At 40.1% G+C, this 144,179-nt stretch overlaps 3 protein-coding genes across 5 annotated transcripts; 2 read left to right on the forward strand and 1 right to left on the reverse strand.

Annotated features, from left to right (window-relative positions):
* Nucleotides 1-27,526: 27,526 nt before the first annotated feature.
* Nucleotides 27,527-92,379, forward strand: CPEB4 (cytoplasmic polyadenylation element binding protein 4). The gene is made up of 9 exons (XM_082622075.1): nucleotides 27,527-30,027; nucleotides 47,209-47,290; nucleotides 66,032-66,082; nucleotides 77,175-77,348; nucleotides 81,730-81,819; nucleotides 82,186-82,304; nucleotides 83,710-83,824; nucleotides 85,334-85,515; nucleotides 87,990-92,379. The coding sequence occupies exons 1-9, from the start codon at nucleotides 28,903-28,905 to the stop codon at nucleotides 88,215-88,217; spliced, it is 2,166 nt and encodes a 721-aa protein (XP_082478201.1). The 5' UTR covers nucleotides 27,527-28,902; the 3' UTR covers nucleotides 88,218-92,379.
* Nucleotides 92,380-111,945: 19,566 nt separating this feature from the next.
* On the forward strand, nucleotides 111,946-131,761 carry LOC309804936 (uncharacterized protein C5orf47). 3 transcript variants are annotated; one of them, XM_082622645.1, is made up of 5 exons: nucleotides 111,946-112,306; nucleotides 125,251-125,336; nucleotides 127,106-127,205; nucleotides 128,679-128,717; nucleotides 131,630-131,761. In XM_082622645.1, exons 1-4 carry the CDS (start codon nucleotides 112,003-112,005, stop codon nucleotides 128,696-128,698), a joined length of 510 nt encoding a protein of 169 aa, XP_082478771.1. In that variant the 5' UTR covers nucleotides 111,946-112,002; the 3' UTR covers nucleotides 128,699-128,717; nucleotides 131,630-131,761. The 3 variants fall into 3 exon arrangements, with proteins under 3 accessions (XP_082478771.1, XP_082478770.1, XP_082478772.1); XM_082622644.1 differs by having other exon boundaries at nucleotides 128,679-128,743; nucleotides 131,630-131,755; XM_082622646.1 differs by lacking the exons at nucleotides 127,106-127,205; nucleotides 128,679-128,717; nucleotides 131,630-131,761 and adding an exon at nucleotides 125,830-126,172.
* An 850-nt stretch (nucleotides 131,762-132,611) lies between these two features.
* Nucleotides 132,612-133,927, reverse strand: LOC309805037 (golgin subfamily A member 7-like). The gene is given in 2 exon segments (XM_082622861.1): nucleotides 132,612-133,553; nucleotides 133,555-133,927. Coding segments are annotated over 2 exon segments (408 nt in total). The 5' UTR covers nucleotides 133,822-133,927; the 3' UTR covers nucleotides 132,612-133,412.
* Nucleotides 133,928-144,179: the final 10,252 nt, after the last annotated feature.

A 144,179-nucleotide genomic window follows, 5' to 3' on the forward strand; every position in this document is an offset into this window, starting at 1 on the left:
TGGATCATGTGCTATTCCCCTTATGGCCACCAGCTCTGACATCGGGGCAAAGTATCTTAGGTATTTTTTTATCCTCTTTATCGTCTTTTTCAACCAGTGTTACGACGAAGTCTCTCAAAGCAAATGTTATAACTTCAAAGCCATTCACCTGTCACCCTTGTGGTTCCCTCAGGGGGCCCGGTAAGGCCAATTGTATACCGTAAATAATCCATTGGTTTATAGCCAGTTTGCACAATGGACACTCACACTACAGGAGAAAAGTCTATGGTTGAGGGCCCAAGGTCTCTCTGAGCTCCCTGGAAGCCCATTCCCCAAGGGAAATTCAGTGAAGTCTGGAGGGTGTTGGTGCTTTGGCTTGGCTCTTTTGAAGTGGGCATCATCTACCAGGCTTTGGGCTGGTTGCTTTTTACCCCTCTGGCTGTGGCTTCCTTGGCATGAACACAGGATCTGTTCACCCACGCAGTGCAGAATGCCTGTAGGATTTGACAGACCCTAGGCTCCGCTCCCATCATTCCCAGAATGTGTCAGTCTCTACCTGCCCAGATTCCACACACACCATTTCAAGGAATCTTGACAAGTCCCCTGTGAGGTAGACAGTATGCTCCCTTTGACAGATGAGGAAACGGAGGCTCAAAAAGATAAGATAAGCTGTCCAATCTCACGTAACCTGCGTGTGGCAGAGCCTGGGCTAGACCCCAGGTCTCCTGACTCCACTGCAGCTTCAGAGGGGTCCAAGGCTGGGCTTAACAGCACACAGGGGTCACAGAGCTGGGACTCAAACCCAAGGCTCTGGACACGAGTCCAGCACTCACCCCATAACACAACATGACTGCCTAGCTCCCGTGCACCCATGTAATAAATTTTTGCTGCCCACTTGCCAGGCACTAGGAGCTATTGGATGTCATGAGGATGCAGCTGTGAGCAAGACAGACAGGATCTGCGTTTCTTGGGCTCACCTTCTAGTGGGGGAGGGAGACTCTAAATAAGGAAGCTGATAAATTTACAATCATTGTGGTTGGGATGAGTCTCATGGTGGAAATATGCAGGGTCTGTGGAGGGAAGAAGGGGTGAGGGTGTGGGGTCACTGCTTTAAACAGGAGGTCAGGGAGGGCTTCTCTGCGGAAGTGACATTATCTGAGAACTGCATGATAAGCAGGAGGCAGATATGGAAGAGAGAACAGGACGGGGGAGGGCCTGGAGGTGCGAAGGCTCTGTGACAGGGACAGGGTAGTGTGACCAGAAGGTCATGAATGAAGACAAGAAGGGCTCGGGGTGAAGTTGGGTTAACCACAGGCCTTGAGGACACATGGAGGGCTGAATATTTTCCTATGAGCAACACCGAGACACCGAAGTGTTTAGGCATGGAGGCGACATGACCAGATTTGCATTTTAGAAACATTACTTTTCGTTGCCGCCACTGCCGCCACCGTGTGTGTGTGTGTGTGTGTGTGTGTGAGTGCACACGCATGCATGTACACGCACTGCGGGTGGGGATGGGGGCTGCAGGTGGGGATCAGGGAAGCCAGAGAGATGCTGCTGTGGGAGCCCCAGCACGCCTGGACTAGGATGTGGTAACGAGAATGGAAGAAGGGGGCAGATTTGGGTCATGCTGAAAAACAAAATTATCAGAACTTATGGATGGCCTGAAAGTGAGCAGCAAGGGAGGGGAAGGTGTTCAGAATGACTTCCAGGCTCTGGGCTCAAACACACCAGGTGCAGAATAGGTCTTCTATTTTGGGGCTGTTAGAACGGGTCCGTGAGGGCGGGGCCTGGGGGAAGCTCAAGGACCTTGCTGGGAGGCTTGAGTTTTGAGTCCCACCCTGCAGCAGGAGTCCTTCCAGCAGCCACCAGACCCCTCTGCCCACAGAGCAGGCAGATAACAATCCCCACTGTGCCCAGAGCCTTCCGGGAGCCCCCGCCAGCCAGGCTCTGCAGCAGCCAGGGCACTGCACTCTCTAGATTGGGTTCCTGGAAAAACTGTTCAATAATTGATAAGGAGCCCTCCTGACATCAGTGAAAGATGAAGAGGCGCTCTCCTCGCTTAAGTAAGGCCTCTCTGGCCTGAAGATCTGGGTCCTGCAGCTCCGCAGTTGGAATATGAGGGAAGTGAGGGAGGGGGCAATGCAACAGCCATAAGAAAAACACTCAGCACAGAATGATAATAATGACAATACTGTCATAACTATCATTTTCTGAACACTTGCTGTGTGCCAGGCAGGGTTCCAAGGGACCACATGTTTCTTAAGAACTCTAAGAGGGAAGTCCTATAATTATTCCCACTTTACAGGTGAAAAAACTGAGGCAAAGGGAGGTTAAGTAAGTTGTCCCAGGTCACTTGGCTTGCAAATGGTGAAGCCAGGTTTAAACCCCAATAGTCTGGCTCCAGAGTCCCTGGAAACCCTCTCTGCTCTGTATACTGTCTCCGTGTGCTCACCGAGGTGGAGACCTGGAACTTGCAGCAGTGGGGGCTACTTTGTCTCTCCTCATTTAAAATGAATTTATTAGGGGCTTCTCTGGTGGCGCAGTGGTTGAGAGTCCACCTGCCGTTGCAGAGGACACGGGTTCGTGCCCCGGTCCAGGAAGATCCCACGTGCCGCGGAGCGGCTGGGCCCGTGAGCCATGGCCGCTGAGCCTGCGCGTCCAGAGCCTGTGCTCCGCAATGGGAGAGGCCACAACAGTGAGAGGCCCGCGTACCGCAAAAAAAAAAAAAAAAAAGAATTTATTAGATAGAATGATGTGGGAAACATTTAACTAAGGCCCCTGTTAGGGGCTTATGTTCACTACTTAGTTTGATTTACTAGCCCCCTGTGAAATGAGGAATCTTGTCATGCCAATTTTACAAATGAGGAAACTGAGGTTAAGAGACCTAAGGAGTTTTATCCAAGGCTGGGCAGCTAGGAAAGGATAGACCTGGAATTTGATCCTTGGTCACTTAACTCCAAGGGCAGAGACCTCTAACTTCACTGCACGTGTAGGTATATGTATATCATATCTATAAATTGCTCAAGTTCATTGAAAAGAATCTTCCTGTTTGCACACAGAGCTATGAGGCTTATCCTGATGCTGTGAGGTGGATCTTCTGAGCGTGTCTATCCCCACAGAGAGCCCAGTGAAAGGTCCACTCGGAAGTTCAAATTCCAGCTGCTTCCGTGCTGTCCCTTCTCTGATCTTGGGGGTGTGCCTGTCTTTTCGTGGCCTTAGAAGAAAGGAAGTTAGACCCTAGACCCATTTCTCTAATCTTCCATCAATATACTGCTTTGAAAAATTCTGTTGTTTCTCTTTATTTTGCTATCTTCAACTGTTTTCATTATCCCTCCTTCTTCTCCTTCCTTGCCTCCTTCCTTTGTCATTCAAGGAGGACATTTACAGAGCACCTGCTCAGCGGCTGTAGCTGCTGATGTGGCACAAAGATCACCGATAGTGGGGCTACACAGCTGGCGCTCAACTCCCAGCTCTGCCCTTGACTAGCTCTGTGGCCTTGGGCAACTTCTTTCCCCACTCCCAGCCTCAATATCCTCATCTGTAAAATGGGTTAATCGTACAATCGATTCCACATGGGTTGCCACTAACAGGAAAGATGGTTACAGTTATGAAGGTGTCTGATGTGGAAAGTGCTCGGTGAATGTTGATGGACACTGAGACTTTGAGTGTGAGAGGAGACAAAAGGATCAGATGCAGATGCTGCCCTTGAAGAGCTCCCTGCCTAGAAGGGGAGATAGGGCCAAAATCAACAAGGCAGACTGTGACAAGGGCCATAGGAAGAGGCACTTAAAGTGTCCTGAGGACTGGCAGGCTTTGTCATGGAAATGCCTTTGGTTCTATAGAACAGCCTAGAAACACATTCCTTCGTGTCTCTCTCTCTCTCTCTCTCTCTCTCTCTCTCCCTCTCTGAGGGGTCAGGAAGATGTTTTTCTAGGCCAGATTCAAATCTGCCCTGAATCTTCAGTAAAATAGGGCAGAAGGTAATGAGCAGGAATCGAGGTGATACTACCTGTGATTGAGGCCAGCAGGTTTAAAAGCAGCAGAAAGCTCCCTCGGGCTGGGCTCATCCATGGGCAAGAGACAGAAGTCCAGATCTGCCCTGAGTCCGCACTCTGTCACTTCCTAGCTGTGTGACTTTGGACAAACACCTCACCATCTGGAAGCCTCAGGCCCATCACCTATAAAATATAGTTAACAATAAATAGTGCTATCTTCAGGGCTGCTATGAGGATTGAGATTGCAAGTTCAGGGCATATGGAATATGCATAACAAGGACCAGCTTTTAACTTTTGTTCTCTTTTTCGTGAGTGGGGCTGTGTTTGGGGCTCTTCTAAGACAGGTGGATTTTATTGGCCAATTAGAATTTTGGCAGCTCCATTGCAGAACAACTGAAGGGTAGGCACTTGACAATTTCATGTTTTCAGTATTTGAGAGTGGAAACTGTCAGAAATAGATGTGCTTTGAATCAATGGGAGCAAGCCAATTATGAGAGAGCCAGGTTCCTGCATCCAACTTGGAGCTGAGGTCAGGGGCAGCATCCGTCTGATCCGATCTCATGGTCATATTGCAGGGTGGGTTTAGGGAGACTTTACAGGGAGGATATCCATGAGTGCTTTAGTTGGCAGCAGCCATCAGCCTGGGATGAGCACTGTGAACAGGTCAGCACCATCAGTGATGTTCAGAGCTTCACAAACCACATACACACACATAGCCTCCGCTGAGCTCATTCATGCAGTCAACTCATGCATATGCATGAAGTTACTGTTCAATGACCAATCAAAGGACACCTTCTGAGCAGGAAAGGAAAGAGCATTAGGCCAGGGAAGTGGAACTCTGTTCAAATCCAGGTTCTGCCTCTTTCATCTCTCTGAGCCTCAGTTTCCTCATTTGTAAAAATGGGGAGAATAACAGGAGCTGTTGGGAATATTAAATTAGAGAACTGATATGAAAATGACCTGACACAGTGCTTAGAATGTGGTAGGGGTTTAATAAAGGCCGGTTAAATTGGAATCTGCTGAGGACTATAGGGACGTAAAGATTTAACGAATATTTTGGGGATCCTACAGTATGTCAGTCTCGTGTCAGGTACCAGGCATACAGAGATGAATAAAACATGCCATTGTGGGGTCTATATTTAAATAGTGGGACATATGCACACAAACATCACGAGAGACATCACAAAAGGGAAATTTATGCCACGTGTGAAGGACACAAATGGGTTTGTAGTCAGAGACATCCTATATTTGCAAAGTCCTCTTTGGTTACTTCTGGCTTTTAAGAGCATATAGCCATAAAGAAAAATGAGATTCAATAGTCGATTCGATTCGAATTGGTTGAGAGACTCCATCCAAAGTGTGGAGGGACAGAAGGTGATGTCAGGCTCCCAGTTTGGCCAACACGAGTCTAGTCAGGTACCAGCCACCAACTCCACATTCCCTGGAAAAGGCCACCATCCCTAAGATCCAAAACTTCTCTTTGCCTTTGAATCTCCAGTCCCAGGGCGGGCAACGGCCTCTCTGTGGTTCCATTTGAGAACCAGTGTCCCAGAAATCTTCTCTGTGCCCATCCAGACCCATACTCCACCCACTTTCACCCTGCTCTGTGCCTGCCCTAGGGAGGCTGACCTTGGTGGATTCAATCAATGGAGCCCCTTACCCTCTGGTTCCTGGTTAGGCTCAAACAATGGGGATCCTGAACAGGAGATGGGAAGGTGGGAGGAAGGTGAGACTGGGGTATTTATTCCCCTGTCTCTGCCTTGCTGGGCCTCTGTGGGTTGGCTGAGTCCCTCTACCCAAGGCCACAGGTCCTGCCAGGTGGAGCTCTCCACACAGTACTCCGTCTCACGGTTCTGGTCACCACATTTCCCCCTCTCTCTTCAGGCCTAGGGGAGGTGACAGAACTCAGTTCTTACCAGTCCCAGGGAACTGGGCTACCTTTGTGGCTCCCGCACACCTTTGTAAATAGCTCTTTTATTAAACGCTCCTTGAATTGCCTAATTTGAGCATGCCATCTGTTTCCTGCTAGCCCCTGACTGACACCTCCAGGTTCTCAGCCTGGAGATCACTTTGCTCTGTGCATATATTTTTCTGGCCCACGTGGAAAATAAGGTTGGAAATTTGGCCATGATGAAGTTGCCCTTCCAAATCTTTGCATGTCCTGTTTGCTCTTTGGTTTGGACCAGCCAGTCACTTTTCTTCCCACCTCTAAGGAAAAGTGGTTTTCAAGCCTCATCTGAGATCAGGACCCTCAAATGTATGCGTGGACAGAATTCACATGAGCCACCAGGGCCTATTCATCTACGCATGGTGGTTCTCAGAATTAATTTGCAACTACACACGCCAAACCCTCAGGAGAACACCTGGTATACAGTAGGCACTCTTAACCTCATTTGGTTGTATCATCGGCTTGCCTATATTCCCTAATGATTCACAGATTCACACAGACATTGTCTCAAGCATCCATTCTGCTCTGTCGCCTTGTCATTTTACATCTGCAACATGTAGAAATATAATTCACATTTTTTTTTTTTTTGCGGTACGTGGGCCTCTCACTGCTGTGGCCTCTCCCGTTGCAGAGCACAGGCTCCGGATGCACAGGCTCAGCAGCCATGGCTCACGGGCCCATCCGCTCCGCGGCATGTGGGATCCTCTTGGACCAGGGCACGAACCCATGTCCCCTGCATCGGCAGGCGGACTCTCAACCACTGCGCCACCAGGGAAGCCCCATAGTTTTTTGAACTCCTATGGTAGAGAGTGGAATTGACAGAGTGACTAGACATGCTGACTTTACCCACTCCCCGCCTTATTTATTTACAAACTTGTGGCCTTGAACCAGTTACTTAAGGCCCCTGTTAATGCCTGTCTCCTCATATGTGAAGTGTATACGATAATGGTACCTACCTCCTAGAATTGTTGTGAGGATGAAATGAGTTAGCTGTGTAAAGCACTTATATATGCTTATTATGATTATGTACTTACTTGATCCTCACAGGATTAGGAGCTAAATGTGATTGTCAGAGCTCTGCAGGTCTGTCTGACTCCAAAGCCTGGTTCCAGCACACTGTTTCTATGGCCATAGGGATTATTTGGGGGACAGAGCTTGAGAAGGGATGTAACGAAGATATTAACGATGGCTGCCGTGTGTTGGGTCACTACCGTGCTTGTCAGGAACTATGCTAAGCACCTTCCATACGTTATCCCGATTTCAACTTCCAATGATGCAACAAGGAAACCATTATTAACCTCATTGTACACGAGGAAACTGGGGCACTGAGGGTAAAGTTACACAGGTAGGGTCATGCATATTAAGTGGCTCTGGCAGGATGGAATCCTGGTCTGCTCTGACTCAGACATTCAAGTTCTTAGCCACCAAGAAGACAGTACCATGCTTCTCAACTGACAAAACTCAGGGATCCTAGAGAAGCCTGTCTGGGGGGATTCTGCCCTGTGAATTCCATCCCAATATGAACGAGGTTGGCATCATCCTCTGCTGCAGCAGTGAGATGCGTAGCTTAGCACTGAGGCTGGCAAACACAGCATCTGATGTAATCTATTCCACTACTGAATGCGCAGTAGCTCACATTTTAAAAAAATAAATAAATAAAAGGAAAGAAAGGGGAAAAAAAAAAGGCTGTAGAAATGGTAGGAAGGCGGGAGGCCCAGAACCCAGACAATTGAAAAGCAGTGGCTGGTATTATCCAAGCTGATCACGGTGGCCATCAAACAGGAAGCAGGGGAGGACCCTAACTGTTGAGGTCATCACCATCCCTGCCTGCGGGACAATGAAGGGTGAGGGCACTCTGACAAGGCCCGGTTCAGCCCGGCGCCCACAGCCAGGCCCAGCTGTACACAGCAGTGTCACTGCCTCAGAGGAGACCATGTGGGGGGACAAGAGCACCAGTATATAGTCTGTCCTCTGCCTCCCCCGGCTGTCTGCACCAGGGCAGGGGGAGACTACCCTGTTTCCTCCTTAAAGGCCTTCACTCACAGAGGACAGATGGACAAAAAGCAACAGGAAAATAAGATCTGGCTTCATCCAACACAAAAGGGGGACATCATGTGTGTCAATCCCAGCATGAAAGAGACTGGGGACAAGGCTGATGAGGGAGGGGCCCTCCTGAAAGGGAAAGCCAATAGGACCTAGTAGCGGGCAGCTGCCACTATGGAGGGCTGAAGCCTTGCTAGAACCAGATCCAAGGCAGGTTGACATCTTCTGGCTGGGTTGGCTTCAGGAACCTGATGCCCTGGGTTCCACACCCAACTCAGCCTCTTGGCTGGGATTCCAGCCACAGAGGCTATCCTCTGTGATCCCGCCCCTGGGCACATTTGATTGGGCTGGGGGAAGAGGTCAGCTGACCTGAGATAGACCAATCAGAATCTCACTGCAAGGGACACCACCACCAAAGGCAGCATTTGTTTTGTTTTGTTTCTTTTTTTCCTATTTTATGCAATGTTCAATCCCAAGTGCCTAAGATTATGCCAGGCACAATATATATTGAACTGAATCTTTCTCTGCACTTGGAATCAGGATTCAGCCAACTGTCCTCTGCAGGCCTGGCACTGAGGGATCCTTAACCCGAGAGTTGAGGCAGCCGCAATCTGCAAAAGGGTTAAGGACCATACAGAGGGAAAAGGAGGAGGAATAAGAACTAGAAAGGAGAGGGATGGAGGCAGAGAGGGCCGAACAGGCTTCCAGAATATGTCCCTGTATCCTTATGACAATGTTCTTCTCCCCGCTTTCTCCTTAAGCTAGCCTGAGTGGGTCTTGAGATTTAAAACCAAGTCATTCTAACCAAAACATGTCTCCTTGAAGTCCTTCCCCAAAGGGATTGTGAAAATTCCTGTGAACCCTTGAAGTATTTTTAGCTGCCTATACTTGGACAACTTTAGCCCTTGTCTGATCTGCCTACTGAGACACAGAAGTGGGAAGGCAGGATGGCAGTCTAGAGCCTGACTGCCTGGCTCCCAATCCCGGCCCCTCGCCATCCATCCTGCAACCTGTGTCAGATTATCTCACTTTTCTGAGCCTCAGTTTCTTCCCCTGCAAAATGGACATTATAATAGCACCTACCTCTGTGGTTATTTTGAAAATATAAAGTGCTTTGCACAGTACTTAGCACATGCTTAGTGCTAGCTTAGTAAAAATAATGTATCCAATACATTGAACAAGCAGGATTCTTCTAAAAACAACTTGATTTTTGTCTCCCGTTTCCCTTTAAACCTATTCACTGCAAGTAATCTGTTCCTCACTCCTGAATGAGATTATGAGCAGTCCCGTGAGTTTTCTAATCACTGTTAGGTCATAAAAGGTCATGCGGTCACTTGAAGTCAGGGACAACTGCCTCAATTCGTTACTTACTTCTTCTCCCCTCTTTCCACCAGGGCCTGCCGTCAACAGGATCCTGCGGGTTGGGTCTTTCTGCTCCCCCACTAGCATGATAACCTAGTTTCTGGTCCCTCCAAGGATCACATGAGGATAGAGAAGGAAAGGAAGGGGGATAGGAAAGTTCTCAATTGTTTGGTTTTGTCAGAGGCTGGCGTTGCCCTCTCTGAGTCTGACAGATGTTTGAAGTTGACAGTTTCGCACTTAGGTTTTCTGGAGATGTCTCTGAGGACCACCCATGATGACAAGTCCAGGCTTTCCATTTGGCCAGTCCCGGCCATTCCCCATCTTGGCCTCTCCCTTCCAGCACTTCCTTCAGGACAGGATCTCTTTCACAAGGATCCCAGGCTGACATTCCTACTGCGGTTCTGAATGTGACAGCCCCCCAGTCCCCAATATCTGGCCCCCGTTTCACCTAGCTCTGGCCTGCCATCGTAGGGCCATGTCCCTCTTTCCCTTCTCTGCTGCCACCAGCCACTGTAGCTCCCTTGAGCACAGGTCAGGCCCAGGTCCACCACGTCCTCCAGTGGCAGGGCACACAGAACAAGCTCTCTGAGAGTCCCAGTGGGCTAAGACTCAGGGTGAAAGCACAAACTCCTTCTCCAAAGAAGGTTTCACAAAACCTTCCCGAAATTTCAACAGCCCACCCCTTTTCTACCTTCCAAAGTGGTGGAGAGCTTTGAGAAGGGTTTGACTGGTTTTTGGAATTTTCTTTTGTAAACTCTGCACTTGGCTGGCCTTGCCCCTCCTGTGGAATGCAGCAGCTGTCATACCTTGGTGCCTCAGCTAGAACGTCAACTTGAACCTCCTGTTAATAATGAATTGACGTGTGCATCTAACCTCTCCGTTCACCAAATGTGATCAGATGCATTACCTCACCTATTCCTCACAGTAACTGTATCGAGGTGGCAATTTTGCTCTCCCCATTTTTCTGATGAGGAAACTGAGAGGTCAGAGAGCTTGTCTTAGATCACTCAGCTGAAGACTTAGAGCCACATTGGTGCTATCTGCCTGACTCCTTTCCACTGTAGCACAGCTTCCCGAGGAAGAAGGCATATCAGGGCTCTGTGCCCTTGCCCTGTGCTACCTGGCACTTGGGCTGTGGGCCTTCCACGGCCCCAGGACACTCCTGACTCAAGGGATATCCTAAAGGCCTGCCTGAAAAGGCAGCAGCCTCCTCAATACAGAGCTAAAACACAGACGGGAGACTTCCTTGAAGTGGATCGAGGCAGCCAGCCCTGTGACTGGCAGCTGGGTTCAGAGAAGCAGCCAAAGAAAAGCCTCACTTCCTTTGCACATAAAGCGTCCATTCTCAGCCACACACACTGGCACAGACACTCACAGACCAGCGCCTCAAAGGGCCGGACAATGAAACAGACACAGGCAAGAGCAAGAGATTTTTTTTTTCCCTTTCCAAATGTAAAACTCAGATAATACTCAACACATATACAATTTGCATATGAGCTGACATTTTTATAGGAAAGGCAGGGATTTCTTGTGCCAGAGTTTTGGGGCAGATGGCTGGGGGAGGTGTCTATAAAGACAGCTTTATAGCCTGTGGCCACTTCTTCATGGTGATCAGCACATGGGCCAAAAATATACCAGTTCCCTTTCCCCCCATGTTTCTTACCTTCTATCCATCTTGCTCTCTCCTCTCCCTCTCTCTCCATTATTGATATTTTCTAGTGGCCACCAGCCCTGGAGATGAGTGATACTTCACCCTGCCCTCCAGGGGCTCACAGTCAGGTAGGGGAGCTAGGAGAGGAAAAACCAACAATGAAAATGCAGGATAATAAAGTAAAGATGGAGATGCATGCAAAGTGCTGTGGGACCCCAGAGTGGAGTAAGGGAAGGAGGGAAGGGGCGGGAGGTCGGGGGGATTTTCCAGATATTTTACAACTGGTACTAACGTACTAGGCAGAATGGTTGCTTAACCCATCAGAACAGATTCCAGCCTTTACATGGAATTGGGTGAATATCAGCTCGTGGTGGATTGAGAGAGAGCTTCACAGAGGAGGAGATGCCTGAGCTGAGTTGTGAGGGTCTGGTCATTAGGCAAACAAACTTCAAGAGCGGGGACAGGAGACAGAGTCAGTTAGGGGGACTATTGAGACCTTTTTATCTCTGGTCCCTTAGAGGCCCAGAGTGGTCAGGAGATGTTTGTTGAATGAATGAATGAAATGGAGGCCATGGGATGGGTAGTCACAGGGGATGAAACTGAAGAGCAGCAATAAGACAATAATGGAGCTGCCATTTATTGTAGTCTGCTACATGTTCCCTGCTGCCTGTCAGAGGGAGATGAATTGCCAAGATTAGAGGAGCGAAGCCATATCACCTAAAATCCTCTGGCACATAGTAAGTGTTATATCGGTGTTAGTTATTATTATCCCCAAGTTACAGATACACATGTGGAAACTCAGAGAAATATGATAACAGTTTGGACAGCCAGGCCTATCTGACACCAAATCTTATTCCCTTAGCCTATACCCTGCAGGGGAGTAGGACTGTTTGACTTATGTAAATTGCACTATACATATTTGAAAAAACACACAACATTTTAATTCTCGATGGCCTGCGCCCTGAAGTAACTATGGGGTGAAGCCTGATTCATCTCTCTTCCTACAGGCCTCTCATGGCCAAAGCATCTCGGTGTGATTTCCACACAGCAAAGTTTCTAAATGCAAACATATACTCCTTTTGGGGCTCAATCAAAGAAACCGTGATCTGGTCCAAAAATGGAAGCTAAACCATCTTACTGTACCACGTACATCGGATAGGCAAGTGAAGGCATTTGCAAGGGTGGTTTTTATAATATACATTGTAAGTACAAGCTGTAGTATATGGTAAGGCGCAGTTGTGCTGTGTACAGCCTCCAGGGTTAGGAATGGTCAGCTGGTATTTGGGTTAAAGGTCCTTGGCTTGGCGGTCATCCTTATGCCCCTATGTCCTTGGAGTGTCTGGAGCCTTCTGATTCCCAGTGGCCAAAACACTCAGATTTTGTCTGAAACCCAATATTGGTTTTCCCAGCTGTGGGAACACAGTGAAAATCTAATGGACCCCACTGGATGCTACCCGCTGGTTCTCCACTGCCAGTCTTTCTGTAATTAACCTTTGGATCCAGAAATGAAAGCTCCATAGCAGGGCTGGAAGGTTCTCTCCAGAACAAGATGGAGCTTCTGAGCTGAGACCCTTTCTCTTGACAACCTGAAAATCAATATTCAATCAAGGATAACAGCCATCACCTGGACCCATATTTCTAAAGTGACCCAGCCTGTCAGGAACCATATAACATCCAAATGTTAACCCACATGGTGAGAAAGAAATAAAAATAAAATCAGGCTACTTCATCATTAGTCTCTCATGAATGCATCTTATGAATATTTTTCTTTCAGAGACATGTACCGAGTACTTGGGAAACAGTATTGGTGTGTGCTTTCATTAAGTCTCCGACTCCGAAACACATTCTGGGACTAATTATTTTTTAACTAACTAATCAGCATGTTTCATTCATAAATTGGGATTTATCAGTATAGCACATGAAAGGAGAGAACATATTATTCTTTTAATTTGGCTAATATGCAAAAACGCGCTGTGTTTGTAATGACCTGCTTTCAGTGAATAGAGGCAGGCTGGAAATAGTAGCAGCTTCCTCTAATGAGGGTGCTGGCTCCTGGCCCCAGCTGTTCACCACCAGACACTCAGTGTGCTCCCTGACCTATCAGAGCACGTGTTCCTCCGGTGAGGACGCAGGAGCGATTTCCTCACCAGGGGAAGAACTGATGGCCTTGTGTTTGTTTGACTGATGGAACCAGTTACACCCGCTTTGTTAGTGCGAAGTAAAAGCCTGAGGGCGGAGGGTAGTGGGAAGGAGTGTTCACTTTTGTTGACTATAACACACAATCACACACACACACACACACACACACACACCCTGAACCTGTCAAGAGTTAAGGCCCAAATCTATTAATAAGAGATTCCACTGTAATCTAGTGATTCTTGTCTTTCTCACCCTATTGTGCCTGCCAACCAGTGTGCAGCTTGTTGGCTATGCAAATAAATCCTCCGCTCTGAAGTCCCCTGATAAAGGGATTTATTTATCGGCCAGACCTGAGTGTCCCATTTGTTCCTGCAAATTTGCTCCTCCCCGCTCTTGCGCACTCTGATTTAGAGCCACGGACGCAGGTTCGCCTGGTTGATCAGGAGCCGGGACAATCTCCCCACGCCCTCGAAACCCCAGGTCCGGCTTTGAACCCGAATCCTCTTGCGCCTCTGGTCTGCGGAACTGCTTTGGCCTCACCCAGCAGGACCGGGGGGGAGGGGCGGGGGCCGGAGTCGCGCTGGCCTTCCCGTGACACACTGGAGCAGGGTCCAGACGCATTCTTTCTGTCCAGCCCTGGTGCCAGCCTGCCGAGGACTCCGCCCGGGGACATCCTGATGTGGCACATTTTCCAGCCAGGCGCTGCTTTTGTGTTTTAAAGGAGGACGCTTCCTCTTCTGTTGTTTTGTTTTGTTTTGTTTTTCTCCCGTTTGTTTTCAAAACTTTTATTCTAGGAGCTACTTTTTTAAAATTGAAGTATAGTTAATTTACAATGTTGTGTTAGTTTCAAGTGTACAGCAAAGTGATTCAGTTATACACATATATTTATTTTTTTCAGATTTTTTCCATTACAGGTTATTACAAGATATTGAGTAGAGTTCCCTGTGCTCTACAGTAGGTCCTTGTTGTTTACCTATTTTATATACAGTAGTGTGTATATGTTACTCCAAACTCCTAATTTATCATGCTCATTGTAGAAAAGTTAGGAAAAACAGAAAACTCGCCATTAAAAAAATCTAAATCCCACTGCCAAGAGACAACCAGCTTGTATACTCCCGTTTGGGGTATTTCCTTCTGATCCTCTGTACCTGTGGCAGAACGGGATCTCTCAGCCAGTGAGAGCAGTCTGGCTTCCTCTATTTGTGAAGCAAATGCTAAAGCAGGATGGAAAAAAACTGTGCTGTATTTTAAATATTTACAGGCAACAATCAGAGTCACATGATATTAGCAAGAGTATATCTGTGACTATGTGCGAGTATTCAGAGTATCCCTGTGATTATTTATAGAACTGCATTTAGAGATGATGTCAAAAATCTAAATCTGAGACCTTAGATGAACATGAGGTGCAGTCAAATAACTCTCCTGGGTCCCTTACCCCACCCCCATGGGTCTTATGTATGTGTATTTGTGCTTATACAATATTTGAGATCATTCTACCTTCACCTTTTTATATTAATATGACTTTGGTCACATTTTTACAAGTCAACAAAATTCTTCTGCAACAGGTTTTGATGGCTACTCATCATTCCATTATGCAAACTAACCATTTAAGCTTTCACCCATTACTGGACATTTCATAGGATTCCTTTTTTTTTCACTCTGATAAATAATACTGCATTGAACACCTTTATATGAAAATCTTTGCAACTCTCTGGAGTTATTTCCTTTGGCTGGACTCCCAAGAGGAAAATTACTGGGTCATAGGGTAGGAACATTTTAGTGTCTTGTTTCATGTTGCTCAGTTCGATTCTGAATAAGTGGTACTGATTTACCCTGAAAGAACATTTTCACCATTTTAGTTAACCTTTAATTGCAGAAGTCATTCACAGCATACACGCTCCTTGTAAAAAGAGTTAAAAGGTAAGGCCTGTATCTCTTATCACCACTTCCTCCAATCTCTGAACCTCTCAAAGGCAGCCACCATTTTCAGTTAAAAAGCCCTTAATGCATTTAATTAGTTATCTGTGTGCTTATATAAAATGTATATCTATGAACTAATAAAAACTCTCATATCTCTGTAACTATAGAAAACATGGTGGTTTTTGTGTGTGGAATTTTTTTACGTGAATGATATCATATTGTATGCGTATTATGTAACTTTTTTCCTCAGCTATCTGTCTCATAGTCTTTACTGTGTATATATAAATCAACCTTACTCTTTCTAACTTTCCATACATTTCTATGGGATAGATTCAGCCTAGTTTTGACAGTCATTCATCTATGCATAAATATTTGGGTTGATCCCAACTGTTTTTCATTTTGACAAAAAGTGCTGCAATATACACCCTTTTCCACAAGCAAGTGATTTGAACAGGTTTTGTCTCTACAGTAGGAACCAAGAAATAGAATTTCTGGGTCATAGGATATGCACACTTTTTATTTTAATAGGTATTGCCGAATTGTAGAGGACATTTTAAATTACTTTAATTAGGGATCTTCTAGAATGCCTTGGATTTGGGCTTAATTATCAAGATGTAGTTCTGAAGTATCCTATCAGGTAGGATGTCACCCAAAGGTCTGTTCATGTATTCATTCACTAGCCTAGCCATTTCTGTCTTCTGAGGACCCAGCATGGCCCCTGATACATAGTGCAGAGTCATTAAATGTTGCTAAGGTCCTCTCCTCTGCACCAGCCACACCCTCAAGGGGCCTCAACCCAACACCCGATTCCTTTCTGCAGCTGCCAACCCCCAGCTCAGCTTTCCAGACAGCTCTCAAATATCCCCTCTTCTTGGAAGCCCTCCCTGGAGCTCAGGCTGGGTAAGGCAGCTTCTCTTCCGTGTCCCCATGGCACCCTTATTTATTGGCTTGTCATGCTTATTGCAATTTGGAATTTAGTCACCTCTCCCCTGTTACACTGGATAGTCTCAGGATTTCAGTGGTGCATGGTATTTAGGCATCACCTGATCAGTGTTTGTGGACTGTTGGCAGCACAACAAGCATGTATGCATGGCAGTCTGTTGGCTTTGAAAGAGAGGGGGCCAAGTGTATGCAGCATTCTTCATATCGAGCTTAACAGAAAAAGGCTGTAAAAACTTAGATGGCAAATATTTGGCCCTTGACAGTGATTATGATGTTGATAAAAATGATGAATGACCGGTAAGTAGGGTAAATCACAAACCCTCGCAGGCACAAAAATTTAGAACCACATCATTCACCTCTCGGGAAAATGTTTGTAATGCTCCTCACTTCAATATTTCTCCATGAAATCTGGAAGTTTCTTATGCAATTTATCTTTTAAAATGCGGGGAGTGACACACATCACGGGGAGTGACAAACAGCAGCCAGAAAGCTGCTCAAATTTTGGAACACGGCAGCTTATTGTTATCAATCTCTGGGTAGGATCTCAACTCTGAAAAGAAACATATGAAAAAGACTGAAATAAATACACCAAAATGTTAATAATGGCTTTACCAGTGGAATTAGGGTGATGTGTGATGTTCTTTCCTTCTTCTTTTTACTTTTCTTACAAAACCTTTCAGATTATGTTACCGTGTACATAAATTCATTCTACATCAGAAAAACAGAAATAACCAAAATCATTTCTAGCAATTAATGAAGTTGCTAAGGAGACAATTTAAAATAATCTGTGATGTGTGGAAGTCTATGACAGAAGATAATTCCAAGGGGACTAACCTGAACTATCAGGTTAGACAGTCACTCATTCAGTATGAATTGGGTACCACAGCCGAGGACTGTGCTAGGGGCGAGGGGATAAAGTGCAAACATCAGGTACACTTCCCACCCTCACGAAGCTCACAGTCTACTGGGAACCACAAACCCAGCACTAATGGGCATCAGGCAGCAGGGAGAAAGGAGTGAGACCTACCAGCAGGCCCACTCCTCATATTTTGCAGGCCCTGGGAAAAAGTTTAAATGGAAGTCCATCTACCAGATCACTAAATACTTTACAAGCTATAAATCGAGTTAACAAATTGAAGTAACTTCTAGTCTCCTACCCTGACAAATGTACATTTATAATGACCTGGAAGGCCAAGTTCAATGTAGAATTCTCAGACTCCTCAGGGTTCCTTACCTGAAGATGTTGGGGAGAACTGGTCCCCAGGCCAAGGGCTTCCCCACCCCCCTCAACACACCATCTGCTCTTCTTCTCTTCCCATGCCTGACTCCATCCCCCACAGCAAGGAACTCTGTACAGGTGGACGGACACCAGGGCCTGCACATTCAAGCTTCAGTCCCTTCCCTCCCTCCAGCTTTGTCTTGGCCACACTTTGGGCATGGGGTGTACTCCCTAGCAGTGCTAGTCACCCTTGGGAGAACTAACTGGGAAAGAGGTCTCTGCAGGCTCTGGAAGCAGGCTTGGGTCACGTGGCCAGGGAATTCCAGGGCCCAGCAGCCTGGTCTAGACGAGGCAGTGCAGACATCACTTGGTTGCATGGGGTCAAGGGCAGGGGCCCCACTTGCCGGAGTCTTAGGGCAGCACTGTCGCCTTGGGAGTGTTGTAGAGCAAATGCCCCATCTTACAAGAGCAGCCAATGCCAGCCCTAATTTGCCATATGTGGGGAATGGATTCAGATGGCTACATCTTCCACTTTTTTTAAAGAGAGAACACAAATCTGGGTTTTCCTATGAAACTGCATAATTTTTACATTACCAAGTAATAATAATAATGAAAAAAACACAAAAACCATCCGGCTGGCCAAATTAAAAAATATCTGTGAATCACTGTGGCCTCTATGAAAGGAAAGAAAATTAAAATTCCATTTACAAGTTGCTTGACCACCATTTAGTTTTGAAAATGATATTCACCAATTCATTAATGTCACTTAAGCCCATCAGTAAATGGTATGTCTCCACTGCTGTATATATGTCTGAATTTCATGCACTTTCTCCTCCCCAGCAGAAATCCAATTTACTTGGTACCTCCTAGTACTGATGTATGTCCCCCATAAGCTATCAGGAAAGGCCTGATTTGGGGATCTGCTCATTTTTCTTCCCTGACACGACTTTCATCATGTCCTCCTCTGGCCTGCCATAATGACCTGGGAACCTACCTCTCACTGCACTTCCCATGTACCACTGTCATTAGCTCTGTACACGTCTGTCACCTCAAGAATTACCTCCATGTCCCCAGGGCCTACCACAGAGCCTGTCATATGGTAGACACCTAGCACATTTTGTTTGTTCTGGACTGAATTTGTTGGTGGTTGGTTCTCTGTGATGACCCACATCTCCCCAATCACAAATGAATAATAATCATAGGTGACATTTCTTGGACACTTGCTATAGGTAGGCACCATCCTAAGAGCTTTACATGTATTACCTATATAATCCTCTCAACTAACTGCTCAATAATTTTTTTTTTTTTTTTTTGCTGTACGCGGGCCTCTCACTGTTGTGGCCTCTCCCGCTGCGGAGCACAGGCTCTGGACACGCAGGCTCAGCGGCCATGGCTCACGGGCCCAGCCGCCCCGCGGCATGTGGGATCTTCCTGGACCAGGGCATGAACCCATGTCCCCTGCATTGGCAGGCGGACTCTCAACCACTGCGCCACCAGAGAGGCCCCTGCTCAACAATTTTTTATCCCCGTTTTCCAGATGCAGAAACTGTGGCTCAGAGAGACAAAAATACCTGCTCATGAGTCATTCAGCTGGCAAATGTCAGAGGTGGGACTTGAACCAATCTTGCCTGATTCGAAAGGTACGTATTACTCAACTAGTAAGCCAGGCTTCCCTAAAAGTGCCTCCGATGGTTTTTGAGATGTCTTCAGATGGCACAGAAGAACTCTTATTTCTATTACTAGGCATTTGCTTGACTCATTTATTTTAGTGTGGGTTAGGAAAAAATAAATGACAGCATCCATTTATGGCATGGTGTATTGATTTTTCTATTTACATGAGTGATAACAGAATTTTTCTTTCCAACTTATTTAGTTAAGTTCTAAAAAATGAGTCCATTTACACATAATGGGTGAATAATAAAATAGGTCATACAACAATGAAGCAAAAATGATGTGTCTGAGATAACAAAAAGAACTAGAATTTGAAGAACACTGCCTCATCAATTGCCATATATGGATTAAAAAGACATACACACACACAATGAAACTAATTTTTAAACTCACTTGCTTAAAAAAACACATCCCAGAGCCTGCCTAAGAGGACTCCAACTAGCCTCTAAACTTCTAAATTTGAAGCGTGTTTCTTCTTCCTCTTTCTATTTTTGGAATTTAAATAGCCAAATGGATTAAAAGAAAAAAACAAACAAAAAAACCTGCCTCTAAATTAGAAATGAGCTAGGGCCCTGGAGCTCTCTGCCTCATTTCAACTCCAAGCAAATAGTGTATTACAACACCCCTGGACATAGTGGTTTCTAACTACCAAGCTGCCAGGCTTTTAAATAAGAGCAGCACAGAAGTGCGGCCATAATGCTACCTATTTCCCTTGCTAAATTATTTATGCATTTATTATATTTTACATGGGCTGTTGAACCTGAAGGTACTTCTGTGGGGGCCAGGTCATTTCAAGAAACCCATTACTGAGAATCAACTCAGCTATGTTAGAAACTGGCACATCCAATTGTATGTGATATTGCTCGTTAATATTATATAATTACTGCCTCTGTCATTGTTTTCAGGTGGTGATAGATTTGTGTGTGTATGTGTGTGTATGTGCACTATTCAATGGCTTCAAGGCAATCCACTTCATTAACAGGCTGTTTAACACTGAGGGTATATCAATAAAGACTAGCTTTATGCAATCGTGGAACTGCATCTAAGATGACTTGGCCAAATGAAGCTATTACCCTGTACAGTGTGTTTTACACAAGACTGAAATGGTTTACTAAGTTTATAAAGCCATTTGCCAGGATTTACAGTGACTGATTTGCCAAAAGATCAGCAGTGTGGTAGAATTTTTATGCTATGTCAATAGAAATTTGATGTACACTACTAGGAGATTCCCCAAATTTTCCAAGGCTTGTTGTTAAAGTCAACCTAACATTTATTACTTCAGACTTCCTTATGACCTGTATATCAAGAGGAAAGAAAACTGATTAATTCAACCTCAATTCAGCAAACACTCATTAAAGGCCTACTGTGTGCTGGGCATAATGCTGGGCTTAGGGGTTACACAACAGAAAAGTGCCTGACCTGGAGGAGCAACTCCAGTGGGTGGATCTAAATAGCCAATTACATAAATAGTCAGTTATGTGGCCAAGTGTCTGTGCCAACCTGGGAGAAGATGCCCACCTCTGCTGGGGGGGTCAGAGAAGGCAGTGAAGGTGCTTGAGTCTGAGCTCCCCTGGCAAACGAGATAGCTGTTCTTGGCAGACAGACATACACTGAAAGGCCTAAGAAAGTTGTGTGGTGAGCATAGGACACACTTGTTGATTCCTCCAAAGACTTTCCTGCTCCTTCGCTAGCAGAATTCTGATCCTGTTTGTTTCACATTGGGGTCCTTTGGTCTCAGGGAAGGTGGGCCCAGGTCTCGTTGAGATCAAGGCATGTGACCCCATCCTGAGCAAAAACATGTAACAGGAAGTGTGCTTGGAGGGTGTTTGAGGTAGACCTTTCCTCCCTGATCAGAGGAAAGCTCGTGACCAGAAACTCTCAGCTCTTTGAAGCCCTCTGTGTCTTACTTCTGAATGTCATGGTGTGATGACTGGGGCTGTGGCAGACATCTTAAGACCCTGAAGGTGAGGCCAAGAACATCCAGAGATTCCAATCCACAGCACTGTCATACTTGACCAGCCAGCATCAGCAACTGCTCGCCTCTAAACTTCTTGATGTGTGAGAAAAATCACCACTTACTGTTTGTCACTCTTACTCACGCATTCCGTTACTTCCAGCAAATAGTATTCATGACATTGCAAGTACTTGGAACCTCAAGTTTTTCAGAATAGTTGGAACAGTGCTCTCAGAGAGTGGCAGGAGACGATGCTAAAATGTTAGGCAGGTGCCAGTTCATCAGGTGCATGGGGTGCCACATTCAGGAGTCCGGCAGTGCCTTCCAGAGAATGGGTCCCTTCCCAGTGGGGTATATGAGATAGTTGTAGGTGGTACACAGACAAGACAGTATATAATCTTGAATCACACAATGAGAAATTTCGCTCCTTTTCCATTCTTTTTCAGCCCTTCTCATTAGGTAAAGACGACGTTTCCAGGTTGGGCTAGTAAGTCTTTAGCATCTCTCTCTAACCTTTTAATCTTCCTTTTTAACAAAGAGAAAGAAAGCCTCAGACTTAGGGCCTGTGATATACTCACAGGATCTAGGAGCAATTCAATACCATTATTTTGTTTTCATTATTTTATATGTGATAATTACCTTTTCGTTCTAGCATTTCGGGTGGCTAATCAAGTTGTCTTGACTGCATATTTATTTGTTTGTTTTTTAAAGATAAACCAGTTTATAAAAAATGTTAAAAGAAGGACAATGCAGGAACCACATCCATATGGCAAAAACTGGGATGCTGGAATGAAAATCACTCAAGTTTGAAAAATAGAGTTGAATACATAAGGAAGCCACTTGAAAGTATTTAAGCAATGGAGTAAGGTTATTAGATTCTCTATTTAGAAAAATTCAGTGAGCAAGTCCAGGAAGGAGATCCAAAAAAGAGGGATATGTATACGTATAGCTGATTCACTTTGCTGTACAGTAGAAACTAACACAATATGATAAAGCAACTATACCCCAATAAAAATTAAAAAAAATTAAAGTAATAGGGCAGTAACAAAAAAAAAAAAAAAAAGAAAGAAAGGAAAATTCTTGGCGCTACCCCATACCTATTCAATCAGAAATTCTGGTTTAACTAGTCTTCCAGGTTATTCTGATGCTTGCTAAAATTTGAGGACCACCTAGTAGAGGGAAAAGTTTTGAGTCAAGATACCTGGGCAAAATAACTGAGTTTTTTTAGACAAGGCCCTTCCTTGGGCCTCAGTTTCCTCAACTGCAAAATGAGGGCATTGACTTGGTTATAAGACCTCAGGTAGTCATGAAACCTCTCTGGTCTACATGCCCCACCCCCAATATCCACCTCCCTTTGCTTCTTTGATAATAGAATATACATTTTTAGCTTAATACATAAAGCATGAAATAAAGACTATACTTCCCAACTTCTTTTGCCATTAGGTGTGCCCATATGGCCAAATTCTGGCCAATGAGAAGAGAACGAAAGTGACGTGTATGTCTTCTGAAGTTCCCTCAAAGAATGGTTGTGTCATTCTTCATCTTCTTCTATTTCCTTTGGTCTGGAATACAGACGTGATAGCTGGAGCTAGATCAACTATCTTAGATCTTAGGTAGAAGTTGAATTCTGAGGAGGGAAAAGCAATGAAATAAAAGGAACCCTGGTTTCTGATGACTTCTTGAAACTACCCCACCAGCGCTATATGGACTCTTGCAAACTTCTTTCATGTGAGAAAGGCACTTTTTTTAGGCATCCTTCATTTGGATTTTCTGTGCTTTTGCGTTATTATGAGAAAATCTTTAGTACCTTATAACTTTATGAGAAAATACTATGAGAAAACAATCAGAATATCGTGGGGGCAGGGCCTGGGAATTTGCATTTGATGGGCTCCCGTGGGGACTGCATGCTAAAGTTTGAGGTTGGATGCTTACAAATCAACTCTTATAATTGTTCTTTAGTTATATATATATATATATATATATATATACTCCAAGAATAGGGGAGCAAGAAATATGGACATAAAAGGAAAGGACCATCTTTAGTGTTTTTTTATATAGATGACTTTCTTTGAAACTTTATTGCTTACGGGTTCCAAAGTGCAACTCCTTTGGCAGTAAAAATTCTGGCTTAAAGGAAATCATTGGACAAACTGGACCAGTGCCTGTGAGCTCAAGGCTATGTTGGGGCTAAAATTTTGGTCTCTGACTCCCAGATCTCAGATCTCTGGACTCTGCAGCTTCCCTGCAAGCTCCAAAAAGCTCTTCTTTTTCCAGCATCGCAGGTGAAGATCCTCTAGTCTAGCCACAGAGTGTGAGATGGCGGCTGTTTGGCAGCCTGGCCATGGTTTTGATACAGGGAAGTGAAGTGTGTCCAATCGAAACAGCCAGGGGTAATCTAGGTCAACAGCCCATCCACATATGTGGCTGGAACCACAAAAGAATCCAAGTCATCCCATGTGATACATGTCACAGTTTGGAAGGTCAAGCCTCCATTCCAGCTCACCTAAAGCTTTGCCGGGATACGGCGAAATCAAGTGAAGCACGTCTCTGTCCTGGACCTTTCCAAACCTTTTGTTCAGTGACATTGCGTTGGAAGAACTGACATCACCGCTCCCCACCAAAATGGATTGTTAACTATGGACTCCGTGTTCATGACAACACCTTAAGTGGGAAAGCAGGAAGAAAATAGTATTTAAAATGCAGAGGGCTTTTGCAGGTTATAAAGCAACAAACAAAAGGAGAAAATGTAACCCAGCAATTAACTGTAAAAAAACCAATGGTGCTTTCTAAGTAAATGTGCCTGCTTTCCAACGCTGAAACAGGGTGAAGATCAGAGGTGGGTTTAATAAAACCTGCCTTCAGGACGTGGTTCTCTTTCTGTCTGGCTTGCCTTCTGGTAGTGAGCTTTCGGGCAGTTTTGGAAAAGACGTTATTGCAAAAGTAATTCCATCCTTCTCTCTTCCCCTACCTTCACAAGAACTGCTTTTGAATATTAATATCATATGTTTTTCGTTTCAGTAACATATATATTCCTCTACTATGTCAAAATCCTTATGAACGCTGCTAAGCAAAATAACTGCTGGGTATTAATCTCTTAGGGGACTGGACCATGTACTTGCCCGGACTTGTCTTCTCACTATAGCTCCCCACCCAAAACAACACTAAGGACACGGTGTCCTTCAGTTCCATTACAGAAAGCTCCTGGGCCACCAAATCTAAAAAGATCAACTGCTTTATATATTTCTCCATGTGATGAGCATGTGTTCATGTAATTTATGGTAGTATCTGGTGGCTTTGTGTATGAGTGTCATATTTCCATATTGTGCCTCGGTGTCTCATGGAAATGAACCAAAGCAGGGCCACTGCATTGTGCAACAGGGGGATGGCCATTCACATCATAGTCTGTGGTGCCTTATGGAGTTGCACAGTGCACAACCTGGGCAACGCTGGGTGGTGGCCCTGATTGCTAAAGTCATTAGACAGGCCCCTGGGGAGCTTGGGTGTGTGCTGTTGGGAGAAGACAGTGTGTGCTTCAAGGGCAGTGGTGGAGGACATTAGCTAGCGTGGGGAAGAGTTCACTCTGTGTGATTATGAGGTGAGATTTATATCGCCTGCCAAGCTTTAAGAGAGGCTGATGAAGGAAATATTAGGGCCCTGCTTCCTGGGAGGCTCTGACTTTGGGGTGTGGCTGACCTCAAACCCCAGAGGGGGCTGGGCTGTAGCCAGCAGGGTCCATTCACTAGCCTACAACTTTTCTGAAGGTGTGTCAGCCCTTAATGGACAGGGAGGGAGGGTTTTTAAAAATATCTTTTTAATTAAAAAAAAAAATCTGGTAGCACCTTAACGTCCAGGGAGAGCTTGCTTTCTCTGCAACCTGGAGGCTTCCCAGTGAGCATGTTTCATGGGAGGCGCTCTCTTCTGCCAGCAAAGTGTTCAAGCCAGCACTCATCTGCAACTGTTGATCTCTTTGGAAATCCTAAATAGAGCTGCTGAATTGTTGTCATGGTTACCTGGGACAGTTTCTGAGGCCAGAATGTTTTCAAGGAGGGCAGCCCTGAGCTGGGTATCCTGGGTCTCTGTAGGCAACTGACTCAAGAGAATTGCTTCCCGCTTCCTTCTCCCATGCTCCTAATCCCTAGCCAGGAACCTGATGTCTGCAGGGATCATTTTAGCTTCAGCCCAGCCCAAACCTACTGCCCATGCTTGATTTAGCCTTAAAAGATCAGGCTGACCTAGCAGCACCCTGACTATGGCTCTGGTGTGTCTCCTCCCTCTACAAACCAACATAGGTTCCTGGATTCACTCATGCATGCAGCTTCTAGGCAAAAGGCACTTGAGAAGTGGTTCTCTGCGCTTCATATGTTAATAAGGAACTGACATTTTTGAAACCCTCTTATGAACCCAGCACTTCACTTGTATCTCATGTAATTTACCACCTCCTAGCCAGGGAGGAATATCATTCACATTTTATCTATGAGGAACCAGGGGCTTGTAGAGGTGATGCCCAGAGCTCTAGAACTAGGAAGTAGCAGATCTGGAATTCAAATTACCTGTTTGGTTTTAAAGATAGCCCTCTTTCCTTCAAATATGGCAGCCATTTTAGTCACTAAGAATTGGCAGCCCCAAAAGACTCTCAACCATCTACTGGGCATTGAAGATTCATTCATTCATTCATTCAATAAACATGTCCTGAGTCTGCTCTGTGACAGACCCTCTGATGGCCACTGGGGACACACAGATAAATCAGACACAAGCTCTGCTCGTGAAAAAACTAACTCACTGACAACCAGCAGTGAGTAAATGAGAGGAATCTGTAAGATGCTACAAAAAGGAGTAGTCAGGGAAATCATTTTGGAGGAAGTGACACCTAACTGAACCAGCTAAGTCTCAAGGTATGTCCAGTTGTGGGGAATAAACAGCAGAATCAGACCCAATCCCTAACACTTAAGGAACTCAAAGTAGAGTTACAGAGACAAGACTCATGTTCATGACACAACGAAAGACAAAAAAATCACTGATTAAGGTCCCGAACAGGTGTTCTACATGGAAGTATGGGAGGATTGATAAACTCAGGCAGCAGAAGTTGGGGCCATTGAGGAAAGGCTAGGGAAATAAAATGGAAGCCACCTTTTTTCATGAGATTCTTCTTAAAAGTCTTTGATCTCTCCCTTTTTTATTCCCTACTCTTGCCATAGTCACTTGTGGCTCTTCTCTGATTTCGTTTCATTTCTCATTTTCTACTAAAGGAAAACACTCACTTATTCAACATCTTTAGAGTGAGTGCTGAGAGCAAGGCATTAATCTAGGTCCTGATGGTGGTCATAGTGGTGAGAACGTACAAATATGAACAAGACATGGAGCCCTTGAGCAGCAAATGAACAACCTAAATGATTAAAGTTTGATAGATGTGAGCCCCAAACCAAATGGCATAAGGAATGAAATTATGCAGATTTGGAAAAGGGACTGTCATTCAGGAAAGATTTCATTGTAGTTGGTTTGTTCACTCATTTCTTCAGCATGCATTCACTGATGACTCCTATCTACAAGGTTCCCTCCTCAAAGAGCCCACAGTTGACCACAGGTCCAGGAGACATAAGCAACCATTAAAATAGAGGGTGATAAAGAAGCATGAGATGTACACTGGGCCATGGATGTTCGTAAGAGGGAGCTCGGAAGACAGAGTTGGTAGCTTTTGAACCGATTCCTAAAACTAAATAGGAGTTTACCAGGTGGAGAAGAGAGGAAAGGGAAGGTAAAAAGGCGCTGAAATTATATTTGTAGCACCTTGGTGTGGGGCGGTTGGAGGGAGACGAGGTGTTAAGATATACTGCCCCCAGAGTGGAAAAGCCTTGAACGCCAGACTAAAAAGTTTGGTCTTTTTCAAGGAGGTAGTGGGCAGTCGCAGAGAGGTCTGAGCAGGTGAGTTCCCTAACAAGCTTTTCGTTTTGGAAATGTCCCTCTAGTAAGCGGGAAGGGTACACTAGAGCCGGATGGGAATGAGGGCTCAGCCACAGACGTTTACAGCAGCTGTATCTTTGTGCCTGAGACTGCACCAGACGGGAGCCTAAACCAAGAGGAGGAGTGGGGGTGGGGGAATGGAAGGTGAAGGGAGAGTCCCGCGTGAGGTCTACATTCACGACAAGGACATACGGAACTCCAGGCACCGCACAGCTGCCGGGAAAACCCGCCTCCTCTTCCAGATCCCTCTGGGGAGGAGCTCCGGTCAAAGCACGTGATGCCTGGGGAACCACGTTTACTATGGGCAGTGCTCCCGTTCATCCGCGGTTTCAGGGGTTGCCCCACCGATCTCCCACACCTGGACCCTTTACCGCAGTGCTAGAGGAATCCGTTCTCTTCCACGCGTCCCGCTATACTCCTCCTGCAGAACGTGGTTAGGCGAGATAAACAGCGCAGGAGTCCTTTGCCCACACTAAAGATGGCGACCAGTTGCGCTCACTCTGAGTCGGGGGAGCGGGTTCCAGGCGCCGGGCCTCACTGGGCGAGGCGCAGACGGAAGGGGCGTCTCTCGAGATAACTTTTCGACCTTCCTGGGAGGGCGCCTGAGCCGAGGGGCGTGGCCTAATCTGAATTCTAGCAGCTGATTGGCTTTTTGGCAGGTGGGCGGGGTGTCTCCCCTAACCCACCCCTCCCTCTTCGAACCGGAAGTGTCTCTCGGTCTTTCCAGCTGGTTGTCATTTCTCTCGGCTCGGTCCTGAGGAGAGGGACTCAGCCGCGGCTGCTGAACCCGGGCACCGGGAGGCGGTGGCAGCGGCGGCGGCGGCGGCGGCAGCGGCGACAGCAGAGGAGGAAGGAGGAGAGAAGAAGAGCCAGGCGGAGTCCCCAACTACGACAGCGGGGACTGCGGGACCGGGGTAAAGCGACGGCGGCGGCGACGACGGCCCAGCAACCGTGAGGAGAAACAAAAGCCTTCTAAATTACAGTTTTTAAAAAAATCTGGGGGAAAAAAGAGAGAGAGCGAGCAAAGGGGGGAAGGCCCTTCTCTTTTAGAGTAACTACGCTGGTGGGGTTTTCCTATTTTTCCTCTTTTTTCCCCCCTGCGGAGAATCGAACTGAGAGAACTGAACAAACCGCCCCTGGGTCCCATGAGGGAAAAAAACCCCGGAGCCGCAGAGAGGGGTAGAGGCCGAAACCGCAGGACCTTCCAGGTCGCCCCCTTGGTCCCCGCACCCCGGGGCCGCCAGCTTTTCCTCGTCGAGTCTCGCTAATCCGTCCTGATCGCGACATCCCCAAGAGGGAGAAACGGGTGTTTCCAACCCATTTCATGGGGGAGAGGAGGCCGGGGGGAGCCCCAGGAACAGCGACAGCAGCAAGATCTGCACCCAGAGCTTCAAGAACAGCCCCAGAGGCCAAAACTGCACCCCGTGAAAGATCAGAAACAGGACCAGGAACAGCAGAAACTTCCCTGCAATCATCTTTCCATTAGTCAATGCTGATTTCCTCTCCCGCAACCAGGAATTCGCCTCCCACCCCAAATAACCTAATATAATCTATATATATAAATATATAATATATAATGTTCTTAAATTATTCCTGATTTTTTTAACCAAGCTGCCAAGAAAAGAACGTATTCTCCCCTTAGCCCTATTCTAATTTTTATGTGAGTGAATCTAAACTGCTGAAGAAGACCATATGTGATTGTTAAATTATATATATATATATTTTTACTCCGCGCAATGCTTATTCTTCTACATCCATAGATGCTTGAGAAGCTGTGTTTTTGTCATTCATGTACGTTTTCCTTTGGAAAAAGAAAGCGCCTATTTTACTAACCAAAGACTTGATTTTTACCCTCTTCGTTTTTATTCCCTCCTAGAATAAGTTGGATTCATGTCAATGTTTTAAGACTTTTTTTTTTTTTTTAGTTTTTTTCTTCTTTCTTTCAGAGACCAGAATTCCAAATCTGTACTATTTAGGGTGATAAGCTGCGATCTTTGAGCTAGCTAAAAATAAGACATTTCAAACAAGCAACTTAAATTTAGGGTAGAGGATACAAAGGCGTGAGACATCAGGCTGTTGTTTCTTTTTATCATAAGATTCTGAGCCTAAAAATAATAAATGGGGGATTACGGGTTTGGAGTGCTAGTGCAAAGCAATACTGGGAATAAATCTGCTTTTCCAGTCAGATTCCATCCACATCTGCAGCCTCCACACCATCACCAAAATGCCACCCCCAGCCCTGCTGCTTTTATAAATAATAACACAGCTGCCAATGGCAGCAGTGCCGGGTCAGCTTGGCTCTTTCCTGCTCCGGCTACCCATAACATTCAGGATGAGATCTTGGGATCAGAAAAGGCAAAAAGTCAGCAACAGGAACAGCAAGACCCTTTAGAAAAGCAGCAGCTCTCCCCCAGTCCAGGTCAGGAAGCTGGAATACTGCCTGAAACTGAGAAAGCAAAATCTGAAGAAAATCAAGGGGACAATTCTTCAGAAAATGGCAACGGGAAGGAGAAAATAAGAATCGAATCACCAGTGTTGACAGGGTTTGATTATCAAGAAGCCACGGGGCTAGGTACTTCAACCCAACCCTTGACGTCTAGCGCGTCGTCTCTTACTGGTTTCAGTAACTGGTCAGCAGCGATAGCACCTTCTTCCTCTACAATCATCAATGAAGATGCAAGTTTCTTTCACCAGGGAGGGGTCCCGGCTGCTTCGGCTAATAACGGTGCTCTGTTGTTTCAAAATTTTCCCCATCATGTCAGCCCTGGCTTTGGAGGCAGTTTCTCTCCTCAGATCGGGCCTCTCTCACAGCACCACCCCCATCACCCTCATTTCCAGCATCATCACAGCCAGCATCAGCAGCAAAGGAGGTCTCCTGCCAGTCCCCATCCCCCACCTTTCACACATAGAAATGCTGCTTTTAACCAGCTGCCTCATTTGGCGAATAATCTTAACAAGCCCCCCTCTCCATGGAGCAGCTACCAGAGTCCCTCTCCTACACCGTCTTCTTCCTGGAGCCCAGGGGGTGGTGGATATGGTGGCTGGGGAGGTTCGCAAGGCCGAGATCACCGCAGAGGGCTGAATGGAGGAATAACGCCCCTGAACTCCATCTCGCCTTTGAAGAAAAATTTTGCAAGCAATCATATTCAGCTCCAGAAGTATGCTCGCCCCAGCTCTGCCTTTGCTCCTAAATCCTGGATGGAAGATAGCTTGAACAGGGCTGACAACATTTTTCCTTTTCCGGTAAGATTATGTTCCATTAATAGATTAAGATGAAATAAGGAAACGGCAGGGTGTAATATCTATGTAACGAAGAGAGTTTGAATTGTCTGTATTCATATCTGAGCTCTTCTTAGAAAATTAGTTAATTACCAGATATTATTTTGGCAGGAGAGGAGTATAATTTGGAACAAAATATTCAGCTTTTTTTTTTTTTTTTGGTAAATTTCTAATTGTTATCTTCCCCTAGATAATCATATAAATTAGCATAATTATGAATACCAGGTAGTTAGTGATGTCATGATTATTAACTATAATACCTTTCTAGCCTGACAAGAGAATCGTGGTTGGTTTTTCCCTACTTATTTAAGTGAGAATAAATAATGTAGATATAAATATATTTCATTGTGGAAACTGATGAGCATTTTCTACCCGTTTGCATAACTATGTAACCTCGCAAATTAATTTTTGTCCACTGTAAGGTAGTGGTTCACTGAAAACCAGCTATTGAATTATAGTTTTCTCACTGGTTATATTTTAAACCTGAAACCTCTCTGAACCCTGCGGTCTGAACAGTTTGAATTCATCAATTTGGCAATTCCTGTTAAAGCTTTTTGCAAATTCTGGCCTGCCTTGTGTCAGTAAGGACTGCTAGAGAAATGATCTAAATATTTTCTTCATCCCCAATTATTTTTGCATACTATGAAACTGTTGATCTCAGAGTGACTCTTTTATGATGCCTTTCACCCATTTGTTTATTTTCCAGTGTTAACACTTGGGGGTGTAGATAATTAAACCATTCCTAAAAATAGGCCCAGGCAAAGATCACTTGTCTTTCTTGCCACCAATGTATCCTTATTCTGCAAGAGTCACATTGTTTCATGTTTTTTAATTAATGAGCAGCCAGTCTAGTTGATAGACATAGGATAAAGGGAATTTCATAGTTAATTGAACATCAGATGCCCCACTAAATTTGTGTACTTTGGGGGTATGATCATTTATATGTGTTTAGGAAATTTATATGGGTTTTAAGCTAACATTGAATCAGTCCTCAGAACAAAACCCACAAGATAAGTTCTATTATTATCCCCATTTAGAGATGAGAAAATTGAGTATCAGCAAGATATAATAACTTGCCCAAGAGCACACAGCTGATAAGAGTACAAACTCTAGGTTAAAAAGCAAGGATTAAAAAATGCTACATACATGTGTACGCATACACATGTGCTATATCTAGAGGGTTGTTTTAGAGATCTTTCAGCAAAGGCTCAAACAGATTTCAAAATAATTGCAATGTCTCCATATATGATGTCAACACAAGTAGAATTATCTGTTTTAATTAATAATTTGCTCAGAGGGAGGGGAAGTTTCTTAAGAGAACCCTATGTCATTCCAAGGAATTAAATAACCCTTCTCCAAGGATTCAGGTATAATGATTAGGATGTATCTTAAAATATTTGGTGAAATCTAGTTAAAAAAATTTTTTTTTAATAATTTTTTTGCCCAGGTATTAAAAAAAGCTGTTGGCTTTTGTTTTTAGAAAGGGTTTTTACTCAAACTGAAGAGAGCAATTATCATGCTTTAGTGGTCAGGTGAAAGGCTGTTGAAGACACTGGCAATCCCATGCAGTCTATCTTTAAAAAGTTGGTTTTGATATTCCTTTGAACATAAATTTAAGGGAAATTTAATGCAAAGGTAACTTTTATGAATTATTTATATATTCTTAATTTGAAAAAATCTAAGACGGCATTCTCAACATTTTTAACTGGGTTAAGATTGGCTCAGAATTAAAAATACTTTTCTATTTTGCTACTTATAAAGTGACAGAATGAATTTATGTGACCTCATAGTTTGTTTTCCATTCTCAGTTTACTGACTTTTGATAAAGGTTTGCTTTGGGAAAAATAAAAATTCCAGAAAATGAGTAAACATATGTATATGCACATTATTAATATTTTTATGGAGCTAATGGGATGCGTTTAACGTGAAATTTTTTTAATCAGATGTTTTCTTAGAAATTAAGCTGGTGTATGAAATAATAGTAGACTAGATTGATACTAAAAGGTACTGTTAGAAACTAACTCTTCCCTTAGAATTGTTGTCTGTTATGCTGAGGATGGAAAATGGATGAGTCAATATACCTGGCTCAAATTTGGTAGGATTAGAAACTAAGTTGCTTTCTGTTCACCATCCCCACCATTTTTAGGAGAGTGTATATATATATTTCTGTGTGTGAGAGAGTGAAGAGAGAGAAAGAGAGAGGTTGGGAGATGGGGAGCTGAGAGCAAGCATTGGGTTGAGTTGAAAGTCACAATAAAAATAAGTGATTTGAAAAGAATCTTTATGACAAGAAATTCCTAATAGGGTTTTGAAAATATAAGAAGTTAGTAAACTGAGTACCGTGGTGCTTACTTAAATGAATGTAGTTCTGTGTGTGTGTTTTAGAGAATTATTCTTTTGAATAATTTTTTGGCAAAAAATACTGTTTTGAGTTGATATGAATTACTTGGTTAAATCTGATATGAAAAGATTTGAAGAAACATTTATTTGACTGGGAGCCCAGACACCTAGGTTGTGGTCTTGGCCCTATCAGTGTCATAGCATTTGGGGACCTCAGTTTCTTCATAAAATTGGGGATGGTGGTGACCTAGGTGATTCCTAAGTTCCTTATTATTCTAAAGCAAGCTACTGTGAAATTTAAACTGCTGCAATCACAGTCCATACTTTTTTCTAAACACTGCTATCTTATTTAAATTTATTACCTTAAACACTATTAATTTTAGGAAAGACATTTTATAGATTAGTAATTCAATTTCTATTGCTTTTAGAAAGAATTCCTTAGGTGTTATAGAGAGATCTTAAAATTTACCACAGAAATTACAGGATAGAATTTACATGGCTATATTATAATATTGGTATTCAATCAAAGGCTAGCATGGAATTATTATATTAAAAGGAAATAATTTACCTGAAATGTAACTAATACTGGGCAATGTTTATTTTAATTTGAAATGAATCAATGGTTTTTACATTTGTCTAATACAGGTTTGGGTACATACAGTGAATTAAAATTCATGATGACATTTTAAATTAATTTTTGGGGCCAATCTTAACCTTCTCTTTTATCCATGTTTATGGAGCAGGAGCAAAGATTCCAAATATGTGAATAATCCTCTAAATAACTGATATGACAGGCATTATATTTTGGGATTTTCTTTGTATTAAAATTTGTTTCTAAGTTATTTTTGCTTAGCTTAAAGTTTTCATTATGTGGATGCAGATAACATGCCTGAAATCCAGTTTTCAGATACAACTAAACTAATATGTATTTAATAATAGCTAACATGCCTATGATAGTCTAAGTGTTTTACATGTATTAACTCATTTAATTCATTCAACAATCCTATGAAGTAGAAATTATTATTATTATTATTGTTATTATTACTATTCACACATGAGATTTGGCTTTTAACCATTATACTACAGTGTCTTTTCACATAGACATTTTACAGATGGGAGGGGTAAATAAATGCCTCCCGGAAGCATGTAAGATGAGAGAAAAATTTTTACAGTGAATCATTGATACCTGATGATCAAAAGCTGATTATAAAGTTTTGAAAGTGGAAAATAATAGAATATATTTATTTATCAACTTTAAAATATTAAACAAATAATATTCAAATCAATATATTTTTGTTTGATTTTAGTACGTCCTATATACTAGGTACTGAGCTAGGTGCTTTCACGTATGTTATCTCACTTCGTGTATAGAATTTCTCAACCCTATGAGGCTTAGTTTTATTGTCTTAATTTCAAAATGAAGAAACAAGGGCCATGTTTATGTGACTAAAGGCATGATTTGACCCTTACATTAAGGGGAGAAAAATCCTACCCATCCTGCCAAACACATCCTGGAATCCTGATGTCCGAACCAAATAATATATTGGGGCACCTGCCAATAATGAATTTGAATATAGCAGCTCTTTGGAGGGGTGCCTAGATCTTCTGTCCTTACAGGAATGTAAAGGAGAATTGTATGCTATATATCCTAGTACTCTCTTATATTCAGCTCAGTTACGCCCCCATCTCTATTAGCTAAGAACCAAGAAGTAGACCAAAAAGAAAAAAAAAAAAAAAAAAAAAGAAAAGAAAAAGGAAAGGGGGGAGACAAAATCTGTTACAAAGATGGTCCTAAAACTTGATTGATAGGGAGACATTTTAGGATTTGGAGCGCATTTGCTCTTACTTGGTCACCATGGATTTGTTAAGTTGTCTTAACCAGGCAAATAATTTATGTTAACTTTAATAACTCTCCTTGTGTTTTCAGTTTATTGACCCTCAAAATTATATATGGCATCTTATATCTGAAAACAGAAAGTTACTGCATCGCTTCAGGTCTGAAAGTCATGGTGAATTATCAATATTAAAATTGTCTAAAGTGCAACGTTATTACATTTTTTGTTTTCTCATATAGTCCCAAGAGGGATGTAGGAAACATTTTCTTTGACTTTGTATTTATCTATATTAGAAGACGGGAAAGTAATTTTTTTTAACTGTAAAGTATGGGTTGGATGGTTCTGGCTCCAGCAGAATTGAAATATTGGAAAAGTTTGGGAAAAGGCTACCAGATACCATTTTACACCTTTTTGTAGAAAGCCTTTTAACTAGGTTTAATTGCTTTTCTGATGGAATTGAAACTTGGGCAGGGTAGTTTTTTGATTATTTTTTGATGTGTCTTCAAGGAAGCCATGGAATATGATCAACACACTGTTCCAACATCTTTCAGGAAAAACCTGGTTATTGCAAGCCTAGTGAATGTGCTTGTTGCTAGTTGCAACTAGAAAGGTGTTATTTAGTTCATGAGTTTATGCTTTTGAGAATAATTTTTGTTGGTGTTCACGAGAAAGAAATGGAAAAGTAGTCTTAAAGTTAACATATGCCTATTTTGAATTTTACAGTCTAAATCTATTTTCCTTAGGACTTTTTTGCTCTTTCTATAAAGGAAAATAAGCTTGAGGTTCCATTATCACATTTTTTCAGCACTGTATTTTACCTCAGTTTTTGGTCCCATCACAGATGAGATAATATATTTCTCTTTAAGGCAGGGAGCTTGTAACATGAGCATTCATTTTAATTTTTCCTGACAAAAGTCATTTTGTATTTAATTGTTCAAACAAAATTGTTCTTGCGGAAATTAAAGTATATTTTTACCATGATAAATTTATAGCAGTGTAGAATTTTTTACTTCAACGTTAGCGTAGATTCTCATCATGTTGTATAATATTGGAACAGAAGGAGTTACACTTTCAGGTTTTCAGAAAATTCTCAATAGAAAGATAAAGGATCTATAGATTCTATTTTTAATCAGTTTCTGAAGCTGACACTTGGATAATTACTGAGAAAGGCTATTGTGTGAGGCCAAAAATATAGTAGACTGAAGCACAGGCCCTGGATCCAAACAGACTTAAGTTTGATCTGAGCTCTAGTTAGCTGTGTGACCTTGAGCAAGTCACTTAAATTTGAGAACACAGACCTAGCAGTGAAGGGTTATTGTAAGCTACTTTAAATATGTGGCCGTATTAGGTAGCTTACATTTTTTTGTTTAAAATAAAATTAAAATCTCTAATACTGAGCAAAATCAGGAAATTAAAATAACTACAAAAAGCTTGGGTATCTATGAAAGATTTTGAGCAGTCCTTAGTTTTGCTTATCCTATCATATATGCTCCACTTCTCAGAGTACTACTTTTAAATAAGCTAGATGCAACCCAGGACAGATAAAACATTTAGCAGAATTATCAGTTTTCTTGAAGAGAAGTTTTATAATTGTTTATATACCTAAACATTTATTAGCATTGGCAGCCTGCATCTTTCAGTAGTTTGAAAGATTTTGCCTATTTTTAAGAAATTTAGAACATTTGGTTGTTTTTGTATACATTAAAGGAGACTGTACTTTTTTTTTTTAACATCTTTATTGGAGTATAATTGCTTTACGATGGTGTGTTAGTTTCTGCTTTATAACAAAGTGAATCAGCTATACATATACATATATCCCCATATCTCCTGTCTCTTGTGTCTCCCTCCCACCCTCCCTATCCCACCCCTCTAGGTGGTCACAGAGCACCAAGCTGATCTCTGTGCTATGCGGCTGCTTCCCTCTAGCTATCTGTTTTACATTTGGCAGTATATATAAGTCCATGCCCCTCTCTCACTTCGTCACAGCTTACCCTTCCCCCCCCCTGTGTCCTCAAGTCCATTCTCTACGTCTGCGTCTTTATTCCTGTCCTGCCCCTAGGTTCTTCAGAACCATGGTTTTTTGTTTTTTTGTTTTAGATTCCATACATGTGTTAGCATACGGTATTTGTTTTTCTCTTTCTGACTTCACTCTGTATGACAGACTCTAGGTTCATCCACCTCACTACAAATAACGCAATTTCATTTCTTTTTATGGCTGAGTAATATTCCATTGTATATATGTGCCACATCTTCTTTATCCATTCATCTGTCGATGGACGCTTAGAAGGAGACTGTACTTTAATGAAGAATTTATGATTTTGTTGGTTAAAAGACAGGAAAAGTTACCATAGATTTGAATTGAATATATTTTAGCTTTTATCCTGGAATTAAGTTCTGTTTTTTATATTTTAATTAATTTATTTAGCATATATTTATTGAGCACCTGCTATGTTATGGACTAGGCATAGGTAGATATCATAAAAATTGTTTTGATTTGATTCATAATGTATTTCTGACCTGTGCTAATCTTTGAATGATACTGAACATGCATTTTTTATCATTGTAAACAAATTAGCAACTAGCCCAATAGTTATATTTCATTTTAATCCATGAGCTGTTTAAACTTCAAGGCAAACTAACAGGTTCAACTTTAGGTATAACAGAAACAGTGTGTAAATGACAGTTCCAAATATTTTATTAATGGTCACATTTATAAATATACACCTGTACACAACATGTGCTTTTTAAAGTTCTGTGACAAAATGGTACTACAAAAGGCAAACTTTAGCCTGTGGGTTGCAGAATTTAGGTCTCATTACATGTCAAGGAAAAAAAACTTCATCAGTCACTTACAGGTCCTCCCTCATGTTTGCAAACTGAATTTTTAAAGTTTAAAGCCTTAAGCTAAAGAAGGACTTTTCCTATTGTAGAGTATTTCGATTGGGCAATTTCTATTTGCTGCATATTTACCAGATATATCCCAGTCATTGCTTTCTTTTAGCTCTAAAATAAGTTATAGTTAATTCCTCAGTATTATACATTTTAAAGCCATATTTATATTTAAATGTTATGCAACATACTTTTAATAATAGTTTTCCCAGGTGTTTTTGAGGAATGCGTCTGGTGCTAGTCAGTAAAATAACTGCTGTAGCCTTACTGTCTGTAAGAACCTTAAAAAGAACCAAACAATGTAAGAACAGTTGCTACTCAGAAAAACCTCCTAATTATCATATGGAAGTCAGATCTGAGTTGATCTGAGTTTCAACGATGGCTCTGCCACTTACTAGCTGTGTGACCTAAGGCAAGCTCCTCAACTTTCCTGATCCTTCAGTTTCACATTTCTTTTGTCCAGTGTTTTTGAAGTAAAATGAAATGTGCCTAATATTTGGCTTCCAAAAGATTCTGTTGGTATAAGAAAGTCATCAAATAGAAATATTAATTCAAAATTTTGCAAATGGCACAGATTCTTAAAAGGTGAAAACCATTGTGTAACTGGTGTATGGTAATTTGAGTTTAAAGAAGAATTTTATAATCTGAACTATAATTTTGTTTAATAAACTCAGTGTACTTAATAGTGGGAATCAGCCCAGATGATGCTCCCATTTTTGAACATTGCTGGAAAATTTAGTGACCAACTGGTTTTTTTGTTTGTTTGTTTGTTTCCTCTTTGGATAAAGTTTTTCCCCCCAAGTCTTTTTCATTTCTTATTATGGAAAATTTAAACATATTCAATAATAGAGTAGTGTATAGCAAATTCCCATGTACATACATGTCACCTGGCTTCCAACAATGATCAGCTCCTGGACAGTCCTGTTTCATCCATCTTCCTAACTGTCTCTTCCTGCTTTCATGTTATTTTGAAGCATTTCCCAGGAACTGTATCATTTCATCTGTAAATGGTTTAGTATGTGTCTCTAAAAGATAGTCTTTTTTTCCCCCTTAAAAACATACAAAAATATCTTCTAGTTGTTTTTTAAAGAAAGATAGTGAGAAATTGAAGCAAGGCCCACATTTCTGTTGTACCTGCTCAGCCTGTTTCACCACTCAACCTGGTGCTAATCTCTAAAGAAACCACTATTGGCCGCATCTCCCTTCTAGGTCAAGAAGGGTGCTGGTGGTCACATGGCCGTCAAAAAAAAAAAAAAAAAAAAAAGAGATCGAACAAGACACCAAAACATCAGCTGATGACCACAAATTTGGGAGGAGATTGTTCAGTTTTCCTCTCTTCATTTCAGCCTTCTCCTGGGTTCAGGCTTCTGTGGACTTGGGGGAAGGATCTCCAAAAGGAGAGAGAACAGGACAGGACTGAGAGCATTTTGGTTGTGTTTTTGTTTGTTAATGTGTTTTTGTTTTTCCGAAGGGGAATTTAAAGGTTTGGGGTCTTTTGCAGGCCTTTGGACTGCATCACACTTTTTTTCATCTCTTGCTCTTTTTCAACCCACAAATGTTTGATGCTTTCAATGGACCATGTGCTAGGAGTACATGACCAAGGCAGACATGCTCCTCCTCATGAACTGTACAGTCCGGTGACCTCTTGCTCTGTGCCTGCGTGTTGAGAAGTGCCTTCTGCTCCGGAGACTCTGGAGAGCTAAGGATGTGGCGGGGGGAGCTGTGAGGGCCCAGAGGCCGACACTGGGCACAGGCTGCCTTTTGACGTTGCTGTCAAGGCTCATGAAAGAGAAGAGACGTTATGGATGTTATGGGTTACAGGAAACAAGCCTCAGTTTAAGAATAAAGATTGTGTATTTGGGTGGCCGTTCTCTCTGCTGACTCCGGACCCTGATCAGGCCCAGCAGATGTATAGCAGAGGACTGCTGACTGCCAGTAAGCGGCCAAAGACAGAGGACTGGCCAGAGGGTCTAAATGACTTCATTCCTTAGGGCCTAGTTTTAGTAGCTCTTCCCACTTTCCTGAACTAATGACCTCTTGCCTCGAATAGCTTATTAGGTAGGAAATATCTTTTTTTCCCCCTTTTTTGTTTCTCTATGAAAATGAGCTACAGGAAATAGCACAGAACAGCTGAATTATTGAGATACAAACAATGCCTAATTTAATATGTTAGTTTCGGGCTCTTTTGCCATTTCACCAGAGAGAGAAAGGGCAGAGGGAATGTTTATTGAGAGGATCTCCTAACTGGTGGGCGTGGTGTGGGCCTTGTCTCATTTCCCTGCACCCCAGTTTTATAAGGGAGGTGCGATCCTTATTTCCATGATGAAATCAAGGTTCAGAGACAATGCAGTGTCAAGATCAGTTGTCTTCTAAGTGGTGATTTAAACGCAGGTCTTGGACTAGATTTTAATTATTTCCCTCTGCCAGGCAAGGTGAAAATGAACAAATGGTTAACGAGAGGAAGGGGCCTCTTGATTTAGGAACTGACTAATCAAGTCTAGAATGCCAAGTTGTGTTTTTAATACAGTCAAGTGGTGACAAGAAATATTTACCACTTTAAGGATTTCTAATGGTGAACTTGAATGTGGCTTATTTAGTGAAGGTGGGATCAAAGAAAATTTTCTCAAAGGCTTTCTGGAGAGATCAGATTCTTCAGTTCATGTGGAAGAAAATGGAGCTATTGATCCAGTCAGGGTAATACCCCAAAGACATTGATTCATTTTGTTATAGTTTATTATTCTATTAGGAAGCACTTGGTAGCCCAAGATCTGGAAGACTCTTTGCCTCATTATAAAGCGGTCATAATGAGAAAGCACTGACTGAAGAGGGATCCTGCTAAGAAATATGAGATGCTATTAAATGTGGTTTCTCCTACTTCAGGTAATTACCCCTTTCACTTTAACCTCTGACACTTGTTCTCTGCATTCAGACCCTGTATACAGTGAAGGATTTCATACCTTGCAGGTGTTGATAGATTGGAATTTCTAGGTCATGACAAAGCTCATTTAAATGGACCACTTTTCTGAGCTTCTGCTCTGAAGTCAGACTCCACCACTCACTTCTTGACTTTGAGGGCAAGTAGTTGACTTGTCAGAACTCATTTGCCTAAAATGGGGCTGATAATTGTATCCATTTTACATGATGGTTGTGAGGAACTGATGTACATAAATCATACATCATTCATCTGAGACACAACACAGAGCCAGGAGGGACATGTTAGCCACTTTAATGATGATGGTAACAATGATGAGAGACTTACTGGACGCTGCACAGTTGCTACAGTCTGTGGCTGTGGAGATGAGTGGAGCTCGCAGTCCAGCGGCAGAGGGGGTGGGTAGCTGTAACAGAGCTTGTCAATATCATGTGGGCTGTCGGTGTGCTAGGGGGATATGGGGAAAAGGGGACTTGTGCCTGCACAGGGATGGAAGGGTCATCTGGTAGTGGAATCTGGAAAGCTGACTATATTGCCAACTTTTGATATCTGTGGCCTTAAATACTTAACCCAAGAAAAATATTTACATTTTGGCAAATTTTGGATTAAAACTCGCAGAGTTACCTTTGATTAATTATGGGCTCTGCTGGCATCTCAAACTTCCTATTTATTTTGGCAGCTGATACACTGGCATAGACTTTGCCTTTCAAACCAAAATATTTTCCTTTCCCTTCTTCACCAGGGAAAGTTTAAGCCGGAAAGAGAAACTTCCATAAGCTGATACAGATACCTAGCAGTCTGAGAAGTGATGCTCACAGTAATGTATGTCTTTATATGAAGACAATGAGTAAAGGGAGTAGCTGAATTTTGGCTTTGGTTCTTAGTAATGTGGGCACGTTCAATTAAGTACATTTTGTGTTTTAGACCAGGTCTAGTAATGCTAAAACATACTAACTCAAGTATAAGAAGACAGGAACAATTAATGGAGTGGTCAGGGTGGTTGTTCTGTTGAAACTGAACTGAACTGTAATCTTTTTTCCAACTTATGCATCTTAGAGCTTGGAAGAGAGGGCTTTGATTTGGGTTTTGAGAGCAAAGCCCTTCTCTTCATAAGGAAACCTTAAAATGGTTGATGTAGAATATTTAAGCTGGACTGCATCACAGCTGTCAACAGGATGTAAGCTACAACTCACACCCCCAAGTATCTAATGAAGTTAACCTGTGGAATGGAATTGCTTAACTCAGTGGTTCTCAAAGTGTGGTCCCTGTCTTCACTTGGAAACTTGTTAGAAATGTGAATTCTTGGACCCTACCCAGACCTACTGAATGAGAAACTTGGCGGGTTGACCCCGGTAGTCTGTGTTTTGACAGGACCTCCAGATGATTCTGATATACTCTTTAAGTATGAGAAACACTGGCTTACATTATCCATCTGGATTTTTTTTTTAAAGCTACAAAATGATAATTTTGGTTTGTGGCATAATTGCAGTCTGGTTGTTCATCCTGATTGTAATAGACCCAACAGGTTCACGTGCTTCTCGTGGCTACTCTGGGATGTTGTAAAAAGACGTGTCATCAGTTCTTTGCGCTGTGGCAATCAGGATTATTCAGGTGAATGTTAAAAGGACAGGTCCTGCTCTTTGAAATACTAATTTGTTTTGTCAGAAGGTTATTTTTATCAATGTTGATTTTCATAGTGGCGTGTGTGGTTTTTCCTTTAGAAATTGTCCTGTGAAGTAGAGATGACAGAAACTGAAACCAACAAGTTACAACTCAATATATTAAATACAATTAATTTTTACAAAATAAAAAGAGGTGTACACGTCGTAATCAAGTTTGCTTTGCTGAGCCTTGAAAATAATTGGTGGTCTTTTATTTTCATTCATGATTATTAAGCTCACATGTTCTAGAGTCAGAAGGCCTGGGTTCAAATTCTGCCTTCTCCATTACCTGACGTTGGTAAAGTTACTTAATCATGCTAAGCTTCACTTTTTTCATCTGTGAAATGGAATAATAACTTAACACTTAATTGTATAGGATTTTTGTGAGGAATAAATGAGATTATGCATGTAAAGCATTAGAGCTTGTTAAACGTTAGCTGCTGGTCCTATTATTATTGCTATTACTACCACTTCTGCTCCTGTGGTTGGCTGTAGTTAACCTAGAGATGCATTTGTGTTAGGTCTTTAATTTGTGGACCACATCTATCTGTCATCTCAAAAGGAAGAAGGAAGATAAAGCTGCTTCTTTTTTTTTTTTTTTTTTTTTTTGCGGTACGCGGGCCTCTCACTGTTGTGGCCTTTCCCGTTGCGGAGCACAGGCTCCGGACGCGCAGGCTCAGCAGCCATGGCTCACGGGCCCAGCCGCTCCGTGGCATGTGGGATCCTCCCGGACTGGAGCACGAACCCGCGTCCCCTGCATCGGCAGGCGGACTCTCAACCACTGCGCCACCAGGGAAGCCCAAGATAAAGCTTCTTTATCTCTTCTTATGTTTTTAGTATCTCCGATATTATCCTATATTACTCTTATACATACATTTTGTTCTTTCATTTATTGAGTCATATTTGAGTGCCTACTGTTTGCCAGGTACTAGCCAGCACATTCCTGCCCCTAGGACCCTTATGGCAGACAGAGTATCTCATTTATTCTAATATATATCTTAACTAGTGACTGCCTTTTGACTGCCATGACCATTACTTTACCCAAGGCAGCCCATTTCCTTTGGAGTGAAACTTGGGCTTGCATCCTGACTAAGCTGCTGAACTAGGCAGTAACCTGTCTGTGCAGTAAACTGTGGATTTTCTCTAGTCTTAGTTTTTGTCATTAAAATGAGAATAATAGGGCTTGCCTGGTGGCGCAGTGGTTGAGAGTCCGCCTGCCGATGCAGGGGACGCGGGTTCGTGCCCCGGTCCGGGAAGATCCCACATGCCGCGGAGCGGCTGGGCCCATGAGCCATGGCCGCTGAGCCTGCGCGTCCGGAGCCTGTGCTCCGCAACGGGAGAGGCCACAACAGTGAGAGGCCTGCGTACTGCAAAAAAAAAAAAGAGAATACTACAATCTAACTTAAAAGGAGGTTTGAACATTAATTAAGACAGTATTTAAAAAGTACCTAGAATAATGTCAGGTACTCAGTAGATGCTCAATAAAGGGTAGCTCTGCTTTTCTGCTTTTTATTTCTGTAGTCTGCCAAGAGAAACTGGCAGCAGTGGGTTGAAGCAGATAGAGTGTTTTTTGTTTTACAATAGAGTCTTTGAACTTTTATTGGAAATCAGGACATCCCCCTTCAACAAATTGTTTTAAGTAAGTTTTGGAAAATGCTTGTTATTTTGCATTATGTTTAGCATAATGAAAACGCAGTGACTGTCCTTTTAAGACTCTATAAAAGTTCATTTTCTTATTAATCAGTCATTGACCGCCCACCTTTTTGTGGGCAAGAAGTGATAAACTTTGATGTCATTCTTTTTTTTTTTTTTTTTTTTGCGGTACGCGGGCCTCTCCCGTCCGCAGCATATGGGATCTTCCCGGACCGGGGCACGAACCCGCGTCCCCTGCATCGGCAGGCGGACTCTCAACCACTGCGCCACCAGGCAAGCCCTGATCAGTCATTCTTGTTCACATCTTTGATTCCTTCCATACTCATCATAATTTAAACTGCAAATCTTGAAGGAGCACAGACTATTTTAGGATATCGGAAAGCTAGAATACAAGTGTATTTTGTTTCTGGGAAAGGAATATTAGAGATCTAATCAAACTCTTTCCTTTTTTGGATCAGGAAAAGGGTCTAGAGGATGAAAATGCCAAGCTCACATGACACTCCAGGCTTCCTAGTGCCTAATGCTCGGTTCCACTGATTTAGGCTGATGTTCATATTTTGATCATCAGCTCAAGTTCAATCAAGAAGAGCTGTCACTTAACAAGGTTTCTATTTTATAGTTAGTTTACTTTCTGGGAAATGGATTCTAGAAAATAGGTAAGTGTTTTTGATATTTGGCCCAATTAGCAAGCCAAAAAGGAAAAATCGAAGAATGAAATATAGAAATCAAAGCACTCTTGACTTGTCACTTTGGTTCTTGGGCAGGAAAACCAACATTGTTTGTGCTGTTCTTATTCCTTGGGTTTATTTGTGTCTGTACCCCTCCACCTACTTCTTAATGACACAGACATTTACATTTTGGTCCTTTTTGTAAAATTAGATACTTAAAATAGACAGAAAAAAGTCAGTGAGGGAGTAATCAAGAATGATAAACTTTGGACCCTCTCTGAGAACAGAATGTTTACTTGACAAAATATGTGGCTTGGAACTCTGAATTACCGTAGCATCATAGGAAACAAAGTGTTATACAAATGTAAAGTAGTTTATAATAATTGTAATTGCGAATAAGGTTGGATCGTGGGGAGGAGTACATATTAGACCAGGGTTGTCAAAAATGTGGTGCTTGTGCCCTTGGGTCTGTATCTTGCACTTAAAAATGTCTGTTGAGAGACTGTTTTCTTCTAATTCCATTCAGAGCCTGAAAATTCTTCTCAGCACATTACATCTGAGAGTCAGTACCAGTTGATCAGAGTTTGTATATTGGTATTTATTTATCATCCTTGTACTGAATCGTGACAAATGAAAGGAAAGCTAGTATAAGTGTAAAAGGGATAGAGGGTTTTTTGTTTGTTTGTTTTTTAATCCCACAAAGCATTACTGAAAATTCAAATATTCATTTAGGATTTTAGTTTTAATGTACTGTACCAATTAGAAGTCAGTGGTTATTTTAGCAAAAATCTTTATATCCTAGGCAATAGGCTGGGGGGGCGGTATGAAGTGGCTTTGCTAAATTATAGGTGAAAAGGAGGCTTCTTTACTTACTGGAAACAGCTGTCATAAAACAAACAAAAACACTGTATAATATTCTTAATTGACTGATTCTCTTGGATGCTCTTGTCATTCAGTGATTGGCAAAATGCAAGTTCTGGAAGTTCACAGGTTGCTTACTACTTTAGTTGCGTTAAAAAAAAAAGAAAAGGCTGAGGTCTCCTCTTCCATCTCTCCCCACCACCATTACATTTTGACCCCCCAAACCCCCTACAACTCTATAGCCAGAAAGGGGATGTATAAAAACAAACCTCAAGATAAGGAAATAGGAGAAAAGAAATATTTTCAACATTTAAAATAAATTACTTGAAGGAATTCATTCATTCCTCAATTGAGGAGACATATGCAGGCTTTCTAAGCTGTCAGACCCTGTGTGAGGCACAGTGACACAGATATGTGGAACAAGGCTTCTCAACCTGTTTCACATCATGGCACGCATAGAAAATGATAATATAGAAATAGAAATCATCTGCCAGGGAGTTCCTGCCACATCAGGCCCTCTGGGCAGTCCTGTGGGTTGAGGAGATGATACACCATCACCCTTTGGGAGTTACAAACGTTGGGAACTTTTGATTTAAGACATACTTCCTACCCTTGGGAAACTGACAGAGAACATAGGCAAGGGAACAGACACTGAGCATTAGTGTCTCCAAGACTGGTTTTGTTGTGGAGAAGAGATAGTGGCTGGCCTGATTTTGAGTGTGGTGCATAGATTGTTGGAGGGAGGACAAATCCAGCTACTGCAGAAAGAGATAGCAGAATTTTGTCTTAACTTGTTTCTCCAGTTATGCCTCAAATCCACTTGGCTTCCGGAAGAATGTGCAATAAAGTTTTGATTTAATTCAGGGCTTGAGATGAGGAAGGATAAAAACAGAAGAGTTTTTCCTTTTTGTGAACACTAACCTTAGAAATTCTCATTCTGGCCACCTGTCCTCCTGCCTCTCTATGGACCGTATTGAGAAGATGAGGACAATGAGGAAAGGATCGGGAGGAAAAGTGGGAAAGATATTCTGGAAGAGCCATACCAGTTTGGAGCCGAAGAGCATGTTAAGGCATCTACTCCCCTCCCATCTTCATCCCCCACCACCCCGGGGGAAAAACCTGTAATACTCTCTACTTTAAATATGGATTATATCCCAGTGTAACTGCCCTTGGACCCCTCAGGTTGCAGAAGTAAAAAAAAGTTTGTATCCTAAAATATGTGAATATTTGAATATGTGAATATTACTGGATATCTGTGTGGTGGGTGGGGTCAGGAGGGGTGGTCCCTATTTCATGGAAGGATAATAATAGTATAGGGTGAGTAGTGTTACGGAAGGACAAAGGAGAAAGGTCAGGATGATCGGAAGGACTACTTTTGACCTATCAACCTTAAAGTTCTAGAGAAGCTGGAAGGTGGAAAAGTGAGATCCCAACAAGTGTGGGGGAAAAAAAAAAAGGGATAAAATGAGGCGAATCCTTTTACAAAGCCAAAGCTTTGAGTTAAAAAGTAATGAGAGAGAAAATGTAATAAAGAGGGCTTTGGAAGCCCCCTTTTCTTTAATACCCTTGCTGTCGTCTTTATATGTGTTAATGTATTTAATTTGAAAACTTTTTCATCTACTTTTCACTATCAAGCTAAACTTTAATTTTAGTTATCTCTAGTACTTTTTATCCTGAAGAATGCCCCAGCAGTTGGGGTGGATGTATATTTTCAGATTCCTCACCCACTCATGAAGTGCATTTCGTTAAGCCAGGGTTTAGACCAGCAGTGTTCTCCACACCTTGTCTTTCCTTTAATGGCAGAAAAATCAAGAATACTTTGCCACTTAGTGGCCTTACAGACATTTGATGATTATTTTCAGATCTTGGCTTATAAGTAAATATAGCTATTCTGAATAGCACATGTAGATGCCACCTTAGTAGATTACTGCTGGAACAAGTTTGGGAAGCTTTGCCACATGACTGCAATCTTAAGTGACAGAGAAAGATTATGAATTCTATTTTTACATTTATTTAATATTCTTAACCATATGAAAATTAGTTTGTTTTTTCTTTGTTCATGAAAGTTATGCTTTTATTGAAATTATTATTAGAAATCAAATCAATCTTTGCTGAGCCCTGGGTGCCTAACTTTTGTGGTGTTGGTGTTTTGGAAGTGTTAAAAATAAAATGTAGTAATAATGTGCCTTATACAGAGAGGGAGGAAAATTGCCACTTTTTGATGTGTCCCATCAAATACAGCTTATTATCCTCTTTTATAATTAAATGCTGTTTTAAAAGTGGTTTGTGGCTGTTTGTGTTTACAGGATCGCCCCAGGACTTTTGACATGCACTCACTGGAGAGTTCACTCATTGACATAATGAGAGCTGAAAATGATTCGATTAAAGGTAATTTTCCAAATGTAACTATTTGATTTTAGTAAATAGTTTAAAATGTGTATTATCTATGTAACATGATGAGCAATATGGCAAATATTATAGATTCATATTTTATATCCAGTCAGTTCCATCAATTTTATACATGTACCTCTTTTTGTTCAAAAACAAACATATTTTATGCACATCCACTGTAAGCCCTTCACAATACCAATTAAGGGACCTACCTACAAGAGTTACTAATTGCTAAGGGAGGGCAGTTAACTGGAAAGATGGGAACCATACTCCTAATTTTTTTTTTTTTTAATCTCTCAGGCAAAACCCGCTAAGTGCCGCAAAACCTTTATGTCTGTTCACCAATGACAGTGCCTATACACTAGGAAGAGTTCAAATGTTGATAGATTTTTTGGCCTAGTTTCATGTTTTTTAAAATGGCCAACAGTTTCAAAGTTAAAATGAAGCTTTGTAGTTCTTGAAATACTTTTTCTGTATTATGTTAAAAAAAATAGTGCTATTCCCACTTGGATTCTGGTTTCAATTCTTTTACCCTGAATAAGATATTGCAGTTTGACTAGGCCTCAATTCCTTCATCTTTAATAGGGCACTTAGAACCACTCTTATGATAAGGGAGTTAATAATGGGGAGCTTTAAAAATACAGGTGCCTGGGCCCCATCCCAGGTGTGGGGTGGGGCTTATGATATTTTTTAGTGTCTCACGTGATGTTCATGTGTAGCCAGAGTTGAGAATGAGCAGATTAGATGTTCTCTAAGGGCCATTCTAGCTCTGATTTTGTGAAAACTACCCCACAAAATAAAATATTTTTCTGCAAAAAATCTCATTTTACTAGACTGAAGAGTTTTTTTTTTTTTTTTTAAAGACATTTGGGTTGTTTGGTATATTTGGTCCTGTCACAAGTTGTTTGTTTGTTCGCTTATTCATTCATTCATTCATCCAATGTTTCTGAGCCTGCTTTGTGCCAACACAGCTTTGCGCTGGGATCAAAGGTGGCAAAGAGCCTGTGACTTCAAGTGGTAACCAGCTTGGCCTAGTTTTCCTTTGAGTTTGGTTTATCATATTACTGATGCAGTAAAACTATTTTTCAGCAAACCTATAACAATAAATTTTTTTATGAGGAATTTTTTTGAGGTCTGGAGAGATGAAAAATAATATGTGAAAAAATATGTGTCCATCTGATGAACTAACTTTGAAGTGGGATTATTTTGAAGGTCTTGACTGAATTCCTCAGGGAATTCTGATGGACTCTAATCTGATTGCATACTTTGTTTCTGAGGAAAGAGGATCTCTCAGAATTGGCTTTTTTTTTTGGTCACTTCTTAGCACTCTGACTTTGGCTAGTCCTTCAGCCTCTTCGAACCTTTGTTTTCCCATCAGAAAACTTAGGAGAGTCTAAGGCCCTGTCTAACACCAGAAAAACTGCACACTTTAAAATAAAGTAGCTAAAGGAGAAATCTGAGTAGTCTGAATTATACAGTCTCACTTTCCTGGTTTTGTACTATAGTTATGTAAGATGTTCCCAGTTGAGGACACTGGAAAAAGGGTACACAGAATCTCTCTGTACTACTCTTTGTAACTTGATGTGAATCTATGATTGTTTCAGAATTAAAAATTAAGTACAGAAAAAGTTTCTAAAGGACACTTTTTTTCCTTAATTGATTTCCTCAGCAACTTTTTTTTTTTGAGAGCCTCTTTTCTTATGTACTAGATAATAGGGATAATAATTAGAACTCATTTTCATGGTAAGTGCCTATGTCTTTTATCAGAGAAAACAGTTTACAAATGGCAGCAGTATAAACACTTTATTATGTGATGCTTCTAAGAAGTAAGCTTCTAACTAGTATTTATGTAAGAGTTTGCACACATTATTCTAATAGGATTAACAACATTTCCTTGGTTTATCGGATACAGCGAGGACAACTCTGGTTTATTTTTTCTCCTATAGTTTGCTAAGTGGCTCATTGTGTAAACTTCTGCCTTTATTCTATATTCCCTTTTAAATTTTTTCTTACCAATTTTTACCTAAATTAGGTTTCTTTAGGCTGATTCTGTAGAGATAATTAAAAGTTAAGTCTGGTGACAGAAAAAGTTAACTCTGATTGACCTAACGTGGGAACACAAATGTTTTGTGAAATTGTGACATAAAAGAGGAAGTGTGGCAGGATGGAAAGACCATGGGTTTTGGAGTCACACAGACCTGGATTTTAATTGCCACTCTGGGGCTCCCCTGGTGGCGCAGTGGTTGAGAGTCCGCCTGCCGATGCAGGGGACACGGGTTCGTGCCCTGGTCCAGGAAGATCCCACATGCCACGGAGCGGCTGGGCCCGTGAGCCATGGCCGCTGAGCCTGCGCGTCCAGAGCCTGTGCTCCGCAACGGGAGAGGCCACAGCAGTGAGAGGCCCGCGTACCAAAAAAATACATGTATATAAATAAATAAATTGCCATTCTGCCACTACAGTTTTGTGGTAGTTATGAGGATTAAATGATATTGTGTGTCTATAAAATCCAGCATACTGCCAGTTCATTGAGAAGACACTCAATAAATGGTATCGAGTATTACTAAACATCTATTAAGTCTGTTTTCATGCTTATCAAATGAGAAAACCGGTTTCAATATGAGTGCCAAGGTGACTTAAGCATATTAACTGAACTTTGTGTATTTTTTCCTTCTAAGAGAAGTAAGGAATTCACAGATGAGTTCATGGTCCTAAAATGCCAGACTGCAGTTATGCTTGCTTTTTTTTTTTTAAACCAAGATGATGAACTTTATACCATTGTAGTCTATTGCAGTGCAGTTTTGCTCAGGGGAATACTTTATTTCTTGTCAAACTCTCCTCTGATTTAGACAGCTATTTTAGGAAAACTATGTTTGATTTTAACAGTGGTTCTATTGTGAAATTTTGTTTAAAGGTGATAATAAAAGCTGAATATCTTTAAAAAATCTAACACATTGTCCTTTTAAAGTAAGTATATAAAACTGCCTGTCCATTTTGAAAATGAATAAATAGCCTCTTCATGTGCTCTGCTTCCTTAGAAACAGATAAAACAGAAAACGGGCATTATTTCTATGAGACTAGTATAGAATAATAAGCCTTTCAAAAAATTAATTTGAAAATTGTTTTTAAAAAACTACCATATGGAGGCAGGTTTTATATTTGGGTTAGTTTTATCTTAAAAATAACTATAAAATATATTATGAATGACTTCATTTATTTTTATTTTCATTTGCAATTCCTCATAGATATGTGGTTTTTGTATATGTGTTTAAATAATGAAGCCTAAAATTGATACAAGACCTGTCAATTGAATGAAGTCGTTAAGGCTGTATTATTTATTTAAATTAAAAAAAAAAAACACCCAAATTGAATTTGCCTTTTCCTTTTGGGAAAAAAGAAAAAATCTCCCTTAATGAAGTTGGTTTAAAATTTTATTTTATTTTTGCCATCAACAGACAAGATGTTAATATGCCTAGGAACTTTCAAATATAATTTTTGAGTTTATTTTTTATGAATGTGCTGTTGATTCCAGTTGGCTTGTTTAGCAACCTTTTTTTTTAAAGAAATGTGCAAACAGAATAGCTAGCCTTCATTTCATAATTTATATATATATATTTTTACAGTTCATTTAAAAATAGTTTTTCTAAGAATTTTAAGGCTACTGTCATTTTCTCCATGTACAGAGGTTTACCTCTTTGAGAAGAAAAGGGTCCTCCCTCTGCCTTATCTCCATGTCCTTTCACTGATCAGCTGGCATGTCTGTATGTAGTATTTTTATCCACGAAATTATGTATTGCCTTCTCCATAACTAACACCAGTGACAGTCTGTAGCAGTTCTTCCCCAGAGAACGATTTCATTTTCCTCACTGCACACCCAGTCTTACAAGCTAAGAGCCTGCTCTGTAGACTAATTTTTGAATTTTGATCTCTGAGATGGCAGCTTGTGCATTGCTACTATAATTATTAGGCTTATCAAGTATTTTCTTCACCTGGACAGGAAAATCTTTTACTATTGTAGATGCTGAGATGATTATTTGGGAAGTATTGTATCTTACTGTTATTTATGTTTTTTCCTGCCTGTGAAATTGGTACTTATTGTTTAGAAATGGAGCACCATGAAATAGATTAAAAACACGTGCGAGTGCATCTGTTTTCAGCCCTTAGGAAGCATAGTTTGGACATAGTGAAAGAAAGATTCATGAAGCGGTATTACATTCAGTGTACAGTAGGAGAAACCTCTAAAAATTAAGGAGACTTTTAAAATTTTCTTTCCTGTATGTGAAGGGAATAAAGGAATATATGTATAAACCAAGAAGCAGTAGTTCATGGAATAGAAGCAGAGGGAGACAGCACTGGAATAAAGAGACAAAAACGAATATTTGAAAATTATCAGATGTCAGAGTAGAACAATTCACAGTTTCATAGTAGTGGTTGAGTGTTTCAAATCATATATATGAAAACAATTTAATATCCAGTTTGCTTCATTTCACTAGAAAGCCAAATGAGACAGCAAAATTATTGAGAGAACAAAGGCAATCTGTAAATTGTCAAAACATTATATAGTTGTTCTTCAGATATTAATTAACTAAGTTATGAATCAGAATATCATTTTATTTTTTCTCAGAATACTGTGAAATTAGAGTCTTCCACTCTTCATATTGTTATAGGAAGTATCTTGCTTCCAGTTTTTGGAAGGGGAAGCTCAGCGTATCTACCCCAATCCCTCTGAGTTTCAGGCATTTTAAATAGTTAATTTGCATCTGGGCAATGATGATTGCATTCAGAAATGCAAGTTGTTTAAAGTGCCAGTCTTTTACATATCCCCGTTGTGCCCGAGAAACCTATTGCATATGTCAGTCAAGTAAGTAGTGGGAGTGTGTTAAGACCTTACTGCCTCACTTGCCTCATGCATTAATTTAATAAGAACTTATCTTAAGAGCTGGACCTACTCCAAAAATGCTATGCATTTAATTCCAGACTGCTGAAGGTACTGTGACCTTGCATTTTAAAATACTTCTGAAAATTTTTTTTCCTTATCTACACATTAAATTAGGGGCCCTCCCCAAACTATTTTTCACGGCTGTGAATTTGTTTGAAACAAATGCTTCAACGAGTGGGCAAGTGATGATTCCATCTGTGCCTCTTTTCTTTGCTGCTAAGCAGAACCATTTATAATAATCTCTCTAGAAGAAAATCATGAAACTCAGTTGAAAGTTTAGTACACAAAGCCAGTTTTGTTAATTTTCTGTAAGCTTTTTTATGTCACTGTGGGAGAGAGTGACTGTTGGGATAATTATTTAAACTCTGTATCTTTACAGTAGGGGAAGGAATAAAGTTAGTGCTGCTTTAAAAAGATATCATAAATAATAACAAGAAAACCTTAAATTTTCCTTCGATCCACAATTCTTTTAATATTCCTATACTCCAAATTGCAGTCACTTAGCTCAGTATTTTCAAGAACAGATGTTGTATACCGATACAGATGTTTTGAACAGATATTGTATACTGACTTTGTGTACACCGAGATAGCTCTGGAAACCTTCCATGAGACTTGCTGACAATAGGACTAAATTTAATATCATTCAGTTTTAAATCTGAGATTCAGAGTAAATACAGTTCTAAAAAATGAAAGGGACTTTTACCCGAATAAGTTCCGTTGCTATATTATTTAAATGATTTATTTGAAGTAGTTGTGGGGAGATGTAATCTCTTACAGTATTTAACCTTTTTCTATTTAAATCAGTTTGCCTGTGGCAATTTGAGGAGAGACAACTATGCACTGCTCTGCACCCCACTCCCCAGTCACCTTTTTAAAGGATTAGATGGACGTTTTTCTTCAAGGGAATATTTAATGGGCCGTGATACAAAGTACCATAGAGAAGACACGGATAAAGCAAAACGGCTAAATTTTACTTGGATTCATAATCAAATTTCTCCTTCTTAGCACATTACCATTATGTGGTATCAAATGTCTTCTGGTGAATTGGGGGATCTTTAAATATTACAAGTGTTAAAGATTCAGAGTCTTCCAGGCAGCTGCCCTGCAAACCTGGCTGGAGCCTTCCTGGACTCGGCTGGTTCTTTCTTGCTCTGCTTGGATGATACCAAGTAATTCAAAGCAGCATAGCAGGGGAGTGGCTGAGGTCTCTGGGGAGCAGAAAATTGCCTTACTCCTAGAAGCTTCATGAGTAATTGAGTAAGGCACACAGCAAAGAATACAGTTCATAAACTTGGCTACAGTTGAACTTTGCGTGTGGCTATTAGAAGTGAAGTGGTTTCCTCTCCTTCCCCACTCTCCCTTTCCTGGCTGCTGAAATGGAACATCCTAAACATTCTTTCTCTTTTGCTTGGCTTAGTTGTGCCGTAGGATGGGACCTGGGCTTCTGTGTTGAGGTAACTTCCTTTGTAAGGAAGAAGGGGGCAAAGCGCTGGGGCATGATTTTCTGTGTATTACTGGTGCAGGGTGTATTCGTAATTCGGACCCACTGTCTCCTTTTTGGTTTACTGTTGGTCAGGATTTTTCTGATTCCTCACGGCACAGTGTAGGCAGAGTTTACAAAGGTGTCGGTTTCAAACTGTGTGACTGTACTTTTCCACGTTGAGGATTGCTGTTGTTTTTTGTTTTGTTTTATTTTGTTTTAAATTTTTCAAGGGGAGGAGGGGAAAGGGAAATGCCTGGGAGGACAAAACGTGATGTTTGTGAACACGGATGTGCTCGTAGCCTTGGATTGAAGTCTTCCTTACTCTAGGCTCCGAAGTGAAACCAATTTGGTTCATACTAAATGCTCCTGTGCCTCAGGAGCCTCATCTGCCCGATTTTTTATATAACATGTACTGGTAAGTACAAAGTAGTGCTCCTCCGTCCTCTGCCCTCCATGTGTTTGTGATAGAATATTGACCCTTGTTCTTGTTTGTTCCGAAAATCATAAGAGCAGTTGTCACAAAGGGGGAGTTTGTCTTATGTCATCCGTGATGTGGGCCCATAATTACTCAAGCAGTCCCTTCTCTTAATCCTGAACATTGAGCGTGAAGAGTCTTGAGCCCAGGAAAATTGAGTAGGCATCTTAAAACATTGTTGCAACTCCCCTTTTACCTGGGTGAGAGGTGAGGGTAAAGGGGGGCAGAGGGGAAAGTGACAGTAAACTTTTTATGTTATTAGAAGGTTGAAGAGCCTAACGATTTCTTTCAAAGGTGCTTTTAACTCTTTTTCTTTTTTTTTTCTTTACAACTGTATTAAGGCTCACGTACTTTATGGCTGTTGTAACTTGATTTTGTTAGACTCACATTCAGGGCAGGGATTGATAAAGGAATAAACTATATGTGACAGTTAACACTTAGAAATACCAAATCAAAAAACAAGCAGCAGGCAGGTAACAAATTAATGAGTGCTTTTCTGTAATCTTGTACATTTTCACACTAAGTACTGTGTACAACTTAGTAAGTATAGATATTACCATGTGGACAGACAATATTATTTTCCATTCAGAAATGAAATCTGAATAAATTCAAGTAGTAAGGTTTTCAGATTTTGTCAGCATTTTGTCAGTGTCAAATATTATGGACCTCCCTACTGTGTAAAAACGTAAAAGGAGGTCCAGAACACTTATAGAGATCCGTTTTGTTCATGTACCATGTCCAAATTAATAATATATTGTACCTTTTGATAGTGTCACTTATTATTTTTCTGTTTTTTCCTTCTATATTATAAAATTCTGTAGAGAGGTGACTTGCTGTTTCATTTCCTGACAGCTATTAGAACAGCCTTATATGCTAATAATCTGCATAATGAAAGCCCTTTTGACTATGGAGTAATACAATGGTGAGTTGTCTGTGAAGGTCTTAAGACTTTCTTTAATCCTGTTATATAATCCTGGAATATGTTATTCGCTGACTTTAAGGGAGTGGAAGCAATGCCACCTGATTCATAGCTGTCATAAAAATATGCAAGATTCTCTTTGCATTCAGTTTAACAGCAGGAAGCAGAATAGTTGCACAATTGTGCCACAAAATTATTTCTTCCTGACAGGCATGGAATTTCTACCTGAATATTGTAGGCAGTTGATTCACTTAGCAGCTGTGTATACCTGATTTGTGAATTTCTTTATTCACTACTCCTTAGTTTTTCCCCCTCATGTTGCCTAAGTTATCCTCATTACCTAAGTTACAGGAGGGAAAAGAGAAAAAACTTGATGAATTTGTTGCTGTTCAACAGTAAAAATTTGCAAAAGGAATACCTTTTAGCTAGTTTTAAACTAGTTACTACTTTTTGAACCAGATATGGAGATGGCTAGGCTGCCTCTGGGCTTCATTATCTTGTCTGAAAGACTGAGTTTGAATTCAGTCCCACACTAGCACAGTCTGTTCTAAAAGCAAGGCTTTGTTTTATTCTGGGTATTACCTGGTAACCAGTCAATTAAGAGCATTAGTGGAATTCTGAAGGGAAAGCAGTTCCATAATCTCTTTGGAATCCAATTGGGCTGATGCCAGTGGTTATACATTGGGAAGAGAAGGAGGAATCAACCAATTAGAGGACCCTTTTTTAATTCTTGAGAAATCAGCACTAAAGTGCAGATCTTCATTCTGAAGAGCAGCCATGATTAATTAGTGTTAATTAGTATAAAGAATCTAAAAAAGAAAAGAAATCTAACTTCTACTGGCTATAGTATTCCAAATAATAAATGTCTGGCATGGTTAATTAAATGGAGATATTTAAATCGGCCACTTGATCTCTTTATTGTAAAAGATCAGAAGTTGTTAGCTTATAATAGACTTTCCCAAATTGTTAGAAATGAAGAGAAGCATGTAGGAGTGTATTAAGACCTGGTTTTGCCATTAACAGTTACATGGCTTAAGTCAGTCACTTCCCTCTAGATCCTGGTTTCTCTACCTGCAGGAGGAAATGGAGGGATTGAACTTAGTGATCTTTAAGTTGCTATCAGCAATTCCACGCAGCCTCTCTGGCATGGTATTTCTCAGTGACAAAGTTGAAGGTTTTTATAGTTGAATGACTGAAAGTAACATGGATTTCATGTGAGTTGGGGTGTGTCAGCATTTAATATTGAGTAGCTTGTAAGAAGGGATATAACCAGAAATCAATCAAATTTATTCAGTTGAGTGAAGGCTTTGTTTCTAGACTGCATTTTTTCTTTTTGAGATAGGCCTAAAAATACTATGTCAAGGAAGCAGTTGTTTAAACTTGGCTTGATATAATGTTTCTGTTCTCAATTTGTGGACCACGGGCCTCTTCAGCCATGGGAATTACTTGATGGGGTCTAGGAACCTATTAGAACCAAGCGTTCTAGTTAGATGACAGATTTGTCATGTATGTGCTGCATGATTATCTTCCAAAAGCATGTGGATGCTGATGTAATACAATGAAAATATATTTAAAGGTGTTGCTGAATTCATAGTAGCCTTTTATTATTAAGGGTTTTTGTTGTGGTTGTTTTACTTGTAGTATCCACTGGCATGGGGCTTGAGGGTTTCAGGTGTTATGGTGGGGAGCCTCTCTGAAATATTTTGATTGAAGTAGGTCTTAATAATCATGGACGGTTATGAAACACTGCTGTAGAGAACTTCTCTAATTGTTCCGCTTTAAACTCCTACCATTAGAATGTTCCCCATTACCAAAAAAGAACATAGCAAAAAAAGGAATTTAATAGAGGAAATAGTGAGGACGAGGACAAAGAGGAGTGAGGAGGAGTCGCTTACCCTATCCTAGATTATCATCTCCACCAAATAGCATTTTGGAATGTTGTCTCTGGCATCTGAAGCCATCTTATTGCTTTTTGAGGCATGTCTAGGAGCGTGGACTTGTCAGGCTACATCTGGCACAGTGCCAGGGGGCAGAGGGAGCCCTGTGACAGGAGGGGTGCACCCTGGAGTGGAGTAACATGGTAGCCCTTGTTAGGAGGGGGAGATGGCTCTCTTCAAGCCACATGGTTTGGAAGTACCTTACATTTTAGCTTCTGCTTATATTCCAGCTCCACACACATTTGAGTGTATTCCATGTCCCGAGTAGTAGTAGACCACAGGACACATTTGATGCTGAGCTACATATTTCTTTTTTGAGGTGGACCTGGACATTCTGTATAGGAAGCAGTGTTAACAACCAGTTTCAAGTGAAAGGGCAGTTACTTCTGATACCATTTCTCTGGCTTTTATTCTTTGCCGCTTCTGAGAATTATCTCTAATTTAAATCCTTATAATAACCTTCCATGTGAGTTTTGTGATCTCCAATTTACGGTTGCAGAAACTGCAGTTCAGAGAGATACAACCGCTTTTGTAAAGTCACTCGACTAACTGGTGCCTAGAGAATCAAGATAGGAACCCATAGCCTCTGGCTTCTGGTTCAAGGTATTTATTGTGTAGCATTTGTGAGGGGAACAAACGTTAAAAAAGTTTGTCTTAGTATACTTTAGACAGAGAGCAGGCATTCAGGTTTCTTAATTTCTCTGTAGGAGACTGGGGACAGAATTTAAAATCTGTATTTTATCATAATCTTCTGTAAAAGATTCAGATCTCACACCTGCTGATTTCTTATTGAAGGGTGCCTTTTGGAGGGTGGAGGTCAAAATAGAATCACTGAGGGGACTTTTCCAAGCTGGCTTATTCTTTTCGCTGATTCTGATTCACCAGGTCTGTCATGAGACTTAAGCATATGTATTCTGGAAGTGATTCAGATAGACTCTCTCCCTCCTCACCCCCAGCCTCACTCTACTTTGAGAACCGCTTTAGATATATATGTAAAGTCTGAAGCTGTGGGAGGCTGTTCTTAAAACAAATAAATATCAAGCACTGTTTCAGGCTGTTGGGATATATCAGGAAATTAAGACTCTTGGCCTCATGCAACTTATTCTCCAAATAATTTGCAGATATCTTTGAACAGCAGCCTGTTTTTTAGTTTTGAGGGCTAATCAATACGAGGAAGACTCAGTGCCTTTAGTATTGATAAAGGAAAATAAGAACTGGCCTTTTGAGACAGCAAAAGATGAAATCAGATTAGGTATGAAATCCAAGTGCATTCTTTTTTTTTTTTTTTTTTGTGGTACACGGGCCTCACTGTTGTGGCCTCTCCCGCTGCGGAGCACAGGCTCCGGACGCGCAGGCTCATGGGCCCAGCCGCTCCGTGGCATGTGGGATCTTCCCGGACCGGGGCACGAACCCGTGTCCCCTGCATCGGCAGGCGGACTCTCAACCACTGTGCCACCAGGGAAGCCCCAAGTGCATTCTTCATGAAGTTTCAATAAAGTCATCAGAATTTATATTAAGTAAGTGATTAGGGTTGATGATATGTATGCAGAAAGCCAACTACTGACTTTGCTGATTACTTTTTGGGGTTTGGACTTAAGTAACCAGTGTTAAGAATGGCTTATCTCATCTCTAAAGTTCTCAATCATTTGCAAGCAACTTAGTTTACAGTACCTAGGGATTTCATAAGTTTGTCTTGGTCTTCTTCATGTCAGTACAGAGAGCCATTGCTCAACATCATCTTTACCTTCTGGCCAGTTCTACAATTTATTTTTATTCACTGGTTCTTTTAAAATATGTCTCTTATAACACATGCTTCTTTTAATCAACCTTTTTGCAAGGTAGAATTTTAATTTACTGCCTTGTCTTTGTTTCTGGATTACTTACAGCTTTTCTACTATCCATTGGTCTGTTTTTCCACTTTTCTTTCCGTTATATTATCTTTCTCTTTTTTTAACTGGCTTTGGCTGGTTTACTGTGGATAAAAGCTATGCCTAATTTTTTAAAGCTTAGAATATTGCCATTAATCACTGGTATCATAACATCCTCTTAAGGCAAGTTATCTTGTTGCTCTGTCCTCTAAATGTAGCATCCAGAATCAGAAGGCCTCTGGCAGGGATAAAAATAGCCTTCCTGCTTGCTGGTTTCTTGTTAGATTTACTGGCAGTAGGAAATCTTTCAAATTCCTTAATTGGGTCAGCTCTTTGCTAGTGTCTCTCTAGACATTCCCTTCTGCCTGAAATTCTTAGATGCTTTTAGATCTTCCATCTTTGCACCTGCCCTGACTTATAGTCAAAGCAAACCTTCTTTTATTATGAAACCTTCTTTTATTATGAACCCTTCCTCAATCTGTAGAGACATATCCCATTGACTTTACTTACCTTAAAGATAGAGGTTCTTTTCTTCTTTTTTTTGGCCACTATATATTCTGGTTTTCAGCTATCATATCACAATTGAAAAATTAGATCTGAGCTATTGGTACAGAAGAGAGATCCTCCTTGGCTTTTGTTAAAAGGAACATTTTTAAGTTCCTTTGAATTTTCAAAGTTTTCATTTCCTAAGATACTTCTGCTACTTTGCCTGTTTGGCTATCATAAAAGTAAAGAGTTAGGTTTTTTCTCTTCTCTCCCCCAGAGAAGAGTGATATCCTTGTTTGTAACTCAGAACGTTAGCAAACTCTCATTTCTCTGAAGCCAAAAATCCCGCAGATAGCCACTCCCTTCTCCAAGGTTCCAGTTTGGGTCTTATTTGGCTAAGAGGAATCTTTCCTTTCTTTCTCTCACAAGTAGAAAACTGTTGGTTATCTTTAATTTATAAGTTAGTGAGGGAAAAGGAATTAACATTAATTGAGCGTATACTCTATACTGGGAGAGTTTTCTGGGCTTTCTGCAAAAATTATCTCACGAATTTGTCACATGTAAATAGAAATATCTCTGTTTTACTTCAGAGAAACTGAGTAATTTGACCTAGCTCACAAGATGGGATTGGTCCAACTCTACACTTTTCACTGGGTGTTTCATGGCAGAGAGACCACCAGCTGCTAGCTTTGTTTTATTCACTTATTCAACAGCTATTTATTGAGTACCTTTCTCTGCTCTAAGCTCTGGGATGCAAGACGCAAAATCTATCCTCAAAGATTTTGTTGCCCTAGACTAGGAAGAGAGTTTAGAGATAGGTGATTTAAACATAGTATAGGGCTTCCCTGGTGGCGCAGTGATTGAGAGTCCGCCTGCCGATGCAGGGGACACGGGTTCGTGCCCCTGTCCGGGAAGATCCCACATGCCCCGGAGCGGCTGGGCCCGTGAGCCATGGCTGCTGAGCCTGCGCGTCCGGAGCCTGTGCTCCGCAATGGGAGGGGCCACAACAATGAGAGGCCCGCGTACCGCCAAAAAAAAAAAAAAAAAAAAAAAAAAAAAAATATATATATATATATATATATATATATATATATATATATATATATATATATATAGTATAATAAGTGTAAAGCATGCTGTATGGAGCCCATAAGGCTGTCTGAACCGGGGAGCAGGTGGCTGGCTTGAGGCAGGGACTTTCCATAGGATGTGAGGCCTAAGAAAGAAGCTACCTGGATAGAACGGCGGAGGCTTGAGTGGTGAAATACTGGGGGCAGAGAGAAAGGAAGGCATTCCAGACAGAGGGAGGGACCCAGAAGTAAAAGTCAATGGGCTAGTAGTTCTGAACGTGCAGAGTACCTCATGTGGGAAGGGAAGTGGCAGTGTGAGAGATGAACCTAGAGAGGTAGGCAAGAGAATTCAGGTATTTTTTACAAGTCCCAGTCTTTAAACTGAAAGTCAGATCTCTCCTGGAGAGCGGTTTTGTGTAGCCTAAACTGTGTGTGTAATTTAAATGGCTCTTTTGGAGGGGGCAAGACTCTCCATCAGTTGATGTCAGTCCCAGCCAGTGTCTCCTTCGTAATTTTGAGTGGAAACGTCTTTACTGGAAGTCAGTTGTATCACAGATAGGTCAGGGGGTAGAATAAGGTTACTGATTATGATTTGGGGAGTTACTTTTAGGTCATTGGAGGAAATTATAAAAATGATTATCCTTGTATCATTAAATGATAGAACATAATGAACACATTTCTATTAGTTCATATTGATACGTGTTCTGCGTTTGTGTAAGTATAAAGCTGGTATTCAGAAATTGAATTTATTCCACATTTCTTGGACCTTGCTTGCGTCATCCAGGCCCCCACAGCGCCATCTTGCTGCAAGTCTCAGGCAGTGTTGGTAAAAACAGCAGATGCAGAAAGGCAGTTACAGCACCTCCTTTAAAAAATTATTTATGGCAGTATAGCTAGCTTTGGCTTACTTAGATATGAGCTAAATAAAATTAGCAGGAGCAAAATCAGGAGAAGCATCTCTAGTTAAACAATAACAAATAATGTATATGTGTGTATGTATGTGTGTGTGTGTGTGTGTGTGTGTTGTGTCGTGTGCATAAACCTTTTAATCTGTTTTAGAAATGGACCTAAGTCCATGCCTGTCCTTTCCCTATGAGAAATTTTTAACGATGTCCACTGAAAACCTCTCCTTTTTCGTTGGAGTATCTAGGTTTTTATACTGTGAGTCAATAAAAATACTAACCCAGAATTTCATGCTTCTTGTCACTTTTTTGGACTGCATGGCTATATTTTAGACAACCTGGCAGAGTTATCCCCTGTTATCATTCCTTGACCTGTACCATGACCCCAACAATGCTGGCATGACTGAAAAAGAGAAGGCCATAGCATGAAACCTAATAGCGCTATAGACCATTTGATATTTTTCGTTGCTTGTGTGTTTGAAATGGCAACATTTATTGTATCATTTCCTGCTGAATCATCAGTAGCAATAATATCTAGGTTAATTTTTAGAAAACAACGTACTTTACCTAATTTTGAAAATAATGGAAACATTTTAGAGTATTTCCTTCTAGTCTTTTCTCCTTTCATCTCATTAACTCGGTTACTTTAGTTAGTGTCTTAAAAGAATATGATAATACACCCTGTTCTTTTGAGCACCTCCTCCCCCCAGCAATTCTTAGTCATTCTGGTTGATAAATATTGGTTCTTTCCAACTCTCAAATGCTTAGCATAGAATTGCCTAGTTCGAGTCTGAATCTTTTCTAGGCTGTAGAATTTGGTAGTGTAGTTCCCCAGAGTCACACTGTATCAGTTGCCTATATTTGGCTAGGTTGAGTCATGTCACCAAATATAGTCTATGCCTTTTGCATGATGTATGCCAGGCTTCTGGCTCCAAATGCCACAGCTGGCCTCCAGAGATGACTGCTTTTCCTGTCATTGCATCCCTTAAGGTTAGGACTGCTGATCTGGCAGTATTTCTTTGCATTTATAACACAGTCAATACCAAGAGCCTCCAAAGATTGAATTTTATCCACTAAATAGGTTTACTTGCCTGAAATGCCTTCCTTCTCCCTTGAGGAATTCAATTCTAAATGTGCCCAAACCTGAGTTATGTTTATAGATAGATGAGTTATCAAAAAACCCAATGAAAGAAAACCCACAAATACTGGGTTATATTCATATTTAGATATCTCAGGGATTTTTATTTTACTTCACTTTATTCACTTGTGAAGTGCTGGTGTTTTAAGTTCAGTGGAATGAACTAATTGAATGCTTACCTGGTGCCCAAACAGGAAACTCGAGGTACCTACGTTTAAAAAAAAAAAAAAAGCTCTTGGGAGTTCCCTGGTGGCCTAGTGGTTAGGATTCTGGGCTTTCACTGCCATGGCCCAGGTTCAGTCCCTGGTTGGGGAACTGAGATCCCGCAAGCTGTGTGGCCGGAAAAAAAAAAAAAGCTCTAGTTCCTAAAGGGGGCTGTTACTTAAAAGAGATAAGAAAGTTAGCCAGTAGCTGAAATGATTACGTGAGAAGGTTGGCTGTTGCAATATAGATAGAAACAAAATCTGGTGAGTTAATATAACAAGGGGGTTTCCTTTTTGGGAAAGGTGCCCTGGAAAAAAATTTGAAAAACAAACAAGCAAACAAAAAAAGATTTGAAAATATCCTCCATTGGAAACAAAGAAAGAGGGCCACTGTCTCAGAGGGAGGGAGGGGATTGTCAGTAATCTAGCCATGGAATAGAAGATGCAAAAATGCCGGTGAAAATTAGCATCCGTAGAGCAGAGAGAATATTAGAGCAGAAATAAAAGGGGTACAAGGAGAAGGTGAAAGGCTTGTAGAAGACAAGGCACTTGTCCCATGGCACTTATAATGGGAGCTTTCAGAGAATTTCCAGAAAGGAAGTGATATATATTCTCCATAATAGGTGTCATGAGTGGATGACTCTAGATATTTTAATTACTGAAAAAAATTTATAGAAGGAAAGGGCAGGTAGGATAGGGAAGCATTATGAAAGTTTTTTTCAAAGGTTTTTTAATGTCACTGCTAATATTTTAAAATTGAAGTAGAAGGCATTGCTGCTGGTTTAACAAAACATTACAGGTATCTTTACTACTCAGAGGCCAGAACTGATTCCAGCCTGACAGGACTCATAAGAACAGGTCAAAAAATAAAAACAAGTATCACTTTGAGAGTTAACTGAATTTTGCCACTGATTCTTCACTGCTCTATTGTCTTAGCTGAAGGTTAGAACTACTGCATTTAGAAGTCTAAGGATCAGAAAAAGTCTCAAAGTTTACCTACCTTGGGGGTGGAGAGTGGCATCTCTTTAGGAGGTGTGTGTTGAGGCAGACTCTGAGAGAACTGAGTTAAGGGATATTTTTGTGCCTGTCAAGTTGAAATATTCTTATCTCTCTCTCCTTAAAAGGTACCCCAAAGGTGAGTTTCTGATAAGGTGGAACTTGATTTGTTAAACTGGGCCAGCTAGTTTGAGAATTTGTTTTTTGGATCCTCATTAATTATCCTTCCTTAGTATCAAGTAAGAAGCATTATAGTTCATATGGAACAGCCCTGGTTTCAATTGGTATGTTAGAGTATCTTCAATTAGATACTCAATTAGAGTATCTTCTTAGAAAAAGCGAAACATTTTCTTAACTTCAGTTAATATTGTTAAATATTTTTGTTTCTGTGTTAATTTATATCATCTTTTTAAAAAATGTTTTATGATAAATAAAAATGGTATGTATGAGTGATAGCTGTTAATTCATTTACCAGAGGGTTTTACAGCTACAAAATTAATGCAAATGTTCCATCATGGAAAATCAGCTGCTACTTTGAGTCAAGTGATTCAGAAACAGCACTCCCTCCCTCCCTCCCAAGTTTTTAACAGTTAAGGTCATGTTCTTGTTCCAGCATCTCAAGTCTGTGCTTTTTTAAAGATAATACTTGTGACAGGTCATATGATCTGGGCTTGTAGTTAAAGCAGTTCAGCTGGAATTCACTGGATTTGGATACTTGACTGTGTGTATATGAGCATTAAATAATGAAGCCAATTTTTAGGAAGAAATTGAAATATCAAAATTAATTTTCACCTCCTCCTTGCCCGTCTTCATCCCTACCTCTCCTCCCTAAATAGGAACATGCTGAAATTTGAAGTGGAGCAATTAACAACTTAATTTTTTAAATCCTTGTATTTGGTGTTAAATGGTAGAAAAAGTAAGTTCAGATTTTGTTTCACATGAGACTCCAAGGTTTGCACGTGGATTAATTAAAGCTGTTAGCAACAGAGAACAGTTTTCTCTTTTCATGGCATGAGTTTATTTCTGTGGAGACTATTTCAAAGAAGTAGGAGTTTGAGAGACTGAAGGATAGTTGTGGTCTAAAGTTCCTCTTTAAAGAGTTGTAAATGTGTGGCTGGTGGATTGATAGGACCACATATTAGCTCTGGCTCCCGCAGTGTTCTCTGGAACTAGGTGGAGTCTTCCTGGCATCTTGAAAGGCTTGCCCCAGCCTCCAGGCCTGGGAGAGCCTCTGCTTACCCACCTTTTCATTGTCTTAGAGAGTCTATTGTTGTTCTGTGGGGTCAGAGTTTAGACTGCTGTTTCCTAATTGGAATGTTTGTAATTCTGAGTCAATTTTAAATTCTCACTCTATTCCTGATGTATAGAGTGCTAGACAGTGGTGGGTAATTAACAGTGAAGTTCCCCTATCCATTCCTTAGATGAATAAGACTTGAGGGTTCTCCACCATTCTCATAAAGGGCATGGGGAATATGGAGACATGAAAATGTTGTCATAGTGAGTTTTGTAACTTATAGCATAGAACTAGTTACATGGTGTGTGGTCTATCTACCTCAACTTGCATGTAGAAACTCTTCCAAAACAGAAATGCTTCCCCCCCCCTTTATTTGTGGCTACCAATTTGGAAGGTGGAGCATCCTCCCAAAATTTTAGACTTTCACAAACTCTTTTCTCGAGGGTATCTTGGGTACCCATTTTAGGTTCAGAATTCGAAGGAAATTAACCCAGCATTTGCTGAATGCTACTGTGCCTCTGGGCATTGTGCTATGTGCTTTGATATTTTCTTCATGTGTAAGTACAATGAAATGTGTCTCTTTACCTTCTGTACTCATTCCCCGAAATTTGAATTTAAACCCATTAGTGTGTCTGTACATGTAGGCATAAGACTGGCAATTTTGTTATGAATTATATAAAAAAATGCTACTGCTAACTACATACTTTTAAAAAGCTATGAAAAACTACACATGAAAGAAAAATTGCACATTTATGGGGAAAAAATATGAAGATTGTTATTATGAGTTGGTATTAGAACATAATGGTATTAAAATTTCCTTTGGATGGGGATTTGGAAATTAGAATAACCGAATAGTTAAATTTAAGGGATATTTTATTTTCCCACTTTGAAACTTTCCCTTTTTGAATGTTTGTGAATATGCTGTTTGATATGTCAGCTGACTCTGTGTGTTTATTAGCACAGCTAAGTTTTATCTCATAATATGGCTTTTAAAATACCTATTAAGCAATTAATTCAGCTTTGTTGTTGAATACATTTAAACCATCTGTGAAAAAAAATAAAATTTAGTAACAGTCTTCTTTTACCCTCAGGTCGTCTAAACTATTCATATCCAGGATCCGATAGCTCTCTGCTTATTAATGGTAAGTGATAATTGATTCACCTTAGTTAAGTTCATAGAACTGTAACAAGTTAGTACTGGGTAGAAAATACAGTAGTTAAGCTTCAGCAGGTGGAGAAATGACATTAGTTTGCTCTGTAATGAATATGCAAGTCGCTATTAATCTAGCACCTATTTTATGGATAATTATTATTCCTCCAAATTAGAGCAGGAACTTTTTTTAAACTTTGAGAGCCAGCTGATTTGCTGTCTTAAAACTGGTGACAATGAGAATAAATGAGACTCCCATAATGACACTTAAAGAATGGCTTAATCCAATGTTAGCTTCTGTAGAGTGACCTTTGAAATGTCAACATAAAAACCATTTCCATGTAGTTGGAAAAGTGTTCCAGGAGAAAGGGAAGGTAATCAGAGATGGAAAGTCAGACAAAACAGCCTGAGACCACAGGGCTTGACACTGCAAAGGACAAGGTCATTCACTGTTTGCTGTCTAATGACAGCAAGAAAAATGAAGTTTTATTAGCCTTTGCAGTGCCTTCAGTAAATTCTCCTTGCCTATTCTAAATATTACCACTGTACTGTTGAGTTCTCTTTTTATGTGCGTATTCTGAAGCAAACTAAATTTCACACGGAAGGAGGGGCCATCTACTCACAGAAGGAATTAAAGAATTAAAAATTGCCTTTTTTGTAGTACTATAGTTTAAAATAATTGGGTGGAATACAGAAGTGTTGTTTACTTCTTTTCCACTCTTTTACTGTTGAATATGGATTTCAAATTTGTGTGTTCATAATGCCTTCCATTTGCCAAAACTCATTTTCAGTCCCACCACTTCTATGAATTATTCTTGACCAAATAACTATATTCTGCTCATTCCCAAAACAAAGCAAAACCAAAAAATCCTACTCCTTGTCCATGCTATATAGTATGAATGAGGAATTAAAAATTGCTTTTATGACTGGATTTCTTTTTGGTTAGTGTTTAAAATCAGTGTTCTGTAGAATGTAGTAAGATTGTTGAGCCAAGAAATGTTAGAAGGAGATTTGATTTATGAGAGTTGCTGGGTGCATTAGATCCTCTGGAAACTATATGGTTTGTAAAACCCTCACTTGTTCATTAGTCTTTCGTCTTTTCATGCTACATTTGCCAGAAATAATGCCAAAATATAATATTTCCACGTAAATGTGTGTAGACCGAAAACCAAACACAGTGGTGACGGTGGCATCAGGATAAGGGGGAGTAATATAAGGCTTGCCATTGTAGCATGGTTTCATCTTTTCCTGTGGAACGAGTTCCAGAGTCAAGTGCTGGAAATTGCAGGGAACCAAGATTTGAGATACTGTTGTGTGATCTTAGGCAAAGTGATCAACTCTTTGTTGTCCCAATTGCTTCATGAAGTCGCTAAATTAGATCAGTTGCCCCTGGGGTCATCTTTGTTGAGATGAGAAAAAGAAACACTCTCTAGTGGGTTTTCCTTAAAGCCCAATTCACTTAATTTTTTTTGAGTCTGTTATGAGATTCTTTCCTTTTACCTCCCCCACCCCGCCCCGTTAATATCCTTTCTTTTAAGAATAGATTATTTTTTAACAACCCTTACTTGGCAAAGAAAAGGTAACTTTCCCCTCTGAATGTTTATGTTTTGAAATTTTATTGGCCCATAGATTCTAGAAGGAGACTGGATGGTTTTTACTGTTGTAGACATGGAAATTTTGTTATAGAAGTATACTGACTGAGGTTAACATTACCTCAGACTGAAAGATAGGATGATAAAGAACAAAGAGATGTCAAAGAGGGGAAACTTGCTGGCTCCTCAGACAAGACCCAGAATATGGGGTTATGGCTGCCATACTGTCAGATCCAGTATTCAGCTTTGCAAGGTCCCTGAACTTGCTTTTGTCAGGTTTGATCAAGTGCTAGTTCTTAATAACGAGCCAACTAGGACCGGATGCCAATTTATGCATTCATAATGAGGAGTACAACTTCTAGGTAGACCAGATGCTAGAATTTACTGATAGACCCATTCTCTGATAGCAAAGTCCAGGTTTTGGAAGACTGCTTAAAAATCTTGAAATTAAAGCAGGGTGGGGGTGGAGGGATGTTAAGACAGTTCTTTAGTCACCTTGATTTAGGCTTAGGCATTGCCCATTCTCTTCAGTCAAATTTATGAACCATCTTCTATGGTGGATTGCGTCTATAGATAAATTGATCTCATTCATATGTTGAACCTTAGTAGCTTTGTTCTCAGTATAGCTCAGGTTTTGGGAGTCCCCATATTGAAAATCTAGTGTAATCCATTAATTGTGTTTGATGAAGATAAACTTAAAAATCACAAATGCTACCCATTTCATAGGACTGTGGTGGAGACTTAAGTGCATGTACAATCATTTAGCATAGCACCTGGCATGTAGTCAAATTAAATAATTAGAGTGTCATTTTGGGGGGATTGGGAATATTAGTGCTAAAGATTTACAAGAGAAAAAAACACAAAACAAGGGATTATGATTGTCTATGAACGAACATGCTTTCTTTGTCTATTATTAAGAGCGATAATCTGAAACGTTATTTACTTTTAAATACAGTCCCTTTGCATCTTACATCCATTCAGCTTTTTCTTAAAACTGAAAATAAAAGCCAAATATGTTGTGTTGCTTTATATTCATTATTCAATTTTAAGACTTTAAGGAACCATCAGGAGCTGTTCTTTCCTGTCCACCTAAATAGTCTACTCAGGCTTTTAAAAACCTTTAGAAAGGTGATTATATAACGATACTCTACTTTGCTTCAACTATAACTTTCAGAGCTTTTTCTTCCAAGCCTCTGTTGAGTTGAGAACCATTTCTTGCTTTGTTTGAATAAAAATGTGAAAGAGCTGTTTCTTCTCTTTCTCACCTGCACATTTGAATTTTGACATGATTTTTATTGTATAACTTGTTTTGAAGTTTTCAAGCAATCACAAAGCGTTTTGGAAAGAAGTGGGGTTTAAATCCTAAATAAATAAAAAGAAAAAAAGATTCAGAATAGTTAGTCTACTAGCTTCAGCAGTTTATATTGGAATAATATTGGAATTTGCATGTACAAAGATAAAAAGAGCTTACTTATCCAGTGGATCAGATTCACATTGCTTTCTTTTTTCCCCTTGGCTATGCTCAGTCATCAAGTTTTCAGATTATGCAGTTACCTTCATATTACCACTCATGACTTTTAAAAGACACTGCCAGTATAATTCAACAAATAATAATTGCATGTTCTAGGGAATTATTTTTGTTGTTATTAATCGTAGAGATATTTTTGAGGGGCATTCTTGGGGGAAATCCTTGGATTTTAAATGTATTAAAAAAAAACAATTTTCTAGCTACTTTTTGGATATGGTATTAGTTTGCTAGGACTACCGTTAACAAGTACCACAGACTGAGTGGCTTAGACAGAAATTTATTTCCAGTCTTGGAGGCCGGAAGTCTGAGATCAAAGTGTCAGCAAGGTTGATTTCTTCTGAGGCCTCTCTCCTTGGCTTGTAGGATAGCTGTCTTTTCCTTGTCTTTACATGATTTTCCCCTGTGTGCAAGTCTGTGTCCTAATCTCTTGTAAGGACACCAGTCATATTGGATCAGGGCCAACCCCGGTGACCTCATTTAACCTTAACCACCTTTTTAAAGGCCCTGTTTTAAATACAGTCACATTCTGAGCTTCTGGGGGTCAGGACTTCAACATATGAATTTTGAGGAGGGAACACTATTCATCCCGTAACAGATGCCGATTTCCTAGTTAATCTTATACATAGTAGGAAGATAGTTAGAATATCCATTTTATGTTATGATAAGCAAGCCTGAAACTTACTCAGTTTCTCAGCTAAGTCCGAAAGGAGTGCTAAGCATAGGCCAGACTCACCTTATATTCCTCTGGTGTGTCTTGGTTTAGCTCTGAGATAGATATCAGGTTAAATGATTAATATTCTTTTTACCCAACTTGAAGCTTTATTTTGTCCAAGAAAACTAATATTTAACCACCACTACCTCTGTATAAAAGTGCTCGTGTGTGGTACTTTTTTCCCTAACCTCCCATTTCACTACTTTAGCCCTTAGGATTAGCTGCTTCAAAAGTGAACCTTGTGGCAGGGAAAGTTATAGAACCCCAAAATATTGGGTTGGCCAAAAAGTTCATTCAGTCAGTGAACACGTTGTTCAATAAAATTCTTTGTGAAAATGAAAAATGCGTCTTTCATTTTTACTTAAAACTGAATGAACTTTTTGGCCATTCCAGTAAATTAGTTTCGAACAGATGCATGTATGTATGTACTTCCTAGCCTCTGCGGATGTCTCTCCCTTAGAAGCACCAGCTAAAATATTTGCTCGTCCCAGAAGAGAAGATTAGTAAGAGATCTTTTAAAGGTTAGCATAGAACAACACCTCTTAATTATAGTTCTTGGGAAGGAAAGGGAGAAGATTGTTTGCTTAAAGGGGACGGGGCGGGCGGCGGGGGGGGGACAGAAATCTATGAAAAGGGAGGGGAAAATTTACCCAGGAGAAATGTAGATTACAGTCACTTGCTGAAAATGTATATCATGTGGTTCTAGTTGCTACAGTAAGGAGCATGTTGAGAGATCCCTTCTTGAAAAAGACAATATGAAAGCAGACTGTAAACTCTAAAATGCTCTACAGTTGTTAGCCTTGGAATAGTAATGGGAAGCTGAAAGTAACTGTTGAACACCAATCTAAGAATTTATACATACGAGTTTACTTTTGAGGAAGAAAATTATTATTTACTGAGCGTCTGACTGTCTGACCATCATATATACATGTGGTATCTTTTGTGATTCTCCATTCATTTCTCCATTTTTATAAATAAGAAACTGAGGATTAGGGATATACAGAAACTAGAATTACATTCATACTCTGCCCTTCTGTAAGATAGCTCTTTATAAATAATCCTCTCATATCTTTATTATACCTTATCAACATTCTTTGAATATTGTTAATGCCAGCAGGCTAGTGTAAACAGAAGCCAGTGTGACATAGGAAATTCTCTTAAGCATATATCTAAAGTAATGTTGTGACAGTGAGCCCATTAATAAATTAGGAGGTGATTTATAAAATCCTTTAAAATGATTCTTCGCATCTCTGTTGAATTGTATGCTTTGGTCTTTGTGATGATTGTCTGCTTTTGGGTTCTACCACCTTTATTCTTTTGTTAACAGATCAACTCCTTTTAGCTTCCAGCCTTTAATTTATATCTTTTTTTTTTTTTTTTTTCTTTTTGCGGTATGCGGGCCTCTCACTGTTGTGGCCTCTCCCGTTGCGGAGCACAGGCTCCGGATGCGCAGGCCCAGCGGCCATGGCTCACGGGCCCAGCCGCTCCGCGGCATATGGGATCCTCCCAGACCGGGGCACGAACCCGTATCCCCTGCATCGGCAGGCGGACTCTCAACCACTGCGCCACCAGGGAGGCCCTAATTTATATCTTTTTAACTGACTTACTAAGTTGATTCCCCCACATACTTTTTTTTTTTTTGGTCCTACTGGAAAAGTCAGTTATTTGCTAACATCTTTTAATCTGAGCCCTCTCCCCTTGTTTTTCCAAGTAGCATTGCTATCTGCCTTCTCAACATGGGGGCAGTGAGAGGTAGATGAAGAGCCTGAGGAAGGCCAGAGGTAGTGTGAATAGGATCAGTCTTTCATTGCCCACTAAAAGCTAGTCATATGTTACTCCTTATGGCCTAAAGTCCTATTATTTATAGAGTTGATTAGATGCCCTCGTGTAGGAAAGGATGCTTTTCTTTAATATATCATTTGTTTGTTTTTTTTTTTTTTTTTTGCTTTATAACAAATTTAATCAGTTATACATATACATATGTTTCCATATCCCCTCCCTTTTGCGTCTCCCTCCCATTTGTTTGTTTTTAATGTAAGTACCAAGAAGAAAACCCAAAAGGGTCCATTAGCAAATATAGTAATATAGTGTACACAGTAGTAATATAGTGTACACAGTAGTAATAAATTTAAATGGTGCAGAAAAGGATAAAACAAGAAGTGGAATCATTCCTTCTTTCCCCATTCCAGTCCCTATCCTCAAAGGTTCTTGTGGTTGTTTCTAGAAAAAACATTTGTGTATATTCCCACATATCTATTTATATTTCCTTTATTTTTAAGTTCACGTAATAAGAATCATACAGTACACACTTAGGCACCTCATGCACACTACATTTTAGAGAGCTTTAATATGAACACATGAATATGTGCCATATCTTTTAAATGGCTGCATTTTTTGTTATGAATATATCACTATTATGGATAATTTATTCCTTTTGTGACTAACAAATGTTATAACATGAGAAAAAGATACTTTTAAAGAGATAAATAAATGATACTTTCATTTTTATAATGAAATATATATATATATATATAATGTGTATTGAAAAAGACCCAGTAAGTCTTTCTGTACCTTGTTTGCAAGTCTGGAATGCCAGACTACTGGAATTTTACTAGAGGGAATTTACTGATGAATATGGGGCATTTTAAAGCAATCTTGTAAAGACACTTTGGAAATAAAGTATTTATCATAGATCTAATAACAACATGCATCCAGAAGTTATAAAAATTTATAGCCATAATGTTTCCAGCCCATTTAAAAATTCTTGAATCATTTTAATACTGAACAGTAAATTATATAAATCAAAACTAAGTAATAAATATAAAAGATAAACATATAAGTAGTATTAATCTTAACTCTAATGGGAACTAGAAGATTTTTATTCAATAATAGTATGCATTTTTGAAAACTTTGAACAGTGTATACTCTTCGGTAACTCATGGAAAATTCTAAGCAAGGTTTATTTTAGCTGACTTAGCCAGAAGTTTTTCAAAATATACATTTCTTTAAACATATTTAAAGTGATTTTTTTTTAACCGCCGCTTCCTCCAGTATTTGAAAAACATCAAATAATGTGCAACACTTGATAATCATGAGACTGGAAATCTGACATTTTCCTCAGAAAAGTGGTGAAGCTCTGTGTTATAAGTATTTCATCATAATATGTTTCACCAAGTATAATTTGAAATAGGTGAGAGAATTGTGCTTAAGTACCACTTTTGTACATAGATGAAGTGGCACCACTTACCATTCTGTTAATATCTGGGTTCTGGTTACATAGGTGTGTTCATCTTATGGAAAGTTCATTGAACTGTACACTTATGATTTGTCTACTTTCCTGTATATATGTCATATGTCAAAATCTACATTAAAATAATGTATAGCATTATAATAAGTGGAAATAAAAAATTTAAACATTCTCATTTTCTGTGCTCCAGAATGTCGTTTTTATTTTTTGGTAATACTTTATATTAATTTGCCTGTTTGACTAGGCAGTTTTTGTAGCTATAAGCATTGTACACCTGTAACCTGTTTTCCCCAAATGTGGGAAAATGTTTCTAAATACAGTTTTTAGAATTTAATCGTGGAATTTAATCATGATTCTTTTATATTAACCAGCTTAATTTTGTGGTACAGAATCAAAGTTTGAAAGTGCACGTTTGAAGACTTTAAGAGTATTTGATTTTTGCTTTTGATCTATAGCCTTTACTGTTCCCGAAACTACTTATTTTCGAAATAGCGGAAGCCATGAGATTTTTTAATGTTAATTTTGTAGCTTTTAAAAGCCCACTCTTTTCAAATATCTGTTTTCTCAGAAATCCAAGCAGCATCAATCAACTTTTTAAGATTGACAGAACCAAGATATTCAAATCATTAATTTCCCCAAACTCCCTTGTCTTTGAAGCAGTTGTATGAATAGAATGTTCTTAAACAACTACTTCTGTGATATCTTTGTCTTTCTAACCTCTGTCAGGTTCACTGAGTGAGAAAATACATCCACCCCCACCCCAAATTTAAGAACTACTAAAGTGAAAATCTAACAGCTGAGGGAGATTTTACTGGTTGTAATCCATTTGCCTAAGTACTTTGGTGAAATTCAATGTTATCTAGTAATGATAGAAATTATTTTGGTATGAGACATAATTTCATTTGGAAAATAGGTACATGGTACTTCTAAGCTATAACTCAGTTATAACTGAGCTGTACTTACTTAGCATTTATCGAGAGGGCTAAGAATGAAAACCCTGACCAGTTCATGTAGTGATCTCTTAGAATGTGCTATAATTTCTAACTGGAAAACCTATCCCAGCTTCCTGTTTAAACTTCCTTTCCAGTCAAGAGACCTCACTTGTTGCATATGCTGCTGTTCTCGGCATCTTTCCTTGAGCATTACAGCACCCCTATTCATGCCATTGCCAGGTCTTGCAGTGCCCTTTCTCTGTTTTCTCTTTAAGGTCCATCTCAGAGCCACACCCTCCCCTCTCTGTCTCTTTAATCAGAACGAGTTTCTCCTCCTCCTCTGCTTCTGTTGCACCTAACACTTCACACGCCTATTGCTGTAATGGTTACATTACCGTTATTTGCATATGTGGCCACCTGGCCTTTTAAGTTCCATGTAGTCAGACCCATGTGCAATTCATCCATAGTGCTTATTAGCAAGATCAGGCATGCATTCAAGAAATGTTTGTTGGATAGAATTAGGGTATTTGGACAAACTGCACATACAAGTTCCAGTTTGTTTGAAGGAAGACATTTTCTCAAAAGTTTCCTGATTTGAAATTTATACTGCCATTTTCTGAGCATTCAGGTATATACATATAATAATTATAAGTCTATATTATGTTGTATTATACTATATTATATTATATTCTTTTTCTTCTCTTCTTGGTTGGAACCTACTTTGTGATAAAATGCCAAACTTTTTACTTTTCAACATTTGGGCCATGGTGGAAGATTTGATTAGGGACAAGAAACTGGCTAAAAGGAAGTTTATAAATTTCCTAAAGACTTCATTTGTTATGAGTTCCTTTATTAGGGAATAATTGAGAAATAGTATAAAACTGCTGTTTATCCTGTAGTGGCAAAAAAGTCATGAATTAAATATTGAAATATCTACTGAATGGCTAGTTAGCAGGGAATTCTGGGAGAAATTAAGATCAATATGGTAGGAGATGGTTTAGATCATGTTACATATCCCTTAGTTTCATACTAGTTTGGACCTTGGGTGACAGAGCAGAAAGCTTCCCTTAAAACAAGTGAGGCTCAATACACTTTTTACAGTGTCCTTGAAGAACCTAAAGAAGGAATGCATTAAACTGACCTCTCACCATCCAAATTCCATATTTTTTTGAGATGCTTACCAGGAAATGAGGAATACAGCCAATTTTTTTCAGTTTCTAAAGCTGGTAGATGAAATCACAGTTGATTCTTTTGACAATGTTTGAAAGGTTGTTTTTTTGTTTTTTTGTTTTCTCATTTGACATGCAGCAAGGACATATGGGCGAAGGAGAGGTAACATTATTGTTTCTAACTTTTGAATGTATCAGTTATATTTGGAGAGGACCCAAGTTTGCTCAATTTCTAACCCTTGTTGGGAAGTGGGTAGGGGGAATGAAACATAGCTGTGATCAATACATACTTTATGTGTTATAGTTAAAATTATAGACATTCTAATTTGAAGGAGTCAGAATGGTAGGATTTGGATTTGAATTGAAATAATTTCAAACTCACCTTATTTATATCTGAAGATTTGTTTCCCTTTTTTCCTTTGTGAAAGGAATTTCTTAGGAGAACAAAATTAAGAATCTTTAAAAAGGAAAATATAGTATGACTGGTCCCAAAATACCTGATTATATTGGAGGTTCAGTTATGCTTGAATAGCTTAAATCTACTTTCAAAAATTTTTATTTATTTGTCTATTTATTACTGAGCATAATACTGCATTTTGTTTAAAATGAGACTAGCTAAATAGATGACTAATCCTATAAATTTCAAACATTGGGGTGGGGGGGAAAGCTCTACACATTTTAGAGAATTTCAGAGAATCATCTCCTAGAGTGCCTGCCTGAATAAACTTTACTTTTGCCTCCTGTACTATAGTTTTGCCTTTTTATAAGAAAGTAAGTTAGACAGTTAAATAATGTAGCTTTAAAATATAAGTGACTTTTGAAGATCCAGAAATAACCTCCAATTTTAGAGTCATTTTTTATCTTCATTATATAACTCTTTGAACTGTGGTTTTATAGGGTAAATTCATAACAAATATACTGTCAATTGTGTTTAATAATGAAAGTTGAAAGGAAGACAGGTGTGGTGACAAAAGGATATTGGAATGTTTCAGTAAAGGAAGAGCACTTAAGATATATTTCTGCAGAATCCATTAACGAATTCCTTATGTAGTACCTAGAAGTAAATTGGCAGCCTGAAAAGTGACAAAACAGTGCTTGAGAGATTCTACAGTTCTTTGTAGCTCTTTGCTTTATGATTTATATGTTCATATTTTACTGGCAGGGAAGTATGGGAAGAATATTAACCACATTGGCATCTCTGGTCTTTTCTGTCTTTATATTCTGAATGATAGTATTTTCTGACAGCAAACGTAATGACTAGTTTTTAGAATTAGACACTACCTGTACCAGCTGATAATTACTTAACTAAAAGAAAATTTATCTTTAGCACGCCTATAAATCTTAAATTCTGTAAGACTAGCCAACAAAATTGGATAACAGCATCAAGTGGCTTTTGATGGCATCCCATTAGTTAAGGTAAACTGAGTGCTCACTTTAAAAATCAACTTGTTCATTTTAGGGACATTCTTAGAGCAAATTGGGCAGGCTATATTGTATGATGTTTTAAAGAAATTTAAGTGATCTAGCATCTGATAGTCAAATTTAATACTTAGTGTACGTGTGTAGGTTGCCAGTGGCCATGGGGCCCTGCCAAGGTGGTGCAGTCTGCTGCCAACTGCTTTCAAAAGACTGCTCTCTCCTATTGTGCTTTCACCTCACTCAAGTTTCCGGATCCCAGTGGGATGGTTGAGCAGCCCTCTATTGAACCATGTACTTTCTCCCTGACTCAATTGGGACCTTAAGGTGATGGAAATTCAAGAGCATGTCTAAGTGATTTATTGTTCAGTGAGAAAAATAAAAGCAGCTGTTTTATTGGATCTGCTGTTTTCCTTGTTTCTTGTGTAAGATAATCAGTGGCAAGGAACATTTTCTGTTAGCTTTTTTTTTCCTGCTTTCTGTTCCAGGTCAGTCTTCACTGTTTCCAATGGAAGATGGATTCTTGGATGATGGCCGTGGCGATCAACCTCTTCATAGTGGCCTGGGTTCACCTCACTGCTTCACTCACCAGAATGGAGAAAGAGTAGAACGATATTCTCGCAAGGTGTTTGTGGGCGGATTACCTCCTGACATCGATGAAGGTATATTTAGAAAGAGCCGTTTATAGCATGGTGCCCAGACTGTGGCGCATAATAGGTAATGCATAGGTAATGGTTGCTGTTATTATAATAACAGCCTTATCTGGCTCCAGGTGTTCAGTTGTGATTGCATTGTTCTCTTGTCCTGTCTTCCTAACACAACATGTAAGGTTAGTTCACAGAAGGAAAGGGAGCAGGACTCTGGGAACCTGCTGAAGCAAGTGGCTGGACTAAATCAAAAAGAGTAAACGTCATTGGGAAAACCTCTCAAGGATTCTGTTGTGGGCAAACACAGATGCTAACTGCATTTTTGTCTGTGTGTCCTTCCTTGGCCAAATTCAATTATTCATTTTCCTATTTTCTACCTTTTAGGAGTGCTCTATAAATGTACAGTTAATTGTTTAAAAGTTTAAAATCTTAGAATAAGCCTGAACTTTTGAAAAATATAGCCTGGAGTCGTAGGGAATCTTAAGAGTTGGATCATTTTCTGAGTATTTTTTCACTTGTCAAATATTTACATGCTTTCTGAATTTTATGCACTGTTCTTAGGATTGTTTAGAGTAGTAAACAAGATAGAAAGCCCCTGCTCACATAGAGTTGATATTCTAGTGGGGGAAGGGAGTTAAAAAATGTGAGAAAATATTAGAGAATAAGTACTGAAAAGAAAACAGGTTGATGTGGTATAGTGAAGTCTCAGAAGGGAGACTTGTGAGATTAGGTGGTTAAAGAACTCCTCTTTGAGGACATGATATTTGAGCTGAGACCTGAATAAGGAGCCAGTCATGCAAAAAGACATAGAGGACTATTGTCCAGAAGTATTTTACTCACCTGTGGGTCTAAGTGACCCTGACAAAAATCAGAGTAGCGACCATATAGCAACCATATATCCTTGCTTGCTCTTTGTTCCTAATCTACTTTGTCTTGGTTTCCTGAATGGAAATGGAAAGAAATGTTACAGAGGATAGAAGAGTTTTCTCTAAAAACCTATAAGGTCTAATAGTGAGTTTAATAACTTCCCATTTAGATTGAGATTAAACTTACTGAGCCACTACATTTTCCTTAAGATGATCAGTCTTTTAGAAGGTTGAGATAAAAATGTCTTCAAAACAGCCAAAGATTGAAATAAACACAGGGTTTTTTTGTGTGTGTGTGTCTATGATAAAATGTCCTGGAGGAAGCTGTGCTGAAATTTCAGGCCAGACTGGCTCAATCTCTGTTCTGTCGTCAGAAGGCATAGCGTCTGTTCAAAGTGTTCATCCTGGGCTGGACACCTCATCATGACGTTGTCCACTCCAGTAAGCTCCTGGGTGTGACCTTTTCTTTTCTCCAGCTGGAATCCTCACTTTCCTTAGCATCCTTATGGATTCTAGGTTTTATGAGCCTTTAGAGGTCAAATCTTTAACACTCCTGAGCCCTGGATGGACTTCAATGAGGAAATTATATGCTTATATACAGAAAGAGAAGACTGAATTTTATCTGACCTTGCTTGGGATAAGCTCCTTCTCTGGCCTAGTTAGTCTGTATCTTTTAGGAAAATTACTAAGCAATCTTAAATGTGTTGTTCCTAAAATTCTTAGAGGCGCAGGTAAATTTGACCAATTTGGCAAAGGAGGTGGTTTAAACTGAGCAAAATTAATGGGAATTGTGTTAGTCATCTTGCTTTATCCTCAAGACCACGTATGTTGATAAGTTGGTAGCAATTTAGGCAGGCAGCCCTTTCTATTAAAATGTGAAATACGTATTCCTGAAGAATACTGTGTTCTGCAGAATTGTGCACTAAGAATCACAGAGTTATGGGGCAAAAGGGGCTAGAGGCAGATCACTTAGAACCTAATGAATTTTGTACCAGAGGCACTAACAAAAAGAGAATTAGTACCTTGGAAATAACTTGGACAGTTCAGGCAAGCAGCTCAGTATGGTTAGAGGCTGCCTCAAGGAATATTGAAAATGCACAAAACCAATAGAGCAGAAATGCTGGCTTGCTAGCTTGGAGGCAATGCAGATGAAAGTGGACCTCTGAGCAGCTGAGGAATGCAAACTCTCAGGAGATAAGAGCCCTGCAAGGTTGGGGGAACACCTCTCTGACCAGAGAGGCTTGGTTGCTGTGCTCATTCTTAATTTTCTTATAATAGAGCTGAGGGGGCTCCTGCCTGCACATCACACAAGCTGGGGGCTTTTTCCTTTCCTGCTGAAGGTTATGGTTCTCCCACTATGCTAGCTCACCTTGCTTAGGAAAAGTCATTTGTGAACCAGTATAATGTCTAGGTTACACTGACATCATTCCCCTATTTATCAATCTCACACGAGCTAAACGGTACCGTAGCAACAGGCATCATAGCTGTTTGAACAGACTACTTTTTCACAATCTGGAGGAGATGAGAACAGTTCTACCAGACTGAAATTTGAACGTGTTTCTCATCTCTCTTTTCTGTTCCTGCCCTACTCCCAGGTCTTATCTACATATGCTTACCTACTCTTTCTAGAAGTTCCCTGGAAATTTATTTTCCTATAGTCTACTCATTAGTTCTCCAAATATATAATATAGCATAACTGGTATCATTTACATTAATAGGAAAATATGATCAAGTCTTCCTTGTCCATCTCACGTGCCCTTCCTTTACCTTCTTCATAAGGCTCAGAGATATTGTTGTCCAAGGAAGATGGTTGGTGAGGGGGAAGAGGGTGCCAAGTGGAGGGCGTGTGTAGGTACACACACGGAGGGGCTTGTCAGAGGCCTCGGCAGCAGTGTGCACGGTGCCCAATAAATCAGGGCAATAGGGCTAGGGTGCAGAGGTGGAAGGTAGAGGAGACTGCCAGGGCAGCTAGCTGAAAGATGGGTTACATTGAGCAAGGAAGCCAACATATTGAGGATAATCAGAACTTGGTTTCTCATAACGAGAAGGGAATTTACAAACATGGGAAGTGGGGAAGGCTAGAGAGAAACATGGGATGTTGGAGTGGACTTGCAATTACCAGTATGAACTCATTTTTATAAATGTACACAGATATAGAAACAGTTGTAAATATAGCTGTGTGTATATTCATATATTTCCTAGCTTTGTCCTCAGAGAAGACTTAGAAATAATAAATATCCACTAGCAATGACTATACGGAATACCCAAGTCTCAGTTTCTAAATATCTTTTGTCACTGAAAGGAATGAGGATTTCTTGGGGGGGTGGGGGGAGAAACGGCTAATTCTAAGGGTAGGGCAGAGAAAGAACAAGATGAAAGCCTGGAGTATCTTCTTGGGCCAGGAAGTATGGAAGCCCTTGAAGGATCATGGGGGGATAGGTCAAAAGGACATAGGAATCCCCCCCCACTGGCCAAATCAGGGACAATTTTGAGGACAAACTGAACATCAGAATAAATGAGGAGAGAATCAGATTATAACCCATTGAATAAAATAGGTCCATACTGATCTGATATAAATAAATACATGACTAAATAAATGGGGGAGAAGGGAAAACTAGTAAATGTAGAAGGATTGATAGAAATAGGTAATCAGCATTTGGCAGTAATCATTGTGGTAGTTGATATAGGTAGGAGTCTTCAATGGATGCCAAGTCTAATGAGGGAACAGGATATTGATGGATAACACAATATTCCCCCACAAAATACTAATCAAATTCAAAGGGGAAAATGGTTTCTTTTTGGTGGAGAAACCAGGCGGGTATCAATTTGACTAGCTGATCAAGATGAACATACCTAGTGAAAGGACAGGATGACATAGCATCATTATGGTGGTTTTCCTGTTTGGAATGCATAGGTCATGAGGAAACAGTACCGACCCAGGTTGAGAGCCATCCTGCAGAATGAATGGTCTGTATATTTTAAAGCTACTAAGCATGTAAAAGACAGGAAAGAATGAGGAACTATTGTAAACTGAAAAAGGCTGATGACCTGGGACATGACATCTAAATGTAGCATGGTTCTGGGTAGGATTCCGGATCAGAAAGGAAAAAAGAGATATATTGCGATAGTTTAAAATTGGGATGGAGTCTGTGAATTGGGAAAGAGTGTTGTATCAATGTTGATTTCCTGATTGGAAGCGGCATCGTTTGGTGGTACATAAGGGAGTATAAGGGAGTGACCTTGCTTTGAGCAGGTACCAGTAGTTATGTTTGGGGGTAGTAGAGCGTCATGTCAGAAAAAGATGATAGATAGATAGATAGATAGATAGATTCGTGCATAGATAGAAGGGGAGGAGGCAGAAGACAAACGCACAAAATGTTAACAGTAAGGGGAATCCAGATGAAGGAGATGTGGGAGGTCTTGGTGTACTATTCTTGTAAAGAGTAGCTTGGAAACTTTTTTTCTAAACTATTTCCCAAAAATGAACATAAAAATATTTAAATCTACTTTTTTGGTTTGTTGTTCATTAGATGAGATCACAGCTAGTTTTCGTCGCTTTGGCCCTTTGATTGTGGATTGGCCTCATAAAGCAGAGAGCAAATCCTATTTTCCTCCTAAAGGTAATTTTCAATATTCAATATACATGCATAGTTTATCCTTATGTTCTTTTCATAAATGTCTGCCTTCACTGTACAATTTTTCATTGTTAAACTTACATTTTCCCAAATATGTCTTTAAAATTTGTATTTAGTATGTACTTTCAATTCAGATTTAATTTTACTCTAAAAGAGGTTTCAGGATATAATACCAAACTGAACTTAATGTTGATATTATCCGACTTAGGGTGAGATTTAACTTTTAGGGGTTTCTGTTTGTTTTCGTTTTTTTCTACACCTTTTCCCTTCCTTAGTTTTATGCTTCCTTTCCCTTGAAGAATTATTTTAAAAATCGGAAAAATATAAGCCTTTCAAAAATTTTTTTATTAGGCTATGCATTCCTGCTATTTCAAGATGAAAGCTCTGTTCAGGCTCTCATTGATGCATGTATTGAAGAAGATGGAAAACTCTACCTTTGTGTATCAAGTCCCACTATCAAAGACAAGCCAGTAAGTGCAGTCTAGCATGAAAATAGCTTCTCATTTTTGCCTCTATTTGTTAGCCCTGAAAAACCCACAGACATCTTAATGTATGTGTTAATTGACAACGTTTGTAAGGAGAATCGAAATGAAAAGTTTTGTTTTTGTCAGGTTCCTAACATTGACATCCTGTATATTTGTGCACATTATTTTGACATTGAATTTTTGGTTAGTTAAAATATTGGTGAATCTTTCTATTAAAAGACTTCACCTGGTAACGCATTTGATAAATATAAAGTAGCTGAATTTCCTCTGAATGATAGAACTCAAATCACAAATGGATCTGTCTTTCTCCTTCCTCTCTTTGATCAAGATTTTACCCAGTACTATCCTTAACTTTTTGCATATGGTACTCGCCAAGTAAAATGAATTATGTATATACATAAATATACATTGCATATTGTTTCTTTTTGAAGCAGTTTTTCTTTATTATAAAATTTAGTCTTTAGGAATAGTAGCAACTAGCCTGTTTTGACAAATCTGGCAAACCAACACAACAACCTGTTATCGCTCAGCCAGTACCTAGTGATGGGGTCTCCAGTTCAGAATGGAGGCGCTAGTGTGCTTGGCTCAAACAGTGATTTGTGGAGCTCCTCTTAGTGTCTTAGGGTTGTCCCAGAATTCTTATGTGGCTAGACTCTATTTGACTTGTTTGTCCCCTGCCAGTCCCTAAATTTAGGTATTTAAATTGGGGACCTTCTGGCCTTGGGACTTAGTTTGGTGTACCTGTTGGGAATACCCCACTATCAACCCCTTAGCCTTTGGTGTGGGCATTGGTTACAGTTTATACACGCAAACAATTGAATTGAGGTACTTGATCCTTGGTTGTTGTAATGGACACACTGAAGTGTTTTATCATAAAAAGCTTACTGCAGATATCATCAATATTTTTATTTTGAAATGCTTTTTGAAATAATGTAACAGATTTGTTAGTATCAGGAGTAGTTTGCATTTCCTGGACATAGGATTGGACACACAGTCCTAGTTCACATAGCACTGAATACTAATCAACATCCAATACCGTGCTAAATTTAAATTATATGGCTACTGGGGTGTTGCGTAGGAGAGGGGCCCAAATAAGCTGTAAAAGAGTTAATTAACTTACAGATAATTAAGGGCATGTTAGTGTTAAGTGATTTGGGTTATAATAGGCAATTAAATTGAACTTTCCACCTTGGTTAGTTTACTCTTAAATGTGAAATGAAAGGTTGGAATATGCTACTTGTAAGTCTTTTCTAGTTTTCCAGTTTTATTGATTTGTAATGACATGGATTATTGCTTTTAAAAGTAAAATACTCTGCAATAATTTTAAACTTCCTTTATGTATAAACTGTCTGTGTTGAGAATGAGACATTTTGGTTTGCACACTCTCTAGGTACAGATTCGGCCTTGGAACCTCAGTGACAGTGACTTTGTGATGGATGGTTCACAGCCTCTTGACCCACGAAAAACTATATTTGTTGGTGGTGTTCCCCGACCGTTGCGAGCTGGTATGATTAAACAAAGAAACAAACAAACAAAAAAACCCTATTTATCCGTTAGCATAAGAAATATACAGATTTTTCAGGATAAATTCTCCATAAGCATTTGAGTTCATGTCTAGGAGTGAGAGTTCTGGAATCCAAGTGCCTGGGCTTGAATTCATGTGCTCTGCTTCCAGTTAATAGCTGAGTAACCCTGCTCAAATTAATTTCTCTAATTCTCAATTTCCTCATCTGTCAAGTGGAGTTATAAGTATGTCCTTTATGGAGAGTTGTTTTGAGGATTAAATGAGATTGTGGGTGCCTAGTGCTTAGTGCACCATCTCGTAATGCTAATGCTCATCACTCTCATCATCATCTGAGAGAACAAAACCCTCAGGGATGGGTTAGGTATCGAGATGGTCGCTGTTTGTTTTCCCCGTCCCCATGTGCTCAACAGCTGCTTACTGAGCTCTGAAATACAGCAGGGTTCTCAGCAGTGCATTGTGTTGTCAGAGCAGTGCTTACAGAAGAAATTTCATCCCCAACTTCAAGTAATTTGAGGTTTAATAGTATAAGTGAGTTGAACATAAAATGAACATGAATGCAGTTTCAAAACTGTAACATTTCACGGAGAAGAAGATGCATTTATTACTTCAAGTTTCTTTTTTTTTTATTGATTTATTTTTTATTTATTTTTGACCGCGTTGGGTCTTTGTTGCTACGTGCGGGCTTTCTCTAGTTGCAGCGAGCGGGGCTACTCTTCACTGTGGTGCACAGGCTTCTCACTGCGGTGGCTTCTCTTGTTGTGGAGCACGGGCTCTAGGTGCACAGACTTCAGTAGTTGTGGCACGCAGGCGTGGTAGTTGTGGCTTGCAGGCTCTAGAGTGCGGGCTCAGTAGTTGTGGCGCACGGGCTTAATTGCTCCGCGGCATGTGGGATCTTCCAGGACCAGGGCTCGAACCCGTGTCCCCTGCATTGGCAGGCAGATTGTTAACCACTGCGCCACCAGGGAAGCACTACTTCAAGCTTCTATGTGAAAAATTGGCAAATAGCTACACGGTAAAGAAAGGTAAAAAGGATTTTGTTGGAAACATGCTCGAAGGACACCCAAAGACCTTGCCAATCAGCTTTCTAGTGTTCAAGTGATTACTTATATTAAGCAGTACATTGTTAACTGGTAAATATATGGTGCATCGTGGCGTAGAGCAGATAGACCAGGGTGCCAAGTACAGCACAGTCACTTAACTACCCATGACCTTGCACAGATTAATCCTCTCTGTGCCTCAGTTTCCCCAGAAAATTACTCCCTACTTCATAGGGTTGTTGTGTAGATTAAAAGTGAACATATGTGAAATACTCAGCAGAGTCCCTGCCCTTAGTTACAGTAGGTTAAAGATGAACACCTGGACAACTGGTTATAATAGCTAGTTTCATTTTAATAATTATTGTAATGACAGACACATGAACTGCTTTTGATGTAAGAGCCAGATGAATTTTCCTGATTTCAAATGTCCCGTTTGCTCCTTCCATATGTAGTGGAGCTTGCCATGATAATGGACCGGCTGTATGGAGGCGTGTGCTATGCTGGGATTGATACCGACCCTGAGCTGAAATACCCAAAAGGAGCTGGGCGAGTTGCATTCTCTAATCAACAGAGTTACATAGCTGCTATCAGTGCCCGCTTCGTGCAGCTGCAGCATGGAGAGATAGATAAACGGGTAAGTCCCGGACTACATTCTGGGAAGTTCTAGAAATGGCCGTCTATGTCATCACCAAGCTTGGAGTGGGGGAATTTTATGTGACAATAAATTGACAGCTGATAGTTATTCCTGTAGGACCCATTAGATGCATGCTCTGGAATACATCTAAGAGTTTCATATGAACTTCTTCTGTCTCTTAGTTTTCTGAATAGCCTAACCAGAACATTACAGTCACTTTGCTTGAGTCTGTTTAATCTTTCCTAAGGTATCACCTCCATCCATTCACTTATTCAGTTAGTCATTCAGTGCATATTTACCGAATCCTTTTACTATGTTATATCAACTATACAAACATGAACACCCTTGAGATCTCCTCACGTTTTTTTTTTTTTAACCTGGGATATCAAAAATACCTCAGCAAGCCCTATTTTCCTGTGTAACAAATGATTGAGTAAATTCATTTCTAGGACGGCATGTCTAAGAAATATTTCATTGTAACAGATTAAGTAGAAGAACTCAGAATCCTTTCATCTGTAATCTATTTTACTGCCTGAAATTAGGTAGTAGTTCATTAGCATTATTTTCACACTTTATATTCCTCTTCGTTGTGTTTATCCTCTGAATCAAAAGGCTGGAAAAAACCCTCAAAGTTAACTCTTCTGTTTTTTAATGTATTGTATTTGAGACTCTGTGTTCTATTATATGTCTTTTTTCTTTGCATCCACGTATTTCTTACCTTTGTGTTTCATGCATTCAACAAACATTTTAGTGACTAGGGCAAGAAGTCCCTGTCCTCATGGATTTATGTTCTGGTGGATGGAACTCTATCCTACACCAGTACTACTCAAAATACGGCTTGTGAACCGACTGCCAGTTGGTAAATGGTTTGTTAGGAGTTTGTGGTGAGATAGGAATTTATACCAGAATGTGAATCTGCTGCATTAATAAGCACAGTGTTTATAGTTCAGTTGAGATTTCTTCATAGAAAGACCTTCTTGATGAAGAAAGCAATGTGTTGATTTACATTCTGGTGTCAGCTCCTCATTTCATGGCAGACTGGCACTTTCATTAGGGCTGACTTAGATATCCAACACTCCAAGGCATTGTGCTCAGAAAAGTCTTTGTTGATTGACTGTATTGTGCCTTTCTCAATTCAGTACGTAGAAACTATCAAGTCACTAGTGGTTTACACTTACTGCTTATGTTCCATTTCATGTATATTTCACATCGGTGGCAGCTGAAAATTTCCCATGGTAGTGGTCATCATACTGTGAATATAGTAAGGCGAAAGGTATAGATTCTACTGTAAACATGGAGGAAGGGGGCAGGATTAGTTGCAGTATATGTTAACATGCCTCCTCGTTTTTTATTCACACTAAAAAATATGTACATCTGAGTAAACGGACACTCCCGCCTCATCGCTTCATTCCATCATCGGTTTCAGAGTTGTAAGGTTAGCCATTAGAAATTCAGACTTAATTTGTTTTCCTCTACGATCCAATTCTTTGACCAGTGTGCCTGCCATTCTGTAGATGTTATGGAATGGCCTCGGTGCCAGAAGCCTAATCCTCTGATTACGTCTGCTCTTCCTGCCTTCCATATCACTCTTCTCTTTTTGTTCACAGCTAACCTTTGTTCAGGATTCCTTGTCAGAAGTGGATGGCACCAGTGGTAGTCATAGCCTGGTGTAAGGGAGTTTCAGTCATGAGTCTCTCCAAGACTAAAAATAACCAACTCTTTTCTCACTGGAGAATTAATAGCCAGGTTATTTTTAATGCTTGAGAGGCTCAAATGATATTGGCCTATTGAACACTGGAACAGACCCAGTTTTATAAATTCACCTCTGACTTTTAGACTGAAGTAAACCATTCTTCCTGACAAAGAACAAAGCAAGGTTTTAGATTATGAGTACTATGGCTGCATCTTGTTTTCCTGGAGTTCGAGGCTTGTGATTATAACCCAAGATGTGTACACTGTAAATAGAAAAAACCATGACCCAAACCTTATTACAGCTCAGAGGCTTGTGATGCAGAAGTCAGGCAGCTTCCCTCTGCTTTGTACATTGAAGTGCTATTTTGTGGCACTGGGAATCTCTCAGTTGGTCTTGTGTAAATTATAATTCCACATATGACAAGAATCCAGATCCACTAATTAAAGTGACGGTTTGTGTCTATGAAAACTCTCCTGTGGGTTTAACCTCATAATGTTCTTAAATGTTAAGTTGGCTTCACTCTTAACTTTCTGCTGGGATCTTGCTTTTCATTTGAAAACTGTTTAGGTAATAAGACAAAAATGTAAAACAATGGGCATAAAAGCCTTACCACCTTAAAAGATGATAGCTAATTTCAGTAAAAGAATTATTGACCCTTCCTTTGGGATACCTTGGCACAGACTCATTCAGACAGTGGATGGAAATGTACATACACGGTATAAGAGTCGCCCGGTCCATTCACTGAGAAATGTAAACACCCTTGTTTTATTTTTGATTGCAGGTGGAAGTTAAGCCATATGTCTTGGACGATCAGCTGTGTGATGAATGTCAGGGGGCCCGTTGTGGGGGAAAATTTGCTCCATTTTTCTGTGCTAATGTTACCTGTCTGCAGTATTACTGTGAATATTGCTGGGCTGCTATTCATTCTCGCGCTGGCAGGGAATTCCACAAGCCCCTGGTGAAGGAAGGTGGTGACCGTCCTCGACATATTTCATTCCGCTGGAACTAAAGGATAACTACAGTGCTCATTTTCAGGCCTCAGAATAAGTGCACTCTTCTGTTAATTCTGCCCCCTTCCTCAACCTCTTCATGCTGGCATGTCCTTCTGTGCAGTCTGTAACTTAACAATAAGTCTAATGGAAAGAATGACCTATAATATAGGCGTTTTGTAGATTCTTGTGTCACTGAAAACAATACGTATGAACTCCTTTTTCGTATTGCCATCATGTTGCATGGAAGTTTCATTCTCTTGTTTTGCTGGAGACCAAGAGGATCCAAACTTCCCGCAACATTTTCTTAGAGGAGAGAGAGAAATATTAAAAGAGAAATGAAACAATAGAGTATTTTGGGTTTTTAATTAAATTATTGTTAATACTAGATAAGAATACTTTTATTAAAATAACCACATAACAATAACACTATCAATCTCTCCTGACGCGGGGTTTCCCCCAGGGAAGTGCTTTTGCCTTTCTCTTTCTTTTCTTTCATATTTTTTGCCTTTCTCTTTTTTTCCGTCCCCTTTTTATTCTTTTAACAGCAGTGGAAGAAGTTAACAATTATTAACAGGAAAGAGCGTGTTAAAGCAAACACAAATGCATGAGCAAGATTGAAGCAGCATTATAACTAATTTTAAGGGTTTAGAGGCGGAATGTAATTTCATTATGCCGCAAAGTTACTACCGCATCAGAAAAAAGAAAATAGTAAAGTAGGCAGAGCTAGGTTTATTTTCTTTTAAACAGGTTTTTAAACTTAGAATATAAAAATTGGGTACATTTACTTCTGAGGGGAGTGCACTTATTTATTTTTAAACTTTTACTTATCTGGTCACAGCCCCAGGAAACCTACCAAAGCTAGAGTTAATGACAACTGGTGGGAAAACTAGCATTTCCTCTTCTAAAGAACAAATATATAAATTTTATTTTTGATGTTATATATAAACTCTATATCCTAATTTACTAACACTCATCAGGTGTCAGCCTTTGCTCTCCATTTTGACGTTAAAAAAAAAACAAACAGATCTAGAGATACCTCAAGGATATCATTTTTGATTTTGTGTTAGACTACCATGTGTAGCCAAAACTGGAAGACAAAACCAATATTCAAATTGGCTGCTGATTGGCTTACTTTTAGATTTAAAGTTACTTTGGGTATCCTGTAATTTAGTTGTAACATAGCAAATGAAAAAAAAAAGTTAAAAAAAAGTAGTTGCAAGGTGTTTTGCACTGTTGAACTAAGTAACTGTGTAAATCTGTGCAAAGGTACGTATGTTTATCTTACTCTTCCTATAAAATAAAATAACATTACAGTTTCAGAACTTAGCATGGGACATAGTCAGTGTTTGAAGTGCCAACTTCATCAAGTAATGCATGCTTTATTATAAATAAAACTAGCTTTTGAAAGGCGTTACGATGTGTTGAACAGTATGCTTCAGGGGTAAATTGAAAATAGTCTCTTGAAGCCCTGGTCATGGAAGTAACTTTTATTTTTATGGACATTCTCTTATGAAATGCCCTATCCACCATGAAAAGCATTATCATCAGTGTGCAAAACATTAAATAAAAAAAAAAAAAACTAATGGCAATCTTGCTAGTTGTGCTACCTAACAGTACCATCTTGGATCCTTCAAAACCAAAGACTTGCCCCAGGAGTGCGGTGGAACCACCTGGCTGATGACCCCTACTGATCTGGAAAAGCAGTCCTTTATTTTTAATCCAGGCTTTAATGAACTCTATACCTGTTAAGTTCCAAAGGTCAAAATGGAGGCATTTGCTGTCTAATAGATACCGAAAGGGAGCTGCTTTGAAAGAATCCCCTGCAAATATTGGAAGCGGTCATGTGAATGGAGGGTGCTGTTGCGTAGCTGGTCAGGGACTTTTTTTTCTTTTCTCCTGAACGACATAGTTCTAATGGGAATGTTCATTTGCCTCTTCTTATTCTTTTCAGTGCTTGTAGGTGGCTTGGGGTGTGCTATCGTGCCGTTCCTACTCAGTAAACAGGTGTGATGAGCTAACAAGAAATGAGAACTAGCTTTGAATAATAATTTTTCCCTTGGTACATGACCTGCTGAATTCCGGTACAGTGTTTTTGTAGCTAACTTATTTTGTCATGCACATAATGTATATTTGTTATGCACTACTTTTGTATATCTTGTTTTTCCAACAGTGAACATTTTTAGGCACACTTTTCACTGACGGGATATCTCTTTATGCAATACCTCAATTTTTCATATTGCAAAGAGTAGCTTTTTGTACTTTTATTACTGAGAGATCTTCATATACTTCATTTTTTAATATAAATAATTTTAATAAATTTTATTTTCTTATACTCTGCTTTTTATACATTTCAGTGCTCTGCATACATTTTAAATTACGAATGTTGTGCACTGGCAATGCTATTTTAGAGTCTGCAGAGAAGAGAAAGCATGTTGCTTAAACATCCTTCCCCAGCGCCAGCTACTGGTGTACCTATAATTTAAGAAATAGTCTATGTAAAGTCACAAATTAATGAAAAAGAACTTGCATGGAAATGACAGATAACACTGTAGTTCCTTAAAAAAAAATTACATGCATAAGCATAGGGTAGAAGTTTAAAATAACAAAATTGTCTACAGCTTCTTACTGAGTTTTTTAAATTATTCATAATGCAGACATTTTTGGTGAATGTTGAGCCATTTTTAATAGTAATAAATTGGTGTAAAGTGTTTGATTCAGAGATGTCTGCTCTTTTAAATTACATATAAAGAAACAGAATAGCCTGCCGTGGGACAGGTGGGTAACGTTAGTATGCATGACTAATGTAAGAAACTGTTATTCTACTAATATTTACTTGTGATTGTGTGACAAGCGTGTTTACAGATTATTTGGTTACACTTCAATTTACAGGGCATAAACAATTATTATCTATTACTCTGGACTTTATTGATTACATGTCCTTCAGATTACATGGGATTGTAGTTGGGAGTTACCATGTAACTCAAAACATAATTAACATGTAATTAGTTTACAGATTTTAGGGTATCACTTCAATGTACCAAGCATGTAGTTCTAGCGCACTAGCATGGCACCAGCCACGTACTTACAATGTAGTTACAGAGTAATTACATGGTTATTTTTGCAATGTAAAATAAAGTGTTTCTGATTATTTTCTATGTAAAGGAACCCTCTCCCTTCCCCTTCTGGTCCCTAAGCTTCGGTAAAATATATATACTTCTCCATACACAGACCTCTGCAGAATGCAAAATAAAACTTGCAGTGAATGAATTTAGCATTTTATGAGAGTGCTGTTGGAAAGACTTGATAATTCACCCTTTTTGTTTTGAAGAGTTGAATCTTCTGTTAAAAGGTGATTTAAAACTTGAATGTGATGAATTGTGGCAAGTTAACTTCAAGTTATGTGCAATACTTATTTCAAACTTTTGAAAGATCTTTGCAGTGTAATTCTTTGTTTTTAATTACAGACATTTAAAAATGTCATTTTCTACTGTTAAGAGTAATCCTCTTTCTTGCTGGTGTTTCTAAAGAAAAGAATCAGAACTCAATCTTTCTACTAATGTAAATTTGAGATTATTTTTAAAAATGGAATAAAAGAGGTTTTGGTCATTTGCTTTATTTTATTATCTTATTTTAAAGCTACTGTGATTGATAGCATTGTAAGAATTGGGACAATATTGTATTCAACTGTTTTATTTTTTATATTTTTAAAATTTAAAGTATAATTAGTTTTTATAATTTTCATCAGATTTTTGTTATATTTTTTGGAAGTGAAACTTTTAGCAAGTGGGTGTCTAGTTTTTACTAATCCCTAATTTTTTTTTTCCAGTGTATTGCTCATATTATCAGAAGGAAAAGTTATTTAAGTATGTCAGTTAATTGTACTACTTGGCTGAATTTCCATATAGTTTTTACTGTGTATGGGGAGGTTGTAGTATTTATTATAGCATTTTAAATAAGGGTAATTCATTTTTTATTAAAGTCATTTTCACGTTAAGTTCCTATTTTTGTATGTTCTACTCTTAAGTTATATAACACAGTTCCTTTTTTAAAAGAGTTCATTTGTTGAAGTGCTAGTGGAAAATTAATGTTATTAAATAGTTTGCAAATGACTATTTATACCAGTATGCATATAATTTTTAAATATTTGTAATGTGAGATGTTGAATGAATAAAACTTTTAACTCAGCTTTCTTTTAATATACTTATTTATTTTCAACATAAGTAGATTATGCTTCCATGGTTGGGGATATAGCATTTAAAAAATATGAGGAATGTATTCTTTGGCCAAAGCAGAAGAAACTGAACTGAAAAGATGTCCAGTCATATAAGTACTCCTGGCAAGTGTGCCTTGCTTATGTAAACCCATAAATGTCAGTGGTGGTCGTCTTTGGCCTGCACTGTTAGTTCACACGCTGCCCTGCAGAGGTCTTTTCATTTGTAGCCTTCAGCATGTGTGTGAGGCCTAAGCCCAGGATCCGAGTGTTCAGTCATCTGCTTTAAGGCCAAATGTCCAATGAAAAGTAAGGGGACACGTGTTTACTTAATAGGCAAGGTCAGTATTTGAGAGGTTTAGTTTTGGGTCTTCGTCAGTGAAGACCCTTGATTTCTGGCCACTCTCACAAGAAGATCTGGGTTATTAACAAGTCTCTCTGGAATTTTAACCACCCAGTTCCTCCCTAGATCCTGACATCACAGGATGTGGCCTCTGGGATTATAATCAGTAGAGCATGTGAATTGAAAGTATTATCTTTGGGTTCGTCCATAAATCATGTGGACTACTGAATACTGTGATGTGTTAGTCATTTGTATTTTAGAGTGCATTTTCAAGCTTTTAAGGGTTTATTATAGCATAAAACATAACACTCCATAGATCCTGTTTTGTCAAATTTCATTTCTGCTCTTTCTTACCTTGGGTATAGTATTCCTAAGACTAGAAAATGGACTCTGGAGTTCTCTTGCTTCTAAGTTGTCTAAATGTTCCCAATATAGAACTCTTCCGACTGTAGGGGTTTCTGAGAGTTCAGGCTGAACCAGCAGTGCATAGGACCCCCCAGGAGTACTAGGTCACAGAAGCTTTGGCTGGCAGTAGCCGAAACTTAAGTTCAGAGTTCAGTGAAGGGCCCCTGAGAAAGCCCCAAGGACATAGGAGATGTGGGTGACATTTGGTTGCCACCTCTGCTGTATCCCTGGGCATGCTGGCATGGTTTCAGCACTATAGGAGACGGGGGGGGGGGGAAACATGAGTAGATTTAGTTTCTTTATTTGAGGAAATATTTATTTTAGGCAAGTGATATATCAACTATAAGTGATGTAACAATGGTATCTTGAAATAATATGTAGGTGCAGTACTTCTGGTGTCTTAAGTCATGGAATGGTGAATCTGGAAAGGTTGTGTGAGGTTGTAAGGGCTGCATTTTCTTATTTTATTCACTGGTAGCTTACCTAAACCCACCCAACAAGGAAAGCTCCTTACTCCATTCTTAACGGTCCTTAACAATGAAGTTATTTAATAACTTCTTTTGGTAATGGGTTTGTAGTCATACACAGTTCAGAAGGAAAATAAGTTTTTTTTTAAGTTTGAGAAATACTTAAAGCCAGAGAGAAAGAAAGTCATTGGGAAAATAAGTTCCTGATTTTACAAATTAAGGAACATTGAAGGTGTCAATGAAGTGAGTTAAACACATTGAAAGGGTAATTATTTTTCTGAAGTATGTAATGACAGAATAAGAAACAAGAAACTCTTAATATTTGTCTCCCAGATTCTCCAGAGCATTAAGATAGTCCTTACCACGAGAAAAGGACCAAAAAAAAAAAAAGTTCTGTCATTAAGTTAGTATTGAAAATAAAGCATCCTGTTTCTTAGAAAATAGGCAATTGAATTTATTAAGGCTTTGAGAAGTTCTACAGTGAGGAAACCTATTTGCTTTGTTTCAAGTGTTTTCCCCCTGAGTTGCTTTGACCGTAGACACTGTTTCCCGGTAATGCAGGATCCCATGGCACATACTTTGGGGTGCACTGCTCTACTTGTTAGTACGTTTGCTGGTGTCAGCCTTAGAACCCCACTTTGGATTGCATTCTGCAAGGGCTCCTGTTCCTGCCCCGCCTGAGTCATATCCTGGCCTGTTGCCAGGGTCTGCATTGAACTTGGGTTCAACATACTTGCCTAGCCTCTGAACCCTGTCCCATTTCCAGTTCACCTCCTTTTTTCCCTCCTGCCTCTGCTCCCACCCCAGGAGAAAAAGAGTAGTTTACTCTGCAGCAGAAACTATCACCTTGCAATGCTATTTTGATTATGCTCCTTGCTGGCTCAGATCGGCCCTTATTTCTCACGAGTGCCACAAATACCACGTCACCCAAGCAACCTGTGCTCTGAATCTGCCTTCTGTGGTGCACTCTCTACCTTTCTGATAACGCGTATCATTTCCCTCCTTCAAAAATTTCCTTTGCCAACCTCCCCCAGCATACACCCCACACCCCACACCCCATGCTCTGAGAATAGGGACCACAGGCTTCAAATAAACTAAGAATTCAGAAAACGAATATTTCTACCCTACTATGAGCCCCTTATCTAGCAGTACCCATTCGGTCTCTTTTATTAGAGAACGTTTTATTTTGGCTTTCCTGAGTCTTGGTGTATTTTAACTTGGAATCTCTTTCTAGTCAAATTGGGTGTCATTGTTTTGTCTTATTGTGATTCACTGTGGTGACCAGAGTTGGCAAAGTACAGTTTGTTTCAAGGAAGTTAAAAATGAACAGCAGCGTCAAAATCCAATGTGTGCCCAAACCCGCAGTGTTTTCTATTGCGGATAATCTGATTAAGCGTCGGTAAAAACCTGCTTGTGGGTAAGTGGGAGGCGGAGGGTGGTGAATCAGTGAATACAATGCCAGAAGCTCAGCCTGCGCTTTCTTCATCCTTTTCATTGCAGTTCTATTTCAGTAAGCAGGGCTTTGACACCATCAAAATGTCACTGCGATCAAAGCAGATGTCACCATTTTTAAAGAGACTATTTTCAACGCTTCTCCGACCCTACTCCCAACACCAAAAGAGAGAAGAACCAAACATATCCAGGAAGGATCCCCACTAAACACAAGAGGGCATTTAAAGCTTGTTAGCAGGAAGGGAACTGGCAGTAACATAAGTCTGTGAAACCATAAAAGGTTTTAGACAGAATCCAGGAAAGACCTGAGCCTTGAGCCTCCTTATTTGAACGAATGGAGGCATAATTCACCTCTCATATTGGAGGGAAAAGACAAGTGGCCCCTTGTGTGTTTAACTGCGTGGGGTGGGGGAGGGGATGTGGAACGGCTTCATGACCGCGAGGACGAGGACGAGGACGAGGACGATCGATGGTTTGGTTCTGGAAGAGGAAGCTAGCGACTGCTGATCGACTGTGGTGCATCAGGCACCTACGTACTTTGGCAGGTTAACCTCCATTCGCCCCCTCCGCCCGTGAGGCACTGAACAGAATACAGAACTGTGTCCTGTCCCAGAGCAGCTGGGTGACCTGGAAGCTTACACAGCTAGTATGTGGTGAAGCCTGGACTCCAGTCCCCACCTACCACATCCCTTCTTCCTCTATAAACCTCACTGCCCCTGGAATAGCAATGGACAGGATTTTTTATTTTTTTTAAGTTAGGTTTGTTTTCAAAACAAAAAATCTCATTCCTAAACCTAATCCGGGTGCAAACTCTCGTATTTGAATGTATAGAGAGAGGGTGATGAAGCAATTCACTAGAGAGAAGGTGAGTTTTGATTGAAGTCCACACGTGAGGTCACTTGCTCCCCCAAGAACTGGTTCTTGGTTAAAGAATTTTGCTCAAGGTCATATAGGTGGGTAGGGGAGTCCAGGTAAGGAGGCCAAAGCTCTTCCATCTGTGAGGCCAAGGGGGGCTCCTGTTTACCTCTACAATTCTTGTCTGCCCCACTGGCCTCCCTTAAATGTGTGTATGTGATTCAGCAGCCAGACTGGGGTATACATTTCCAGGAGTAGGGGCAAGGGAGTTGAAATGTCATTTCTATTCACGTCAAGGGACTACAGACTCCTTAGTGCATATCCTTTCTCTTTGACTTCACCACCAGGAAAAGACACGTATCAGTTTGGGGGGCAGGAAACAAGGAAAAAGGAAGGGCCTTTTCTCTAGTACTGTGAACCCACAGATCCCAGAAACACAAGCAGCTCTGGGAGTGAGAATAATAATCATGATAATGACAACATCTACTAACATCGATGGAGTGCTTACCAGGTGTAGGCATCGTGCCTCTCTGCCTCTGCCCACAGTCCTATGAGGCAGGTACTGTTAGCATGCTCCTTTTAAATATGGTCAAGATTTAGAAAGGTTAACCAGTTTTCAAAATCAGGGTTCACACCCAGGTGCTGTTTCTCCTCACCCCTTGTAAGTTTCCAACAAGAAAGAAATTTTAGTAAAATTTTATTCCCCGCCCTGCATTGACTAAGAAATCACCAAGACGTTATACCGAAAGGATACATACCATTTTAGAGACCCATCAAAAAATTATTTTCCTTTATTTTGTTTGACAAGGATGTCTTTAACGATAAGGTGATGGCTATTCTTCGTGGTTGTTATGTTGTCCGCTAAGTTGTCAGGGGACGGAGAAGTGGTCCAACCAATCATCGTCACATGGGTGCCAAGGAAGGATCTCTAGTTAGCTGGATGGATGGATGGATGGGCAGATGGTTGGATGAACGGATGGAGAATGGATGGTTACGTGGATAGGTAGGTAGGTAAGTAGGCAGACAGACAGATAGATACAGATAAGGTATACATGTATACAACTATACATCAGATTTTCTTTGAGATTCAAGGAAAATCCCACCAAAGAGAAAGGGTTTTACTTCCTTCTATAGAACTATAATTGAACAACACGTTCTATATAGAAATCAAGCCTCCTCATGAATCTCACCCTTTGAGACACTGCACCATCTCTGTAATCAGAACAAAAATAGTCCTGAAAATCCAAAGGAGCGGGGGAGAGGCTTTCTTACTGGTGTGCCCTGTTGAATTTCAGAACAGCACTTGAATATTTTGCTTCTGGGCTGAGATGTCAGAATCGTTAAAATAGATTTCTACAGAGAATTTATGTTCCTGATTTTTATATATATGTAGAAAGAAAGAAGAAGTGTTTGCCATTTTTAGAGCACCGGAGGTCTAGAATGTAGAGCTTTGATCATCGCTGCAGCCTGAACAGCTGTTCCTGAACAGATGTGACACTGTGGAGCCTGGAAGAACCAACTTAGAGTCTGGAACATAGATTTGCAGTACAACGGTTCTTCTGAGGGAGATACTAAGGCCATAGCCGAATACAGTCATCAGTAACTTCCTTTTTATTTGCCACCCAAAGAATTCAAATCAAGGATCAAATGCAAAATTCTAAAATTGGAAGGGATGCAAGTGGGGACTCAGATGTTGTGCCCTGAAGAGTCCGACTTAAATCAGGATCAGCAGCCCTCCTCGACGGGTGTCAGAAGGTGGCGGGGAGGAGGGTAGGTGAAGGGGGGTGTGGAGGGAATGGGAAGGATGGGAGGAGAAGGGCAGTGGAATACAACTGTCAGGTGCAATTCAGTGTCCAGAAGCCACTGGCACCTCCCTCCACCCCCCTACGCCCCATAACCAGGACACAGCGTCCCACACTCCTGATCGCAATCTCATCTCTCTCTCTCCCAGGGCGAGGCAATTCTGTAGTGACGCTGTAGTCCCCCATAAAGGGGGGAAATTGGAATCTTTTTTTGGCTTTCCTTATATTTGTTTTATATCATAATCGTTTCTTTTCTGAATTACATGTGAAGAGTGGAGCTCCATAATTCTCGAAAGTTGGGTTCTAGCCATGTCTTTTTTTGATAGGAGTTAGTGCCGTGTTATCACAGAGTAAGTACTCAATATGTTTACCTGTTACTAGGAGCATCATAATGACAATTGTTGTGCTATTATTATTATCTACACCCTTACGAATTGCCAGTCCCTGTACTAGGTGGGGGGGGGGGCAGGAGTGGGCGGCAGGGTCACCGGCAGCAGGTGGAACCCTCTGATGCTGCTTTCCCACCTCCTGCTTATTCTCACGGTTCAACCAGATCCAGCCTGGCAGAGTTGCCATGGTGATGGAGAAAGCAGAGACTCCAGGCCCAGTGCCTACTGCTGCTGTGCTCAGTTCCTGCTATTTTCCTTCCCATCTTAGGAACAGGGATCCTCCCATGGGGCGACCACACTCTGCAACAGAGGGGCTGAGTCTGTGCTACCAACATGAGCATGAACTCCAAGGGGCTATGTCTTGGGACCCTGGTTGTCTGGAATCTTTCTCTTTAGGGAAAGAAGCAGGAAAAGAGGAGTGGATGCTGGAAAGTAGGCCTTGGGTCTCTCAGCTGACAGCTCCATTATACCGCTTTTGAGAAAATACGATTTTCAGTTCCTCGATTATTTCCCCTTTGCCCTAATGAACGGCAAACTGTAGGCAAAGTAACCCTGGCACAGAGTGGGATAATAGAGACCACATGGGTTTTAAAGTCAGGCAAAGCTGGGCTCAAACCCCAAAGACAGGAACCAGCAGGATTAAGGACGTGGCTCTGGGTGAGACGCCCAGGATTTCTGTCCCTTTGCCACCGCTGGCTGAGTGACGTTGGCCACAGTAGGTAACCTCTGAGTATCTGTGGTCTCATTCATCACAAGGAACAAATAATAATACCTCCATCATCGGGTTGAGGTAAGGATTAAATGAGGCAGTCATAAACACACACACACACACACACACCCCAACTATAAACATTAGAGGCTCTCATTATCGTCACCATTATTGCCCCAGATCTGGCCATTACTGACAGCAACTACCTCTGCAAAGTCCCTTCCCCTCTGCGATATTACACCCTACCCCACTCATCTGTGTACGGCGGGGATGGTGAGGATCAAGTGATGTGAACGCCCAGTGCCCCGCGGGCTGCAGCAGCGCCTCCTGGCGGCCCCTCCCCGCTGCCACACTCACGCTGCTGCAATTCTCCCCCTGCAGCTAGAGTGGAACAGAAATCTGGCTTTGCCAGGCTTTGCTAAAACCCTCCAACAGCTTCCCTTGGCCCTGGAGATAAAATCCGCACTCTTCCCCAGGCCCGGGCGCCTAGCGTGATCTAGCCCCGGCTGCCACCTCAACCTCCTCTCCTTTTTCTCTCCGTCTCCATCATGCCCTGCAGCCACGCAGCGGAGGAACCTCTCTCCTTCCTCCAGCGCAAGACCCCTTTCCTCGGGCAGGGTCTTCGCGCTCGTTTTTTTCCTCCTGTGAGAAATTATCCACCTGCCCTGCTCTGCCTTCTCTCGCGCTTCAACTCAACTCAGAACAGACCAGGCTCCTCATTCACCCTTTGGGACTTGGATTCAACATCACCTCCGAGAGAACTTCCTGAATCACTCTTTCTAAAGATTCCCCCCGCCCCGACTCACCATCATCACACTTGATTTGTTATCACAAGCGCTCCTTCTGAGTAGCATTTATTACAATAATTATCACGCTGTATAATTTGTGTACCTGCATTTTTGGGTAGGGGAAACAAATGCTGTCTTAATCATATTGTGTCCTTAGGACTTGTCACGCGCCTTGCACATCATAAGTGCTTAATAAATGTTTGCTGAGTGGGTGACGCACAGGATCCTGACGTTAGTTCTCTTTCCCAGGCCGGCTCTCAAAACTGCCACTAAGAGGACGGCTGTGCTGCAATGGGGCCCCAAGCCTAAGGTATTTCCCAAGCAAAATAGAGATCGGAATGCTCGATAAAGGCAGCTCAGAGTCCTCAAGTGCTAATGGGCGCCAAGTTCACCTGGGGGTATTGCTCAAATGTGGGTTCTGGTTCAGCCCCCCTGGAAGAGCACTTCTAACAATCTTCTCAGACCACGCTGGAGGCTGGAGAAAGAAGCAAGTCCCTGTGGAAGCCTTGGAGTAACAAGGACAGGGATAGTGTGGGTGCTGAGAGAAGAGAGTCTGGCTGGGTTATGGATGCAGCTTCTGGACTGGAGACTGGGGGACCCAGGCCCCCGGGTGGAGGTAGGGGGAGGAGCAAAGAGCTGGCCTCTCCTGAGGCTAGAACAGGCCAGCCAGATACAGCGAGAGGCTGGGAGCTGCTATGTTTTAGAATTTGCCTTAGTCCCAGAGAGAGAATCCTGTCCAGGAGTTTGCTCATTCATTTATTCACTCATTTCGTCAACAAATATTTGCACATTATTCTGAGGATACTGTGGGGATGAGACACATAAAGTCTCTGTCCTCTTGGCATTTACATTCTCGGGACAAAGACGTGGATTTGAGCCCTAAGCTGTGTGTGTGTGTGTGTGTGTGTGTGTGTGTGTGTGTGTGTGTATGTGATTTTGGTGAGTCATTTCAGTAATCTGAGCCCTAGTGAAATGTGATGTCCACACCCAGCATTGGGAGTTGTTGGGTGGATCTCAGGAGATCATGACTTACAAAGATAAGGTATTATAATTATTCACAGAACCACTAATCTGAATTTTGAACTTGCTCTCTGTTAGCCAAAGGTGGCAATCTGCAAAGGAGAATCATATCAAGGAGTTTTCTTATTCATTCAATCATTCATCTAAGTGTTTGCCCTGTTTTGCCCTGTTCTATACTCTGGCAATATTATGGGGGCAAAGCCATGAAAGTACCTATCTTGTTGGCATTTATATTCAGAAGAGGAAATCAGACAATCGCCAAATAAGCACATATATAAACAAGAAAATGTTATTACTGTTAGTGTTATGAGAAAAATGAAACTGGATAATATGGTGGAGACTGGGAAGGGACTACTTGAACTGGGGAGATTAGCGAAGGCATCTCTGACAGGTGAAATTTAAGCTGAGATCTGAATAATACGAGAAAAACTAGCCATGCCAAAATCTGAGGGAAAAGTATTCTGGGCAAGGGAACAGCATATGCAAAGGTCCTGAGGCAAGACTGAGCTTGATATATCAAGGCTGTGACAAGACGGAGGGGTCAAGAGATAAGCTCAGAGAGGTCAAGGGGCCAGATAAGGCAGGGCCTTGTTAGCCAGGGTAAAAACTTTGAATTTCATTTTAAATTAGGTGGAGAGCCACTGAAGAGTAGCTGCAGCAGAGGGACGGGAAGTGATCAGCGATCACTCTGGCAATTGCATGGAGAATAGATTGTAGGGGAGCAAGAGTGGGAGCAGAAGAACCATTTAGGAGGGGATGGCAGTGGTCTCTGTGACTGATAATGGTGGATGACGGTGAATGTCAGTGGATGTCAGTGGATGACACTGGCTTGAGGAAATGTGGGGAGTGAGGAAGATATCTGAGAATGACTTGGGTTTTGGCAAAATCCCACATGCTGCACTATTTTTGGAGGAGATACAATTTACCATGCAGTACTAACCCCACTCCCTTGGAACACTTCGGCAAAGGCAAAACCTTTGTGAAAGCAGAAGGAAACAAGGCCCATCCTAATCCTACCCAGATACACAGAAGCTTCAGAAAGGAGGGTATTGATTACAAAGGGCAATCTTTATCCCAGTCCCCTCCCTGTCCTCTGAAGTCTCATTGAAATGCTTGGCTTGTATGAAAGGGCACAAGAGATCCTGCTTTAACAAGTAAGGAGTGGCACTTAGTGACATTGAACAGGCTCTAATTCTGATTAAGCGTTATTCTGATTCAGAGAGGGTATATGAAAGGAAGACAAGATAGATGGAGGACACAGATAACTAATCTTAGATATCAGGCTGAAAAACCAAGAGCTGATGCATGTGTGTGTGTGTGTGTGTGTGTGTGTGTGTGTGTTGGTTTAGTGGTGGTGAGGCAGTGGGGGAGGGGGAAAGGGCTGAGTTTCCCTGCTACCAGGTCTAGAGGATTCTCTCTCAATTCCCCATAGGGTGGGGTCCTCCCATCCATTTGGTCCTAACAAACTCAGTGTTAGGCTAGGTCCCCTGGGACCCAAGATCCTCTCGTTCACAAAGGGCCAAAAATGGAGACAGTTGACATTAAACAATGGCCATAGAGATCCAGTGACAAGTAGGAGAACAGAATGGAGCCATCACACACCTTTAAGCTCAGGGCCATTCCTCTGCTTGTAACACAAAGAATCCAGTCTTAAAAGTAACTCCTGGGATTTCTTGGAGAAAAGCATAATTCTGTTACATTGTATTTTGGGGGTTAACAACATTTATTTGTTCGATGTAAGCATGTAAAACATATCACAATTTCTTCATTTAAAAATAAAGTATACCGGGCTTCCCTGGTGGCACAGTGGTTGAGAGTCCGCCTGCTGATGCAGGGGACACGGGTTCGTGCCCCGGTCCGGGAAGATCCCACATGCCACAGAGCGGCTGGGCCCGTGAGCCATGGCCACTGAGCTTGCGCTCCGCAACGGGAGAGGCCACAACAGTGAGAGGCCCGCGTACCGCAAAAAAAAAAAAAAAAAGAAAAAATGTATACCTTTTCCCTTGTCTCCCTCCTCCTGCTATGGAATTGGCCTGGGCTTATTTCTTTCTTTCTTGAAGTCCTGGGGTTCGCTTTTGGAAAGTCAGGGTGGACTTGGCAGCAAGAACCATTTCAGCCCCCAAACCCATTCCACTCTCAGGAACACGGTGGAAGCTGCCAGAAGCGTGTGGCAGAGCCAGTGGAGAAGGAAGGAACAACATTTCAGGCGCAGATGAGGTGGGAAGGCCCCTTTCTGACAGTCATCTGTGGCTATCTCCTCAGGGGACCGTATGTCCCCATGCCTGCTGCTGGCCAAACGGAATTCACGACTAGGAATATGCATCTTTTGCTTTTCTGTTCCTGCAGCAGTTTGATGAGGGGTGGGGGGAGGGAGAAGCAAATCATCTCTTCTGCTGGCTGAAAAGACATCTCGCACAGTGGCTCCCGGTCTTTCTATGCAGGGCACTCCCCAGAGCGGGGGGCCACGCACTCCACAGCGCCTAGGGATTAGAAACGCACTTTCTCCAAGCACCATCTTCAAAAAGCTCAACCGGAAAGAGTCGAGGTTTGAATTCAGACTACTCATTCCTTGGTAAATATAAAAATTGAGTTCTTTCTTTCTGGAAATGGGGGGAAATAAAGGGAGAGATGATTTTATCTGGGAGGTGCGACTGCCACCTGGTGGATGATGCTAACTGAGCAACTAAAAGGGCTGCTTACTTTAATGAGTCAGCCATTCAGTCATTTCTTCCCTCTTCTCAATTGTTTTCTTGCGGAGAAGCTCCGTGGTGGGGAGGAGAGGGCTGGCCACTGCACAGTGGGATAGATGCTGTGATAGGGACAGTCTTGAGTAGGGGTTAAGGCGTGAGTGCTGGAGCCACACTGCCCAGGTTTGATTCCCTGCTCTAAGACTTTTCTGTTGTGACTTTGTCTGAGCTGCTAAACCTCTTCTGTGCCTCTACTTCCTCATCTGTGAAGTGGGGCTAACACTTCCTATCTCATGGAGTGATTGTGAGACATAAACTACACACTCCATGCAAATGGTTAGCACAAATCTGGTGCACAGAAAGCATTCAGTTAAAGTTAGTTGGTGGTATGGTGTGGAGAATAACATGGGGCTGTGGGCACCTTTGGACGTACTATGTGCTGGGCATGCTGTGGTGCATTGGGGATATGATGGTCAGCAGAAACATTGCCTGATCTCATCAAGTTCATTGTCTGGAGGGATTCAGGCACAAGCAAGCAAATAACCACACGAAGAGCAAAATAGACATGGTCCTCACCCCCAGGGTCTAGCTGGGGAGTTAGACCTGTAAATGGGTGATTATAATTTGTAATAACTTTATTCCAGGATGGTCCTCAGTGCCCTAGGAGCACATAAGGAGCAACTAACACCTGGGGAGGGGGATGCTTTGTGAAGAAGGAGGCTGTAAGCTGAGTTCCGAAGGGTGAGAAGGAGTAGCCAACTGGGGCAAGGAGAAGAGGGTTTGAGCAGAGTAGAAATGCTGCTTGCAGTGGCTCATAGTGAAATCAGACTCAGTGCCTTTGAGGAACTGACAGAGGTTGGGTAGGGCTGGAGGCCAAGGGAGAGCTGGGATGAGGGTGAAGATGCAGGCAGGGTCCAGCTCCGCAAGGGCCCTACGAGGCCCATGAAGGGGATTGCATTTTGTCTTCAGAGCAACGCGGAGCCATGGTGAGGTTAAGTCAGGAGAGCAAGGTCAAAAGTGGAGAATGACCTTGTCATGTCAGTGGAATGGCAGAGGTGGGACACCCTGGTACAAAGGGTTGATTATGTAGGAGGAAATGTTGGCTAGGTAAATAGTGGAATGAACAAGCACACTCTCTCCCCCTGTTATCAGAAGACTAAAGTCAAAGGAAGCTGGTTGAGCTGATATGGGGAAGCTGGTGCCATCCCTTGGAAACACACTTAACGACAGGGGTGGCTTCTTTTGAAATGGCGCCAGCAAGGTGAGGTGGAGGACAGGAGAGGATTAGAGATCTGGCCTCTAATGCTAGGAGGGGAAATAAACAGCTCTTCCTCCATAGCGTTTTGACCTGTATGTAGGCACAGAAAATGAATGTTTATCTTCACTAAGTGACTTAATAAAGAGAAACAGCTGTGCTGACAGAGAGCCCCAACTGGGATTGGGACACTCCCATCCACCCTCGTTCTTAGGACTCAAGTCCAACCACCATCCTCCCCATCAGGTAGGACAGAGCAGAGAAGGCCACCGCCTGCCTGGTGGACACCAAAGGCATTGCTTGGGATTCCAAGACACAAGAAGGGACCAAGGGATAAGCTCCTTCTGGGCAGGGTGAAGTTTTCTGAGGGAGAAGGTGAGTTCTGGGAGATATGCAGGAGGCTGCATGCAGGGAGGGGTGAGGCTGGAAGAGAGCAAGACCCAGGAAAGGAGGAAACTTGCTCTTTGCAAAGGTCTTGTGTGGAAGAGATGGTTCTTGTGGGATATTTGCCCTCCACTCCTTCTACTCTTGCCTTTTTGTAATGTGTCTGGCCATTCATTTAGTTACAGGCAGACCTCATTCTATTGCACTTCATTTCATTGCGCTTCACCGATATTGCTTTTTTTACAGATTGAAGGTTTGTGACAACCTTGCTTGAACAACTCCATCCACTCCCTTTTTTTCCAACAGCATTTGCTCATTTCCTATCTCTGTGTCACATTTTGGTAATTCTCACCATATTTCAAACTTCTTCATGATTGTTTTATCTGTTATAGTGACCAGTGATCTTTGATGTTACTACTACAACTTGCTGAGGGCTTCAGATGATTAGCAATTTTGACCAATAAAGTATTTTTAAAGTATGTACATTTTTTAGACACGAGGTTATTGCACACTTAATGGACTACAGTATAGTGTAAACATAACTTTTATATGAGCTGGGAAACCAAAAAATTTGTGCGACTTGCTTTATTGTGGTATTCGCTTTATTGCAGTGGTCTGAAACTGAGCCCACAATATCTCTGGGGTCTGCCTGTACTTCCTTATTAATACAACAAATGAAATTGGAAGGCCTGTGTGTTTCAGGCACTGTGTTAGGCACCTGGGTACATGCTGTGGGAACAAAAGGGCCAAGGTCCTCACTTTCATGTAGCAATTGTGGGGTTGTGGGGAGACGGTGGCACTCAATAAACAAGTAAACCACTAAATGAGAAAGAGAGTTTCAGGCCATGGTGGAGACCATGTATGAGGGAGGGACTGGGGACAGGGGCTGCTTTGGACAGAGGGTCCCAGGGTGGGCGCTCTGAGGAGGGGCCTATAGGCTGTGAACTGAACGGTGAGAAGGTTCTGGCTATGTGAACCCCTTTCACCCACCAGGCTCTCTTGTCATCCTGCTGGTCATCCCGTCAGTATCCATCCATGCTGATCTCGGGTGGAGCGCTGTGAAGGCCCCAGGTGACAGGGACAGTGACGGTGAGCTCTGTGATTGTTCCACATGAGTAGGCTCACAAGACAGTGGCTTCAGACTTCCCTACCTTTGTCCCATCCCTGTTCTGGCCAGGGGAACTAGTTTGCGTCAGATCTGTTGACTCTTCTGCCAAGAAAAATATCAAATTCTGAATGATAAAGGAAATAAAATCTGTTCAAAAGAATTGGAAAGCTACTGAGGTGGTAAGACCTTGAGGGGCCAAGGTGCCAAGGACAAGGAAAGCACTGCAATGACTCAATATTCAGCATAGCTTTCCCCCACCAGACATTGCTGGTTTATGAGTGGCAGCCTAGAGTCTGAGAAGTTGAGAAGAACTACAGGCAGACTTATGGGCTAAATGAAGAAACCCTGGAGTCCAGGGCCAGCCAAGGAAGGTCCTAGTAAATGCCCTAGACTTTAAGTTGGGAGACCTGAAGAGCTAAGCACTAAAGAGTAAGACCAAACAAGATATACACTCGCCTATGTAAAGACTGAAGCCAAGCTATAAACAACTCAATTTCTGACAGGATTAAGATGAATTCCCCCTACCTTAAGTGCCTGCCAGAAACAAAAGTAAATTGTAAAAGATAATATCATCCCAACCCTCCAATAAACTCTACAATTTTAATTATACAATATCTGGCATTTGGTTAAAAAATTTCCCCATCACACCAGGATTTAAAAAAAATCAGATAACCAAAACACAAGAGAGAAAAAAGTAGTTACAGTTATCATAATGGTATTGAAAATAACTCTGATCAACATTTCTAGAAAATATTCTGAAGAAATTCTGAAGAAGAAAATTCAGCAGAATGGAAATGGAAATTCTATAAATGAAAAATATAATAATTGAAATTTAGAACTCAATAAGGGAGTTTAATGGCAGATTAGATGGTACTGAAGAGAGGATTAGTGAACTGCTATACTGATCAGTAGAAAATAACTAGACAGAAGCTTCAAGAGAAACAAGGACAGAGACTACAGACAAGAGCAAAAGAGATAAATGGAACTGAGTACAAAGATTTAACATGTGTAGTGGAGTCTCAGAAAAGAAGGGAAAGGCTAGAGTAGAATTCACCAAAACTGATAAACGATAACAAATCACATATTCAGGAAGCACTATGAAGTCTAAGCAAGATAGATGCAAAGAAAATCATCCTCAGTTGTATCATAGTAAAATGTCTGAAAAGCAAAGACAAAAAGAAAATCTGAAAAACAGGCAGAGGGAAAAAGAATGTATTACTTTCAAGTGGGGCAGTAATATGACTGACAGCTGACTTTCAATAGAAATAGTAGAAGCCATAAGACAGAATGCATCAAAGTGCTGAAAAAAAATAGCTGGCAACCTTGAATTTTATACCCAGCAATGATATGGCTTAAAAATACAGTTATAAAAATTGGCATATCAAGTAAACAAAAACTAAGTGACTTCATCTCCAGTGGAACTATACTAGTGTAATGTGGAAAGGTTGTTCTTTAGGTAGAGGGAAAATAACCCCATTTGGAAGAATGGATATGTATGAATGAATAAAGAACAATGAAAAGTGTAAATATATCAGAAAATCAAAATGAGTATTGACTATATAAAATGATAATAATTTTAATATCTCATGGTGTTTAAAATATATTCTAGAATTTAAAGAAATCTATATGCTGCTTACAATACACATTATAAATGTAAGAATGAAAAAAGGTTGAAAGTAAAAGAATGAAAAAGATAACACCATGACACACTAATTACAAGAATATATGACAAGAAGCAGTGTTAGAGACAAAGAAACACTTCCTAAAGATAAAAGAGTCAAACTACCAAAACGATTCTAAATGTGTAGGCACCTAACAACAGTTGAAGACATATAAAGTAAATATTGATATAACCAAAAAGACAAACAAATTCAGAGCCGTAGAGGGAAATTTTCTGTAACTGATAGAACAATCTGATCTATTGATAGGGCAAATAAATCAAAGAAAGATCAACAAGTATACTTGGAATAGGAAACCCAGATAAGACACTTCACAAATATGATCTACTTTTGTATATATATAACACTAGACACAACAACTACAGAATACACATACTTTACAAATGCATACAGATATTTCCCAAAAGTGGACCACATGCTGGCTCCTAAAGCAAGTCTCAGAAAATTTCAAAGGACTGAAATCATTCAGAGTATGGTCACTAACCACTATGGAATTAAGATAAAAATAAACAACAAAAAGTAGAGAGTTCCTGAATGCTTGAAAGTGAAACAATATATTTATCATAACCCATAGGTCTTATAAAAATTATAATAAAATATTTTGAACTGACTAGTAATGAAAATATGACACACAAAACTTGTGGGATGCAGCTAAAGCTATGTTCAGAGGAAAATGTATAGCGTTACATGCTTGCATTAGAAAAGAAGAAAGGCTTAACATCAATGATTTAAGTATCCATCACAGGATAGTATAAAAATAATTAGAAAACAATAGAAGGAATCAACAAAGTCAAAGTTGATTCCTTGAAAAGATTAATAAAATTGATAACTTACTGTCGAGATCAAATTTAAAAAAAGAGAGCATAAATTAACAGTTTCAGGAATGAAAAGGGGATATCACAATGCTCCTAGGGACATTAAGAAGATAATGAAAACATATTTGAACATGTTTTTTGCCATCAAGTTTTAAAGGATAGGAGGAATGAACAAATTCATAGAACACAATTTATTGAAACTGACCCAAAAAGAAATAGAAAATCTGAATAATCTTATGATTACCAGAAACCTTACTCACAAAGAAAACTCCATGACTAGATGTCTTCAATGATGAATTCTACAAAATACATAAGAAAGAAGCCATTCTGTCTCATGAACATAGAAGTAAAAAATCTAAACAAAACATGAACAAATCAAATTTAGAGGTATGTCAAACATATTAATTGATGATATGTTACAAACAAGTTGGATGTATTCCAAAATGCAGGTTTGTTTTAACATTAGAAATCAATCAATGTAATACCTCACATTTTCAGAATAAAGAAGTAAAATAATTGTCTCAATAGATTTTAGCAAAAGCATCAGATAAAATTTAACACCAATTTATTACCAAAAACTCTTGGCAAATTAAAAATAGAAGGGAACTTCCTTAATCTGTTAAATGATATGACAAAAAACAAACTTACAGCAAATGTTATACCTAATAGTGAAACACTGAAACTCTCCTTTAAGATCAGAAACAAGACAAGGATGTTCATTATCATCATTTGTATTCAATATTATATTGGAAGTTTTAGCCTGAATCAACTGGATATACATATGGACAAATAATTAATCTTGTCCCTCTACATCATACTATTCATAAAAATCAATTCCAGGTGGATTGAGTATTTAAATGTGCAGATAAAACAGTAAAGCTCCTAGAAGATAACAGAGGAGAATATCTTGGAATAGTCAAAGGTTTATTTAACCAAACACAAGAAGTATAATACTAAAGAAAAACACTGATACATTGGACTACGTTACAGTTAAACTTTTTTATTTATTGAGTTTATAAAGAGAATAAGAAGGTGAAGCACAGATGAGAAGAAAATCTGCAATACATACAACTAACAAATAGCAAATGTATAGAATATGTAAGGAACTCCTCTTAATAAATGCGAACATTATGAGAACCCCATGTAGAAACAGACAAGAGGGACTTCCCTGGTGGTGCAGTGGTTAAGAATCCACCTGCCAATTCAGGGGACACGGGTTTGAGCCTTGGTCCAGGAAGATCCCACATGCCGTGGAACAACTAAGCCCAAGTGCCACAACTACTGAGCCTGCACTCTAGAGCCAGAGAGCCACAACTACTGAGCTTGCATGCCACAACTACTGAAGGCTGTGTGCCTAGAGTCCATGCTCTGCAACAAAAGAAGCCACCGCAATGAGAAGCCTGTGCACCACAACTAGAGAAAAGCCCGTGCACAGCAACAAAGACCCAGTGCAGCCAAAAAAACAAAGAGAAATAGGCAAGAGATTAAAATGCAAAAGATAATATCCAAATGGCCAATGAACTCAGCTTCACACATCATCAGGAAAATGCAAATTATAAGAAAGTAATACCACATTGTGATGGTTAATTTTATGTGTCAACTTGCCGAGGCCACAGTACCCAGATATTTGGTCAAACATGCTAGGTGTGTCTGTGAAGGTATTCTTTAGATAAGATTAACATTTAAACAAGTAGATTTGGAGTAAAACAGATTACTCTCCATAATGTGGATGGACCTCATTATGGTGTCAGTTGAAGGTCTTAATAGAAAAAACAGAAAAAGAATGATGTCTCTTGAAGAAGGGTGGATTCTGTTAGCAGAAGGCCTTCAGACTTGAACTGCAGCGTCAGTTCTTTCCTGTGTCTCCAGCCTGCTGGCCTATCCTGAAGATTATGGACCTGTCTACACACACACACACACACACACACACACACACACACACACCCTATTGGTTCTTTTTCTGGAGAGTCCTAATGTGCGCATCCATTAGAATGGCTGAAATGAAAAAGGTTGACAACACCAAAGGGTGGTGAACCTGTGGAGCAACTGGAATTCTCATATTTTGCTGGTGGGAGTGAAAACTGGTACAACCACTTCAGGTTCCTGTCTGTCAGTAGCTGCTAAAGCTAAACATATGAATACCCTAAGCAATTCCACACTAAGGTACATATCCTATAACATATATTCAACTATATATATATAGTTGTTCCCAGCAGCACTATTGATTGATGATTACCCTAAATTGGAAACAACCAAATTTCCATCTATAGTGGAATGAATTAATAAATGGTAGTATATTCAAATGATGTATAAACTTATGCAATAACTTGTATCTCATAGACATAAAGAGTAAAAGAAGTCAAACACAATGGGCAAAACTAATTGATGCTGTTTGAAATCAGGAAAGAAGGGAAAGGGATTGGGACTGGGCAGGGACGTGATATGCTTCTGCAGTGCACCGTTTCTTTCTTTTTTTTTTTTTTTTGTGGTACTTGGGCCTCTCACTGTTGTGGCCTCTCCCGTCGCGGAGCACAGGCTCCGGACGCGCAGACCCAGCGGCCATGGCTCACGGGCCCAGCCGCTCCGCGGCATGTGGGATCTTCCCGGACCGGGGCACGAACCCGTGTCCCCCGCATCGGCAGGCGGACTCTCAACCACTGCGCCACCAGGGGAGCCCTGTGCACCGTTTCTTAACCTCAGCGGATACTATGTGGGTGTGTTCACTGCGTGAATACCTATCCATATGTATACTGATGATTCGTGCACTTTTCTGCACATATTTATAATCCAATTTCTTGAAGTTTAAGAGAGTATGTCTCTGTCACTCTTACTTTGGGGAAGTCACTCTACAGTTTGGAGCTCCAGATCCTCTGCTGTAAAATGCTGTATGGACTTAGAGATGGTCCATGGTAAAACTACTTGACCTGGTCTCTTCCCTCTCCCCCAACCCTGTTCTTGGTTCAGTTCATTTCCTCAGAGAGGTCTGCCCGTCATGGTCTGCTCCCCACCCCCAAGTGATCTGGTCTCCAAACTCTAACTCCACCTTTCAGATGAGTGGTCCATCATCCACCCCCCAACCAAACACCTTCTTGCTCCCCACTCCGTGCAGAGTGGTCCAAACTCCCCTCTTCCCGCTGCCCACAGGGTGACCGGTCTCTGTAGCCTCTCTCACTCCCTTACTTGTTCCCTCATCCCTCATCTCTCATCTCTCCCCAACCCACCTGCCGCCCCCCACGCCCCCAGGGTCCTGCTCTCGCCCCTCACCCCCTACACAGTGCACAGTGGTCCAGCCCCTCAGCTCTACCCGCCCCCCCCCTTCACACACACAGTGGTCTGGCCCCCAGGTCGGCCCCTCCTCCGTGCGTCGTCCGCCCCCAGTGACCCTGGGCTGGCCGCTGAGGGCACTGCGTAGCGGTTGCGCGAAGAAGGCAGCGATGGCGGCGGCGGGCCGGGAGCAGGGCCGGGAGCAGGGACGGGGCCGGGCACGCTTCGTCTACGTGACTAGCTTCGGCTCGCACCGGTGCGGCACCGTCCTTCAGCTGGGCGGCCGCTGGGCTCAGGGTCTGTGTAGGCCCGGGCTCGGGGCCGGCCGCAGCCGGGAGGAGCCGCGGGCGGCTGTGCCGGGGGCCGCGGGCGGCGGGGAGCTGTGCCCCGGCTCCCCGCCCAGGGACCCCGCGGCCTCCTCTCCGGCGCGGGCGTCGAGCTCGCGGAGCCGGCCTCGTCAGGAGGCACATGCAGGTGGCGCGAAGGGCCGGGCGGGCGGGGACTCGGGAGGGGGCCCCCGACCTGTGGAGGGTGCCGGCTGGTCAGCCCGCCTTTCCGTCCTCCTCGGCAGCCGTCCTGCCTGGGGTCCGAGTCTCAGGGCGGTCGGCTTCTCAGCTCGCGGCCTCCCTGTCAGCTTCCGGCCAGCCTCCCTCCCGGTGGGCCGCTCGGGGCTCATAGTGTCGCTCAGAGGCCGCCGCGCCCAGCACCCGCCTGGCCGCGGGCAGTGGGCGGCCCTCTTGTCCGTCCGGGGGCTGAGAGACAAGCCCGACCTGCGCTTCGGTGTTGCCCTGAGAGGGCGCTGAAGTGCAAGTGAAGGTCATTTGAGTTCAGTCCGAGATCCGAATCCGAGAGGGGAGGCTCTTGGACGGAGCCACTGAAGTCCCTCAGAATGATGGGGGCCTTGGCGTGTGTGTCCATATTCCTTTCAGGACTCATTGAATTTATAAGTTAGCCTGAGGAGAACCGTCATCTTTAATGATGTCACTTCCTCTTTGAAAAGAGAGGAGAGGATGTCTTTCCATTTTCACTCTACTTTTGTGTCTTTCAGGAATGTTTTATATTTAAATTTTTTCCTTCTATCGGTTTTTCATGTATCTTGTTAAATTTATTCCTAGGTATTTGATCTTCCCTGCTGTTGTAAATGGGGTTTCCTCTTCCGTAATGGCCTCCAGATGTTCATTGTTTGTGTATATAAAGCCTCTTGATTAAACAAACAAACAAACCCAACAACTTTCAGGAGATTTGACAAAGTTATACACCACCACAATTAGGGTCTAGAACATTTCCATCACCTGGAAAGGTCCTACCTCTTTTTGAGGACCCATCCCATTACCTGTGCTTAAAAAAAAAAAAAAAAAAAAAAAAGTTTATTGAGACGTAATTTACAATCTGCTCAGTTTACCTTAAAAACGGGCAATTCAATGTTTTTTTACAGTGTTGTGCAACCATCATCAAAATCAATTTAGAACATTTTTATTACCCCCTCAAACAAACCCTGTACCCATTAGCGACTAGTCACTCACCGTGCCCCCTCACTGCCCCCAACCCCAGCCCTAAGCAAGCACTAAACTACTTTCTGTCTCCATAGATTTGCCTATTCTGGACAACAGACAAATTTGGAAAATACCAAATTTGCAAATTTCTGGATTGCCTATTTGCCTATTCTGCCTATTTCATATAAATGGAATCACACAATATAGGCGCTTTTGTGACTGGCTTCTTTCACTTAGCCTATTGATTTTTGTACGTTAATTTTTGATCCTAGTACTTCACTGAATTCATTTATTATTTGAGTTAGTTTTGTCATTAATGCTCATGATTTTCCAGGTATACTATCATATTATTTGTAAATAGAGATAATTTTATTTCTTTTTAACCCATTTTTATGCCTGCAATTGATTTTTTTTTTTTTGACTGATTGCACTGGCTAATACCATGAATAGAATGTTGAATAATAGTGGAGATAGTGAGCATTCTTGCCTTGTTCCTGATCTTAGGGGAAACCCCTCTAGTATTTCCCCATTAAATAAGGTATTGGCTTTAAGACTAAGGGGTTGTATGTTTAAAACATTAAAATGTATTCTTCGGGCTTCCCTGGTGGCGCAGTGGTTGAGAGTCCACCTGCCGATGCAGGGGACACGGGTTCGTGCCCCAGTCCGAGAAGATCCCACATGCCGCAGAGCGGCTGGGCCCGTGAGCCATGGCCGCTGAGCCTGTGCGTCTGGAGCCTGTGCTCTGCAACGGGAGAGGCCACAACAGTGAGAGGCCCGTGTACCGCAAAAAAAAAAAAAAAAAAAAAATGTATTCTTCAATTTTAATTTTATTCAATGTTTTTACTAAGAATGGGTGTTGAATTTTGTCAAAGGCTTTCCTAAATCTATGGAGATAATATTTTTTCCTTAGATTTATTAACATGGTGTATGATACAAATGGATTTCCTAAGATTGAACCAACTTTGCATTCCTGAAATAAATCCCACTTGGTTATGATGTACTTTTTTCTTAATATAGTGTTTGACTCTCTTTGCTAATAATTTGTTTAGGGTTTTTGCATTGGAATTTGAGACAGGGTAGTTTTTCTTTCTTTGTACTTCTTCATCTGGTTTAGGTATCAGGTTATACTTAGTTCATAAAAGGAATTAGGAACTTTTCCTTCCTTTTCAGTGCTCTGGAATAATTTATAGAACATTGAGACGATCTGGTATTTGAAGATTTGGTAGAATTCTTCTGTGAAATCATCTAGGTCTAGTGCTTTTTGTGGGATAATTCCTTAATAACTTTTTCTGTATCTTCTATGGAAATTGGTCTCTCTACACTTTCCAACTCTAATGGGTCAATTTTGGTACACTTTCCAATTCTAATGGGTCAATTTTGGTAATCTGTATTTTCCTAGGAAATTATCCATTTCATCTAGGTTTCCAAATTTATTTGCATAGAGGTCTGCAAAATAGTGTCTTATGATTTTTAAAAATTCCTTGTGTTTCAATGGTTATTTCCCCCTTTTCATTTTTTTTTTGATGTATGTGCTTTCTTCCTTGTCCTTGATCAAGTTCACCAGTGTTTTGTTAGTTTTTTTTAAAAACACAGGATTTTGATTTGTTAATTAGGTATTTTATTTTTCTAGTCTCTTCCTCAATAATAAAGGTAAATAATAAAGATAAAACTTCATTATTTCCTTATGTGTACTTTCTTTTGGTTTACTTTGTTCTTTCTGTGCTTTTATTTTGAGCAAGAAATTTAATTTTTTTCTTCCTTTTTAATGGTAAAAGTGTTTAGTGCAATGAGTTTTCTTCTAACCACTACTTTAAATCCCATTGATTCTAATATATAGTGGATTTATTGTCACTATTTAAAAATATATTTTTTTGTAATTTCAGTTTGTATTATCACTTTCACTCTAGAGTTGCCTAATAGATTTAATTTTTCAAAAATTTCCAGGACTTTTTTTTTTTTTCCTAGTAAGCTCTAGTTTTATTGCATGTGATCAGAGTGTTGTTTGTAATGTCTCCACTTTATGCATGTTACTGATGTTTTCTTTGTGACCTAATTTATGAGCTTTCCTTTTTGTTCTTTTTCTCCTCCATAAGCCAAGAGATTGGAAGACTGTCCCTTTAAGTTGTTTTTATCCCTTTAAATCATGCTTGCCCCTTTAACCAAATCAGTCTCATTAAAGTGCACGTTTTTGGTGTCTGGCCCTTTATTTTTATTTATTTATTTATTTATTTTTCTAAGTATTATTTATTTTTTATTTTTTTTATTAGTTTCTGCTTTATAACAAAGTGAATCAGTCACACATATACATCTGTTCCCACATCCCTTCCCTCATGCATCTCCCTCCCTCCCACCCTCCCCATCCCACCCCTCCAGGCCGTCACAAAGCACCGAGCTGATCTCCCTGTGCTCTGCGGCTGCTTCCCACTATCTATCTACCTTACGTTTGGTAGTATATATATGTCCATGCCTCTCTTTCGCTTTGTCACAGCTTACCCTTCCCCCTCCCCATATCCTCAAGTCCATTCTCAAGTAGGTCTGTGTCTTTATTCACGGTGTCTGGCCCTTTAAATCGCACATTGAAATTCTTTCCTGTAGTCTGTGCTGTGATCTGCCTGGCTATCTTCTAGTATTTTCAGAGTTAGGGTGGATTTCATCTTGCTGTTGGTTGCTCCAGCTCTCCTGCAGCCACCTTTTCTAGAGTCCCTCCTTTCTCCTCCTTGCTGGCCAGAAAGCCCTGCTTAGGGTGAGGTTGGAGCAAATGGGATCATAGTGCCACGATGTAATGACTTTTCTCATTTTACTTACATTTATTTTGCATTTTCATCATTCTCTGTCTTCAAGTAATGCTGAGGGTGTGGTTTTGTGTAGAATTTTTGTAATGTAAAGTTGTTTGGGAAGAAATTTTGGGAAGTTGATTACTATACCCTGCCTCTCCCCCGACCCCATCACATAGTCTAGAGCTACCCAGAAGTTCTGCCTTGAAAGGTTTTGAACAAGAGAAGTAATAGGGTCAGATTTACTTCGTTCATGCTGTATAGGGGAGATTGCATTGGAGGCAGGCAAGACTGAAGCTCAAGTTGAAAAATATATAAATATATTTTTTGGTATCCTTTCAGAACTTACTTAATTTTACTTTGATAATTTAACTTACTTAAACTTACTTTGATAATTTGGAAGTATAAAACTGTATTCTGTGTAACTTGATTGACTCCTGAGAATAAGCTTTTCAGAGATCCTTCATCAGGGGCACTATTTTAGACTTCATGCTCCTCCAAAGTTTGCATTGCTAAAAGGCACTCAGGTTTTTTGTCATTTTTGGCCCCTGTGCTGGTGATTAAAAAATTTTAGGGGTAGTATAAGACACTTTAGCACTAGGTTTCCCCCTCCTTTGAATAATAAAAACAGATAAAAGATTTACTCTAGGAATTGGAGAGAGTATGGTGGTGTTGGTGAGCTCTTCACCTTTAAAGGGGGGAGAGCAGGAAGTGAGGAAAGAATAAAATGGATCTGGTATTGCATTAGCACCAACAGATCAAGGAGACAAATAATAGTCCAGCACTAAGATAGTGGATTGGAAATGAAGAACATTGAAAAACAGATGAAGAAGCTCATGGGGGAAGGGAAAGGATACGTGAATTAGTGTTGGAGATCCCCACATAAGTCAGGTAGAAATAACAGGATGGCAAAGAGCTGAGATAGTGAAACCAGCTTTGTGCTCTTGTAACTGGTTTGTGCTGATTGAGAATGGCTTTCCTCTAGTTGGCTTCTCTTCTGGGAAACAAACAATAATGCAGTTTGTTTTGAAGTTTGGTCCTGAAATTTGGGGATTTTTTGCCATTCCTTTGTGGCAGGGGTGACATGATCAGAGCTGGAGGGAGGATAACGGGGAGGGAGTGGGATTGGGAGAGATTGGAAGCCAGAAACCAGTTTTGAGGCAGTAATAAAGTGGAAAGATAGAAGGCCTGAACTAAGACAGTGGCAGTGGAGGCAGAATGGACAGGATTGATGACTGGCTGGAAGAGGGAGAAGGATGGGTTGAGGCCAAGTCTGAAGTTTGTGTGCTGGGCAGCTGGGTGGCTGATGGAGCCATTAACTTTGGTGACCACTCTGCTGTGCTTGTGAAACCAAGAATAGAGTCAAGGGAAGGAGGTCCTGAGGTAGACTTACATTTCAGTCAAGCCAGAAAGTGCTTAAGTGCTTAATGATTTTACTCATTAAGTAAAATGCGTAAAATCACTAAGTGCTTAATGATTTTACTCATTCTTGGATGTATTTAGTATTAACATTAAGTGGACATTCATTGCATAGTTTTGTCTGGCTCTCTGTTGGAAACAAATGTGAATTATTTACCCATTCAGTAACATTTATTTAACATGTACCATACTGTAGGCACTAAGTCAGGTGCTAGTGACACAGATAGATCAGACAAATATTTTATTCTCAAGGGACTTATAAATGAATAATTTGAATAATGGAAATATAAGCTGGTAGACATCAGTGCTGTAAGAGAGACAACTTAGAAGGGCTTTGGTAGTTCAGGAAAAGGGAGACACAGAAGGAAGAAATCAAGGTAATGAATGGAGAAATTGCTAGTGGGACAGTGGGTATTATCAAGAGCATTGGCTTGTAAGTCAGAAAGTCATAATCTTGGCTTTCTCATTTACTAGCAGTGTAATATTGGCCAAGTGAGTTAACTGTTCTGATGTTCAGTTTCCCTTTCTGTAAAATGGGGATAGTAGTTCCTACTTTAATGAATTACTGTGAAGATTAAATGAAGTAGTGCATGCAGAATGCCTAGCACAGTGTTTGGTATAGAGTAGGTGCCCAGTATATGTTGGCACACTCAGCAGAAATGGCTTAAGGGAAGAGGAGGTGATCAGCCCAGTGTCTAGCGCATAGTGCATACACTAAATATTTATTGAATGAATGAAAAATTAGTTTTGGACCACATTGTGAAATGCCTTGGTGACTCTAATTTTATAGTCACTGCAGATTTTTGAATGGTGGAGTCAAGTTATCAGAGATACAGACACTTCTGGAAGATAAGCTTTTAAGCCGTTTGTGAGATGTCTTATAGTTTAGAAATCCAGGGGCAGCCAAGTCAGGTAACTCTTCTAATGTTTCAAACAAGACTAATAAGTCAAGCTGGTTCCCTGTTCTCACAGAACTTGAGAGACATACCCATAATTTATATGTAGTAGAGGATGTTGAATGCTGTTGTGGAGGTACAAATAAATGCTTTGGAGGTGGTGAATAATTTGGGGATGACGAAATCAAGGAAGGCTTCGTGGTGGTGGAAGTAGCTCCATGAGATTTACACATATTTCTGAGATAGGAGGGGATTACAGGTAGGAAAAACATGTTAGTGAAGCACTGAGTGTCGATCAGGGATGGATAATGATTTGGGAAGAAGGAGAAGTATATTTTGACTGGGTCAGAGTGTGTGGAAAGAGGAGGAGAGGCAGATTTGAAGCATAAGCTGGGACAAAAATCTATGGTATACAGTGGAGCCATAGCCTCAGTAAAGTACACAAAATAAGTGGAAGAAAAAATTTTGCCTTTTTTCTTTTTCCCATCTGCTATACTCCTTGACATATTTTATATTCCCAACTAATACAGATAGACGTGACGGCTCCTATCTTGACCTCAAGGAGTATATGTCTAGGTTATGTAAGACTAACAAACAGAAAACATTTGGATGTGATGCTGGTATAGTATTCCAAAGGTTGTAGGTACTTAGAGGGAAGGATACATATGGGTATATGGAGAGCAGAGTTTCCCAAACTTAAGTTATTTTCTTATGTTATATCTGTACATCATCTGCACTATCATTTACTTAATGTATTTAAATAAATGCATTTTTTTCCTCCCAACTAATTTTCTTTTTAGAACACTTTACATCATTACCACAGTGGAAAACATGTATCATTTTCCACAAATAGAAATTAATTAAAAACAATCTAATAAAGGTAAAACAATATTATTAAATTCTAGCCAAATAGGTTGTCTGCTGGAGGTTGCTGCAGTCGTAAAGAGAGATTAGCAAGTCTCAGAAAAGTCTTAATGACATACTAGCTCCAAACTCAGACTTTCTCCTAGCTGTAATCAGAAGATTGAAAAAGAACTAGAAAGGGAATGAGTTTCTTACCATGTGAGTTAATATTCCTTAGTGCTATGTCTGTGCCCCACTCAGAATCAGTGGCATGTTTCTCACAAACTGGGACATGCCATTTAATTTATTTTTTTTAATTTATTTTTTTGACATCTTTATTGGAGGATAATTCCTTTACAATCGTGTGTTAGTTTCTGCTTTATAACAAAGTGAATCAGTTATACATATACACATATCCCCACATCTCTTCCCTCTTGTATCTCCCTCCCTCACACCCTCCCTCTCCCGCCCCTGTAGGTGGTCACAAAGCACCGAGCTGATCTCCCTGTGCTATGCGGCTGCTTCCCACTAGCTATCTATTTTACGTTTGGTAGTGTATATATGTCCATGCCACTCTGTCACTTTGTCACAGCTTACCTTTCCCCCTCCCTGTATCCTCAGGTCCATTCTCTAGTAGGTCTGCGTCTTTATTCCTGTCTTGCCCCTAGGTTCTTCATGACCTTTTTTTGTTTTTGTTTTTTAGGTTCCATATATATGTGTTAACATATGGTATTTGTTTTTCTCTTTCTGACTTACTTCACTCTGTATGACAGACTCTAGGTCCATCCACCTCACTACAAATAACTCAATTTCGTTCCTTTTTACGACTGAGTAATATTCCAATGTATATATGTGCCACATCTTCTTTATCCATTCTTCTGTCGATGGACACTTAGGTTGCTTCCATGTCCTGGCTATTGTAAATAGTGCTGCAATGAACATTTTGGTACATGACTCTTTTTGAATCATGGTTTTCTCAGGGTATATGCCCAGTACTGGGATTGCTGGGTCATATGGTAGTTCTATTTTTGGTTTTTTAAGGAATCTCCATACTGTTCTCCAGAGTGGCTGTATCAATTTACATTCCCACCAACAGTGCAAGAGGGTTCCCTTTTCTCCACACCCTCTCCAGCATTTATTGTTTGTAGGTTTTTTGATGATGGCCATTCTGACTGGTGTGAGATTATATGTCATTGTAGTTTTGATTTGCATTTCTCTAATGATTAATGATGTTGAGCAGTCTTTCATGTGTTTGTTGGTAATCTGTATATCTTCTTTGGAGAAATGTCTATTTAGGTCTTCTGCCCATTTTTGGATTGGGTTGTTTGTTTTTTTGATATTGAGCTGCATGAGCTGCTTGTAAATTTTGGAGATGAATCCTTTGTCAGTTGCTTCATTTGCAAATATTTTCTCCCGTTCTGAGGGTTGTCTTTTCATCTCATTTATGGTTTCCTTTGCTGTGCAAAATCTTAAGTTTCATTAGGTCCCATTTCTTTATTTTTGTTTTTATTTCCATTTCTCTAGGAGATGGATCAAAAAAGATCTTGCTGTGATTTATGTCATAGAGTGTTCTGCCTATATTTTCCTCTAAGAGTTTTATAGTGTCTGGCCTTACATTTATGTCTTTAATCCATTTTGAGTTTATTTTTGTGTATGGGGTTAGGGAGTGTTCTAATTTCATTCTTTTACATGTAGCTGTCCAGTTTTCCCAGCACCACTTATTGAAGAGGCTGTCTTTTCTCCACTGTATATTCTTGCCTCCTTTACCAAAGATAAGGTGACCATATGTGCGTTGGTTTATCTCTGGGCTTTCTATCCTGTTCCATTGATCTATATTTCTGTTTTTATTCCAGTACCATACTGTCTTGATTACTGTAGCTTTGTAGTATAGTCTGAAGTCAGGGAGCCTGATTCCTCCACCTCCGTTTTTCGTTCTCAGGATTGCTTTGGTTATTCAGGGTCTTTTGTGTTTCCATACAAATTGTGAAATGTTTTGTTCTAGTTCTGTGAAAAATGCCAGTGGTAGTTTAACAGGGATTGCATTGAATCTGTAGATTGCTTTGGGTAGTATAGTCATTTTCACAATGTTGATTCTTCCAATCCAAGAACATGGTATATCTCTCCCATCTATGTGTATCCTCTTTAATTTCTTTCATCAGTGTCTTATAGTTTTCTGCATACAGGTATTTTGTCTCCTTCAGTAGGTTTATTCCTAGATATTTTATTCTTTTTGTTGCAGTGGTAAATGGGAGTGTTTTCTTAATTTCACTTTCCGATCTTTCATTGTTAGTGTATAGGAATGCAGGAGATTTCTGTGCATTAATTTTGTATCCTGCTACTTTACCAAATTCACTGATTAGCTCTAGTAGTTTTCTGGTAGCCTCTTTAGGATTCTCTATGTATAGTATCATGTCATCTGCAAACAGTGATAACTTTACTTCTTCTTTTCTAATTTGGATTCCTTTTATTTCTTTTTCTTCTCTGATTTCTGTGGCTAAAACTTCCAAAACTATGTTGAATAAGAGTGGTGAGAGTGGGCACCCTTGTCTTGGTCCTCATCATAGTGGAAATGGTTTCAGTTTTTCACAATTGAGAACGATGTTGGCTGTGGGTTTTTCATATATGGCCTTTATTATGTTGAGATAAGTTCCCTCTATGCCTACTTTCTGGAGGATTTTTATCATAAATGGGTGTTGAATTTTGTCGAAAGCTTTCTCTGCATCTATTGAGATGATCATATGGTTTTTCTCCTTCAGTTTGTCAATATGGTGTATTACATTGATTGATTTGTGTATACTGAAGAATCCTTGCATTCCTGGGATAAACCCCACTTGATCATGGTGTATGATCCTTTTAATGTGCTGTTGGATTCTGTTCGCTAGTGTTTTGTGGAGGATTTTTGCATCTATGTTCATCAGTGATAATTAGCCTGTAGTTTTCTTTCTTTGTGACATCTTTGTGTGGTTTTGGTATCAGGGTGATGGTAGCCTCGTAGAATGAGCTGCGGAGTGCTCCTCCCTCTGCTATATTTTGGAAGAGTTTGAGAAGGATAGATATTAGCTCTTCTCTAAATGTTTGATAGAATTTGCCTGTGAAGCCATGTGGTCCTTGGCTTTTGTTTGTTGGAAGATTTTTAATCACAGTTTCAATTTTAGTGCTTGTGATTGGTCTGTTCATATTTTCTATTTCTTCCTGGTTCAGTCTCAGAATGTTGTGCCTTTCTAAGAATTTGTCCATTTCTTCCAGGTTGTCCATTTTATTGGCATATAGTTGCTTGTAGTAATTTCTCATGATCCTTTGTAGTTTTGCAGTGTCAGTTGTTACTTCTCCTTTTTCATTTCTAATTCTACTGATTTGAGTCTTCTCCCTTTTTTTCTTGATGAGTCTGGCTAATGGTTTATCAATTTTATTTATCTTCGCAAAGAACCAGCTTTTAGTTTTATTGATCTTTGCTATCGTTTCCTTCGTTTCTTTTTCATTTATTTCTGATGTGATCTTTATGATTTCTTTCCTTCTGCTAACTTTGGGGTTATTTTGTTCTTCTTTCTCTAATTGCTTTAGGTGTAAGCTTTAGTGTTTTATTTGAGATTTTTCTTGTTTCTTGAGGTAGGATTGTATTGCTATAAACTTCCCTCTTAGAACTGCTTTTGCTGCATCCCATATGTTTTGGGTCATCGTGTTTTCATTGACATTTGTTTCTAGGTATTTTTTGATTTCCTCTTTGATTTTTTCAGTGATCTCTTGGTTATTAAGTAGTGTATGATTTAGCCTCCATATGTTTGTATTTTTTACAGGTTTTTTCCTGTAATTGATATCTAGTCTCATAGCGTTGTGGTTGGGAAAGATATTTGATACGATTTCAATTTTCTTAAATTTACCAAGGCTTGATTTGTGACCCAAGATACAATCTATCCTGGAGAATGTTCCATGAGCACTTGAGAAGAAAGTGTATTCTGTTGTTTTTGAATGGAATGTCCTATAAATATCAATTAAGTCCATCTTGTTTAATGTATCATTTAAAGCTTGTGTTTCCTTATTTATTTTCATTTTGGATGATCTCTCCATTGGTGAAAGTGGGGTGTTAAACTCCCCTACTATTATTGTGTTACTGTCGATTTCCCGTTTTATGGCTGTTAGTATTTGCCTTATGTACTGAGGTGCTCCTATGTTGGGCGCTTAAATATTTACAATGTTATATCTTCTTCTTGGATTGATTCCTTGATCATTATGTAGTGTCCTTCTTTGTCTCTTGTAATAGTCTTTGTTTTAAAGTCTATTTTGTCTGATATGAGAATTGCTACTCCAGCTTTCTTGTGATTTCCATTTGCATGGAATATCTTTTTCCATCCCCTCACTTTTAGTCTGTATGTGTCCCTAGGTCTGAAGTGGTCTCTTGTAGACAGCATATATATCGGTCTTGTTTTTGTATCCATTCAGCCAGTCTATGTCTTTTGGTGGGAGCGTTTAATCCATTTACATTTAAGGTAGTTATAGATATGTATGTTCCTATTACCATTTTCTTAATTGTTTTGGGTTTGTTATTGTAGGTCTTTTCCTTCTCTTGTGTTTCTTGCCTAGAGAAGTTCCTTTAGCGTTTGTTGTAAAGCTGGTTTGGTGGTGCTGAATTCTCTCAGCTTTTGATTGTCTTTAAAGGTTTTAATTTCTCTGTCAAATCTGAATGAGATCCTTGCTGGGTAGAGTGATCTTGGTTGTAGGTTTTTCCCCTTCATCACTTTAAATAGGGACATACCATTTTAGAACATACTCTATTTCACTCAACAAAGAGCATATTTATTGTGTATTTAATTTACACAGTACTGGATCTCTAATGAAGAATAGAACATACTCCTCAAGTAAACAATGTGATAAGTCCTGTGATAACTGAGCATAGGGTGCTTTGTGAAATCCGAGAAGGCCTTCCACCCCTGGAAAGCTAAGTATTGGAGGAGTAGAAGAAAGCCAGGTATAGAGTGGTGGTAGGGCAGGAATGAGGTGGGGAATGGTTGGGGTATGTATGGAGTGTTACAGACAAAAGGAGAACAAATATAAAGGCTTTCAGGGAACACATGCTCATTGTTGTACGGGTTTGTCTTTGGACACACAATCCCTTAGGTTTTCTTCTCACAGTTAATATTTGGGAAGGCAGCATGATTTAGTGAGTAGAGTCAGGAAGCTTATCACTCTGACAAACCTTTATTAGTACCTACTCTGTGTCTGGTAGCAGAGATAGGAAGATGAATAAGGCACACAGTGACACTTCCCCTCCAGGAGGTCACAGCCTAGTGGAGGAAACAGTATAAACACATGCTATAAAAGTGTGCTGAGTGCTGTGAACAAAGTGTCCCTGGAACCTGTTCCTGGAACCAGTGCTGTCTACCCCGCTGTTTGTGGGGCTGTGGGTGTTTGAGGGAAGGCTGTAGAGAGGAGGTGATATGTGGGCTGAGTCTTGAAGAGCAGGTAGACATTTGCCTGGCAGGTGTGTATGTCTATATGTGTGTGTACAGGCATGCATGCACACAGTGGTCTAGCCCAATAGAACAGCGTGTGCAAAGACTGGGAGGGGTAAAGAACAAGATGTATTTGAGGAACCACATGGTCTCCTGTGCAATTGGAAGCATAATGTGTACCTGGAGTTGAACAGAGAAGAAAGACTATAGAGATAGCCTGGGGCAAGATGTGGTTTTTGGTATTTATTTACTCTGTTGCTCTTTTGGGGGCTCACCTTTCAAATCAGTAAAGGAAGGAGATCTCCTAGGCACCCGCAAGGTAGTTTATCCTTAGTTTCCTTGTTTTATTTTTTTCCAATATAGTATTAGCTAATTGGTAAACTGGTATTATCTAGTGATCTGAAATATACCAACAAGTGTAAAAATCCCCAAAGAGAGCTCAAGAGACGTTTATAATTGTCAATTCTCAGGATAGTGAATCCTTTAAAGTCTGTGCTGACCTTGATATTTTACCTTATGACTCTCTTTTTTTTTTTTCTAAATTAGGTTTAACCCAGAAGAATTTAGCTAAAAAGTTTGGCTTCCCCATACCTTTGAATGAAGCTTCCAAAATAATGAAGAAAAAGAAAAAGGTATATTATTGTAAAGGGGAATGAATGACATTTTGAATTTTAGATTAACCTGTCTAAATACAAACGTGTGAAGATACTCAAGACATTAAAAATAGTGCCATCTTTTGAAAAATTTAATTTACTGAGATGAGAAAATAGAATTAATTTAGCAGTAATGAAACTGGGTTTGGAAATATTTATTAACCATAAAGAATAGTCCTTCCAGTGTTTGAAGATATAAAACACATTTTAATCAAAATGTAGCTGACTGTGAGCTTTCTCAAAGCATGAAAATATATGTTCCATAGAATATAACAAACTCAGATAGTATTACATAAGGAAATCATGGATTTCACAGAAAAGAAAAAGGTATCTATATTGGTGTCATATTGCTCTTTTAAAGGCAAGGGGTGTACAGGTTTCTAGCAGGAAAGCTGACAAGCATGAACCTTTATGCTGAACCATTTTCATGTCTGGCTGTCCAAATGTCATGGTAACTTTGAGTGTTTTAAAGATATTCAAGGGACTTCCCTGGTGGCTCAGTGGCTAAGAATCCGCCTGCAATTCAGGGGACACGGGTTCCAGCCCCGGTCCGGGAAGATCCCACATGCCGCGGAGCAACTAAGCCCATGCACCACAACTACTGAGCCTGCGCTCTAGAGCCTGCGAGCCACAGCTACTGAAGCCCGTGTGCCTAGAGCCCGTGCTCTGCAACAAGAGAAGCCACCACAGTGAGAAGCCTGCGCACCGCAACAAAGAGTAGCTCCCACTCGCGGCAATTAGAGAAAGCCTGTGCGCAGCAATGAAGACCCAACTCAGCCGAAAATAAATAAATAAATAAAACTAATTAAACATATTCAAGATCAGTTACTCTACTAATCTTTGTTTACCATTATATATTTTACACTTAAGTTTAAAGAAATTGTTAGTTGATAATGACACATAAAATTATATTATCTCTGAGCTTTGAGTTTGTTTGATTTCTAATACATGTATAGTATAAAATAGCATTCAAAGTGACTAATCCTTGCAGCAAGTGTATTTTGAGTGAGCATTTAATCTTCCCACTATACTAAGAAATTTTTCTTCTAAGAACCAATTCCTCTTGGGCAATAGCCAATATTTACCTGTAACTACTTTGTGCCAGACACTGGGGTAAGTGCTTTACCTATATTTTTCATTAACTCTAATCATCCAGTATTTGAAGTTATTCCTAGATGAGATTAAAACACTTGCCCAATGTCAAGCAACTGGTTAAGTGGTGAAACCAGAATTTGAGCCTAGATCTATCTGTTTGCTTCTCTAGTCTCCATTCTTCCTATTCTAGTATATTCATGTTCTCTAGTAAGTTTGCTTTGGTATGTCCTAGGAAAAATGTTTAATTATTAACTAGAATAAAATACATTAAAAATCATATCATTGTCCAGTGGTTTAGACATAGACATAGGAATAGAAATTCACTATTTTTACTACCTTTTGAAACAAAATTGAGTATGTTGAAACCATAGGACTTACTAGATATTGCCTTTGAAAGACATTGCCTTCGACCAGAACAGTTAATTTAAATACTGCAGAGAGGAAATGCTAGAAAGTTGGAAAAAGATATCAGAGAATTCACTGAATATGGGAAAACAATCATGTTTAATTTTTAGATCTCTAAGTATAATATTGCTTTATAATGATAATATTAAACTGGCATGCGACACAGTTGGCTCACTCCCAATTGCCTACATCACGATGTAGTCCAGATTCTCTGCCCAGTGTTCCTTAACTGTGCTTGCCTTTTTAAGGTTTCAGTATGGAATGAAGTATACAAAGTCATTTCTAAAATGCTTGAAGAAAATGAAAAATACAGACTTAGGCTGAAATGCCAACAATTGTGTAGTGAAAGTAAGTTAACACAATTTTCACTGTATTAAAGAGAACTGGCTTCTCTAATAGTTTAGTTACCTTTGGATTACATTAGACCAGTAGTTTTCCTAAATGTCACATTCAATGTATAGAGCTATAGAAAAAAGGCTACCATATTATCACTGTTCATTGTAATGAAAAGTCAAAGCATTGTAAAGCATTAAGTGTAGAGTAGACCACAGGTGTATGTGTGAGTGGAAGAGTGCAGAAGGTGAATGTTGACTGGAACTGACTGAGCCAAGGGAACACGCTTGTCTATTAAATTTGAATTTTAATTCCAACTTTTTTTAAAATGCCAAATTTTTAATACAGATTACAAAACTCATCCATATTGATGAAGAAAAACATTTTAATTGTATTATAGAAGTATAAATTCTGTGTTGCTTCACACAGTCACTTCCTTTTCATGATGCTGCAGTCCAATTTAATGTGTTTAGCAAAATCTGCCCTTGAGTTATGGCCTTGATGTCATTATTTCATTCCTGGAAAACAATTCATAAATTAAACCATGTTTTAAGCTGCATCAGTGAGTTGATACTGTGTCCAGAGCAAAATTAGATGTAATCTAGTATGTTTATTAAAAGTAATTGGAAGTTCTGGATTCTCAAACAATTAAGTTGGATAAAATTTATGTAACATGAATTGCTAAATCATAAGGCATTTTATTTCCTTTACATGCATGTCCTAATACATATATTACCATGCCAAATGCTTCTATAATTTTTTAGTGCAGTAACTCAAGGGTAACTTTTATTTTGACAGTCAGTAAATCTGCAGAATTTGATTTTGTGAAGAATATTTTCGTAAGATAATTAAAACAATGCCATTTTGTAAGCAGTGTAACACTGGAAACTCATTACTGTTATTGTAATATTGCATCCATAATAGCATAAATTGTTTGCAACAATGGTACATGAACTAATGTTCACATTAGTGATACTCTGTTTTATTTTTCTTATCCAATTAAGAAGAAGAATGAAGCAGAGGGCATTTAAGAGGAAAAAAGTTGTCAGTGGTTTCTTAGGTGACAAAGATGTTTGAACAGGCAGAGAAATGTGCAAAAACCCTGGACATTGTTCTGAGTTTTAATCCAGATCCAATTACTCTAATAAACATACTAGATCACATCTAATTTTGCTCTGGCCATTACCTTGAACTTGTCGGGTTCTTTTGTGCCTCAGCAATAGGCCTTCTATTAAATATCAAGTGATCTTGTAAGGATTATTTAACAATTTAAAATAATGTGCTGTGTTTTCCAGAAATAGCCTCTTATAAATGAAAGGTATCCTTGTAATTCATTATTTTTATTACAATTTTTAACCTGATTATAGAAACTAATAATTATATTTTAAAAATGTATTATAATTCTTGTTCCTTATTATATATTTATTAATGGGAAAGCCAATGCCAGAGACCAACTTGAATTTTCCTTATATTTTATGTTGTTCCTAGATTCAAATTACACAAGATGAATCTTCTTGTCATCTTCTGGTAAGAATCCACTTAGATAACAAAATGTATACCCATTGCTAATTCTAGCCTGTTTCCTTCCTTAAACCCAGTGTTTGACACATAGAAAGCACTCATTAAATATTTGTTGAAATTTAATAAGCTTCATTTGGGCCTCATATTCACAATGCTATTGAAACTACTCTCTCTATGGTCCAAGTTTTATGTTTTTTCTTTTTCATATCTCTGCTTAGTTCTCTTTTCTTTTTGAACATGCTGTCACATTTAATATTGTTTTACTACTACTTGTTCAAATTTTTCTTCTTATTATCCTGAAGACTATGGCATGGTTCTCTTTCTACCTTTCTGACCATATTTTCTATGTATTTTTTATTTGTCCCTTTTGCTACCATCTAATAACAAATGCTTCCCTAGGAGTAATTGTTGGTCCTGCTGTCCCTTTACATATTTATTCTGAGATAACTCACCCATTTTATAACTTCAGTTACTCTTTCTGGGTATATGACCCTTAAATCTCTATCCTACTTCTGACCTCTGGTCATGTGCCTCTGAATTTCTTTAGGCTGTTCTACAGTTACTTTTAAATGCCACATGGTTTAAACTGAGCATGTCTTCCCCCCCACTTTTTTTTTTCTATTGTGCCCTGATTTACTAATCATCTGGGCTCATTCAATTCTTAGGAATAGGTTACACCCAGTTTGGTGGGGTTTGGAAAGTAGTAGAAAAGGTAAGTAAGATGGGCTTTGGAAAAGGGAAATTAGACTTTTATAAGTGGGAATGTGGGGGAAGGGAGTATACTTTAAGACATGGACATGAGAAAATTCATGGAGTCACAGAAAATGTTTAGGAATATACAGCTTGATTAAAGCTTGTTTAAGGTAGTCATAGTGAAGAAAGGTATACAAAGTACTGAGAATGTGTTTCAAATGGTCTCACATGGATACTTGGCCAAGGATATGTACTCAGTTCAGTAGGCAATGAAGAAACATGGAACATTTTCTTAACCCTTTATTCCAGATGATTTCAAATGTACATAAAAATCACAAGAATACAAAGACCTCCAGAATACCCACAGAACACAGAACACAGAACACATGTTCTGTGTTCACCGATTTTTACATCTTGCCACTTTGCTTTATCATTATCCTACTCCCTCTCTCTCTTTCTCTGTGTGTTATGTGTATCAAGAATTGCCCCTTAATACTTTAGTGTGTATATCCTAAGAACCAGGATATCTTTTTTATAACTACACTACAGTTATCAAATTCAGGAAATTTAACACTGGTATAAAACTTTTATGTAATCTATAGTCTATATTCCAGTTTTTTCTTGTGCCAATAATGTCTTTAATGGGATTTTTTTCCTGATAGCCGGTCTGGTCCAGTGTCATGTATCACATTTAATTGTCATGTCTCTTTAGTCTTCTTTAATCTCTAACAGTTCTTCAACCTTTCTTTGTCTTTTATGACATTGTCATTTTTGAAGAATGCAGGCCAATTATTTTTCAGACTGTCCCTCTGGACTTGCTGATACCTCCCATGATTTGATTCATATTTTGCATTTTTGGCTGGAACATTATATAAGTAATGTTACTTCCTTCTCAGAACATCACATCTGGAGTCATGTGATTTTCATTTATCCCTTATTGAGGATGTTAACTTTGATCTATTGGTTAAGATGTCCATTTCTCCACTATATATAGTTACTATTTTTCGTTTTGTAATTAATAAGTATTTTATGGAAGGATAATTAGAAATTACACAAATATCTTGTATATCATCAGTATAGAACATTTTAAAGCAGTGGGTTGATCAGATCTGCATTTTAGAAAGAATCCAGTGTCATTTTATAAAAAGGTTTGGAATAGAGGCAAGATAAGAGGTGAACAAGAAAATCTAGGGATTGTAACAGCAGTCCAAGGGAAAAGTGAAATGCACTTAATGAGAGTGGAGAGGATACAAATGACTAGATGTAAGGCAGTATGAGAGATGATACTAAGGTTTGAGAACGAGCAGATAAGAAATAAGTCAAGAGAAAGAACTGGTTTTGTGAAGCTACTGAGTTTTATTTTGGCACGTACAATTTTAGACGATAGGTATCCAGGTGAAAATTGTAAGCAATTGGAAGTGTCAGATCCAGTGTGATACCTATACTGCATAAAGATCATATGTAGTTCTAGCAGTAGGTGCAGATGAAACCTCAATGCGGGGATGGAGGGAGAGGAGAGGACTGAGAACAGAATGTCAGGTAACATCTAGGATGAAGAGGAAGTCTCAGTCCATCGAAGAGGGATTCTAGGGGTTTAATTAGGAGTAATGAGAGAAATGATTGTCAGTTTGGGGGGATACAAATGAAGCTTGTGGGAGATCAAGGGACCAACAGTTTAAAGGAGGACAGTGACCTTGTTCAGTGAGAGTATAGGGGTACAAAAAAGTAGGGGTATAGAAGTATATGTATATCAGCTGGGAACATTTTAGGAGTTCCAGCGCTTAGAAGTAAAGTAGAAGTTCCAAGTGATGACAGTGACCATCCAAGCAATGACTTTGCTTGTGAGTGGCTGAAGTGACTTTGCTTGTGAGTGCTTGTGAGTGCTTGTGACTTTGCTTGTGAGTGACTTTGCTTGTGAGTGATTGTGAGAGGCCTGGAGATAAAGGCCTGTGATATTGTCTTTTTTGTGGCACAGTTCTTGTAATTGGGGCTGTTGAAGTCACCAAGGGTATTGGCAGGAGTTGGAGTGGAGAAGAAAATTTGAGTTACATATTGAGTCCATCAGAAGCTTTTTATGGTCAACTAGAGAAAGTAAAAATCAAAACAGTAAATGCAGGGAGTGGCTAACTGTTGCTTTGCAGTTTTAGAAATGTTAAAATTTTTCAGTGACTACTGATTATGACATTTTGTATTAACAAGATTCAATTTTGTCATCTTTTATTTAGGGTTAACCTATTTTTGGATCTGTTTACCAAAGAAGATTATGAAGAGTTTAAAGATGGAACTTTAAATTGAATCATAATTATATGTTAATTTTGATGTGTTTTGTTGGAATTGGGACTTTAATAGTTGAAGAGAAAAAACTATGTTCTTTATCAATTAGTAGTGTTTCTTTGCAAATTAATAAAAAATTTTAGTTAAATATTGTTATTACATGCATACAAGTATTATTTTTAGAATTAATACTTATTCCCCACTCATTCAAATTAATATTTTACATAAAATTTAAATTAGCATATCAATATAATTGCATGCATTTAAAATTGCGAACTTTTTCCTTTTATTAATGAGTCCTCATCCACTGCTGGTTTTTTTTTTTTTATTGTTGTTGTTTAAGAAAAGTTTTACTAATGTGTTAATATTTCAGCAAAGTTATTGCAACGGGTTTAAAAGGCAGACAGACACACTATTATAGGCTATAAAGTAACAAGTTTCATACAATTAAAATATTACATAAACCTATGGGATGTACTGAATAACTAACAGACCCATAAAAGAAATTAAATCTGAAAGGTTAAATCCAGTATTAGCACCTACAATATCTCTGAAAGTAAAACTTTTAACCGTTTCATTCTCTCCTAGTATAAGTCCTAACTTTCTCCCAAATACAGTGCTCTCAAACCCCAAAGATGAAGGGCACAGGAAGTCCCAATACTAAGAACACACAGCCAAAAAGAACTAGAAACAGTGACCCAGACTTGAGACTTTTAGTTGGAAATCACTTAACTTACTGAACTTGAACCAATCATAATATTTCTGTGCACTGAATACTGTATATGAGGAAAGTCTAGGAATCATAAGGTTTGCCAGTAGGGATAGTTAAAAATTAGCAATATATAGTATTATTCCTGTCAATTTTTTTCCCTTAAGTTATATTTATAACAAAACGATAATTAAAATATTTATTAACACTTGCTCATTCAGGGACACGGCAGGGACATCTGTGTTTGATGGTTTAACATCCACTTTATTGTGCTTACTTATTTTTATAAGGAACAAGCAACACATACCACATCTTCCCAATGTTCAAGGTAATGGAGTAATAACAGAATTCTCAAAAAAAAAAAAAAACCCAAAACAAAAGCCTGGAAATTGCATTAAATACTGCTTTAATCAGGAATTGCTATAATAAAACAAGTAACATTATACATTATTTTTCCAATGAGCTTCAGTTTGAGAAACTGAACAGCAGAACTTGATCTTTAAGCTTTGAGTCATGGCAAAACTGGTAATTCTCTGAAATCTGGGAGATGCATTAGCAAAACCAGACACAGCCCACCCTTCACCAAAATCCTGGAGAAAAGCGTTTTATGAATTTGGGGGAGTAAGACTGAGCACTGGCTAGTTTACGACTTGCTGAAGCCCAAGGAATGACGAGAACCACTGCCACTGGTGGCAGGTAAGAAATAAACTGTGTTGGGCTGACCAACTGCATATTTTATTAGTGGCTTTGAATAAAAACAGTGAAATGCTTCATTGCATTTTCTCAAAAACGAATCAAAAGATTACAGAGTCCTACACAATTTGGAGACACAAAGTGGATGCTGAGCGACTAGACGTCACTCCAGGTGTGGAATTTTACAAAGTCAGTCCTTGGAGTGAATGGCACCGTGGCTCTGGCAGCAGATAGGAAGGAATAATGCTCTGGAGAGGAGGTGGGGGACACTCTGCGGTCAGCCGGTGGACAGATGAGGGTCCCAGCTGGAGGTGGGCCTTTAATCCTATGGTTTATCTTCCACTGCTCATGCCTCTGTCTTCATAAATAGTAATTTCAATAACTCGAAGTCCTATCTCCATGGGATCTGTCAGGAGGAGGCCTTGGGGAGCATAGATCTTCTCATTCTGCTCTTGAATGTATTTGGAGACTTTTCTTCAGAACCTTCTCGTAGCGAGTTTCCATGCACAAGAAGATGGTGTACGCTGTTAGACAAGCCAGGCAGCCTTCAAGATAGGACTGGCCCCCGAGCTTCTCTGCTTCAGCATAAAGGTTAGTTCGAACTGTTTCTTCAAATTGTTGCCTATCAATCCGGTTCTCCAGCTCCGCGGGGAACTTAGTCTGGAACTGGCAGCGGGTGCCACTGCTGTAGTCTCGCTGAATGAAAACCTTCCCAGACACTGGCGCCTGCTGCGGCCTCATGGCGAGGACAGGACGGTCCGCGCTCCCGGGCCAGGCCCCGCGCCCCCCAGAGCCCGGTTCGGCCCGGGAAACACGAACCCGCCTCCGCTGCCCTCCAGCGGCTGTCGCACCGCCTACACCTCCACTGCTTTATTCATCTCTTCATATAGATTTAATTGTTTTAAGTTAAATTTGGATTCGTTTAAATTATTTTTGGCTTCCTCACTTTTTCTAAATTTCTCAATTATGATAAAGACCTACCATTTACATAGCAACAATTATTTTGGGCGTTTAATAGTTATTTAAGCCATCTTTTTATTCTAGGGAAAGTTAGTAAATTTATGCAGAGTCTATATTATAATGTGGAGTATTTTAGGGAAATTGCTGGATAAAGGTCAGAGGAGACATTCTCCTTTCCAGGCCCTTAATTAGATACATTATTATTATTATTATTATTATTTATTTATTATTATTTTTTTGCGGTACGCGGGCCTCTCACTGTTGTGGCCTCTCCCGTTGAGGAGCACAGGCTCCGGATGCTCAGGCTCAGCGGCCATGGCTCACGGGCCCAGCCGCTCCGCGGCATGTGGGATCTTCCCGGACCGGGGCACGAACCCGTGTCCCCCGCATCGGCAGGCGGACTCTCAACCACTGCGCCACCAGGGAAGCCCTAGATACATTATTTTTATATCAGTAAATGAGAGATTGAGAACTCTGAAAATAATTTAGAAGTGTTTTCCAGTGAAGTCCCTTTATTTTCTACTCAATATTAGTAGTAATCATCTAGTACCTACATAAGTTCTTCTGCTTTTTGCTGATGCAGTCTCTCTCCCTAAATTGTATCAAAGGCTGGAACTGAAAATGTGGGAGGGACAAGACAAAAGGTTTTCCCTTAATCAAGCTCCATGTGCACTCCTTGCTTCTTTCCTTGAGGTGAAGGTCCTCTTTTTTTTATCCAGGATGATGACAGTGACATCCATTATTTTTGAGGGTACTGAGAGGGTGAGCCTCCTCGTTTCTCTTACAATGGCATTACAGAGTGGCAATAATACAGAATTCTCATGAAATGGTACAAGATGTAAGGATTGTAAAATAATTCATAATTTTGTTTCTTCTTCTATAAGTTAACTACTTCATGAGCCTAGAACAGACTAGGGTTTGTGGTAACATGTTCTTGTGACTGTTTACCAAATCCATCTGTTTCCAGTTGAAGGATACATTGCCTGAGTGAATGGGCTCTGCTTGCCATGCAGTGTCCAAAGGTCCGTCCCCTGTCAGCGAGGGTCATGCAACTTCTTTGGAATGCACTGGGCAAATTTTCAGGCTGCTGAATTCTTGGGTAAAGCTTCAAATTTTAGCTTATACAATTTAAATCATTGTAAAATGAGTCATTTACTTGTCTACACTGCAATTTATGCTGCATAAAGTATTGTGATGAACATGAATGAGGATGTTAGGTTCGCTTCAATGTAAGTTTATATTTATGTGAGTTATACTACTTGACATAGTGAAGTAGTCTGTTTTAATTTATCAAGTGTGTCAATATTTATTAGATTTTAAAAATGAGTCTAATGCTGGATACAAGCTTTGTCTCACTGTTCTAGAACTGGAGTAATGAAGACTCTTACTAAAATGAATGTTCTAGATATTTCCTCTAAATCTTTAAATTTTCATTTAATAATTTCTGATAAATATATTAAATCTCTGTTCTGTTAAATAGGATATAATAAATATAATAAGGCTTTTCTTTGCTGACACATCACTGAATATCACCTATGATATTGTGAATTATTTTTGGTCTGTAATTCCAGAAGGGGTTAATGATGCCTACACTAAATGACCTCACACTACTCTGAGGTCCTGCCTTCTCTTCATCTCCACCTCAGGGTATCTTTTGTCTGGTCTCCATGAATAGGAGCACTCACTTGCCAAATGTATACCTGACTCTTGCTTTCTTCTGCTTAGACCAAAAGCATTTTATTTTCGCCCAGTAGTCTAGTATTTGCAACTTCTGTTTTGGAGTCTGCAGTGAGTGTTTCATGCTTAGCTGTGCATGGTGGGGAGGAAAGATATTTTAGTGGTTCAAATTAAGCATTTGGGTGAGTACAGAATAGAGGAGAAGCATGTCAGTACTTCAAAGTATTATTCAGCCATTTATTCCAGTCATCTGGAAGATTATAGGTGAGCTTTGGAATTATTAGGAAAAACAAATGGAGTCTTTTAGCAAAGGAGATAACTAAAATTCAAGATATTTTCCCATCTAGTATAAGCTGAAGAAAGGTTAAAATTTGGGGAAAGTTTTGGGTAACCTAGGAGTCTTTGAGAGTAGGCTTATACAATGATGAGAGACTAGTCTTGCGTTTGGGAGCCAGGCCTGTGGGAGTGGAGGTGGAAACACACTAGTGCATCATTAATTAAAGGGAGAATGCTTGGCTGGGAAGTGGTATGCCACTGGAGTAGCATCACACGTTCCTAAGTCAGGGACCATATATCTATGGCAGCTATGTAAATACGCTTCTCAGATTTCCTACCACATAGGGGGACATAATTGACTGATGGCCCACCTGGACTGCATTGTGCATTGACTGTTACATTTGTATGAGGCCCTGCTTCCCAACTAGTTGCTCCCAGCCACTGATTAAGCATGGCAGGGATATTAAGGCAGATACATTTCTGTGAGATGAGCCTCAAAGACTCCCCACTTGCTTCGCTGAACCTTTTTTAGAACCACAGCAGAGAGAGAGTCTAAGACTTTTCCTACCCAACCATCTTTCCTTCTCTCTCTCTCCCCTGCAGAGATCAGTCCTTCGTCATTGCTGGGATGGCTCTCCTAGGCTCCCCTGGCTCTCTCTCTTTTCCCTCACAGGCATTTCTCCAGTAAACACTTGTGCATCTAATTCCACCTTGGCATCTGTTTCTGAGAGGACTCAAATTAACGCAAGTGATGTCAGGAGTGGTCTGATAAAGTAGGCAGCAAGATGGGGCACTGGGATGGTGTATTCACCATCCGGATGGCAACAAGACACTTTTTGAGTGGTATGTACAATATGGATAGTCCCTGGCACACGGTGGTGGTCCTATTCTTAAAGATCTCAACTGAGGTCACTTGGAAAAACTTCACAGTGGAGTGGAATATCTTTACAGTTATGATGATCCAAGCATTTGAAAGATATGGGGCAAGTAATGCCTTCAAACATAGTTTAGTTGTCTGGTTACAGCTATGTTGTATTAACACTCTACAGAGAGGATAGTAAGAAACTATATGTCCATTAACAAGCAGTTAAAGAATAAATGTGAGGACCAGAGTGTCTCTCTGGTAGTTTATTGAAAGGTCTTCATCTGTTGCAGTGGAAGAGCGGACCTTGTTAAGTGGCAGTTAGAGGGTCTAAGAGCTAAAGTTGAAGAACTCCAGAGATGAATAAACGATCTGTTAAGGCAGATCTGCTATGACAAGGTCAAGGCACAGGTTGGGGAACTCTGAGGCCCTGGAATGTGTAATGGCACTATCTGGATATATTTCCCTGAAGATGTTGGCTCTGCAGATTCCCCTGAACCCTAGGAATTTGCAAGGTAGTCCACCCTTCCCCTGTGCTGGAAGGTGTTGCAGAAGCCCCTCCCCTTCAAGGCAACAGGTGCCCTCCTCAGGAGCTGTCCTTATCTCCTCTCCTAGCTACTAGGCCATAACTAAGGTTAAATCCTAGGGTAACCCAACTGGAAAAGTGCTAGGCCAGATAAGGCAGGAAAGAGGTTATACACAGAAAGAACTCTAAGAATTAGCTAGCATGCCGTGTCATGAGAAAGGAGCATGCCCCAGAGATTGGATTTTGAGTTGCTTGATCAAACGGGCTGAAACGTAAGACTATAGATAATAAAGGATTCATAGACATGGAGGAAGTTTCTTGGGATACATGGGAAAAGGGGAATACTCAGGATTCTTGGACACAGGTTCTGAGTTTACTTGGATATCTGGAGCCCCAAAGCATCTTCAAGGTACTCTGATTAGAGTGGGGGCATCTCAGGACCAGGTGATAAATGGTTAAAGTCTGGCTTAAAGTGGGCCCACTGGATCTACAAAATACTCAGTGGTCATTTCCATAGTCCCCAGGAATATACCTGGTATATAACTGGTAGTTGGAGTAATTTCCACATTGGATACTTGTCATTTGGGGTAAGGGTTCTCATAGTGGGGAAGAAAAAGTGGAAATGCCTGAAACTTCCCTCTTTTCCCAACCAAGATATTAAAAAAAAAAAAACACCAAGATCACATTCTGTGGGATGCGGGGAGAGTGGCAGAGATTAGCACCACCATTAAAGATCTAAAGGATGCAAGGATGGTGATTCCTATCAGACCTCTGTTAAATATACCACTCTTATCCCTGAAGAAACTAGATGGATCCCGGAGAATGATCGTAGACTACTGCGGACTTAACCAGTAGCCCTGTGTGCAGCTGCTTTGCTAGATAAATATCATTGGTAGAGCAGGAACATGATGTGTAGCCACTGATGTGGCAAATGCAGTCTTTTCCATCCCAATCAGAGGTCAGAGACAGTTGCATTCACGCAGGGAAGATAGTGTTCATTTAGTTTTGCCTTAAGGCTATGTTAAGTCTCCTGCCTTTCATCATAGTGTAGTCCAAAGAGATCTGGCCTGCTTGGTCATCCCACAGAACATCACAGTGATCCGTTACATTAATAATGCTGATCAGGTAAGTCAAACAAGAGATGGCTAGTACTCTGAAAGCCTTGATAATGCACATGTGCTCCACAGGGGGTGAGAGATAAACTGCAAAATTTCAAAGATCTGCTTGAATTTTTAGTGAAATTTTAGGATTCCAATGAAGAAAACTTCAGTGATGTTTTTAGGGTCCAGTGGTCAAGAATATGCCAGGATATCCCCTCCAAAGTAAAAAAAAAAAAAAAAAAAATCATGCATCCTGATTCCCTTACCACAGAGATTAAAGCACATGCATGGTGGACGTCTCTGATTCTAGAAAAAAAATACATTTCTCACCTAGGAATATTGAACTGGTCCATTTATTAGGTGACATAGAAGGTTGCCAACTTTGAGCGGGACCCAGTGCAGGAAAGAGGTCTGCAATAGGTCCAGGCTGTGGTGTAAGCAGTCCTGCTGCTTGGCATAAGATTTGGAAGACCCTATGGTGTTGGAGATACCAGGAGTGGGAAAAGATGTAGTGTGAAGCTTATGAAAAGCTTAACACAGGCCCCATAATAGAATTATAAATCATAGTAGAATGATAAGTTTATGTCTACATCAAGAAATAAAATGCCTTTTGAGAAACAGTTCCAGCATGTTTTGGGGCTCTGGTAGAGACAGATTGCTTGGTCATGAAGTACCAAGTGACTGTGAATCTGAAACTTGACTTTATGAAAAGAATTCTGTTGAACCCATCTAGTCAAGAAATTGGAGTACCTGCAGCAGACTATCATAAAATGGAAATAGCACATCTGGGAAGGAAGATTAAGCAGGACCAGAGAACACAAACAAGCCACATGAACAGGTAGATCACCTGCATCATTTGTACTAGCTCCCCTCCCCCTGCTTGCACCTATGGCCATATGGGCAGTCTCATACAACCAGTTGAAAGAGCAGAAAAAGTCTGAGCTCTGGTTTTTGGATGGATTGGCTTGATCATGGATGCAAGCCAATATATATGGTGGCAGCATGACACTCATGTTCCAGAGTGGCCCTGAAAGATACTGGAAAGGGAAAAGAGCAGAGTTGAAAACAACACACCTGATCATCCGCTTACTACAGAAGTGACTCACAGTGAGAATCTATATGAATTCCTGGGCTGTAAGCAAGGGCCTGGCCATCTGATCTGGGGCCTAGTAGGAAAGACTGGAAGATTGGAGACAAGAAGGTCTGGGATAGAGACTTATGGTTAGACATATGGGAAGGTGCACAAAGTGTGAGATTTTTGTATTACATACTAACACTCACCAGAAAGCATCCATTCTGTGTGTGTGTTGCTTCACAGCAAATTATCCCCAAATTTAGTGGCTTAAAAAGACACACATTTATTATCTCACAATTTCTATGAACCAGGAATACAGGCACAGCTATACTGAATTCTCCGCATCATGGTCTTTCTTAAGGCTGCAAAGTATCAGCTCAGCATGTGTGGTCTTATCTGAAGGCTCAACTGGAGAAAGACCTACTTCCAAGTTCACTCATTGGTTATTGGCAGCATTTGGTTCCTAGCTGTTAGCTTATGGCCACCACCCTCAGTTCCTTGCCATGTGGGCCTCTTCAAAATAGTGAAAGTATTGCCATCACTTTTATCAAGTTATATAAGTTTGAAGCAAGTCACTGTGTTTCTTCTGTATTCAAGGGGAAGCAATTACATGAGGATGTGAATACCAAAAGTGGAGATCATTAGTGACCACCTTAGAAGTGTACCTACCACAGCTTTTTATTTATTAACTCTTAAGAAGATTTATTGGTCTCTAGGGTTTTCAATATACACCTTAAATTATTCAGCCTACCTTCAAATAACCTTTTAGAGCAATTAAAAATAATAAAAATGTGAAGTATATATTTACACCCATGCCATTTCTAGTGATTTTCATTTATTTATGTTTATTCAAGTTTCTGTCTGCTTTCATCCTGACTGAACAACTTCCTTTAACACTTCTTGTAGTGCATGTCTGATGGTAATGATTACTCTTATTTTTTGTTTTTCTGAAAAAATTCTTCATTTTGTTTTCATTTTTGGAGAATATTTTCCCTGTTTAGAACTCTGGGCTAACTTTTTAAGCATTTTATGGATGATACTCCATTACCTTCTAGATTGAATAGTTTCTGATGAGAAATCTGCTGTTTTTCTGTCTTTGTTCCTTTGTGTGTAAAGTTTCTTTTGTCTCTGGCTGCCATCAAGAGTTTCCTTCTATTTTTGGTTTTCAGTGGTTTGAATATGATGTGTCTAGGTTGTGGTAGTTTGTTTTTTCTTTTTATCCTTCTTGGTGTCCTCTTTTTGGATATTTCTTTTGGTGTTACTACTTTTGGGCAATTCTGGCCATTATCTCTTCAATATTGCTTCCATTCCATTCTTTCTTTCTTCTTTTGGTATCCAAATTATACATATTAGACATCTGATATTGTCTCACAGATTGTGGATGCTCTGTTCTATTTTTTTTTTCATTCTTTTGTATCTTTGTTTTTCAATTTGGGCAATTTCTATTGATTTATTTTCATGTTCATTGATTCTTTCCACCACTGTGTTAAGTCTACTGACGAGCCTTCAGAAGGCATTCTTCATCTCTGTTACTAGCATTACACTACATTACTAGCATTACAAATTTTTAATTCCAGCATTTTTTTATTCCTAGCATTTCCACTTGAAAATGGAAATAAAAACTTACAGTTTTTATTTTTCTGATGAAATTGCTTATCTGTCCAATGCATATTGGCAATCTTTTCCACTAGACACTTTGTTCTATTTATCAGACTTATTTTAAATTCCCTGTCTGTTAACTCCAACAACAACATCACATATGAATCTTTTTCTTTTGCTTGCTTTGTGTGTTGAATTTTTGTCCTTGCTTTCTCATGTGTCTCTTAATTTTTGGATACATCATCAGTGCTTAATTCTTTTGCTTTTAGAGGAGATAGGGAAGAAAGATCTGAACAGGATTTTGTGCCTTTCTTTCAGTGTTGCTACTTTCCTATCCAAGTTCTACACTATAAGGGAGGCTGTCTGGGGTCTCTGTTCTGTCTGAGTTCTTTCTTGTGAGCACCTGGGAAGATATGTGCAGAAGACTTGTGAATAGGTGAAAATTCTCATGTCTGTGGTTCTGGGGGATTCATTCTATACTTTCACACTGGCTCACATTAAGCTTTTAGCAATCCATCAAAATTTTAAGCTGAATTGTTCTTACCAATTTGTACAATGTCTGGCATTTACCCTGGGTAAGCAAATGCTAGCACCTTGTTTCTTCTTGGAGGAGCCTGTCTTTCCTTAAATTTCAAGTAAATTGTTTGCACTGCTCCCTCAGCAATCTGATGGATTAAAGAAAAACTGTGACTTTGCAGTTATCCAGCTTTCTTTTTGTTAGGGTGGGAGTGATGCTCTTTCCAGTTTGGCACATACTAAGCTGAATTCAGAAATTTGGTCCATTTACTCTTAATTGATTATGACTAATTTCATGCTATCATGTCATTATAGCTACTTTGTTCTTGCTTTTTCTACTCAAGATAGCTACATTATAGCTACTTTCTTCTTGCTTTTTCTACTCAAGATAACTATCATACTGAATCCATGCATATGATTTGTTTATTTTGCTTTTTATATAGTTTTATTGCAATTATATATCTCTTTAAAACTTCATTATAAATCTAGGTGTTTAATTTTCTAATAAGGACATTAGGTTACATATAATCTTTTTAGACTTTTAATATTACATTAATATTACTTTTAATATTACATTGGTAAAATTTATGCATATTGTTGACTGTCATCATGGTTCATTTGTTTTATTCAGAACTTTCTAAAAGTCAAGTAAAGTGTGGGGAAATATCCACATTCCTGGGAATAACACAATTTGAGCCCAGATTATCCCACTCTTCCTCATGATCATGATAAACTCATTTACCACTTCCTTAATTTGTTTAAAACTCATTTACCACTTGCTTAATTTGTTTATTTTATTGATTGCATGTATAAAAACATTTTATATTCCTAGAAAATTTACAGTATAAAATCAAATTAATATATAGACTCCCAGTTGAAACACCTGACATGAAATATCCTCATTTACCCTATTCTCTACTTTCTAAGAATCTGAGTATGAGGGAGTTTTTTCAGATTTCAGGACATGCTCCAATATGATCTCAAATGACTCCATTTAGTTGTCAGTTCTCATGTTGGTCTTTCCGTGACCCTAATGTGTCCTTATGGTACCTTATTATTTCAGGAGTCTGGTGAAGTTTAGAGAAAATTTTCAAATAACTGGAAATAGCCTAGTTGACTATGGATGACTCCATTCGTCCCAGTATTTTAATCTATGAATTATGTAAGTTGGTATATCTCAGAGAGGAAATATCCTCTCTCAGCCTGACCTTTTACTTTCTTTTTAAAATATCACCATGAAATGGAATCTTCCGGACATGATGAGACAAAGAGACCAACTGAAAACTGAAATTATCTCAACAAAAGGTAATACTAGGTAGTTACCAAACATGTGCTACCCACTCCTGCCTGAAGGTGCGAGTCTTCAATTATATAATGGTCTAGGATAGAGCTTGTGGAGGAGTCGTGACATCCAGCCCTAACTTAGGTGAGTCAGGTTCCAGTGGGACATTCATTCATTTACTCATTTATTTATGTAATATTTATTGAGTCTATATCATGCCCCTAATTCTGTTCTAGGCCTGGGGCAACAGAAGTGAATGAAATATGATTAAAAAAATACTATGGAGAAAAATAAAGGAGATGCAGGTATGTCAAGGGATACAGTGTTAAGTAGGGAGGTGAAGAGAAAGCCTCACATAGAAGGTGACATTTAGATAAAAACCTGAAGTTCGGAAGCCAGACGTGCAGAAAGAGCATAGAAACATTCTGGTTAGAGGCCAATATCCTGAGGCTGGAGAAGAGGAAAGAAAAAAGAAAGAAGAGCTCAGGTGGAGTAAGAAAGATAGAATAGTAGGTAAGGTGAGAAGGTAGAGAGTGAGGTGTTCTATTTTGAGGACTTTACTTAGATGGAAAACTACTGGAAGGTTTTGAGCAGGGGATTGACACGAACTGACTAACATTTAACAGAACTACTTTGGCAATTGTTTTGAGAATGAACTGAGAGGAGGCAGGCCTTTCTTACCTTATATGAGTCAGTGGGGGGCAGTTTTTCTCCCATTCTTTAACATGAACATAAAAAGTCAAGGAAGTAAAATTTCTCTACAAAAAAGGAAATTTTCACAGGGAATTTGCAAATATTATAAGCTCTCACTCCTTTGTGGAGATACACAGTCCATTTTCTGGGAAGGGACACTCATATTCTGGTTGTACTTTAAGAACAACAGGTATATGAAAAAACACTAAACATCACTAAGCATCAAGGAAATGCAAATCAAAACCACAGTGAGATATCACTTCACACCTTTTAGGATGGCTATTATCAAAAAGACAAAAGAGGGCTTCCCTGGTGGCGCAGTGGTTGAGAGTCCGCCTGCCGATGCAGGGGACACGGGTTCGTGCCCCAGTCCGGGAGGATCCCACATGCCGCAGAGCGGCTGGGCCTGTGAGCCATGACCGCTGAGCCTGTGCGTCTGGAGCCTGTGCTCCGCAAGGGGAGAGGCCACAGCAGTGAGAGGCCCGCGTACCACAAAAAAAAAAAAAAAAAAAAGACAAAAGATAAAAAGTATT

This window comes from Mesoplodon mirus (genome assembly GCF_964341445.2).
Source record: "Mesoplodon mirus genome assembly, chromosome: 5".
In the NCBI taxonomy this organism is placed as follows: domain Eukaryota; kingdom Metazoa; phylum Chordata; class Mammalia; order Artiodactyla; family Ziphiidae; genus Mesoplodon; species Mesoplodon mirus.

Bases quoted from the DNA above. Each gene is read 5' to 3' on its own strand.
- CPEB4 (XM_082622075.1), top strand. From the start codon at position 28,903: ATGGGGGATTACGGGTTTGGAGTGCTAGTGCAAAGCAATACTGGGAAT. The intron at 47,291-66,031 runs GTAATTTTCCAA...TTTTACCCTCAG, and splicing joins TGAAAATGATTCGATTAAAG to GTCGTCTAAACTATTCATAT. The intron at 66,083-77,174 runs GTAAGTGATAAT...TTTCTGTTCCAG, and splicing joins TAGCTCTCTGCTTATTAATG to GTCAGTCTTCACTGTTTCCA.
- LOC309804936 (XM_082622645.1), top strand. From the start codon at position 112,003: ATGGCGGCGGCGGGCCGGGAGCAGGGCCGGGAGCAGGGACGGGGCCGG. The intron at 112,307-125,250 runs GTGGCGCGAAGG...TTTCTAAATTAG, and splicing joins TCGTCAGGAGGCACATGCAG to GTTTAACCCAGAAGAATTTA. The intron at 125,337-127,105 runs GTATATTATTGT...TGCCTTTTTAAG, and splicing joins TAATGAAGAAAAAGAAAAAG to GTTTCAGTATGGAATGAAGT.